Source organism: Pelophylax lessonae (assembly GCF_965119305.1).
Source record: "Pelophylax lessonae genome assembly, chromosome: 2".
In the NCBI taxonomy this organism is placed as follows: Eukaryota; Metazoa; Chordata; class Amphibia; order Anura; family Ranidae; genus Pelophylax; species Pelophylax lessonae.
This window is the reverse complement of record NC_138769.1, coordinates 102,772,027-102,887,361: the sequence shown is the minus strand read 5'-3', so window position 1 is coordinate 102,887,361 and position 115,335 is coordinate 102,772,027. Positions and strand designations below refer to the sequence as shown.

General features: G+C 44.8%; 1 protein-coding gene across 6 annotated transcripts; it reads right to left on the bottom strand.

The window, feature by feature from the left end:
• Positions 1-9,399: 9,399 nt before the first annotated feature.
• Positions 9,400-92,235, bottom strand: CLIC6 (chloride intracellular channel 6). 6 transcript variants are annotated; one of them, XM_082244897.1, is made up of 7 exons: positions 91,560-92,235; positions 89,899-91,460; positions 23,421-23,530; positions 17,007-17,132; positions 14,262-14,368; positions 12,822-13,003; positions 9,400-9,997 (listed from the first exon to the last, which is right to left on the bottom strand). In XM_082244897.1, the coding sequence occupies exons 1-7, from the start codon at positions 92,074-92,076 to the stop codon at positions 9,833-9,835; spliced, it is 2,769 nt and encodes a 922-aa protein (XP_082101023.1). In that variant the 5' UTR covers positions 92,077-92,235; the 3' UTR covers positions 9,400-9,832. The 6 variants fall into 6 exon arrangements, with proteins under 6 accessions (XP_082101023.1, XP_082101028.1, XP_082101024.1 ...); XM_082244902.1 differs by having other exon boundaries at positions 89,899-90,980; positions 91,566-92,235; XM_082244898.1 differs by having other exon boundaries at positions 89,899-91,466; positions 91,608-92,235.
• Between the last annotated feature and the right edge of the window lie 23,100 nt (positions 92,236-115,335).

Below are 115,335 nucleotides of genomic sequence, written 5' to 3'. Positions count from 1 at the left end.
ACAAATTTTTAGAGACATCAGGTGCCCAATGGAAGTTGTAGGAGGTATTAGAAATCCTTTATGAATTTTTAGATTCACTAGAGGCCCAATGGATGCTGTAGGAGGCATCAGAGGTCCTTTACGTATTTTTGAGACATCAGAGGCCCAGTGGATGCTGTGGGGGGTATCTGATGTCCTTTACATATTTTTAGAGACATTAGAGGTCCCATGAATATTTTTAGGGGTGTTAGAGATCCATGAAAGATGAACTCCAGGTAAACATATATGAAATACCTATAAAGGAAATGTCCATAGCTGACGCTTTAACAACCTTCACAGCTCATAAAGAGTAACTCCCCTTTTATTGAAGAAAAAAAATCAACCCCCTCTAGCTAATCAATGCACATTGCAGGGATTTTAACAAACTTTGTAGCACATTCCTACCTGTTTCTGCTCTAAAATAATAGCTGTTTGTTTCACCATGTCCTGTGAAGATTGTAAATGGGAGGGTCTGGTTCATTATAATCACCTGGTGCACTTTCAGTTTTCTAATGTGGAACATTGGAGTGGCTGCATCCCTTTGGTAGTAATTAACCCTTGGGGAGTATCTCACCATAAATAAATTCGTATTGCAGGTGCCTATATTCTGACTTGTAGACTTCTGGAAAAATCAGTGAGCCAATCACACGAACAAGAATTTACATCTCTGGGGTGTTTTGTACACCGGCTGTGTACGGAACGCCTCCAGGTTGCCATTTTGCATTGCTTTTTACAGAAAATTACAGCGCTGCAGATTGAAATAGATTTTTAATTTTTAATAACATCAAATCACAATCTGGCTTGTGTAACAATTGTTAAAGTTATATATTTTTTTTTAACTGTAAATGAAGGAGGTGTTTGTTGGTGTGGAAAAGTGACCCAGTTATCAGCCGCCCAGGTCACTTCTTCAATACTTAGCTTTAAGTGATAGTAAACCATTACAAGCACCCAGTGAAGTAACTTGCCTCAGGTGATTTAAAGAGATTAAAAAAATCATCGTACATACATTGTACCTGTTTATCTGCAGTCTTGTCTTCTCTACAGCCAATTAAAATCCAGAATTTATAAAGCTTGTCTGAGCTGTCAGAAAAAAAAAGTTGCACTCTGCTGCAGAGCTCAGTGAGTAAAGCTGATTGGAGGGAAGAGACACACCCTCCCTCACACAGCACACAGGAACAGAGCTGAGGCTGTCAGACACAGGCTGTGTGCTGGAGCTCCCTCTCCTGTCACATTTTTATTTCTTGGTGTCAGGAAAACTTGTCAGAAGTGATTCATGCTGATAGCAGGGGAATGAGGCAGCAGACAGAAATGACACTTAGTACTCCTAATTGGCACACACTATAGAGGGATAGGCTTTGTTCATATTTCATGCCTGAGGTTTACAACCACTTTAAGTGTTTGTTGTTCAGCACCTGCTCATTTTTAAATCTGAATTATAAGGATGAGAAAACCATTTGGAGTAACATGTTGAAATGCAATACTTTAATAAATGTTTAAGGCATGTGTACAATGCAAATGCATGAGAATCATTCTTTAAGCAAAAACAAAGATAACACCAGTGACCAATCACAGAGGTGTATTCAGCAGATCTCGGCCCGTTTACTAACTAAAAGAATACCATAAGCTACGTGTGGTAAAGAAAGACAATTTATGAATGGATTTGATATTTAGCCTATCACATTGTTATATGGAAGGTAAAAAAAAATTAGCCTGCAAAGAAACTCTCTCCGGGGGCACTGACTCACATATTCACCATAAAAAGAGCTCTGGCCGCCTGAAGAATCTTCACGTCCGACAACATGCCAGGAGTGTCTGGTGCCTGTGCCCCCGCTATGCTCTGTGGTTCCATCTACTTGACCCTATATCGCTAGTGAAGTAGGGGCTGGTGGATGGAACCATATGGGGACTCTGGGGAGAAAAGGTATCCTATAATGCAGTGTTTTTCAAACTGTGGCCTGAGGCCAAATGTGACCCTTTGCTTTCTTTTATCTGGCCCTTGGGGCACGGCACTTTTCCTCCCACTGATACAAGACATTATTCCTCTCATTGACACCAATAATGGGGCATAATTCCTGCTATTGACATCAGCACTGGTGCACTGTTCTTCCCACTGGCACCAACAATGGGGCACTATTCCTCAAACTGACACCAATTATGGGGCACTATTCCTCAAACTGACACCAATGATGGGGCACTATTCCTCAAACTGACACCAATGATGGGGCACTATTCCTCAAACTGACACCAATGTTGGGGCACTATTCCTCAAACTGACACCAATGATGGGGCACTATTCCTCAAACTGACACCAACAATGGGGCACTATTCCTCAAACTGACACCAACAATGGGGCACTATTCCTCAAACTGACACCAATTATGGGGCACTATTCCTCAAACTGACACCAACGATGGGGCACTATTCCTCAAACTGACACCAACAATGGGGCACTATTCCTCAAACTGACACCAATTATGGGGCACTATTCCTCAAACTGACACCAACGATGGGGCACTATTCCTTCCACTATTACCAAAAATGCATTGTTTACTCCCACTGATGCCAAGACAATTTCTGCTCCCAATGGCCACAATCCGCTCCCCCTAAAGTCTGAAGGACAATAAACTGGCCCTGTGTTTAGAAAGTTTGGAGACCCCTGCTCTAAGGCATAAGTGCTCAACCTCCAGCTCTTGCAGAACTACAAGTCCCATCATGCCTCTCTCTTTGGGAGCCATGTTTGTAACTGTCAGCCTTGCAAATATTAAGGGAACATTTTTTTAGAAATATATTGAATATAGCCAAAATTGTAGCATTTCAAATATATTTCCAATATATTTAGGGAAAAATGATTTTTTTTTTTTTTAAATATATTTTAAATATATTTTTCTTCCATGTGGGTTGTAGTTCCGCAAAACAGCTGGAGGGCCACAGGTTGGGCACCCATGATCTAAGGGCTCCTTCACACTGTAGGCAGAGTTTCTTGCCCCTCTGAAAAACAAATCCATGGTGGATTGCATTTCACGGAGGCCATGGAGTGGAGTGTTTGCAGGTGTTAGAAACCACTACTGCCACCTTGTGGATGCCTGTTTATTTTATGATCCCAAAAGGGGTTTGCATTGCAAAACTGCACCCCAATTGTGTGCCAAGTGGTTCGATTGACTTCAATGGTCTGGTTTGGCAAGTGTACTGCCTGCCAAATTTGACCTGCCAAGTAAAATTTGCTGTACCGCCAAGGGAAGCATCTCTCCCATGGCAATGTGTATGAACCAGAGCGGCCGCCATGTTTTTTTGTAAATAGATGGCTGGGGGGCAGTTAAGACTAGGATCAACTGCCATTTTTTTCAACTGCTACTTTGCCACCCATGTTCCTTAGTTTAACAGCGTTGGCTGTCAATATTCTTGGGTGGTCATCATTTTTTGGAAAAGCACAAAGATCCAAGTCAGCACCTACCAGAGAGAAAAGTATTAGGCACCTTTTGTTTCTTTTTTTGAAAGCACCTAATATTCCACATGGTGATGGAGTTATAAGCATTTAAATTCTATCTAAAGCCAAAAATATTTTTTTATTTTTTTTTATTTTGTTTAACTTTTGGGTGGGGTAGGTAAGGTATAGACCTTCAGACAATTTTTATTGCAAGGCTTCCTCTGATTGGCTGAGGTGGCAAGGTGGGTAGATGATGTCACAATCTTCACCCCAGCCAATCAAAGGAAGCCTTGGATTCATTCATAATACACAAGGTTTCCTTCGAATGGCCGAGCAGCACTCAGCCAAACCCAATTTCGCTCCCAGAATATGACGGTAAGTCCTTGTCCCTCTGCTAGAACACAGCGCTGTATACTGTGTATACCTGATGCTACATACAGTTTATACAGCGCAGCCAGCCACTGCATCGCTAGTGAAGGAAATGGTTTGCTTGGGTCAGCTTGATCTAAACAAACTGTTTAAAGTTAAGCCTGACTTAGAATTTAAGTCGCTAGCACAACTATACAGATAGGGAGTTCTAATTTCGCTTGGATTAACATGATCTGCATAACCCATCCAGGTCAGTGAGTTAAAGCATTGAAGCCAAAGCTTAGCATAACAGCCAGACATTTAGCATTTTCGGAAGGAGGTCAACATTGGCAGCCCCCATGACAGGTACACTTTAACAGGTGGTGAACTAAAACAGGTTTGACCAGCATAACCTCTAAAAAGCCTGCCTGAGAAAATTGAAAAATCCTAGATTTCCACTTCCTTTTTCTTCTGTCTACAGGGCAGGAAGTGAAAGAAAGTCTCCCCCAATGGGACTAAGATATGAACAAAAAACAATTCCTACTTTATATATAATAACTTTTTTGACCTTAGATACACACTATATTACCATTACCAAAAGTATTGGGACGCCAGCCTTTACATGCACATGAACTTTAATGGCATCCCTGTCTTAGTCCGTAGGGTTCAATATTGAGTTGGCCCACCCTTTGCAGCTATAACAGCTTCAACTCTTCTGGGAAGGCTGTCCACAAGGTTTAGGAGTGTGTTTATGGGAATGTTTGACCATTCTTCCAGAAGCACATTTGTGAGGTCAGGTACTGATGTTGAACGCGAAGGCCTGGCCCGCAGTCCTCGCTCTAATTCATCCAAAAGGTGTTCTATTGGGTTGAGGTTAGGACTCTGTGCAGGCCAGTCAAGTTCCTCCACCCCAAACTCACTCATCCATTTCTGTATGGACCTTGCTTTGGTCCATAAAGACACGAATCAGCGAGTTTGGGGTGGAGGAACTTGACTATCCTACAGAGAGCCCTGACCTCAACCCGATAGAACACCTTTGGGATTAATTAGAGCGCAGACTATGAGCCAGGCCTTCGCGTTCAACATCAGTACCTGACCTCACAAATGTGCTTCTGGAAGAATGGTCAAACATTCCCATAGACACACTCCTAAACTTTGTGGACAGCCTTCCCAGAAGAGTTGAAGCTGTTATAGCTGCAAAGGGTGGGCAACTCAATACTGAACCCTACGGACTAAGACTGGGATGCCATTAAAGTTCATGTGTGTGTAAAGACAGGCATTCTAATATTTTTGGCAATATAGCATAATTTAGAGTGGTATTAAAGCCAAAAGCAAATATTTATTAAATTACAACAATAATCGCTGTATTGTGTCCAGTATGTTTATTTCCTAAGATCGTCAGCTCCATCCAGTGGCCATAGTGCAGTTACTTTTCAGGAAGTACTTCAGTTAGGCAAATAATGCATTATGGCCACAAGATGGAGCTGGCCATCATAGGAACTATATGCAGCATACTATTCACAATACAGAAATTATTTGTGACAGCTGTACAAATTCATAGGGCAGGTATTAAGCAAGTTTTTTTCATAAATAGACCCCAAAGTGATGGGAAATCCTTAACTGCCACCAAATCAAGGTGTGGGGAGATCTTCTTATGTGGACACAGATTCCAGTGGCATTCCAGAGTGGGTTCCCCGCACGCTAGAGAGATTTCCTCTCAAATAACAGGAAGTGAAGGAAATTTATTCCAACAGGTTAAAAAAAGCTTGACAGGGGTTTTAATCTTTGACTACTCTGTCCAAAACTAAACACACAACCAGACACTGCTCAGTCCCTGCCTGCATTGTTCATCTTACATAAGACATAGTAATCAGAGACATCTGCCAGCATTTTCTTGGGACCGCCTGACATTTCAGATTCCAAGGGATTACAAAACTTAAATTGCCGGCCCTGATGGAAAATTATAACTATAAATGTATAACTGTTTGTTTGTTAGCCTTTATGCCAGGAAAGTTAATGACATGTGTGCAAACAGCCTGCAAGTTAAAGCTGAACTCCGGAGAAGTAAAACAGTTATCTCCTTCCCACTGCAATAGTTATCTGTTCATTTTACCTATGGAATGATGAATAGGTGATATACTCAGGGTCACTGATAGGGGGGGACCACTGGTCCTCTTGTAGGGGGCCTGAGCACACAGGGGGGCACACACAGGGAGGGGTATTAGTGATGGACAACAAATTCAGAACTCTTCCTCCAGCCGATGAAAGCTGATCTCTCTCCCTGCTGCCAGCTTTTATCTGCTGAGAAAGAGACAGTTGTCCCTCACTAACCCCCCTTCCTGTGTGGGCCCCCCTCCCAGCTCTGGCACTAATGGGGGCACTTTCTTGTCAGGTAGTCTGTACAGGGCCCCGCGATTTCTATCAGCAGCCCTGTATATACTTACCTTATTCCCTGCCCCCTGGCAGCTGGCGCTTCCTCTGCTGTAATGTGGGTGGGCCCATGGCATTCTCACATATAATTCAGGACTGCCAGGCCTGCATTGTATGAGATGACATCAGAGAGCTGTGACCAGTTGTGTAGTGAAGGGAAAAGGCTTGGGAACGACTTGTCTCATGAAGAAGAGGGCGACCATTGGATCGAGGAATTAAGTAAGTATATCTCTTATTCGTCATCCCCGACAGGTGATGGCAGGTGAGCAGTTAACTCTTGCAGTGGGTCCATCTCCCCATTTTTCTTTTTTACCCCGGAGTTCACTATACAAGTTTACTATACATGGCCATACACTATATAAGTTCACTATACATGGCCATACACTATACATGGCCATACACTATATAAGTTCACTATACATGGCCATTTAAAATCCTGGGGTCATAAGCTTCCTGCAGAAAGGTATCTGAAAGAAGAACTGTCTGTGTTGGTTTCTAGCAGCCAGTAGGCTGCTAGCTTTAATTTTTCCAGAGCTGTTTAGAAAGTGTAAGGTAGAAGCTCACCAGTTTAAAATGAACAGCAGTTCTTTCAGAGGATGTCACAAAGTCTCATAGAAGTACATCAGTATTAGCAAGAAATATCACTGAAACATGAAGGGGTCTAAAACATTTGTTGCACCAATGTTAGAAGTATTTGTGCAAGTAGAATTAAATGTCCTGTATTTTTTCTAAGAGAATAATGCCTGCATCCTTGGCTCCTTCTAGTTGCCAAAATGCATTATAGCAGGGATCCTCAAACTACGGCCCTACAGCTGTTGTGGAACTACACATCCAATGAGACATTGTAAAACTCTGATATTCACAGACATGACTAGGCATGATGGGAATTGTAGTTCCTGAACAACTGGAGGGCCATAGTTTGAAGACCCCTGCATTATAGCTTTCTGAAATTCCTCAGTACAAAAACTATACTGCATTTTGGCCACTAGATGGCACTGATGAAACAACCATCAATATCTTAGGCTGCATTCACACTTGAGCGTAGCGTTTTACCGCGATTTTTACCGCGATTTTCAGGCGTTTTTGGAGGCAGGCATTGACATCTATCAAAAACGCTGGTAATCAGCCCAAAAAGAAGCTCATGTACTTTTTTCAGCTACAGGCGTTTTGCAAAACGCTCAGATGTGAACAGGGGCCATTTAAATGAATGGGGTTTTACTTGTTGGGCGTTTTGGAACGTTTTTTTTAGCGTTTTTGGAGCTGAAAAACACTCAAAAACGCCCAGGTGTGAATGGAGCCTGAGAAGAAATACGGGATACTTTGTTCAACTTGCAAAAAAGCTTCTTGACATTCGTGCAACAAATGTTTAATAAATAGACACCTATGTATTTGCATGCCTCAATACAAATATTAGTTCCTGCTGGTCTAAAATGATCAACCAATGCTCAGCCTAAGGTCCCCCCCCCCCCCCCCCAACGTCATAGCTTAGAGATAGATAGATAGATAGATAGATAGATAGATAGATAGATAGATAGATAGATAGATAGATAGATAGATAGATAGATAGATAGATAGATAGACAGACAGACATATATGAATGGAAGAAGGAAGGACCCCTCTATGATATCATTTTGTATCATGGGAGGACAGCATTGCTTCTTGGCTATGACAGGAGGAGCACACGGAGGTCCTATTTTGTTTAAATTCTACTACATGTTTCTGACTGTTTGAGATATATGGGCCTTAGTTTTTCGGACATTACATTAGGAGATATGTTATGTGGCCATTATAGTGTCTAGCCAAGATTCTATTTATTTATATACAGAAGTCTCAGTAATAGAAATATAATGTACATGATTATGGGACAGATTTGGTCCTAGGGAGCAATAAATATCACAATAATAACACATTACTATAGAGTTCCTACATGACAATACATCATTCTGGGTTAATCTGTTTATGGCTCAGTTATGCTGATTGGCACATGGGTTCAAAACAATCCCTATGGTATTAAATAAAATATAGGCTCATAGCCTTGGAAGAACAAGTCACAGTGTGGGTTGCCTGGATTTGTAATGGTCTAAGTGTGGCCATATGTGGGTAAAGTCCTCACTGAGAACACGGCCCACTCATCACAAATGATACTCATCGCAATTGAATATTTCATTATTTGCTTGTATGGTCACCTGAAGACTGTTACAGAGAAAACGTTTCATGCACAAATCTAACAAAGACTTTTCTTCAGGTTTGTGGTCACAAGAGGTTAGTTCCATAAAATAACATTGGGAAGAAGGTTTAAAAAAACTGGAGCAATTATATTTAAATTTCTAGGGGCCAATATGAATATTGAACTTGAGCTCTACCTTGCTCTAGTTTAAGCCCAATTGAGGTCACTTTTTAAAACTTTTTTTTTCTCTTTATGGTCCTCAAGCGTCCTATATTATGCCTATCACTTTTTATTTATTTTTTTCCTGGAGATACCTTCAAATACCTTTCTTTCCAAGTTGAAAAGTGTTTCTTGCCCTTCCCCACAGTGCTCAGTGCTGGCAGAGCTGAGTAACAGCCACTTCCCCTATCACAAGTCTCCTCATGCACTGCAGGGAAAGAAAGGGGCGTGTCTGACCAGGTCTGTAGGATTATGAAGTGCACTGGGCAGAGTGGTCAAACTCGGGTGCCTACTGGACTGTGCAGTCGCATTTAGACACCCTGTGCAACCGCTGTAAGAGAAAATGGTGGGTGACAGAACATTTTCAGACTGTATATCTACTGGGTGACTTAATGTGGGCATAAACCATGAGGTTGTTATAAGGTAATTGATTATTGGCAAGGCTTGGGCAAACTGTACAGTAAAAGAGGTAGCCATTATGAGCCATAACAACAAAAAGCCAACCAATGGGGGGGGGGGGGGGGGGGGGACAGAAGTATCACCAAGGTGATGGTTTAGAATGGCAAGACTCAAGCCCTAATCAGTATGAAAAAGGGCAAAATGCATTTGTGCCCCCTTAACGAAACAGAGGCGAAGAATGGAACTCCTGGACTAACAAATGAAATTCTAACATTTAGCTTTGGCGTTTAGTATTATATAGATTAAAAATATAAAATGGTCAGTCTTGCAGACTGTGAAAAGCTGCAATAAGCCAACAGAAGACGCTCTTAGATGGTTACTTAAAGGGTTCTTTTGGATAAACAAAAAAAAAGGAAACTTTGCACGTAATAATAATTTAGCCGTAGGTGGAAGGTGATTAGAGGACCTTGAGTATAGCGTTATACTTCGCTCTGACGCCACCATTATGAAGATCTTTTGCCCAGTTCCTACATCATCCTCTTGGCACCTCCTTCTGCTGCTGTGTGTCTCAAGATAGCAGACAGTGGGAAATGTGGGAGGAGGAGAGTGTTGGATGATCTTCACAGCGGTGGCTCATCGGAAGAATAGTCTGCAGAAAGGTATAACTTGACACACAAAGGTCCCCTTATCGCACGCCACCCAAGAAGCTTGGATGAAGCTTGACTTTATATGGCTCCCATTTCTTCTTTGTTTTATACCTGAGGTAAACAACCCCTTCTGACCCAACCCCCGGAAGAAAAAGATCTAGTGAATCCAACTAAGTTGATCTATGACCCCATTCTTTTGGCAACACCATAATATGCATATTCTATCTCGTAATCTGCTGGACATGTGTTGTTGAACTCATCTCTCGCATACGCATTCTTCATATATCTCCAGATTCCAGTCATTTCTGGTGGGATGTCGAAATTTCGGAATTTCTTGGCTACCACCTTTAAGAAGAAGACAAAACAAAGGGAGAACAGTCACACAACAGAGATGAGTCAGTTCATCCATGTGTTAGGCTTCATATACAACAATAGTATATTGTATGAATACACATTTGCTAACATGGCTTTAAGACTTAAGTAATGAGCAATGACCTCTGCCTGCTCAAAGGCTCAAATATGTCTTCAGGGTTTAAAAGGTAATCCAAGGCTCCTCCAAAGATCTCTGGACCTTCTCTAGGAACGTCTTTCAGTTGGACTTACTGAAGGCCACATGAACTGCACTGTGTTGACTGACCGTAGAGCTGCGTACAACAGAACAAGACATTTTCCTTTAGCATTGGGGGGGGGGGGGGGTAAGTTTAGCAGAGGAGTGGCCATGCACAGGGGCTAATAACTGCATGTGTAAATGACCAGAGATGTATAGTAACTAAGTAGAACTACTTCACTACTGTACTTAAGTACCGAAAGGCGGTATCTGTACTTTCCTAGAGTAGAATTTTTTTCTCCTACTTCCACTTTTACTTCACTACATTTTTTCAATGATTTCAATACTTCTACTCCAATATTTTTTTTTTTGTGCTGCATAATTGCTCGTTACAATTATAAAAATTACCACTGCCAGAACAGTAGATGGCAGGTTTCATGAAGCTCAAAACATGTGTATTATCAGCGCATACCAAAATAAATGCTACTGTATGTATAAATAAAAGCTGCATTTGAAATAATAAAAAACAATACGATGTTCAAACTTTTGACTTCTTTCTTTAATAACTATATAACACAGTACTTGTACTTTTACTTTCAGTACTTGAGTAGCAATTTTTTTTTCAAAACTACTGGTACTTTTACTTTCAGTATTTGAGTAGCAACATTTTTAAAAAAACTACTTGCAATACTTAAGTACAAAAAATGTTGAATACTTTAGTACTTCTACTCAAGTCACTTTTTGATCGAGCACTTCCACTTCTACTCAAGTCACTTTTTTATCGAGCACTTGTACTTTTACTCAAGTATGGGTTTCGAGTACTTTATACAACTCTGTAAATGACAGAGGGTCACCAAAAAAGGTAAGTTAAATAAAGGGTTGCAGGTTTTTTTTAATTATAATGGGGTTTTGTTGTGGACCATTTCACGGATGTAAAGGTTTGATTAGCAAATTTATTTTTTAATGTTTAATTGTTAGAAGTAAAACTCTGAATTTGCAGAGTTCTCGTATAGACGAGAGAGAGAGGAGGGCTTGGTTACACCAATTTGGGTGGGACTTTACCGGTACCAATCAGAAAGATAAGTAGAAAACAGGGGTTTAAAATATTAAAGCTTTATTCCAAACATTAAAAAATGAATCTTGTGAAAAGGCTTTGATGAATGTTATAGTACATAGAAACATAAAAAACATACAAAGACCACATATATACATAGACAGTGGAATATATCATATGAATAGATATACATATACATATACATATACATATAGGACCATATAGCATCAATTGGCTGATAGTTGCTCAAAGTGAATATGCCATAGGTTCATCCACTCTGGCAGTATTCAGCGCCCAACATGTTTCGCCGGAGGCTTCTTCAGGGGCAAAGAGTACAATATAATAATGGTCGTATTGCTTAATGGGGGTTTAGTAGAGTAATATCTTCATATATGATATATTCAGAATGTTCTAGCATATTTGGTGGAAGAGAACGTGGGGAGGGCAACTGCGAGTCGCCTGCTGAGCAAGTAGCACTTCTGAAGAGAGTTGAATATTGCTACAGCTGGTCTGGCAATATAGAAAACCGTATGCACAAGCAGGATCAGAATAGCCAGCATCGAGCCTCCAAATAGTCCGGACCTCCAGACCGGAGGAAAGTAGGCAGTATGAGCTGTATGTCTCGCATCCCCTTCGTGGGGAGACATACAGCTCATATATAAATTTTATTTTAAATAATAATAATTGAAAAAATAAAGAAAAATTATTTTTATTTTTTTTTATTAATGAAAAAAAAAAGAAAAAAATTATTTATTTTTTTAAATTTAAAAAATAAATTAATAATAATATCCACACTCCCTGTCCACTCTCCTTTAAGCAAAGGTAAGTGGACAGGGAGATGAAGCTGGCAAAAACTTCCCTCTCATTTCCTCTTGGGAAGGAGATGGTAATGCATTGAGAACATGCAGTGGAAAGTCATTACTCCCGGCCACCACAAGAGGGCGCCAGTTCCCCATTGGAAGCCTCTCTCATCTCACAGAAGAAGGCCGAAAAAAGCCGGGGCCTCAATTTTCGGACAGTGCGGAAGTCCGTGCACTCAGGGAGGAGGTGGGGGCGCAAAAGGGACAGGACACCTCCTGCAGGGCACCCCAGGCGCCAGGTCGCTAATTCTAGTCGCAAATGCGACCTGGCGCCCGGGGTTTGTCGAGCCCTGTGTTAGAGTAATTTTAAAGATAGAGCTGAGTTTCTGACGCAGCTCTAAACTGTGGGTTTGCCTAGGCTCTGGAGCAAATCCTAAGGTTTGGCTAGGCTCTGTAGAAAGCCAAGAGTTGGAGCTCATCTGTTGGAGCAATACTGGAGCTGTGGTTTCTAAAACTGCTCAGAGCTTTGCGTTTGGTTTGTATCTGGAGCAAGCTCTCAGGTTTGGGTAAGCTCTGGAGCAAGCCAAAAAGCTGGAGCTCATCTGTTGTAGCCACACTGGAGCTGAAGTTGGGATTTTTGAAGCTGCTCTTAACTGTGCATTTGGTTCAGCTTGTTGGAGCAAGCCAAGAGCTAAAGCCACTCTAGAGCCAGAACCGACAATCACAGCACTGCTAAGCTAACAGGAGAGTTCCTTCTATCAGACAAACCTTTATGATGTGCAGCTTTGGTAGAAGGTTGCAGTCTGCTAGTGTCAGGTCGTTCCCATCCAGAAAGTTCCTGTTGGAGACTAGAACTTCCTCTGTGCTGTAGGCATCAATCTCATCAGGCAAAGGTGAATTCAAAAAATCATTCAGTTTCTTTAAGGATCGCAGTAAACTTTTTTCTAGCGCTAAAGAAGAAGAAAACATACAGAATAAAGTGATGAACACTACAATTTTTTTCAGTATATATAAAATGGGTGTAGTTTACAGTGCTTTAAAAGTGACTGTGCTTCAGATATTGCTTTCTAACACCTTCAAAACGCATCTAAAACAGTCTCTAAAAGAATAAAAGAGGAAATGTGCATGTATGGCGGAGATGTATTGCTTGTGTTTGTTTTTATTTATTTTGTCCTGACTTTAAATTTGGTGTTATCGCTCTCACTCTCTCGTACTGGTCGCTGGAAGTTCAACATGGCACCTCATGGCAAAGAACTCTCTGCGGATCTAAAAAAAAGAATTGTTGCTCTATATAAAGATGGCCTAGGCTATAAGAAGATTGCCAAGATCCTGAAACTGAGCGGAAGCATGGTGGCCAAGACCATACAGCAGTTTAACAGGACAGGTTTCATTAAGAACAGTCCTAGCAATGGTCGACCAAAAAAGTTGAGTGCACATGCTCAGTGTCATATCCAGAGGTTTTCTTTGGGAAATAGACGTATGAGTGCTGCCAGCATTGCTGCAGAGGTTGAAGGGGTGGGGGGTCAGCCTGTCAGTGCTCAGACCATACGCCGCACACTGCATCAAATTGGTCTGCATGGCTGTCATCCCAGAAGGAAGCCTCTTCTAAAGATGATGCACAAGAAAGCCTGCAGACAGTTTGCTGAAGACAAGCAGACTAAGGACATGGATTACTGGAACCATGCCCTGTAGTCTGATGAGACCAAGATAAACTTATTTAGTTCAGATGGTGTCAAGCGTGTGTGGCGGCAACCAGGTGAGGAGAACAAAGACAAGTGTGTCTTGCCTACAGCAAAGCATGGTGGTGGGAGTGTCATGGTCTGGGGCTGCATGAGTGCTGCCGGCACTGGGGAGCTACAGATCATTGAGGGAACCATGAATGATCTGTAGCTCCAAAGTGCTGGCTCAGTTTCAGTGTCTTGGCAATCTTATAGCCTAGGCCATCTTTATTTTCGACATTTTAACTTGGGGGTATGCTCTATTTTGTTGCCAGCAGTTTAGACATTAATGGCTGTGTGTTGAGTTATTTTGAGGGGACATCAAATTTACTCTGTTATACAAGCTGTACACTCACTACTTTACATTGTAGCAAAGTGTCATTTCTTCAGTGTTGTCACATGAAAATATAAAATAAAATATTTACAAAAAGGTGAGGGGTGTACAAACTTTTGTGAGATACTGTATATATATTTGCACATACATACTTACTTTCATTCAAGTCTTTCCTAGGGTTTTTGATGTAGGCTGAGAACTTTGCAAACACGTCATTTCCTGCTGAATTGGATTCCGGGTGTACTGGGGCAAGTTTGGGATACCTTTACAAACAAAACAAGAGATTTATTATCTGTACAATCAGAGTGTATGTCATTCCTAACAATGAAATCTTCTCTTTTGCTTCATTTTTGGTCTGCTGAATATAGCATTAAAAGTATGTTTGGTATATGTCTTCTACAAATACAAAAAATCCCTGTTGATTTTGCTAGAAACCTTGTAAGCTTATAATTTCCTGTGCGCTCTGCCTATGGACAAGGAGGAGTTATAGAGATAAGGGGAAGGAGATGAGGAGCAGGGGAAGGAGATGAGGAGTGGTCTATGTTCTTGTACGGCATCAGAAGTACAGTAGGCAAGGCTGACAACACGTGCTTTGGATTTCAGAGCCGAAAATAAATTGGGTTGTCATGTCAAAGGAGAAAGGATGTCAGGCGGGAGGGTCACCCACTTAGGGAATTTTGTCAGGTTCCCCCAGGAACAGCCAAAATTTCAAATAGTGTGCACTTAGCTTAATCACTTTAAGACCGGAAGGATTTGCCCCCTTAATGACCAGGCCCTATTTTGCGATTCGGCACTGCGTTACTTTAACGGATAATTGCGCGGTCCTGCGAAGCTGTACCCAAGCAAAATTTATGTCCTTTTTTTCCCACAAATAGAGATTTCCTTTGGTGGCATTTGATCACCTGTGTCATTTTTATTTTTTGCATTATAAACAAAAAAAGAGCAACAATTTAAAAAAATATATATATATTTTTCACTTTCTGCTATATAACATTCCCTAAAAAAAGATTTAAAAACAAAATCTTTTAACATTTTAGGCCAATTTGTTTTCTGCTACATATTTTTGGTAAAAAAAATTGCAATAAACGTATTTTAATTGGTTTGCGCAAAAGTTATCGCGTCTACAAACTACGGGAAAGATTTGTCATTTTTATTGTTTTTTTTTTGTTTTTTTACTAGTAATGGCGGCGATCTGTGATTTTTAGCGGGACTGCGACATTGCGGCGGACAGATCGGACACCTAACTGACATTTTTGACACTTTTGGGGGTATCAGTGACATTACTACAGTAATGAGTGCTAAAATATGCACTGTTACTGTAATAATGACACTGGCAGGGAAGGGGTTAACAGTATAGGTGGATGAAGGGGTTAAATGTGACCCTAGGGGAGTGATTGTAACTGTGGGGGGGTGTGGCTTATGAGATGACCACAGAGACCTGTGATCCTATATAGGAGGATCACATGAGCTCTGTGATCATTTCAGGGAGAAGGACGGTCGGCTGTGCTTACAACAGCCGACCGTCCTTCTCTCTCTGCGGGGAACGATCGCGGGTGTCAGGGGGCAATCGGAGCCGCCTGACACACACATCGGCTTCCCTGCTGAGGATCAGGGGAGGGAGGCACCTCCTCCCAGGCGAGCGATGTAGATCTATGTCATTTTGCCTGTACAAGCCAGCCTGCTGCAGTAGATACAACGTAAGCAGTCCGGAAGTGGTTAAAGGGATTGTAAACGATCACCTTGTAAAACAGTCCATTCAGTTTAAAATTAAAATGAAAGGCAAAACATTTGTGTATAGATATAAAAAAACATTATAAATAACATTTGAGGGGGGGGGGAGGGGAGAGAGAAGCAACAGTACACTGACCTTCTCAGTGAATGGCTGTGTGGGGTGGGGGGATGGGGGGTAGTGGTGCGTCAGGACAAGTCTGGTCATTGGAGGAGAGCAGGCTGAGCTCCCAGCACAGCTAGAGAACTGACCATGGTGTGTTCTCCTGCTTAGTGTGGTCAGTTTTTAATAGGAACGCAGAGGGACTAGCAGGATCACCAGGGATTCCACACAAAGGAAGCAATACAAAGAGAACAGGATAGCTTTTTATACAAGTACATGGTACAGCAGGCACATATCAGGAATATGAAATGCTGGGGTAACAAACACTCAGAGATGTATAGTAACTAAGTAGAACTACTTCACTACTGTACTTAATTCCCGAAAGGCGGTATCTGTACTTTCCTGGAGTAGAATTTTTTTCTCCTACTTCCACTTTTACTTCACTACATTTTTTCGATGATTTCAATACTTCTACTCCGATATTTTTTTTTATGCTGCACAGTTACTCGTTACTATTATAAAAATTACCATTGCCAGAACAGTAGATGTCAGGTTTCATGAAGCTCAAAACATGTGTATTATCAGCGCATACGAAAATAAATGCTACTGTATGTATAAATAAAAGCTGCATTTGAAATAATAAAAAACAATATGATGTTCAAACTTTTGACTTCTTTCTTTAATAACTACATAACACAGTACTGGTACTTTTACTTTCAGTACTTGAGTAGCAAATGTTTTAAAAAACTACTTGCAATACTTAAGTACAAAAAATGTTGAATACTTTAGTACTTCTACTCAAGTCACTTTTTGATCGAGCACATCCACTTCTACTCAAGTCACTTTTTGATCGAGCACTTGTACTTTTACTCAAGTATGGGTTTTGAGTACTTTATACAACTCTGCAAACACTTTAGGGCCCTGCCAGTGCCCACTGCCTGAAGGTACTTGAGTGGCCAGTAAGGTGATTCTCGCTGGACGGGGGAGGGGGGGTTGCAATTACTGCTGTTAGGGCACACTTTATGCAGATCCCGGGTTATAATTCCATGATGCCAAATTGCCATTTTTACCTTGGCATTGCAAGCTTTTCCTCCAGAAACTCCTCAATTTTGTTCACATCAGTTTTCACCTCCCCATCAAACGTAATAAAAGGAGGGTTCGTTCCTGGAGCCAGGTTCTTTAAGTCTGCTGGCTTCCTGCATAAAGAACACACATACAGTATATAGTATATACTCATTACACATTTATTATTCTCATTACAGACCCCTTCCATGTAGCTGTTACTGTATATGTCTTTGTGAGCAGCCTGTTTGCTGTGATGTGCTGCAGCAAATAATAGTGACTTCCATTTTTTCCATCTGATTCTCCCTCTTCACATCTGTTTTATCACGGTTAGGTTTATATTTGTTGGGGCAAGAAAAAAAAAGAAATTTCTTCATCAACATCCTCTCTTTTTTTCTCTTTCAGTCTCTCTCTCTCTTTCCCTCTTATTTTCCACCCCACTCTTTTACTCACCACCTCTACCCCCCCCCCCCCCCATCATCTGTTTATTTTCCTTCTCTCCCTCTCCCCACTTTTTTATCCCTCTTACCTTCTACACCCCCCCCCCTCTCCCCAGATCTCATTCTCTTTTCTTCCTTCAGGCTCCGTTCACATGTAGGCGTTTTGGGGCGTTTTGGGGGCGTTTTTCTGCTCTAGGATCAGCTCTCAAAACTCCCAACAAGACAAATCCTATTCATTTCAATGGCCCATTCACATCTGAGCGTTTTGACGCCGTTTCTTTTGGGCAGATTACAGGCATTTTCCATTGGTCTCTATTCAATCTAAAAACGCCTGCACAAAAAACACCTGTAAAACGCCTGCAAAAACGCCCATAAAATTGCCTGTAATAGCAACGCCAAGATGTGAACGTAGCCTCACTCTCTCTCCCACCCTCTTTCTTTTCTGCCCAACCCCCCTCCTCCTCTTTTTATCTCTCTTTCCTTCTCTTTATCCGCTCTTCCTTCCCCCAATTTCCTTATCTCCACCCCCGACCTTCTTTCCTTCTCTTCCACTTACGCACGCTACCTCAATCCCTTGCCTTCACTCCTTCTCTTTCCTCCATTTCTCCATCTCTCCCTTGCCTTCTCCTCCCTCTCTTTCCTTTTCTCCCCTCCAATCCCAATTCTCTCTTTCCTTCTCTCTCTCCCCCTTTCCTTCTTTCTTTCTTCTCCCTATTTTTCCTTTTCTCCATCTCTCCCTTGCCTTCACTCCTTCTCTTTCCTCCAATTTTTCTTTTCTCCATCTCTCCTTCTCTTCCCTCTCTTTCCCTTCCTCCCCTCCCATCCCGATTCTCAATTTCCTTCTCTCTCTCGACCCCTTTTTATGTTTTCCTCTTCTCTCTATTTTTCCTTTTCTCCACACTCTCATTCTTCCCTTCTCTCCCCCTTCCTCTCTCTCTCTCTCTGTCCTCTCCCTCTCTCTTTCCTTCTCCCCCATTTCTCTCTCATTTCTCCACCTTTATCTCTCTTTACTATTCTCCCCTTCCTATTCTCTCTCTTTCATCCCTCTTCTTCTTTTTCCTTTTTGCCACCCTCTCATCCCCATCCTCTCTTTCCTTCTCCCTCTCCCCCTTTTGTTCTTTCCCTCTTTGCTCTATTTTTCCTTTTCTCTATCTCTCCCTTGCTTTCTCTTCCCTCTCTTTCCCTTTCTCCCCCTTCAATCCCAATTCTCTCTTTCATTCTCTCTCTCCCCCTTTCCTTCTTTCCCTCTTCTCTCTATTTTTCCTTTTCTCTATCTCTCCCTTGCTTTCTCTTCCCTCTCTTTCCTTTTCTCCCCCTCTCATCCCCATTCTCGTTTTCTTTCTCTCCCTCTCCCCCTTTCCCTATTTGCTCTATTTTTCCTTTTCTCTATCTCTCCCTTGTCTTCTCTCCTTCTCTTCCCTCTCTTTCCTTTTCTCACCCATTCATCCCTGTTCTCTCTTTCCTTCTATCTCACCCCCTTTCCTTTTTTCCCTCTTTCCTCTATTTCTCAACCTCTCTCTCCTAAAGTGGAAATTCACTCCCTCCTCCTTTATATTTGGCACATTATATATATATATATATATTTTTTTTTTTTTTGGGGGGGGGTACCTGATGTTGACAGGTACCTGCTCCCCCACTTCAAATCAGATTGCCGCGAAAATCTGAGTGGAAGTTCACCCCCCCCCCCTCTTCTTCCCCAGCAGCCTTCTGGGACACATCACAGGTCCCAGATGACTGTGAGACCAATCAGAAAGGGCAGAACGGCTCGTGAATGCGCAGTTCAAAGCCAACTGGGAGGCATCAAGGCTTCACTGACTGCTTCCCTTAGTGAAGATGCTGGCGCCTGCACCCAAAGCCGATTAAATAATCGGCTCAGGTGAGGACATCGCTGAATCCAGGGACAGGTAAGTGTCCTTATATTAAAAGTCAGTAGTTACAGTATTTGTAGCTGCTGACTTATTTTTTAAGGGGAGCCTGGAGATCCTCTTTAACTTCTCTCCCTCCCCCCCTTCTTTTCCTTCTCTCCCTTTCTCCTCCCCAATCTTTCCCTTTCCTCCCACACCTCTATCTCTAACTTTCCTTGTCTCCCTCTCTTTTCTCCCACCCCTCCCCCACCTTTTCTCTTGCCACTCTATCTCTCCTTATGTTTTCTCCACACTCTCATTCTTCCCTTCTCTCCCCCTTCCTCTCTCTCTCTCTCTCCCTCTCTCTTTCCTTCTCCCCCATTTCTCTCTCACTTCTCCACCTTTATCTCTCTTTACTATTCTCCCCTTCCTATTCTCTCTCTTTCATCCCTCTTCTTCTTTCTCTCCCTCTCCCCTGTTTCATTCTTTCCTTCTTACTCCCCCCTGCCGATCTTTTCTTTTCTTCCTCTCTCCCTCTGTAGACAGGTGCAATTATATGGTCTGCCACTAGGTGGCTCTCTACCAGGAATAATGTCTGGGGACAGAAAATAGTGTTATCAGGTGCTAGGCCCCTTTGAGTCCTCCTGTAGTGATGTAATCGGTGAATCAGTGCCCACATACAGTATAAGCCAGGTTGGGAGAAGCCCTACTGTAGTTGGGGCATGGAAGCCAGAAAGTGGAGGCCCTGGACAGGGCTGTAGGCCAGGGAAGAGTAGACCTGAACCCAGGAGAGTCAGCTGTAGAAAAAGGCCTCTTAGGCCAGGCCAGGAGTTCCCTGAGTGAGGCTATCCCCCTTGAGGATCCCAGGAGACATGTACCTATAAAGAAGGAGATTGTGGAGATCCTATCCCCGTACTAATGACCCCCGGTGAGGAGATACTGGTAAGGGAAGATGGCTTATGCTAAATACCATCAGTAAAGTGCAGCAACTCTATTTGCATGTGGCCATTCCTTCCTTGGGGATATGAAGTTCAACAGCCAGGAATGTCAGGAGGAGGCATCTGGCAAGAGTTGGCGAAGGGCTAAAGCCCCAGAAGGAGGGTCACTGTTGTAACCGGAGCTGGGATAATGTCATCTAGAGCCCAGGACGAATGTGCTAAACTTCACCCCCTCCCCCAAAGATGTATGAGCATTATGTGTCATCAAAAATCCCCCCCCCCCCAAAAAGAAAAATCTGCATGCTTAATGCTCACCCAAAAGCATATATTCCCCCCCCCTCCCAGGATAAATCCACCCTCCCAGCACACATCTTTGCCTGCCATCCCCACACCAGCTCAAATCCTCTCTCTCCCCAAACCCCCCCAGCACAAATCTCCCCCATAAACAAAATCACTCCACTAGCACAACCCTCTACCCCTCAAATTTCCCCTCCAGGTATACATCCTCTTCTACCCACTCCAAATCCCCCCTCCTAGCTCAAATCTCCTCCCCCAAATCTCCCCTTTTAGCAAAAATACCCGCAATCACTTCTACTAGCACAAATCCCCCCCCCCCCAAAAAAAATCCCCTGCTAGCACCAATCCCCTCCCCCATCTACTGTTATACCTGAAGGGTTTCACATGTACTGTTACTTTAAGGCTGGCTCCACCCAGGAGTGATGACAAAGGTCAAGGGGCAGAGTGGCCATCTTAGAGACATGTAAGGGATGCATTGATATACAGAGCTGTCCTGTAATGCATGTTGGAGTGTACAGTAAGTCCTGAATAAACATCCGTTGTTTCAGATCAGAGTCCTGTGTCTCTCACAACACGGAGAATATAACAGTGGCGACGAGGATGGGATTTACAAGGTTACTATCCGTGTGAGAAAAAAAAAAAACTCTGATTGTCAGCTGGATACAAACACCCACAGAGCCCAGCAGGAAAAGGTCATTGAATGGGACATTAAGTGAATTTGATGGAGAACAGACATGCTGGAGTTCCTGGATTGAGAGACTGGAACAGTATTTTTGTGCAAATGCCATCCCAGGCGACAGGCAAGTAGCAGTATTTCTGACAGTGGTTGGTGCTAGGACATATGACACTCTTAGGGATCTCCTTTTCCCTGAAAAATCAGCAACTAAGACTTTGGCAGAGCTCCTGACAATGTTAGGGAATCACTTCCAGCCTAAACCACTAGAGATTGCAGAGAGATTCAGGTTCTATCAGCGGCAGCAACAGCCGGGTGAAGATATTAAGGCTTATGTGCTCGCCCTTCGCAGACTAGCCTCAACCTGTTCTTTTGGGGAGTATTTACCGACTGCACTGAGGGATAAGTTTGTCATGGGACTAAATAGTGAGTCTAGCCAAAAGAGACTGTTAACAGAGAAAGACCTTACCCTTACAAAGGCAATTGAGATAGCTTCAGTGATGGAAATGGCTGTGAAAGATACAGAGGCATTGAACCCCCAGAGCAGAAGGGAAGAGGTTAAAGAGGAAGTTTTCAGAACAGCAGTCAAGCCAACAGTAGCAAACTGGAAATATAGACCCTCACCAAGCTGGGAGTAAGCTTGCTACCGTTGTGGGAATACAGACCATGATCACAAAGTCTGCCAATTTAAGGATCAGTTCTGTCATAATTGTGGTAAGGCAGGCCATCTGAAACGAGTCTGCCGTAGTAAGCAGGTGCAAAATAAACAACCTCTGAACACCAGGAGGCATATATGGTGGGAAGATATACATCGTCATCTGAATCAGAGGATGAGGAAGTGCTCCACAGATTAGACATACATCATATGCATTCAGCACCCTCTGCAATGACTGTAGAGGTAACCGTGGAAGAAAAGAAACTCAAGATGGATGTAGACACAGGAGTTTCAGTTATCACACAGAAACAATGGAGAAAACTTCTGATCCGAACAACTGTCCGTCCAACACCAATCAAACTGCAGACATACTCAAAGCAGATACTTCACCCACTGGGGTACGTGAAAGTACAGGTATCCTACAAGGGTCAGACAAAGAGAATGCCATTATATATCCTAGAACATGGGGGACCCCCTCTCTTTGGGAGAGACTGGATTGCTCACTTTGGCATGCCAGACATCGCCATAAACCCCTGCAACACCGTGACCATCCCATCAGGAGATAAAGAGGGATGGGTGGAATCCCTGAAACAGCGATTCCCACAAGTCTTTGATAACCATTTGGGGAAAATAAAGCATGACTGTGTGAGACTCAGGCTGAAACCCAACGCCCAGCCTAGGTTCTTCAAAGCTCGGACGGTACCTTTCGCACTCCGAGCAGGTGTGGAAGCTGAACTAAGCTGGCTGGAGGAACAAGGTGTCATCTCAAAGGTAGAGCACAGCGAGTGGGCATCACCAATTGTACCAGTAAAGAAAGCGAATGGGGACTTACGCATTTGTGGCAATTTCCGCATGGCACTAAATTCTCAACTGGAGATAGACCAGTATCCCCTACCCAGAGTAGATGACATTTTTGCCTCTCTTGCAGGAGGTCAAAAGTTCACCAAGCTTGATCTCAGGCAAGCTTATTTACAGTTTGAGGTCCACCCTTCGTCCCGCAAGTTTCTAACCATCAACACTCATAAGGGACTGTATGAATACAATCGGATGGTGTTTGGTGTAGCCTCCGCCCCAGCCATTTGGCAACGCAAAATGGATGAGATTTTGGCAGACATTCCTTTAACACAGTGCCTGTTAGATGACATGCTCATCACGGGCCTAACGGACCAGGAACACAAGTGTAATGTGGAGCTTGTGTTGGCGAGACTCCAAGAGCAGGAGCTGAGCTGCCAGCCGCGGCTTTACTGTGGAGGCGGATGCAGAGGAAACATCCAACAACGGAAGCCCCATAGTAAGTCTATGGGTGGCGTCACTCCCTATTAATTTCCCAGCCGTTGTCGGCCGTGTCCTCTGCAGAGCTTCCGCCACTGGAGACCGGATCTGATCTGCTTCAAAAAAGGTATGTATACTGATTTCTTCTTTACAGGAATAGATAGGTTAGTGATAGATCAGGGAAGTCTATAGATGTAGGGTAGTTTTAGGGTGGACTTACACTTTAAAATGCATCTAGAAACAAACTAGGTCTACAAAATAAGAATTGTTCATCATTAAACACACAAATGTAGTCTTGCTTACCTCTTCAGATCCACAGTGGTGACATTAAAAATGATGCCTTTCAGCCACAGTATCATAAAAAGGCGCTGAGAAAACGGACAGTTACCAATACTTTCACCATCACTACCCGCCTGAAAAAAAGAAATTAAAATAAAAAAGCTTAAGTTATTGAGCTATGTAAACTTTTTTTCCAGCAAAGCAGATAAGGTTAACGTGGTATACAGGGGGAAAGAACATAAAGAACCTGCTGGCTGGAAATGACCTACCACAAAAATATCAAAATATTTTTTACATTTTCTTGCCTAATCCTGACCAAACAAATCAAAATGTATGCAAAATGACATATATTCTTGTTAAGCAGTAAAAGGTTCAGAAGGTCACTCTGTCTGTAACTAAACTTGTGAGTTATGTTTAAAAAGCTAACAAGCTATTACAGGAAAGCTCATTGTGTAGATAATAAATATCTGTTCTTGGTTAGAATGCACCTACGCTGAACATCTGTTCACGATAATGGGGTGATCAGAGATGAAAAAAATGTTTTGATGTATGGTAACCAAATAAATAATCAGATAATGTAATAATTGGATATGGTCTGCTCTAATGTGTACATAAAGAAGGCTCAGACCTCCTATCTGATTGCTATCAGGACGTCTCATACACAGATAATAAAAGTTGCCTTTATCTTGTTTTTCATTCTTTAACATCCCTGTCACCCTTAACTGTAAACCTTAAAAAATTGCCGGCTAATATTAACACTTAACTCACAATCTAGACGCTAAACTTCAGATTAACAGAAAACAGTATCCCAATGGATGTGCATACATATGGAATATTTTTCAATAAGTCCAAGGTACAAGAGCTGTAAATCCTTTATTACCTCTTTAATTTATACCCTATACGAGCTGCCAGCTTGGTGAGAACCCAAGTTTGAACCAAATTTTTCTTGTTCAGATACTGCCTCCAGTGACAGTGGGAAGAAAATCATTTAGAAGCGGTATTACTAACACTCCTAAACATGACAGCTTCCTGCTCAGGCTGGTTGTTAGGAAGCCGAGAGCTGCCGGCATCCTAAGATCCATGACTCATCCCTATATAGCTGTCAGCCAAGGATCAGCCGAGCATTGCTGTCAGTCAAGTATCACTGAAGCACATGATTGATGATGGATTTACATTGTGGATTTTTTAGTATTTACTTTTTTGTGCATGTGAATGGGTAGGGGTACTATGTACCTACTAGGAATTGATCATTTTGGCCGATAATCAGAGGCCGATATTAACTTTTTTTAAAGTATCGGTATCGGCCACAAACTTGGCCGATATGACCGATATTTTCTTAAGGTAGGGCCTATTGGGCTGCCTCCGGAGGGGAAGGGGGGGGGGTATTAGAGCGCCGCCTGATTACACAGAGCAGGGTTTTTCTGCTTACCCGGCGCGGGCGCTGTCAAACGAAGTCCCGCCTCCTGGACCGGAGCCGCATCCCCATGCACTGGTCACTCTGCATTGGATGGGGGCACTGGTCACTCTGAATTGTTGGGGGCACTGGTCACTCTGCATTAGATGGGGGCACTGGTCACTCTGCAGTAGATGGGGGCACTGGTCACTCTGCAGTAGATGGGGGCACTGGTCACTCTGCATTGGATGGGGGCACTGGTCACTTTACATTGAATGGGGGCACTGGTCACTCTGCATTGGATGGGGGCACTGGTCACTTTGCATTGGATGGGGGCACTGGTCACTCTGCATTGGATGGGGGCACTGGTCACTCTGCATTGGATGGGGGCACTGGTCACTCTGCATTGGATGGGGGCACTGGTTACTCTGCATTGTTGGGGGCACTGGTCACTCTGCATTGGATGGGGGCACTGGTTACTCTGCATTGTTGGGGGCACTGGTCACTCTGCATTGGATGGGGGCACTGGTCACTCTGCATTGGATGGGGGCACTGGTTACTCTGCATTGTTGGGGGCACTGGTCACTCTGCATTGTTGGGGGGCACTGGTCACTCTGCATTGTTGGGGGGCACTGGTCACTCTGCATTGAATGGGGGCACTGGTCACTCTGCATTGGATGAGGGCACTGGTCACTCTGCATTGGATGAGGGCACTGGTCACTCTGCATTGGATGAAGGCACTGGTCACTTTGCATTGAATGGGGGCACTGGTCACTCTGCATTGGATGGGGGCACTGGTCACTCTGCATTGGATGGGGGCACTGGTCACTTTGCATTGGATGGGGGCACTGGTCACTCTGCATTGGATGGGGGCACTGGTCACTCTGCATTGGATGGGGGCACTGGTCACTCTGCATTGGATGGGGGCACTGGTCACTCTGCATTGTTGGGGGGCACTGGTCACTCTGCATTGTTGGGGGGCACTGGTCACTCTGCATTGGATGGGGGCACTGGTCACTCTGCATTGGATGGGGGCACTGGTTACTCTGCATTGTTGGGGGCACTGGTCACTCTGCATTGTTGGGGGGCACTGGTCACTCTGCATTGGATGGGGGCACTGGTCACTCTGCATTGGATGGGGGCACTGGTCACTCTGCATTGGATGGGGGCACTGGTCACTCTGCATTGGATGGGGGCACTGGTCACTCTGCATTGAATAGGGGCACTGGTCACTCTGCATTGGATAGAGGCACTGGTCACTCTGCATTGGATGAGGGCACTGGTCACTCTGCATTGGATGAGGGCACTGGTCACTCTGCATTGGTTGGGGGCACTGGTCACTCTGCATTGGTTGGGGGCACTGGTCACTCTGCATTGGTTGGGGGCACTGGTCACTCTGCATTGATAGGGGCACTGGTCACTCTGCATTGATAGGGGCACTGGTCACTCTGCATTGGATGTGTGATTGAATGTGCAGAATATCGGTCCATATCGACTGATACCGATACTTTGTGACCAAAATATCGGTATCGGCCCTGGAAAAACCATATCAGTCTATCCCTAGTACCGACCCCTTACTCATTCATATGGGGTGGCCATACCATGGGGCCCACTTGTTGTAGGTTTCCATATTCTGATATGCCCCCCTGCCTGCAGACCCCCCCAGCCACCTGGCCAGGGTTGTAGAAAAGAGGCCCTTGTCCTCATCAACATGCATTGCCAATGTACACCCCATCCCATGTTTCATTTCATGTCTCATGGTTCAGGAACTGGGTAGGGAAAAACGCTCACTCCATTCACTTGGTTCATGTCAGTGACTCCAAAAAATATTAAAAGTAACCAGGCACCTTGCATTTGCAGAACAAAGTCAGCAATGGCAGGCTACAAATTTTTCCCAACAGTTATCTTTTAGAGTATAGCCATTTCTTTTGGGTTTTGGAAAGTGTAGGGAATGGTTAGAACCTTGTTTTTTTTTTTTCTGTCTGTGGCCCACCAGGGAGATTTCCCAATACTCCCTGTGTCTGAGACATAATAGAAAGTGAGTGGAAATGTGCAGGGAAATCGTCTCTCAGTCTAGGTTCACATCTATGCGGCTGTGCTTGATGCATTTTCTGGCACGTTTTGTGGCACGTTTTGCATTTTTGATACAGTTTTTTGCATTTTGCATTTCTTTTCTTTAAAAACACTGCGTATAGCTGGCTGCCATGTCCTTAACAGCCGATAAGTCATATAAAAAAAAAAAATAAAATTGCTGGCAAAAAAAAAAAATTCAGGAAAAAAATGGTATAGGTTTGGAGTGGAACCCCGCGCCAAATTTGTTTTGAAAAATGGCGTGGGCCGTGGGCCCCCCCCCAAATCTTTACCAGACCATTATTCGAGCATGAAGCCTGGCAGGTCAGGAAAGGGAGGGGATGAGCAAACGCCCCCCCCCCCTTCTGAACCATACAAGGCCGCATGCCCTCAATATAGGGGGTACTTTGGTCCCCCCACCCCAAAGCACCTTGTCCTCATGTTGATGGGGACAAGGGCTTCTTCCCAACAACCCTGGGCGATGGTTGTAAGGGTCTGCGGGCAGGGGGCTTATCGAAATCTGGAAGTGAATGAGTAGGGGTACATTGTACCCCTACTTATTCAACAAAAATTGTCAAAAATAAATACCCCCCCCCCCCCAAAAAAAAAGTAAATGTAAAAAAAAGAAGCTCCGCCCGCGGCAAAGGCTAAGCACCTACTCTCTGCTCCTGCGTGCGACAGTTCTTAAATAGGTAAGGGGAGGGGCCACCTGGTGGCTCCGATCTTCTGTGATGCCTGCAGCCCAGCATGCAGTGGTTGATTGTCCCCTCCCTTTCCTAAACTGACGGGCTGCATGCTTAGATAAGGGGCTGGTATGGATTTAGGGGGGGGGACCCCTTTCTGTTTTTTTTTTTTATTTTGCCATGGGGTTCGCCTCCAAACTCATACCAGACCAGAAGGGACCCCACGTCGTTTTTTTCTAAATTTATTTTTTACTGGCAATTCTTTTTTTTTACATTCAGTAGTCAACAGGGAACCCCACCGACAGCTGATGACTCATCAGTTGTTAAGGTCAAGCTGTCCGGCCTTCAGGCCTGCTCCTTAGCAACCAGCTATACACAGTGTGTTAAAAAGAAAAAGGAACGCAAAATGCAACACTCATTAAAAAAACGCACAGAAAATGCAAGGCTCCATTAAAGTCAATTACACGCAAAATGCAATCTGCTCCCGGAAAAAATTCCCTGAAACTGTCCAAAAAAAGGCGCTGCAATAGGCACAGATGTGAACTACATCCATAGGAAAACATGGTAAATGAACTGTAGTGCATTTCTGCAAAACGTACCAAAAAATGCATAGGTGTGAACGTAGGGTTAGACAACTTCACAAGAATAGATGCCCAATTTGGAAGATTCCCACTCATCTGTTGCAGTGACAACTGTAAATTTCCCATCACACAATAACTAGGGAGGATGATCGATTGTTGGTGCCAGTGGGAGGAATAGTGCCCCATCATTGGTGTCAATGGAAGGAATAGTGCTTGTTGGTGTCAGTAGGAAGAATAGTGCCCCATTGTTGGTGTCAGTAGGAGGAATAGTGCCCCACCATTGATGTCAGTGGGAGGAATAGTGCCCCATTATTGGATTCAGTGGGAGGAATAGTGGCCCATTATTGGTGTCAGTAGGAGGAATAGTGGCCCATTATTGGTATCAGTGGGATGAATAGTGCCCCATTGTTGGTGTCAGTGGGAGGAATAGTGCCCCATCATTTGTGTCAGTGGGAGGAATAGTGCCCCATTGTTGGTGTCAGTGGGATAAATAATGCCCCATTGTTGGTGTCAGTGGAATGAATAGTGTCCCATTGTTGGTGTCAGTGGGAGAAATAGAGCCCCATTGTTGGTGTCAGTGGGAGAAATAGTGGCCCATTATTGGTGTCAGTGGGAGGAATAGTGCCCCGTTGTTGGTGTCAGTGGGAGAAATAGAGCCCCGTTGTTGGTGTCAGTGGGAGAAATAGTGGCCCATTATTGGTGTCAGTGGGATAAATAGTGGCCCATTATTGGTATCAGTGGGAGGAATAGTGTCCCATTGTTGGTGTCAGTGGGAGGAATAGTGCCCCATTGTTGGTGTCAGTGGGAGAAATAGAGCCCCATCATTGGTGTCAGTGGGAGGAATAGTGCCCCATTGTTGGTGTCAGTGGGAGGAATAGTGCCCCATTGTTGGTGTCAGTGGGAGAAATAGTGGCCCATTATTGGTATCAGTGGGAGGAATAGTGTCCCATTGTTGGTGTCAGTGGGAGGAATAGTGCCCCATTGTTGGTGTCAGTGGGAGAAATAGAGCCCCATCATTGGTGTCAGTGGGAGGAATAGTGCCCCATTGTTGGTGTCAGTGGGAGGAATAGTGCCCCATTGTTGGTGTCAGTGGGAGGAATAGTGCCCCATTGTTGGTGTCAGTGGGAGAAATAGTGGCCCATTATTGGTATCAGTGGGAGGAATAGTGTCCCATTGTTGGTGTCAGTGGGAGGAATAGTGCCCCATTGTTGGTGTCAGTGGGAGAAATAGAGCCCCATCATTGGTGTCAGTGGGAGGAATAGTGCCCCATTGTTGGTGTCAGTGGGAGGAATAGTGCCCCATTGTTGGTGTCAGTGGGAGAAATAGTAGCCCATTATTGGTATCAGTGGGAGGAATAGTGCCCCATTGTTGGTGTCAGTGGGAGAAATAGTGGCCCATTATTGGTATCAGTGGGAGGAATAGTGCCCCATCATTTGTGTCAGTGGGAGAAATAGTAGCCCATTATTGGTGTCAGTGGGAGGAATAGTGCCCCATTGTTGGTGTCAGTGGGAGAAATAGTAGCCCATTATTGGTATCAGTGGGAGGAATAGTGCCCCATCATTTGTGTCAGTGGGAGAAATAGTGGCCCATTATTGGTGTCAGTAGGAGGAATGGTGCCCCATTATTGGTGTCAGTAGGAGGAATGGTGCCCCAAGGGCCAGATAAAGGCAAGTGAAAGTCTGCATCCAGCTCTTGGGCCACAGTTTGGAGACCACTGCTATAGAAGTCACTTGAATGACAGTCTTGCTGGGGCTGCTGACATCACATCCAAGATGGCGGTACCCAGTAGCAGTCCCAGGGCTTTTGGATGCCTACACAAGGGAGGATTTTCCAGGTAATTCATATATATAAAATACATGAAATGCACATATAATCTCATGGGAAGGTTGCTGGTAAAATGAATGGTCTGGTGACAGGGTCCCTTTAAGAAAACTGCCCGGGTGATACATTGTAGCGCAGCCCTGGGATAACAATAGGGACATACAATCCTCGCTTTTCATTCCATGTGACAAGCCAACGCTGCTGGAGCGGATCCACAACAAACACAGAACATGTCTGAGCGGCCGGGAACAAGTGACCTTCAGTGAAGGAGGCAGAGATAAATCCAGCGGCATTGTACGCCGCAATTTACTACTCATAGGAGGCTTCTTGGGAACCGCACGTTCCCTCATTTATATCCAATTGTCTGGGCAACAGTAAATTTCAGCGTGTCAGGAAGCCGAGGGCCGCTTGGTAACTTTCCATACCAACCTCGCCAAGATGTCACAAGGAGCACCCGGCCGGCACCCCACAGGGCTCCGCACACTTGTCCTGACTATCCAGGTGACTGATGAGTGCGGATCATGGGAAAGCCAAGCTGAAATATTGGAACCCTCCTGGGAAAAGCAGCGAATGAACACGCCCCGAGAACGCAATATAATTACATAGAAACATAGAAGAGTGATGGTAAAAAAAAAAAAAAGTGATCCATTGAATCTACTGCTTTAATGTTTTTTTTAACGTTTTGTGTAGATGGAGGTTTATTCTAAGAATGTTTAACCACTTCAATACCGGGCACTTTCACCCCCTTCCTGCCCAGGCCAATTTTCAGCTTTCAGCGCTCTTACACTTTGAAGGACAATTGCGCGGTCATGCAACACTGTACCCATGAAATTGACCAATAACATTTTTATCATATTTTCTTTCACATAAATAGAGCTTGTTTTTGGTGGTATTTAATCACCACTGAGTTTTTTTTTTCTTAAACAAAAAAAGAACGAAAATTGTGGAAAAAAAAAAATTATATTCTATTCTGCATACTTTGCTGTACCCGCCACATAAAAAGTTAAAGGGGTGCGTTTATGAAAAAAAAAAAAAATCACATACTGTTTGAAAATCAAAACTGAATGTAAATCAGGTTGTATTCTTTACACTTTCAATTGGTGAAACCGAAAAATACAACATTATGACCACTAGATGGTGCTGAGGAGCATATTTATTTCCTATGCTAGACTACCATCATGTGGCCATAATGTTGTATTTTCTGCATTCCGGACCAATGATGGGTGTTTATTATTGCATCCACTCATATTAATGTTGGTAGTTATTTTTATATTTACTGACACCCATGATGGAGGGCCATTACTGCATCCACTGACCCCTATAATGGGGTGATGGATGAGGGCGTGGGTTGTAATTATTACGCCCACTGGCGCCAATGGTGGGGGGTTATTATTGCATCCACTGATACCAATCACCAATGAAGGGGGGGGGGTGTAATTATTGTGTCCACTAACACCAATCCTGGGGGGTTATTATTGCATCTACTGACACCAATGATGGAGTGGGTAACTGTTTGGTTCACTGACACCAATACCGTAGGGTATTATTACATCCACTGACACCACTGCTGAGGGTTATTATTAGATCCACTGACAACAATGATGGGGGGGGGGGGTTACTATTGCGTTCTCTGACACCAATGTTGAGGGTTATTATTACATCCACTGACACCAATTGGGGGGGGGGGGTAATATTGCATCCACTAACACCAATTATGGGGGGTTATCATTACATTCACTGACACCAATGCTGGGGGATATTATTACATCCACTGACACCAATGCTGGGGGTTATTATTACATCCACTGACACCAATGCTGGAGGTTATTATTACATCCACTGACACCAATGCTGGAGGTTATTATTACATCCACTGACACCAATGCTGGGGGTTATCATTACATTCACTGACACCAATGCAGGGGGGTTATTATTACATCCACTGACACCAATGCTGGGGGTTATTATTACATCCACTGACACCAATGCTGGGGGTTATTATTACATCCACTGACACCAATGCTGGGGATTACTATTACATCCACTGACAACAATGCTGGGGGGTTATTATTACATCCACTGACAACAATGCTGGGGGTTATTATTACATCCACTGACACCAATGCATGGGGTTATTATTTCATCCACTGACAACAATGCTGGGGGTTATTATTACATCCACTGACAACAATGCTGGGGGTTATTATTACATCCACTGACAACAATGCTGGGGGTTATTATTACATCCACTGACAACAATGCTGGGGGTTATTATTACATCCACTGACACCAATGCTGGGGGTTATTATTACATCCACTGACAACAATTCTGGGGGTTATTATTACATCCACTGACACAAATGCTGGGGGTTATTATTACATCCACTGACAACAATGCTGGGGGTTATTATTACATCCACTGACAACAATGCTGGGGGTTATTATTACATCCACTGACACCAATGCTGGGGGTTATTATTACATCCACTGACACCAATGCTGGGGGTTATTATTACATCCACTGACAACAATGCTGGGGGTTATTATTACATCCACTGACACCAATGCTGGGGATTATTATTACATCCACTGACACCAATGCTGGGGGTTATTATTACATCCACTGACACCAATGCTGGGGGTTATTATTACATCCACTGACACCAATGCTGGGGGTTATTATTACATCCACTGACAACAATGCTGGGGGTTATTATTACATCCACTGACACCAATGCTGGGGGTTATTATTACATCCACTGACAACAATGATGGGGGTTATTATTACATCTCTTTTATTATTACAAGACTTTTTTGATGGATGTGTATGAAAACAAATTGTTTGAAAGAAGAAAAACCCAAAAGGATGAAAATCTGAAAGAACGAAAAATTATTCAGCTTACAAGTTTGATGGATCGATTACATTCGGAAAATTTAGTTTTTCGTATTTTCGTTCTGACTATTTGTTATCGTTAAATAATTAATGAATGTGTTCGTATTCGTATTTCTTTTGGACATAATTGGATTTATTTGATTTTCGGATAGGCAGTGTTAGTGTGTTATCTCTGGCCAATGAGCTTGTCCCTTATTCCCTTGTGTGTTTTCGGTGTCAGACTGCATTCCATCCAGAGTCCAGACAGGGTGTGGTGGGCCGGTGGCACTGTTTTGTTGGATTTGTTGATTACAAATACAACCACCAATGTCTGAATGAACGAAGAGTCCGAGCCCGAAGTAATGAATGCCAAATCTAATTGAATGGAATGGAATAAATAGGCATGCATCCAAAGTTACAAATTATCCAAAGTAAGAAATGCGGCATCTAAACAAATGGAACTGAATGAATATGAATGCATCCAAAGTAGTGATCGACCGATATCGGATTTTTGTTGCCGATACCGATATTTTGGTCATTGGATATCGGTATCGGCTAATATTGGCCGATACTTTTGTACATTTAAAAAAAAAAAATTATTTTATTTTTACACTTGACAGGTACTCTTGTGGAGGAATCTGGTGGTCTAAAAGACCCCAAACCCCTCCTCTGCCCTTAAAAGCATTCAAAACGCCAAGTTTGGCTGTTTTGAATGCTGTAATTTTTTTTAATCTGGCGCCGGTACCCGGAAGTGATGTCATGACATCACTTCCGGGTTTTTAGATGGAGACCCGATCAGAGCCGAATGCGGCTTAGAACGGCTCTTCTCTTCGGCGGCCGTGCAGGTAGGATGCCCGTGCGGAAGGTGGCGGGGGGGGGGGGCGGCGTCCCCTCCAGCTCCTTGTAATGACACCCGAGCGGCTTCTCAGCTGCATCGGTTGTCATTACAAGACAGCGACCATCGGCTATGGACGCCGGTACCGGGGTGATGCCTCTAGCTGCAGTCATCACTCCGGTACAGCACTTTCCCGAAACATCAGCAATATCGGCAACGTCCAGGGCCGATTTCGAGATATTGGGGAAAATGCAGATCGGCCCTCGAAATATCGGCTTTGCCGATAATCGGTCGATCCCTAATCCAAAGTTACAAACTATCCAAAGTACCAAATGCGGCATCTAAACAAATGGAAGTAAAGAATACAAATGCATCTGAAGTTACGAATTATCTGAAATAACGAATGCCGCATCTAAACAAATGGAATGGAAGGAATATGAATGCATCTGAAGTTACCAATTATCCTGTTAGGAATGCTAATCATAATGGCAGTGCACATGTCTAACCATCACTGGATAAAGCAGGCAGTAAAGCTTCTTCAGTGTGAACTGGGCAGATCTGTGACACCGATAGAGCGGTGTCATAGGAGAAATCTATTCAGGACAAAAATCAGTCCTAGTAAACATATAGAACATAACTTTCCTTTTAATCAATTTTTTGTTGTATTGTGAGCTGACATAATGCCTTACTCATTCTTTAAACTATAGCAGCTTGCGGGGTCACACTTTAGCGGTGCATTACCACAAAGTGGATTGACATGTGTTACTATATGTCATAGGTGTGCGCACAGGGTGTGCCAGGTGTGCCTGGGCACAACCTAATCATTCTATGGGGCGCAGATTCCCCCTGTTTAAATCCTAAAAATATTGTAAAAAAAATAATAAAAATAAATAAAACTAAAAAATTATTAAAAAAAAAATTAATAAAAAAACTACAGTCACCATCCACTGCCTTACTGACACCAATCTCTGCCTACGGACACTGTCAGTATATACATATGCACACACATATGTGTTTGAGCTTTGGGGTGCACACCCTAATGCCATAGGCTGCGCACACCTATGCTTTATGTGTTACGACACCCCCCCCCCCTCCCCCCAACCTCAAGTGTAAAGAAGCTCTTAGTAATACTATCATTTCTTCCAAACACTCCTCCTGTTAGTGATCAGCTCTAATACCAGTGATGATGAAGAGGATGAAGCATTGAAATACTTTACAGGTCCTCATGAATGAATAATTCCTGGCAGGTCACTAAATGCAGCAACAGTATCAATTATTAGACAAGCTCCACCTTTTATTATTACAAAGAAGCTCTTCACCTAAGCTGGGGATTATATTATCAGTCAGTGATTACTCAGACTGTACATTGTAACTTGGTAGCAAGTGACAAGGTTAAGGGCGGAAGCAGGGGCTAATCTGTGTCAGACATTTATGCGCACTCCCAGGAACTGCACAGGCACCAGGATTTACATGATTGTATCATCCCTGAGCCAGTATTGCAGCCCAGGAAGTAGATGCTGAGTCTGGATGATACCTGAACAAAGATGGTGCTTTTCTTCTGGAAAAAAAAACAGATCCAGCATTATCGGGGAAGATCTGTGATCTCTGTGTATGGTAATAAATACATAGAAGTGTTACACTTACACATTACTTAGTATGGCAGGGAATATATTTCTAATAGGTCCACTTTAAGGATTACTATTACTCTGGACTAGAAAAGGTGTCAGCAGAGGAAATGTGTTAGTGGTCTGCCACCTTGTGGTCAATTTTGATATTTCCTCTAAGCTCACTTTTTAAAGGAAAATTTTGCTAAAATGTATAAACTAGTGTTGCTTCTGAAAATTCTAAAACCCATTATCTAAGTAGCAATCCCAACAGTTATAACTTCACACACTTATGGAGGATTTTTGTTTTCCTTTTACTTATTTTGTGTGAGCCTGACATTTTAGCTGGAGGCTTTGACACATCATGTGATCTTGGAATGGCAGGTCTTCTGTTTTCCATCCTGACATGTTCCTTTAACCACTTCAGCCCTGGAAGGATTTACCCCCTTAATGACCAGGCCATTTTATGTGACACGGCACTGCTTTATTTTAACGGACAATTGCACGGTCATGCAACGCCGTACCTCAATAAAATTGATGTTACTTTTTACCCACAAATAGAGCTCTCCTTTGGTGGTATTTGATCACTTGTGCGATTTTTATTTATTGCGCTTTCAAAAAAAAAAAAGCATAAAACAATATTTTTCACTTTCTGCTATATAATATTCACCCCCCCCCCCCCCAAAATGCAAAAATAAAATGTTTTCATCCTTTTAGGCCAATTTGTATTCTGCTACATATTTTTGGTAAAAATCTCAATAAGCATAATTTGATTGGCTTGCACAAAAGTCGCATCTACAAACTAGGGGAAAGATTTATGTCAGTTTTATTTATTTTTTACTAGTAATGGCGGCGATCTGCGATTTTTAGCGGGACTGCGACATTGTGGCGGACAGATCGGACCCCTAACTGACATTTTTGACCCTTTTGAAGGACCAGTGACCTTACTGCAGTAATCAGTGCTAAAAATATGCACGGTTACTGTAATAATGACTCTGGCAGGGAAGGGGTTAACTCAGGGCATTTAAAGTGTTAAGTGTACGCCTAGGAGGTGTTTTCTAACTGTGAGGGGGATGGGCTTGTGGAATCAACACAGAGACCTGTGATCCCAAAAAGGTGGAACACAGGCGCTCTGTGTTCATTCCAGAGAGAAAAACAGAAAAACGGTCTGCTGTGTTTACAACAGCAGACCGCCGTTCTCTCTCCACTGGGAGCGATTGCGGGTGCCCGGCAGCAATCGCGGCTGTCGGTCCCGTGGATCGGCTTCCCTGCTGCCTAATGGGGATGCGAGTATGCCCCCGAGAGCACTCCCACGAACCGCCAAACAGGTACAGCGGTTTGCGCAGCCGAGCCAGCCTACAGCAGTATATCTGCGGTGGGAGGTCAGCAAGTAGTTAAAGCAGGGGGCTCCGAACCTTTTAAACAAAGGGTCAGTTTACTGTCCTTAAAGCGGAGCTCCGGCCTCCTTGGCAATTTTTTTCGAAAAGCACCTCGGTGATTTTCGTCAGCTCTACAAAATAATTAGGTTACTGCTGTAAGTGTTAGCCTTCTTCTTACTTATCAATTTGTCATTATCCACAGATATCCAGAAGGCAGGCAGCCACCATTGATGATGTGGGCATCTGAAGCCCGTTCCTATTTGCTTTCAGGACTCTGAGCAGCTGGCTCGCGCCTGCGCAGTAATGACACTGTGCGGCGTGTTGTTTACAGGTTGCCATTGTCTTGCAAGAATCAAGAAAAGATGGGTGGAACTCCTGTTCCTAAACCCAGGAGCCTGCATTCACTGTATCTTTTCTCCCACAGTACACAGAACATGGAAATGCAAGTCAAGTTCCTCCACCCCAAACTCACTCATCCATGTCTTTATGGACCTTGCTTTGTGCACTGGTGCGCAGTCATCTTGGAACAGGAAGGGGCCATCCCCAAACTATTCCCACAAAGTTGGGAGTATGAAATTGTCCAAAATGTCTTGGTATGCTGACGCTCTAAGAGTTCCCTTCACTGGAACGAAGGGGCCAGACCCAACCCCTGAAAAACAACCCCACACCATAATCCCCCCTCCACCAAATGATTTGGACCAGTGCACAAAGCAAGGTCCATAAAGACATGGATGAGCGAGTTTTGTGTGGAGCCTTGACTGGCCTTCACAGAGTCGTGACCTCAACCCGATAGACCACCTTTGGGATGAATTAGAGCGGAGACTGCGAGTCAGGCCTTCTCATCCAACATCAGTGCCTGACCTCACAAATGCGCTTCTGGAGGAATGGTCAAACATTCCCATAGACACACTCCTAAACCTTGTGGACAACCTTCCCAGAAGAGTTGAAGCTGTTATAGCTGCAAAGATTGGGCCAACTCAATATTGAACCCTACGGACTAAGACTGGAATGTCATTAAAGTTTGCGTGTAAAGGCAGGTGTCCCAATACTTTTAGTTATATATATATATATACACACACATACAGCTACTACATGGAGATTATATTGTAAAGCAGAACTTTAAAGTGCAACTTTATATAATATACGTATACAGTATCTCACAAAAGTGAGTTCACCCCTGACATTTTTGTAAATATTTTATTATATCTTTTCATGTGACAACACTGAAGAAATAACACTTTGCTACAATGTAAAGGTAGTGAGTGTACAGCTTGTATAACAGTGTAAATTTGCTGTCCCCTCAAAATAACTCAACACACAGCCATTAATGTCTAAACCGCTGGCGACAAAAGTGAGTACACCCCTAAGTGAAAATGTCCAAATTGGGCCCGATTAGCCATTTTCCCTCCCCGGTGTCATGTGACTCGTTAGTGTTACAAGGTCTCAGGTGTGAATGGGGAGCAGGTGTGTTAAATGTGGTGTTATCACTCTCACTCTCTCATACTGGTCACTGGAAGTTCAACATGGCACCTAATGGCAAAGAACTCTCCGAGTATCTGAAAAAAAGAATTGTTGCTCTACATAAAGATAGCCTAGGCTATAAAAAGATTGCCAAGACCCTGAAACTGAGCTGCAGCACGGTGGCCAAGACCATACAGTGGTTTACCAGGACAGGTTCCATTTAGAACAGGCCTCGCCATGATCCACCAAAGAAGTTGAGTGCACGTTCTCAGTGTCCTATCCAGAGGTTGTCTTTGGGAAATAGACGTATGAGCAGTGGCGGCTGGTGAAGTTTTAAGATGGTGGGGCGCGAGACCCCGCCCTTCCATTTGACCCCTCCCATTTCTCAGAAGCCCCACCCCTTATAGACTTCACCCATTTTGTCCCCTGTATTTTGCTTGCGTGAACAAACTCTCCCAATATATCACATATTAAGGGGTCCATCAGTACTAGTATATCCATAATAGGGAACAGGGGCCCTATTATGGGATATACTGTGAGAGACACCCTATTATGGGATACACTGACTGAGAGTGGCACAAACCCCACAGTACAGACCCCCTAGCACAAACCCCTCAAGCACAAACCCCACAGTACAGGCCCCCTAGCACAAACCCCACAGTACAGACCTCCTAGAACAAACCCCACAGTACAGACCCCGTAGCACTAATCCCACAGTACAGGCCTCCTAGCACAAACCCCACAGTACAGACCCCGTAGCACTAATCCCACAGTACAGGCCCCCTAGCACAAACCCCACAGTACAGACCTCCTAGCACAAACCCCACAGTACAGACCCCCTAGCACTAATCCCAGAGTACAGACCCCCTAGCACAAACCCCACAGTACAGGCCCCCTAGCACTAATCCCACAGTACAGACCCCCTAGCACAAACCCCACAATACAGGCCTCCTAGCACTAATCCCACAGTACAGACCCCCTAGCACAAAACCCCACATCACAGGCCCCCTAGCACAAACCCCACAGTACAGACCCTCTAGCACTAATCCCACAGTACAGACCCCTAGCACTAATCCCACAGTACAGGCCCCCTAGCACAAACCCCATAATAGGGAACAGGGGCCCTATCATGGGATATACTGTGAGAGACACCCTATTATGGGATACACTGACTGAGAGTGGCACAAACCCCACAGTACAGACCCCCCCCCCAGCACAAACCCCTGAAGCACAAACCCCACAGTAGAGATCAGCGTGCGTGCGTGCCTCCAATGTAGTGACCAGCATACTGGGTGCCCCCAATGCAGAGATCAGCGTGCGTGCATGCCCCCGATGTAGTGACCAGCATACAGGGTGCCCCCAATGCAGAGATCAGCGTGCGTGTGTGCCCCTAATGTAGTGACCAGCATACGTGGTGTCCCCAGTGCAGAGATCAGCGTGCGTGCGTGCCCCCAATGTAGTCACCAGCATACGTGGTGCCCCCAATGCAGAGATCAGCGTGCGTGCGTGCCCCCAATGTAGTCACCAGCATACTGGGTGCCCCCAATGCAGAGATCAGCGTGCGTGCATGCCCCCAATATAGTCACCAGCATACTGGTTGCCCCCAATGCAGAGATCAGCGTGCGTGCGTGCCCCCAATGTAGTGACCAGCATACTGGGTGCCCCCAATGCAGAGATCAGCGTGCGTGCGTGCCCCCAATGTAGTCACCAGCATACTGGGTGCCCCCAATGCAGAGATCAGCGTGCGTGCGTGCCCCCAATGTAGTCACCAGCATATTGGGTGCCCCCAATGCAGAGATCAGCGTGCGCGCGTGCCCCCAATGTAGTCACCAGCATACTGGGTGCCCCCAATGCAGAGATCAGCGTGCGCGCGTGCCCCCAATGTAGTCACCAGCATACTGGGTGCCCCCAATGCAGAGATCAGCGTGCGTGCGTGCCCCCAATGTAGTCACCAGCATACTCGGTGCCCCCAATGCAGAGATCAGCGTGCGTGCCCCCTTCAAAGCAGACAGTGTGTGGGCCGCCCCCCCCCCCCCCCCCCGAGGCATCACTTACCTCACTCACGGTGACCTGCGTGCTGCTTCCAGAGACAAACGACTCCATCTTCTTCTTCTCTCGCCCGCCGAGCTGACTGCGCAACTCCCTCTTCTTCTCCTCCCGGCCGCCGGGCTGACGGCGCGACTCCCTCTTCTTCTTCTCCCCCCCTGCCGGGCTGACGGCGCGAACGACTCCCTCTTCTTCTTCTCCCACCCGGCAGCTCTCTCTGGTCCGACGGAGCCGGCGGGCGGGAAGATGGTCACGTGATGCCGGGATGGTGAGTGACTGACGCACGCACCGCCCCCACGCGTCACGTCACCCGGGATGTCCTCCTGTGTGATTGGTCCAGGCTGGAGTCTGGACCAATCACAGCCAGGACATCTCTAAAGTGGGGGGTGTCGGGGCGCATTGCTCTGCGCCCCGATGACCCCCGGATGGCCGCCAATCGGCACCTCTGCACGCCCCACGTGGGGTGAAAAACCCCACCCCCCCCATAGCAACCAATTGGTCCGGCGCCCCTAGTGGGCTGAAAATGTAATTTTTTTTTAATCTTTTTTTTTTTTTTGCCCACAGATTGGGGGGGCACCCTCTACAGACCGGCCGCCATTACGTATGAGTGCTGCCAGCATTGCTGCATTGGTTGAAGGGGTGGGGGGTTAGCCTGTCAGTGCTCAGACCATATGCACACACACGGCATCAAGTTGGTCTGCATGGTTGTCATCCCAGAAGGAAGCCTCTTCTAAAGATGATGTACAAGAAAGCCCGCAAACAGTTTGCTGAAAAGTCAAGACAAGCAGACTAAGGACATGGATTACTGGAACCATGTCCTGTGGTCTGATGAGACAAAGATAAACTTATTTGGTTAAGATGGTGTGAAGCAGGTGAGGAGTACAAAGACAAGTGTGTCTTGCCTACAATCAAGCATGGTGGTGGGAGTGTCATGGTTTAGGGCTGCATAAGTGCTGCCGGCACTGGGGAGCTACAGTTCATTGAGGGAACCATGAATGCCAACTTGTACTGTGATATACTGAAGCAGAACATGATTCCCTCTCTTCAGAGACTGGGCTGCAGGGCAGTATTCCAACATGATAACGACCCCAAACACACCTCCAAGATGATCACTGTCTTGCTAAAGAATCTGAGGGTAAAGATGATGGACTGGCCAAGCATGTCTCCAGACCTAAACCCTATTGAGCATCTGTGGGGCATTCTCAAACGGAAGGTGGAGGAGCGCAAGGTCTCTAATATCCACCAGCTCGGTGATGTAGTCATGGAGAAGTGGAAGAGGACTCCAGTGGCAACCTGTGAAGCTCTGGTGAACTCCATGCTCAAGAGGGTTAAGGCAGTGATGGAAAATAATGGTGGCCACACAAAATATTGACACTTTGGGACCAATTTGGACATTGTCATTTAGGGGTGTACTCACTTTTGTTGCCAGCGGTTTAGACATTAATGGCTGTGTGTTGAGTTATTTTGAGGTCTATTTCCCAAAGACAACCTCTGGATATGACGCTGAACATGTGCACTCAACTCCTTTGGTCGCCTATGACGAGGCCTGTTCTGAGTGGAACCTGTCCTGTTAAACCGCTGTATGGTCTTGGCCAGCATGCTTGGACATGTTCACTTAGGGGTGTACTCACTTTTGTTGTTTAGACAATAATGGCTGTGTGTTGGGTTATTTTGAGGGGGCAGCAAATTTACACCGTTATACAAGCTGTACACTCACTACTTTACATTGTAGCAAAGTTTCATTTCTTCAGTGTTGTCACATGAAAAGATGGAATAAAATATTTACTGAAATGTGAGGGGTGTACTTACTTGTGTGAGATACTGTATATGTCCACCAGCAGAATATAGGAGAAAGGTGAACGCGGTAAGGGTGCGTTCCCAGCCGGCACGTAGTCGGCAGTTGAGTCCATATAGCTTATGCTCATTAATGGGTTAATCGGCCAGAAACACGGGAGATTAGCCCCCAGCGGGGCTTGTGTTCAATAGATTAGTGTCACAAGTGTAGAGACTTCTAGTTCAATTCTATCAAGTCTTTATCTTATTTTCGGTCGGGTCTAAGAAAATATTTACCGCTATTCCTAATCCTTACTTAATAACCCGGTGGGAGCGAAGCCAAACATTCACTATAGATATAAAATCCTTTTTAATTTCTTAAGAGGAATTATGAGCATAAAAGGGGTCTTTGTTTCCCGGGCCAGCAGCAGAGGGGGGGGGGGGGGGAACGTAAAGTGGTATTTTAATCGCACTGTTTCAACGCTCTCCAACTTTCATTTGGAATATATCATTTTCAATCCAGCCAAAATTGCTGCCAAATTATATATTTTTTTTTTTTTATTGGTGATGATCTGAATAAATCTAAATGAAAGCTGACAATGCATGCTTGACATAAGCAGAGCTCCTGCCTATGTGTAAGGCTATCGCGTGCAACTTCATTTTCTGTCTGTTTCCACAATCACACTCTAGTTTACTAAAGTCCTGTGGATTATAAAAAATGTAATGAAATAAAAGTCACCTATTTTTTCATCTAGTGCTGGTGATCTCCTGTGGCCTCTTTGCAGTCACTTCCTGCTTAAATCACTCCAGCGAGGAATTTTTCAGGACGGGTTTTGCAATGATGGCAACAGTGGCGCATACCTGCGTAATGTGCATGTTTGGAAACTTTTGAAATTTGCACTTCCTAAGAATGAGGATGGGGGCATAGTGGGATTCCAGATAGGGATTCACCGATGCCGGTATCAGTCCTGATACCAAGCATTTGTGCAAGTATTAGTACTCGCGCAAATGCTCCCGATACCAAAACCGATACTTTGCAGTGCAATTTGCGTCCGTTCAAAATGAATGGGCACAAATCGCACTGCAAAGAATCGCATGCGATTTGAACAGTAATAGGGTGCGAATCCTGTATGAATCGCATGTGATTTCCCCCACCGCTCCTGTGTGTGTGTGTGTATAGAAAGGGAAAAGCACCATCTAGTGGACAGTTTATTAAAAATGTGAGAACTAACAGTACATACTGTGTGGCCAAATGCAAAATCTACAAAGGTGTCCCGGTCCCGCCAATGATAGCAAATTACGGCCTCTTGAGGTGGTCACAGGGCTGGAGAAAAAGTTCTGGGACCCTGTGGGTGTAGAGTGGAAGTGATGTCAGCTTGGGTGCACACCACCTTTACATCACTCCCGCCCTATACCCGCAGGGTTCCAGAACTTTTCCTCCAGCCCTGTGAGCACCTCCAGAGGCCTTAATTTACTATCATCAGCAGGATCGGGACACCTATGTAGATTTTGTATTTGGCCAGAAATGTACTGTGAGTTCTAACATTTTAATAAACTTCTCACTAGATGGTGCTTTTCCCTTTATAAATTATATATATACATATATATATATATATATATATATATATATATATATATATATATATATATATATATATATAAACACACAGTGCGGGAAATCACATGCGATTCAGACAGGAATCACACCACCTTCCTGTTCAGATCACATTTTTTTTGTATTGACGCAAAACGCACCGCGATGTATCAGTACTCAGTATCGGTGAGTACTTGACCGAACGCATTGGTACTTGTACTAAAAAACGGTATTGGTGCAACCGTAATTCCAGAGATGTAAGTTATTACAGGAATGGCCCAGCAACCAGGGCAAAAGTACAGCATTGCCTGTTCATTTCTGACATGTTCTCAAGTATGGTAATATTTATCAAAAAGGCCATTTGTAATCTCCAACTGGAAGCCTGTGTGACAGGATGACAACGCAGGGGTACAGCTGGGATATAAGGACAGAGTGTTGTCACCCCATAACATGAAGTGCCTAAGCAAAGAGCTTTATGTAGGATCAACAGATAATATTTTAACATAGGCTGCAAGCAGTGGAGGCTGGTGCTCAATCTTCGTGGGGGTGGGGGGCCTGCGCCCCCCCCCCCAGCCAGCCAACAACATAACCCACCCCCCCCCATCGCTCAATCGATTACCCATCAGGTCCCCGCCAGCCCCTGCACTTACCCCATGCAGGTTGCGGCTTTTCCAGCTGCGTCTCCTCCTGAGTTTCGGCAGTCGCTTCTCCTCCCGGCCAATCAGGAGTTAGGACTCGCGGCCAATCAGGTCTTAGGACTCCCAGTCAATCGGGACTCAGGACCTGCTTCCTGATTGGCAGTGAGGAGAAACAGGAAGACATTAGTGAATATTAATTTTCTAATGCCACACAACTTGGTGGGCTTGGGGCGCAGTGCTCTGCACCCCAAGCCCACCCTTTTTGGAGCCAATTAGAGCCTGCGGCTCTAATCATGTGCTTCTTAAAAAAAAAAAACCATTGGAATCCATGCGTCTGGCACTCTGCATGCATATTAGAGGCCCTGGCGCATGGATTAGGGGGCGGTGTCCCTGCGCCCCTAATGGCTGGGCCGCCACTGACTGCAGGTTTAAAAATATTGGAAATTACTTTTGAAACCATGTTAAGGGTTAGTTCACTTTTTAATAAATAATGAAGAAAGGTGAACTAACACTATACACACTCTCCACGGGGGGAGGGCCTCCCTGGATGATGAGCTGTCATTGCCTATGCTGCCAGTGCAGCAGCCCGGGATTTAAAAGAGCGTGCGTTAGCACTGACAGCTCATCACCTACGGAGGTAAATACCACCACTGATGGCACATTAAGGGTTTAATGTAGTGCTCCAGCCCCCCCCCCCCCCCATACTGTAGCTGCTGACTTTTAGTATTAGGACACTTACCTGTCCTGGAATCCAGCAATGTCGGCACCCCAGTCGATGTTTCCCAAAAAAGGTTATCATTGTACACAGGGTGTGTGTGTAGCAGGTTCAGTCCTTTTGCCCTGCTCCCCCCTCCCAGTACTCAGCAATTCAGGTGTGATTAATCAAAGCCACAATGCTGTGTACACAGAGAAGGTGGCAGCTTTTGCTGTAAAAAAAAACAGTCTGACAATGTTTATAAATAACACTTCCTCAGATGATACTGAAAGATACAATGTAACATGTTATTTTTGTATCATTCTGTTCATTCATCTGTAGATGAATCCTAGATCTGCAAATGGAGTCAGTTAAAGCAACCGGACAAGTAAAAAAAGTTGTTTTTTTAAATAAAATGTTTCCCTGTTTAACCCCTTATTACCCCTTAGTTTACTCAAAACAGCCCTAATTAACTCATTCATCTCCTTATCCATTTAATTATTAAACCAGGCTTGGAGTTTGTATCTCCATTAATAGTGGTGGTGCTTAAAACCCCAAACCTGCTGGTATGTGCCTGTATGCCCTAAACTATTGGGTGGGCTCTTCAAGAGGGGAAAGCTTAAACTGGCCAAGAAGCCAAGCTACAAATAAATGGTCAGTGCCCACACCTATAACTGGCCCTCATAGCAGTGGGCACATGGAAGGGCGACGCAAGTTAAACAAAACCAAAGAAAATTCCCAGCTTAACTCACCAGCCAGCCTGCAAACAACCAGATTATCCTGTCTAACAATTTGTGTTAAAAACAGGAGTTTAGTTTTCACACATTTGCAAACACATGCAAAAGCTGCAGAACCACTTCACAACACCCCAGTATATCTGCAGTTTTTAACGCAAATTGTTAGAACGGATAACTGGGTTTGAAGGTTGGCTGGTGAATTGAGCTGGGAATTTTCTTTGGTTTTGTTTGGAAAGGAACCAAGCTAGCTTTCATCTATATCCATAACAGCTTGACACACCAACTAGAACTGGTACCACAATGGCTGAATGGTCTTAAACATGTGGGTTCAATGACATCCTGATAGTAGACCACGTGGTTCTCCAATATCAACCCCCATTCTGATAATTCTCACACTCTAACTTGGGGTGCCATTGAAACAAAAGAGCCCAAGGCCCACCAGTACTAGCCTGGGGATTTGCCCCATATAAGAGTTTCCCGGTTTAAGACCCCATCTAATCCTTTAGGGCGGTGTTTCTCAACCAGGGTTCCTCCAGAGGTTGCTAGGGGTTCCTTGAGCAACGGGCAATTTCTGCCTCTCAGATAAGTTCCCACTGACACCATTCATCTTTTTAGCTATCTGGAAGAAGGTAATTCTTCCCAATGTCCACAAGTGTAAGGAGCATTCATCCCACTGACCATCACACTAATGTATCATGAGTTGTAAATATAGTCAATTTTAGCAGGGGTTCCCAGAGACCTGAAAATTATTTTAAGGGTTCCTCTGTGTTGAAAAGGTTGGGAAAAATTGGCTTCTTATATGTCCTAGATATTCCAAAACAATATCTCTCTGCCACAATTCCCTTTCTGTTCCTATCTAGCTGGGAAGTTTGGGTGTTCCCATCCACCTTTGTGTGTTCCAGATCCTCGGTCAAGGTGCATCTGCATCTGTGTGCTGATTTTATTTGAAGTGTGTACGCACGTACGTAAATTTTATTTTCAGCAGCTTGCTGGTTTCTGGCCTAGGCCAAAATTATGTCATACATCCCAGGAGTCTTCAGTGACATTTTATTTCTTTCATCTGGAGGAAAGACATTCTCAGCTAAGCACACCCTCCTGCCTCCATGCCTGAGTTAAGGGCAGATGGATTTCAGGAAGTTAATGCTACATGAATTACCTGCCCTTACTTACTGTAAGATGGCTAGACATGCTAGGGAATGGGGGGGGGGGGGTTCAAATGATTTTTCAACAAATTAAATCATGAACACATGGATGGGTGGGTTTGCTTTGAATATTATAAATGAATTAAACAGCATTTACAGTTTGTGGTGCTCAGATACAGTTGAGCACTTTTGAATCTCTAATCCAGAACAAGCAGGCTTCAGATAAGTGTCAGCAATTTGTAAAACCTCCTTATTTCTATCCTTGTTTCAGGTCATCTACTCAGACAGCATCACCGTCATTTGTCAACATGAAAAGCAAGGAACTAGCATTTCCAAAGGAGAATACATCAATGGAAGCCTCCGTGGGTCTCATTAACCACTGTCTCTGGACCGCCAGATATACTATGGCAGGGCGGCCCCCCCTGTGTCAGATCACATACCTAGTACATGATCCCACACTTCTGGGTCTGGGGCGGCGCCCCCCTGTGATAATACATAGTGGGAGCCAGGGCTGCTGTTAGAAATCACGGGGGGCCCTGTATAACCTACCTAGCAGGGCCCCCCTCTACCCCCCCCCCCAATTTGTCAAGACAATATTTTCACTAAAAATACACTAAAATCATAATTAGCGGACACAAACATAACAGAGAACCTGTGTGAATTAGCTCTCTTTAATTGTTTTTTACCTTTTTTCAAAAAATTATGTATTTTTTTAAAAATGTTAAAAATGTTTACAATTATTTTATTTTACAATCTCTTAAAATTATTTATTACAGTGTTTAATTATCATCTTTTTTTGCAAACTGTTATGTTTTTACAGGACTGGGAAGCCTGCAGCCTGCAGTGCTGCAGGATTGGGGGGGGTGGCACAGTGAAAGAGGGGCAGGGGGGGGTTTAGAAGCAGGCAGAACTGGGAGGAGGATCGGTGTCGGAGAAGCAAATACAGCAACGATGCCCTGTGTCTACGTCTATCCCCGCAGCAGCTGAAAGCTGGCAGGAGGGGGAGAAACTGGCTTTCAGCTGCTGCCAAGAGCCACACAGGACTTCCTTGCTTAATTGCCCATCCACCCGAGCGCACTAATTTCTCCGTGCTGTTGGGGCCCCCCTGTGTGCCCAGGCCCCCTATAGGAGGACTGATGGTCCCCCCTATAAGCGACCCCGGCGGAAGCTGATCATCAGGTACAGCGGACTCAATGTCTGCCGGCACCCGCTGTTTCTTCGGGAGAACTGTGATCTGCCTATGTTAAAAAGGCAGATCACTGTTCTGTCAATACAGAAGGCATGGATTCTGTATTCCTATAAAACAGGGACATGGATCCATGCCTTCCCCCAGTACAAGCACCTTCCCCACAGTAAGAAAACACCAGCTAGGCACACAGTTAACCCTTTGATTGCCCCTGAAGTTAATCTCTTTCCACCCAGCGTCATTAGTACAGCTACAGTGCATATTGTTTAGTATTGATCACTGTATTACTGTCACTGGTCCCCAAAAAGTGTCAAAAAGTGCTTGATTTATGTGCCGCAATATCGCAGTCCGACTAGTTACTGATCACCACCATTACTAGTAAAAAATAAAAAAAATATCCTAAATTTATTATATATTTATATTTATTTATATTTATATAATATTTATTTATAATATTATATATATTTATAAAAAAAAACATATCCTATAGTTTGTAGACGCTATAACTTTTGCGCAAACCAATCAATATACGCTTATTGGGATTTTTGTTACCAAAAATATGTAGCAGAATACAGATTGTCCATAACTGATGAAGAAATTTGATTTTTTTCAATTTTTTTTATGGGATGTGTTTTAGAGCGGAAAGTAAAAAATATTGTTTTTTTTTTTTCTCCAAAATTGTCGGGATTTTTTTGTTTATAACGCAAAACTAAAAACCGCAGAGATGATAAAATACAAGCAAAATAAAGCTCCATTTGTGGGAAAAAAAGAACATAAATTTTATTTGGGTACAGCCCCGCACAACCGCGCAATTGTCAGGTAAAATAACACAGTGCCGTATCGCAAAAAATATGGCCTGTCATGAGGGGGGGGTGTAAATCTTCCGGAGGGCAAGTGGTTGAGAATTAGGCCCCTTTCACACATGCGGACCGTTCAGATCCACCTGTCAGTTTTTTAGGCAGATCTGAACAGACGCCCCATGCATCCCCACAGTAAGAAAACACCAGCTAGGCACACAGTTAACCCTTTGATCGCCCCTGAAGTTAACCCCTTTCCACCCAGCATCATTAGTACAGTGACAGTGCATATTTTTTAGCATTGATCACTGTATTAGTGTCACTGGTCCCCATAAAGTGTCAAAAGTGTCAGAAACGGACGCCCCATGCATCTCTATGGGGCATCGGATGTCAGCGGAGACATGTCCGCTGACACCCGATCCGATCCGGTCCATCAAATCCGGACGGATGGAAACCCTATTTTCAATCCGTCTGGCGGATCGGATGGTATTGGATGAGAACGGACAGGCGGTCCGTTCTCATCCGATCTCCCATAGAGGACAGCGGGGACCTGACAGCTCTGTCCCCGCACACAGAGCAGAGACAGTGCTGCCATCCGCCTGCTCAGCGGGGGATCGGCGGATCGATCCCCACTGAGAAAAACGGAGTCCGTCGACGGAGCGGACAGTGTGAAAAGGGCCCTAAGTCTTTTTGTGTCATTTAGGTGAGAACACACAGTTACCTTTTTAGCACCGGTCTCTATAATTAGCCTTCTGCCAAAATTTTGTATATTTATTTTTTATTTTTAGAGCCATTTCTGAGAATAAACCGTCTTATTGAGCCACCCCAAACCGAAAAATGTGGGTGGCTCTATTATTATTTGATGTTGCTGGGGTATGGCTAAATATTGCAGCGTGATTCTGGGATTGTGGCCAGTCACCGATTCCCATTGCTGCTGACGGGTACCAAAGAAGCCAAGATACATTTAGGAGAGTAAAGGCAATATAACCGACTTCTGTAAACTTGTGGCCTTAAATAACAGAAGGCTGTAATTTGAAGCTCTGCACCCACACCGTGTACTGCACATGGTTGCACTTTGCAGGACTATGTAACTCATTGTGTGTAATTTGAAGGTTGGCCATGCCTTGAAAACGGAGGGCAACATGCTTCATGGTTAATTATCACTAGAAGCTGTGCAGACTAAACATGCCTATAAAAGCTGACAGTATGGCTTTAATTATGAAAATAATTATAGAGAACATTGACAAGGCTTGGAAGCTAAGATTTTAAAGAGCAACTCCAGAAAACAAGCAAAATCAAACACTGAACTGTGAACTGATAGAATTTCCACTGCACCGAAGTCGGGAAAAAAAAATCAATTGACCTTAAAGTGATTCTAAACGTTTGTTTTTTTTTTGTTTTTTTGAATAGCATACATGTTATACTTACCTGCTCTGTGCAATGATTTTGCACAGAGCAGTCCCAATCCTCTTCTTCTAGGGCACGTGTCAAACACAAGGCCCGTGGGCCGAATCCGGCACTCCAGGCCATTTCATGTGGCCCTTGCAGCCAGGGCTTTCTTTTAGCCAGAACCTGGTGGAACTTCATTTCGCCTCCTCTGGCTCTCGCCCTGTGCACCCCGCTCACCACTATCACTTGTATACACAGAAGCCTTCTGTGTTTATAAGAACAGCTTTCCTCTTGGCGTCACGTGGCTCTCACATATACCTGCCTGCCCTGCATGCACTCATGGCAGGGACAGATGATATTCCTGCAAGTACACAGTACACTTCTTAACTTTGCACTCTGTACACTCCTTAACTCTGCACTCTGTACACTCCTTAACTCTGCACTCTGTACACTCCTTAACTCTGCACTCTGTACACTCCTTAACTCTGCACTCTGTATGTAGCGCACATCTTAACTCTGTACTCTGTACGTAACGTACTCCTGAACTCTGCACTCTATACCTAGCGCACTCCTGAACTCTGCACTCTATACGTAGCGCACTCCTAAACTCCGCACTCTATACGTAGCGCACTCCTAAACTCTGCACTCTGTACGTAGCACACTCCTATATTTCATAATTCATAAATATATAAAGGTGCACAATAGTATCAAAAATTAATTATGGTGCTAATAGTTCAAAAGTGCTAAATAAAGTGCAGTCCAAAATGGTCCACTCAAAATATAAAATTTCAATAAGGTGCTGTATGAAAGTGCTTGAAGTGCTCCACACGGTGGGAAAGTGCTCCAAAAGACTCTTTTGGGGATCCACTCACCAGACAAGCCTCATCAAATATGCAGTGGTCCTCCAGCATAATATAACCCTTAGGGATGGATGGGTCAGCAAGCCTCCAGCCTTCCAATATTGAAATTTTATATTTTGAGTGGACTATTTTGGACTGCACTTTATTTAGCACTTTTGCACTATTAGCACCATAATTAATTTTTGATACTATTGCACCTTTATATATATTTATGAATTGTTTAAATTTTTTATTACAAGTGCACTTTATATGTAATTATTTGGTAATTTTATTATTTATTTATGATTATGCACATTCCTGGAAGCGCTGTTTTTTCTGACATTTCATTTTCTTGGTTTTTTACCTAAGTGAGCAGCAGCTACAGGTAGCACGTGTTATTGTTTACAGCGCTGGTTTTAATTTGATTTTTGCACAGTAAATATACTTACCTCATCCCACTTCAGGCCGTGACACCTAGACAAGGGTGAGGTCACCATCCTTCTGCTGTAATGTCAGCTTGCGAAACTTGAGCTAATCTGCATTCTAGGGATCTTGTCAAAAGTATGGTGATGTAACCCACTGCAGTACAGAAGCTGTGGGAAAGTAAAACTATGGCCTACAATAAAAAACAAAATATGTGGTGCAGGACTTAGTTATACAGTGGGTACGGAAAGTATTCAGAAGAAAGTCAACCATCACTGCAGCCCTCCACCAGTCGGGGCTTTATGGCAGAGTGACCCGACGGAAGCCTCTCCTCAGTGTAAGACACATGAAAGCCCGCATGGAGTTTGCTAAAAAACACCTGAAGGACTCCAAGATGGTGAGAAATAAGATTCTCTGGTCTGATGAGACCAAAATAGAACTTTTTGGCCTTAATTCTAAGCGGTATGTGTGGAGAAAACCAGGCACTGCTCATCACCTGTCCAATACAGTCCCAACAGTGAAGCATGGTGGTGGCAGCATCATGCTGTGGGGGTGTTTTTCAGCTGCAGGGACAGGACGACTGGTTGCAATCGAGGGAAAGATGAATGCGGCCAAGTACAGGGATATCCTGGACAAAAACCTTCTCCAGAGTGCTCTGGACCTCAGACTGGGCCGAAGGCTTACCTTCCAACAAGACAATGACCCTAAGCACACAGCTAAAATAACAAAGGAGTGGCTTCACAACAACTTCGTGACTGTTCTTGAATGGCCCAGCCAGAGCCCTGACTTAAACCCAATTGAGCATCTCTGGAGAGACCTAAAAATGGCTGTCCACCAACGTTTACCATCCAACCTGACAGAACTGGAGAGGATCTGCAAGGAGGAATGGCAGAGGATCCCCAAATCCAGGTGTGAAAGACTTGTTGCATCTTTCCCAAAAAGACTCCTGGCTGTATTAGATCAAAAGGGGGCTTCTACTAAATACTGAGCAAAGGGTCTGAATACTTAGGACCATGTGATATTTCAGTTTTTCTTTTTTAATAAATCTGCAACAATGTCAACAATTCTGTGTTTTTCTGTCAGTATGGGGTGCTATGTGTACATTCATGAGGAAGAAGAATGAACCTAAATGATTTTAGCAAATGGCTGCAATATAACATAGAGTGAAAAATTTAAGGGGGTCTCAATACTTTCCGTACCCACTGTAATGCATCTGTACTTACAGTTTTCTCTTAGTCCCCTGCAAAGTCCCACAAATATGTGTTGATTCTGCCAGTAAAGTCCACCTAATGCAGCTTCCATTAATGGTGTTGCAACCATGCTGCACTGCTTCTGAGTTTTGAGCTGAGTTGCCACCCTCAGGTAGGCTGTGCTTACTTGAACTACAGTGGGATGAGAAGATATTGTGGGGGTGTGTCACAGCATTGAGGGGGCGTGTCATCAGCATTGTCACTGCTCACTTATAGGCCTGTAACTTGTTAATTAGCATCTGACCGCATCCCGCCCTGCCCTGCCCACTGCTTTCTGGGTTGACAGCACTGCCTGTGTTGCTGAAGCCCTCCTGCTGTGAGCTGCAGTGTCTGGCAGAGGGAGACACAAATGAAGGAGGATTCGGCTTATTCAGGGAAGGTTAAAGAAGTTTTTGTATACTTTATTAGATTTTCTGCATCGGATAGTTACTGGATCTGGAACTTGTTTAGGCTTTCATATAGGAGCCTTTACTTTTACCTTAATTCTTTTCACCCCAAAAGTGTTTTTTTTTTTTTTTTTGCTTATTTAGCGAGGACAATCTCCCCCATCTCAAAACTCTGCAGGCCTTGCATGGAGTGAAAGGAGTCTTAAGAGTTCAGATTGGTTCATGTAGGAGGTCCTACCATATAGTAGTGCACCCAGGAGATTTGCCCCTCCCCTAGTAATACTCCTGACCCTAGGTGTACTGAACTGCATTTTAAATGTGTGCTCATAAAATTATGCAAACTGATTCGTAAATTGGGTGAACTTGTACCTCCTTATAATAATGTAGTATTCTGCGAGCAATCTATGGGTGTGATGACTGGTAATGCTGCTTGCTCCCCTTAAGTTGAGTGTGTGATTTGGATTAGTATGTGATAGCAATTTGCTGCGCAAAACTTAAAAGAACACTATTTGATTGTGTTAAATACTTATTAACTGAATCACCTGTGCAATGAATGTATCAAATGAGATATATAATGTGTCTAATTGTAATGTGACTTATTAATAAGGTAAACTTATTATGTGACTGCAGTATGATCACACTAAATATTGATGTTGAAACTGCAATATAAATAAACAAAAATAATAGTGCATAAAACAATCCGCATTATTAATCTAGTTCAATTGTAGCTTTATATATTTCCAAATAATATTGGGATGGCTGGATTCCTTCTCCTCTAATGGTGCCGGTGGAGTCGTGTCACTCAAGAATGACTTACATAGAGGGGAAGAGAACTTTCCATAGTGCCAAGTATTGTATGATAAAATATACTAAATTAAAATAATAATATTGCACTTACAATTGTTGGGTGCTCTCCTTCTAGGGGAGGGGCCATACATTGGAGCGAGAGAGCGGCTGTGAGAGCAACCTACTCTCAGCACGAGCGGATAGTTGGAGATCCCCGCCTGCACCTCCTATTGTTTTATCTGTCAAAGTGTGGTGCGCTGCAAGCACCCAACAATTGTAAGTGTAATTTTATTATTTTAATAAAGTATATTTTATTATACAATACTTGCACTATGGAAAGTTCTCTTCCCCTCTATGTAAGTCACTCTTGAGTGACACGACTCCACCGGCACCATTAGAGGAGAAGGAATCCAGCCATCCCAATATTATTTGGAAATATATAAAGCTACAATCGGCCAAGCTTAATTGCAAGGCCGCACACCTAAAGGTGAAGTACCCACCTGAAGGGGGGAAACACAGGAATTGAGGTGGCACAGTGGTCTACCAATATCAGGAAATTTCAAGTACTGGTGAATGGGATCGCCCCTATCACATTAGGAGCACTACTCTGCACGTTTTACTATGGACACTATCAATCCAGCACTTTTAAGATTTATGCAGCACGGATATATTATATTGCATGTGAAAGTGGTTATTATATAATGTAATTATATTCACACACCAATATCATTTTGGATTGTTTTATGCACTATTATTTTTGTTTATTTATATTGCAGTTTAAACATCAATATTTAGTGTGATAATGCTGCAGTCACATAAGAAGTTTACCTTATTAATAAGTCACATTACAATAAGACACATTATATATCTCATTTGATACATTCATTGCACAGGTGATGCAGTTAATAAGTATTTAACACAATCAAATAGTGTTCTTTTAAGTTTTGTGCAGCAAATTGCTATCACAAACTTGTACCTCCTTATCTTAAAGATAAGATTTGCAAACCATGGTCCTCAAAGTTTTTTGGCAATCACAAATTTTACACCGCATGTCATTCTCGCCCTAGGCGAGGATTGAGGGCGTGAGAGAGTGTACCTGTCTGTAAAGAAAAAAAAGCTTCACTTTAAAGGTCTGCTTTACAATATGCTCGCTCTGTAGTAGCTATAAATATATATATATATATATATATATATATATATATATATATATATATATATATATAATAACCAAAAGTAAAAAGTATTGGGACGCCTGCCTTTACACGCACATGAACTTTAATAGAATCCCAGTCTTAGTCCATAGGGTTCAATATTGAGGTGGCCCACCCTTTGCAGCTATAACACCTTCGACTCTTCTGGGAAGGCTGTCCACAAGGTTTAGGAGTGTGTCTATGGGAATGTTTGACCATTCTACCAGAAGCACATTTGTGAGGTCAGGTACGGATGTTGGAGGAGAAGGCCTGGCTCACAGTCTCCGCTCTAATTCATTCCAAAGATGTTCTATTGGGTTGAGGTCAGGACTCTGTGCAAGCCAGTCAAATTCTTCCACCCCAAACTCGCTCATTCATGTCTTTATGGACCTTGGTGCGCAGTCATGTTGTAACAGGAGGGGGCCATCCCAAAATTGTTCCAACAAAGCTGGGAGCATGAACATTTCCAAAATGTCTTGGTATGCTGACGCCTTAAGATTTCCCTTCACTGGAACTAAGGGGCCAAGCCCAACCCCTGAAAAAGAGCCCCACACCATAATCCCCCCTCCACCAAATGATTTGGACCAGTGCACAAAGCAAGGTCCATAAAGACATGGTTAGTGAGTTTGGGGTGGAGGAACTTGACTGGCCTGACCTCAACCCCATAGAACACCTTTGAGATGAATTAGAGCGGAGACTGCGAGCCAGGCCTTCTTGTCCGCATCAGTACCTGACCTCACAAATGCGCTTCTGGAAGAATGGTTAAACATTCCCATAGACACACTCCTAAACCTTGTGGACAGCCTTCCCAGAAGAGTTGGAGCTGTTATAGCTGCAAAGGGTGGGCAACTCAATATTGAACCCCATGGACTAAGACTGGGATGCCATTAAGTTCATGTGCGTATAAAGGTAGGTGTCCCAATACTTTTGGTAATATAGTGTATGTATGTATGTATGTGTATATGTATATATATATATATATATATATATATATATATATACAGTATATATCTGTGTTAGTGACCAAGTGACTGTGATCACCAACCCTGCCAAACAACTGCTTAGATAAATTCCCAAGATAAACAAATGTTAGCAGAAGAAGACACATAAATGAGCAGATCTCCTTGAGAATGATAGATGGGGTGTCCACCTATTCTCTGCACCTCTGGAACCTCTAGAGCTGGGGGTTCTAAAATCTAGAACTTGAAAAGACCAGTTGAAAAGCATACACATGTGGTAATGAGTATCTACGCAATGTTCATCATCGCCCCCTATTGATCTGCTAAACAGCTTGATCCTGCCGTGAGGGTCACATGGAGTTAAAATCGGGTTGTGTATGGATGGCCCATGTCTGCCTATGAAGTTGGTGCACACATACAGTACATGAATAACCTATTAGGGGGTGCATTTAGGAAGTTATTACCTCTTCCCACCAATGACAGCCTTCTGTCATTGTTGACACATAGACATGATATTCCTAACTAATTGGCTGTATTTGTTCCTATTTGGCCTGTACCTATAGGTACCTTTAGTTACATATTGTAGTTGGAGCACACCAATGGGAACAGTAAAGCACAATCATTGTGCAGCACCACTAAGTAGAGCCTGCATATGGTATGAGCAGATATGGCTGCTTCTTTTTTTCAATGTTAAAAACAGAAACAGTTTTAACAGTATCACACAACTTTTAAGTTTATGACGGTGATCACAAACGGTACATATACATTTGTATGTTTTTCTAAGACCACTTATTCCCCTTTAAGTGTCAGTCCACCAAATAGTGACTTTTAAGTATAAGGTGTAGTCTGGTGCGCTAAGTCACAACCCCAGGCTTCTTAAAGCAGAGTTCCGGCCTCAAATACCCTTTTTAACTAAAAATACCCCTATAATACTAATCCACCGCCCTTTACAGAACCGCTATTCTCATACTTACAAGGTGTACAGTATTGGATTTTAGTCAAAATCTTACTTTTAAAAACGCTGTCTGGGCGCGGCCATCTTGGATGTGGGCATCTGAAGCCGCAGTGTATTCTGCTATGTCCTTCTTCCTGATTCCAGGGAGTGTTCTGGGAGTTCTTTCTGATTCCAGCCTCCTGGGAGTGATGACAAACAGCTCCCAGGATGCAATGCAAAGGCGGAAGTGATGTCGGTGGCCGTGGCCACAGAAGGGGGAGAAGGAGGAAGTACAATCAAAAATGCCCTGAAAATAAGTTAAGGGACCCCTGAAAAAAATTGAAAATGCCCAGTTATTAATCAGTATAGCGAGCACTCCAGGAACAGGGCCGGACTGGGTATGAAAACCAGCCCTGGAAAAAATGACATACCAGCCCGATAGCATTGCGTCATTATACCAGCGCAACGTCATTTTCAGCGCAACGTCCCTCCTCCTAATTCAATGTTGATCCCCCCTCCCCCTAATACAATGCTGACCCTCCCTCCCCCTAATACAATGCTGACCCTCCCACCCCCTAATACAATGCTGTTCTCCCCGGCCCCTCCCCCTTATAAAATGCTGACCCCCTCCCCCTAATATAATGCGGTTTCCCCCCTATCCCAAATACAATACAGACCCCTTAGTATGCCCCCCTCCCAGTACAGACCCATCAGCAAGCCCCCCTCTCAGTACAGACCCCTCAGTAAGCCCCCCTCCCAGTACAGACCCCTCAGTAAGCCCCCCTCTCAGTACAGACCCCCCAGTAAGCCCCCCTCCCAGTACAGACCCCTCAGTAAGCCCCCCTCCCAGTACAGACCCCTCAGTAAGCCCCCCTCTCAGTACAGACCCCTCAGTAAGCCCCCCTCCCAGTACAGACCCCCCAGTAAGCCCCCCTCCCAGTACAGACCCCTCAGTAAGCCCCCCTCCCAGTACAGACCCCCCAGTAAGCCCCCCTCCCAGTACAGACCCCTCAGTAAGCCCCTCTCCCAGTACAGGCCCCTCAGTAAGCCCCCCTCTCAGTACAGACCCCTCAGCAAGCCCCCTCTCAGTACAGACCCCTCAGCAAGCCCCCCTCTCAGTACAGACCCCTCAGCAAGCCCCCCTCCCAGTACAGACCCCTCAGTAAGCCCCCCCTCCCAGTACAGACCCCTCAGTAAGCCCCCCCTCCCAGTACAGACCCCTCAGTAAGCCCCCGTACCAGTACAGACCCCCCAGTAAGCCCCCTTCCCAGTAAAGACCCCTCAGTAAGCCCCTGTCCCAGTACAGACCCCTCAGTAAGCCCCCCTCTCTGTACAGACCCCTCAGTAAGCCCCCCTCCCAGTACAGACCCCTCAGTAAGCCCCCCTCCCAGTACAGATCCCTCAGTAAGCCCCCATCCCAGTACAGACCCCCCAGTAAGCCCCCCTCCCAGTACAGACCCCTCAGTAAGCCCCCCTCCCAGTACAGACCCCACAGTAAGCCCCCCTCCCAGTACAGACCCCTCAGTAAGCCCCTGTCCCAGTACAGACCCCTCAGTAAGCCCCCCTCTCAGTACAGACCCCTCAGTAAGCCCCCCTCTCAGTACAGACAGACCCCTCAGTAAGCCCCCTCACCTGCGATCACATCACATGCTGGCGCGTGACGACTCGTCTGTGTCACGGGAGGAGGGATCATCCTTGTCTGAGCCGTGACAGACATTCTTCAGCAGCCGCCAGCCAAAGCCAGTCAGCTCGTCTCAGTTCATGCACCGCACCAGCACCGCCGGGGGCGGGGCAGTGCAGGCCTGCAGCGGCCAACCATTATCAGCGGCGACCGGCGAGCAGCCCCAATCAATGCAGCGGCCTCCAATGCTTAAAGCGGCGCTACGGGCGGCCTGGTCTTAAAGCGGCCCCAGGGCCGACGGCCCACCGGGAAATTTCCCGGTATCCCGGTAAGCCAGTCCGACCCTGTCCAGGAATCACCAGTTGCAAAATAGGCTGGAACTCCATTTTAGGTGTCTGGGATACTCCAGCTGTGAGATCTCCATGCTATAATTTCCAGCTCTGTTCCTGTCCATCTAAGTGTTTTGGGAGTTCCTGTCCACCTTGGTGTGTTCCAGGTCCTCCTGGTATGTCCCCATGTCCTCTATATTATAAATGAAAATCCAGCAGGGAGAGTGAAAGCCCCTCATAATGGGCACAGGAGGTGTACAGGTGTAAAATCACTGACCAATAGTACAATAGACTCAACAGATATTAAAAATTGTCAGGTTGTTTAACTTTTCAGCATCTACCAAACTTTGAAATATCAGTTTTGGGTGGATAGTCCCTTTAAGAGCAAAAGGCAGCTTCATCGTGACTTAAATCCAGGTTCTTGTGAGTTGTATCTAAGAAGTCATAAGACCATTAAATATACTACAGCATGAAAACACCTTATACTGGAAAAGGATCAGAATAATCTATACAATAATCTATAAGACCATACTTAATCAGGCCTCCCTGTCTGCTTTTCTATAGCTTGCTAAGTATGCCGAGTTTTCACGACATATAAGCGCCCGATTAATCTCACCCTGGGCACTAACGAGATTCAGCAGCTCAAGAGCTTATCCGTCATCCTTATTAACACCTGTATGGCCAGGAGAATTCCAATTTGTGCAAGGTTCTATTATTTAGAATTGAAAAAATGAATCTCCAGTCAGATATATAAATCCACGTTTAAAATATGCCATTTGTGGCCTTGTTTACAAGCCAAGGAATTTTAAATTCTTGTGATTCACATACTTGTAAGGCCCCTTTCACACATATGGTCCGTTTGTCCGTTTTTCATCCATCCGTTGACGGATGAAAAACGGACATCAATGCATCTCTATGTAAAAACGGATGACAACGGATGATCATCCGTTAACATCCGTTTCCATCCGCTTCCGTCAATGTCCGTTTTTTGGAACGGATAGTGAGCACAATATGCTCACTCCGAGCCGTTCCGCCTTCCACTTTGACATGACAGCAGTGTATTTTTGGTTCTGAATTCAGAATATTGTGCAGCTGAAGACCTGTATTGCATTGGGAGATCGATGTATTGCGAACATCAGTGATTACATTCCCACAAGAGAGGAGAGAGGTCGAAGCCCATTTCAAAGGAAAGCAATCGGCTTGTTTGGATTACACACATGTGCAGATAGTGTGTGTTGGAGGTAAGCGGCCGCTACACACCTGTTTGTTGGAGATTGGATCGACATCCAGATTATTTATGCTATATTTTACGATTGGTTGATCCTTTTAGATTTTCTTTTTGAAGATTTTATTCATCTGTGATTGTGTATTGGACACTGTGGGACTTTCTCAGATATTTATTTTACACATACCTTTTTTTATGAATTTTTTCATCACAGATTTATATTATCAGTCATCAACGATTATATTGATCATCGCCATTTCTCATCGATTGCATTGATTACTATTTTGTGATTGCACCATATACATATAATTTTTTTTGGGGATTGACACACTATCTATTTTATTTGAGGACTTTATCTATGCACAGTCCTTTCACAGTCATTCACTGAAGATTCCATGTGTATAGGCTCCTATGTACAGTTCTATATTGAGTATTGATTTTACTTTGAATAATTTGATCTTTTTTGCATCAGGTTTAATCACATAGAGCACCATCCACAGTGGTGGACATAGTTATTGTCACAGAGTTTATCACATTTATTTATTATTTTTGAATTAGCGCCGATTTTCTACACCATACACGTATCAATTCACGGTGGGGACACCGATTAAGATTGGCAGCTTTTTCTTTACATTTTTTTATTTTTATTTTATTTTTATTTATTTGATTTTTTGGAATTGATTCACTCTTATCAAACCCCTATGGGTAGCGCATTGATCCTCTTACTTAATTTACTATAGTTTTGGATCCTTTCTGCTTACCAGAAGGATTGCCAGTTCAATCTATATTGTTCTCTGCCTACCAGAGAGCAGGATCTGTTAGTGAGGTCTGCTCATGATGCTCAAGTGCAACTCAGTTTGTCTGAAGTGTTTCACACTGATCCAATAGGGAGACATATTGGACAGTAGGAGGACACCTGACAAATGAGTGCACAGGCATTTAGTATAGCCCTGGTGATTGGCAGATGAAAGAGCCTCAGTGCATGCTGGGATTCTGTATAAATGCCAAGAGCACATGTGCTCGGGGTCTTTTTAGCTGGAGAGTCCCAGAGGGAGGAGGCGGCTGACCCTCCTCTGTAGAAGTTGTAGAAGTAGTCGACCTGAGGGGCTGAGAGTTAGAGAGGAGCTGAACCCGGATGTCCTGCAAAGCTAACTATAAGGAAGACACTGGAAAGGATCTGATTCTGCATACAGTGAGCACAGATCTGCGTCATGGGGCCTGTCCTGAGAGGGCCATCCCTTCAGCTAGAAGAGTCAGTGGATGGGTGTCAGTCAAGAGGATGCTAGAGAGTGTCCTGAAGATAATGTAGTTGCATTAAGTCTGCTGCTGGAGAGAGCAAGAAGACTTAAACCCCTTCCATACAAGTGGCAGTATGGTTAAAGCAGTGTGACTGCTTCCACAAGTAACCTGGTGAGGCCAAGTGAGAGTTGTCCTTATCAACTGTAAATAGTTCACTATTCCCTTCTCCCATTCAAGTTCCACAATAAATACCAAAAACCAAAACCCTTGGGCTGTTTATTGCGTAACAAGCCATTGAGAGTAAGGATGTATGTGTGAACTGTCCCTAAGTGATTGTCTGCAGGTAATCAGAGGAGGCCCAAGAAGTCATCATACAGCAAGCCCTATGGGGACAGTGCTATGTATGTATTTAGAGGATCATTTCTCAGATAGGATTGCTCCAGAAGTTACTAGGGATTCTTTGCAAGATGAACCTCCAACCAATGAAACCAACAGAAGAAGCATTCTTCCCAAAACCACCAACGAAAGAAGCATTTTTCTCAATAACCACCCACGAAAGAAGCATTCTTCATTCTCACCACCAATGGAAGAAGCATTATTTCCAATGAGCACCAATTGAAGAAGAATTATTTTCAATGACCATCGACAGGAGAAGCATTTTTCCTAACGACTACCAAGGGAAGAAGCATTCTATTCAATGACCACCAACAAAAGAAGCATTCTTCATACTGACCACCAATGGAAATACGGTAGCTTTCTTCATAATGAACACCAATGTAAGAAACATTCTTCATACTCACCACCAATCAAAAAAGCTTTTTTTAACAATGATCACCAATAGAAGAAGCATTCTTTACAATGACCCCCAATGGAAGTAGCAGTCTTACCAAAAGCTTTTTTTCACAATGATCACCAATCTTCTAAATAAGCACCAATAGAAGAAGAATTTTTCTCAATGACCATTGATAGGAGAAGCATTTTTCCTAATGACTACCAAGGGAAGAAGCATTATTCCCAATGACCACCCGCGAAAGAACCATTATTTATACTGACCACTAATGGAAAAACTTTCATCACAATGATAACCTATGGAAGTAGCATTCTTACCAATGACTACCAATGGAAGAATCATTCTTTATACTGACCACTAATGGTGGTCATTGGGAAGGATTCTTCCTAATGGCCACCAAAAGTAGAATCATTCTTCCCACTAACCCCCAGTCTAATGCATTGTGAGCTGTATGTATAGTAATTTGTGTCAGGAGTTCCATAAGATCTGAAAGTTATTTCAAGGGTTCCCCCATGTTAAAAGGGTTGAGAAAAGCTGATTTAGAGTTTGGGAGAAAGGGCTAGTTATACAGTGCCTTGCGAAAGTATTCGGCCCCCTTGAACTTTGCGACCTTTTGCCACATTTCAGGCTTCAAACATAAAGATATAAAACTGTAATTTTTTGTGAAGAATCAACAACAAGTGGGACCCAATCATGAAGCGGAACAAAATTTATTGGATATTTCAAACTTTGTTAAATAAAAAACTGAAAAATTGGGCGTGCAAAATTATTCAGCCCCTTTACTTTCAGTGCAGCAAACTCTCTCCAGAAGTTCAGTGAGGATCTCTGAATGATCCAATGTTGACCTAAATGACTAATGATGATAAATAGAATCCACCTGTGTGTAATCAAGTCTCTGTATAAATGCACCTGCACTGTGATAGTCTCAGAGGTCCGTTTAAAGCGCAGAGAGCATCATGAAGAACAAGTGAAAACTCCGGACCCTCGTCACTTCCGGTAACGCTACGTCACCACCAGCTGGTGCGAGCCCCTGTGTGCATGCGCACAAGACATTTTCCAGGTCCGATGAAATTTTAAGACTTAGCGAACAGCTGACTGAATGGAGGCGGGGCTGAGGCACCGGGTATGTGCGGTCCACCAACTCCACTTCCGGGTCTGTGCGTTCCAGACATAGATCTTTTTGTTGTTGTTTTCTTTTCTATCATTCCACACATTTACACACATTCCCTTACACACATCGAGAGAAATAATAAAATGTTTAATATTCATCGTAATCATAATTAGTATTTGTATTAAGCAGAAAAGGGAAATGCATCATGGGAAATGCAGTGCTTCTGGACCCCTGCACAGTGTGTTGGCATGTGCTAAAAAAAAAAAAGAGTGTCCACCTTTCCGTTCCATTGAAGTAAAGGGAATGTTCGTAAATGTGTGAAATGATAGAAAAGAAAACAACAAAAAAAAAGATCTATGTCTGGAACGCATAGACGGGGAGGTGGAGTTGGTGGACCGCACATACCCGGTGCCTCAGCCCCGCCTCCTCTCAGTCAGCTGTTCGCTAAGTCTTAAAGTTTCATCGGACCTGGAAAATGTCTTGTGCGCATTCGCACCGGGGCTCGCACCAGCTGTTGCACCAGCTGGTGGTGACGTAGCGTCACCGGAAGTGACGAGGGTCCGGAATTTTCACGGGTCCGATGAAATTTTAGAACTCCGGCAATTTTGCCCACGATCTGAAATGCCTAAATGTGAATGGAGCCTTAGTAAATCAACCCCAAGTGTCCTTCTCTGCAGCAGTAACAAAAATAAAAACTAGCAAAATTTGCATTTAGAGTCAGTTCACATTAGTGCGACTTGTCAGGCGACTTGTCAGCCTGACAAGTCGCGCTCCCTCGCGGTCCATTGACCGCTACAGGACCCGTTCTAATAGGAGCGACACAAGTCGCTCCGACTTAGAAAAAGGGTCCTGTACTATTTCGGGGCGACCTGGAGCAACTTGCATTGATTTCGATTATGTGAAGTCCCTGCAAGTCGCTCCGAAGTCGTGGTGCAATGTAATGCACAAGTCGCCCCCAAAGTAGTAAGGAGTCGTGTCGCCTCAGTGTGAACCGACTCTTAAAGTGATTGTAAACAATCACCTTGTAAAACAGAAATGGAAATAGAAAGGCAAAACATTTTTTTATAGATATAAAAAATGATATATTATATAAGTGTAGCAATACTCCCTTGGGAGCTGCTGGTTACGGGTTCCCCTGGGTTACCATTAGCAACAGCACGACAGTTCAACATTTTCCCAAGTGTTTTTAGCTCAGTCAGGAAACAGTCCAGTAGCTTTGGTTTTGTGTTTTTTTATTGAGAACTTGGATAGGAGAAGGGAATGAGTGGGATACTCCAACTTATATACCTATGCACAATTAGCTGGGACGACTGATTAATGCTGAGTAATGCATAGTTCCCGACATTTAAAAAAAAATTCCAAGGACACTTTGCGGCACAGCTGTCAATTACCACACCCACTTCCCTGAAGCTCCACCCACTCTGCATAATTAATCTCGCCTACTTATCAGATTATAGAGTCTACTCCAATATAGAGAGAATATCAGGAGATTAAAAAAGGGAATTTCAAATTTATGGCCACAGTAGCAGAGTTGGAATAAGTCTCCCATTCAGCTGCACTACTTCTGAGTAACATTTATGGGCAGCCTGATTAACAGGCGCTTCCAGGGACAATATAAATTACCTGGGACAGGCTCCTATTTGCAGGGACTGTCCCTGGAAAAAAGGGACAGTTGGCAAGTATGGTAATGCTGAATAGCACTGTATAACGCTAGTCATGGCTAGGCCGCTGCTTCACCTTGTCATAAGTAGTGAAATAGAGTTGAGTGAACTTCTTGAGATAAACTGTACTGTACTGCAGAACAATCTTCAGGGCACTTCCTGGCACCCCTTTGTTCCTATTCTTCAGGGTCAACTACACGGCACCCCCTTTACTATCAAACTTCCTGTGTGAGCTGGCTCGTTTATCCCCTGACTTCTCTGGAGTGGGCCCCTCTCCTAGGCAGACCCTGTGGCAAATCCCAGAGTACTCATGACACTGTTTTTCCTGAGAGACTCTGCCAACAGCTCCACTGTCAGCACTCTGGATCCTCTGCAGCTCAGCTCCACACCCGGTTCACTAGGCCGACCGCCTGAACCACCTTCCTCACACCTGCAGGAGGAGAGACAGCCGTCCACCTCCTCCTGGGACTCTGCTTCCCGTCAAAGACGCCCTGTCACTTTCCCCTCCGTATTTATGGTCAATCCCAGGAGGCATTGCAGGAATGCCCTTCCACTGGGACTGCCACAAACATGATGTGCCACTGGCTGGATTTCCTCCACTGTCCAACAAGCTCTCTCTTTGGATACAGTGGGGACACTCCCTCAGACCCAGTGAATCACACCTGGAAACATGTGATAGGCAAACTAATAGATCAGGCTCCCCTGATAAGCAGCAGGAGCAACAGATGATTTTACCTAGTACCTACCTAACTAGGAGGGTGCTACATAAGTAAGTATAAGTGATCACATTCCCCCTGTTCACAGCTGCATAAGAGCTGGGGGAGGAGAAGCAGCAGTACACTGAGCTTGCCAGTGAATGGCTGTGCAGTGTGGGCGTGTCAGGACAGGTCTGATCATTGGAGAAGAGCACACTGAGTTCCCAGCATAGTTAGAGAACTGACCACAGTGTGTTCTCCTGCTTAGTGCGGTCAGTTTGTTTTTTAAAAGAAAAGCAGTGCGACTGGCAGAAACACCAGGGACTTCACATAAAGTAAGCGATACAAGGAGAACAGGATATGTTCTCATACAAGCATATGGTACAGCAAACACATATCAGGAATATGAAATGTTGGGGTAACGAATGCTTTAGTTCAGAGATTTCCCCCACAGTACTTTCATTCTTCCACTAGGCATCCCTAGTTTACTTTCAAGCACCACTGAACACACTTCCTCTGAGCCCAGATTCACTCCAGCCTGTGACTGGACAGTGAAAGCAGAAGCAGCACAGATATGTGCTCACCTCTCTGTCACTCCGCTCTCTTCTCCTATCAGCACGCTTACTGTCAGTACATAAACTATTTGGGCCCTTGTGCTGCTTCTTCCTCCCGCACTCCAGCCCTGCTGTACAGGGACCCAAAAAGGCTGATACCAAGTCAAATTCAGGCACACACACTGCTTTCCTTTATAAAATATGTTCATGAATTTTTTCAGGATTACAGAACTGCATTACATTGTGTCTTTTATCTCAGTCTAATATTCAACTTTAAACAGACATTTCAATCAGGATAGTTTTAGTATGGCGTCCCATCACACATAGGTATGGCCCTGCCCAGAGGCAAAAACCAATACCGACTGGGTACACAAGCTCTAAATCCTCCCAAAATTATTGATTTCTCTGCCATTTTATAAGGGCTCATTTACACTTGCGGGTTGGGGATGGTAAAAACACACTGGGGTGAACACATGTCGTGGGCACAACACTTTGGTGGCTGCTATAAAAAAATTATCCCCCTTGTCACTGTCAGCAGTACAATCACTGAATGCTACCTATTCACCCATGCTGCCCATTCAAGCCATGGGGCCATGCCGCAACTGTCCTGCAACTGTGTGCAATGCAGGTGATGGCTGCGCAGTGATGTGGCGTTTGCGTGATTAATACAGGCGGTGATGAGGTGGTTTATTGTACTTACTAAGTGCCGCCTGGACAAGGTCATTTAGAGCCCAGGGTGAACATACCAAACTGTGCCCTCCCCCAAGATGTATAAGCATTATGTGCCAGCACCAATCCCCCCCCCCCAAAAAAAAATAAAATAAAATAAATTGAGCACTATTCTGCATGCTTTCCCCCTTCTTCCAGTACAAATCCCCTCCCTTGCTGAAATTCCCCCTCCCAGCACAAATCTTTGCCCCCCCCCCCAGCACAAATGCCCCCTCCAAAAATAAATATCACCCCCTCCTAGCATGATACCACAGGGCAGCTTTCCCTTCTGCCCACCCCTTGTCCTGGCCCTGCTATTACTACTGGCATCCATAAGGGTGTTGCATTCAATTTTGTGCTCATGAATAAGGACACTTGGAACGTGTAAATAGCTCGTTCCTCCTTGTTGTCACAGTTGGTTAAACTGATTTGAATCGGTGCTTTTCTTTAGTGCGCTGACCTGTACCGGTTCCAGCTCCATGCAGGCAGCTCCGGGCTGCTGCAGAAGAACACAGTACTACGAATTCCCCACCAGAGAACTCTTATGTGACGTGTCAAAGCAAAGTAGAATGTCAGTTCAGCTAGTGCAATCTTTCTATATACTGAACTGTCATATGGTAGCTGAAAGCTGAAATCAGGCTTTCAATAGGAGTGTCTGCTCTGTAAACTGATGGGTGGAAGAAACGTACGTCACCGGGAACTCAGCAGGAAGAGCGCTCATGGTAGGTATGTAAAGTAGTAGCACGCTGCACCTAATGATAAGGAAAACATTGATTTATTGCATAGCTGCTAGAAATGTGCATGACGAAAAAAAACATAAAAACCTTTTCTCTGAGGTTCACTGACGCACACAGCTCCATTCTTTCCTTTTTAAATGGAATTTTTTAATTTTTTTTTTATTATTTTTGTTCCTGTGTGAACTACAATCAACCTTGGGAAATCCGATGAGAGTGGACAGGCGGTCCGCTCTCATCCGATCTGATCCGATCCGATCCCCTGGACGGATGGAAAATAGGGTTTCCATCCGTCCGGATTTCACGGACAGGATCAGCTGCAGATGGCAGCGGGTGTAAGCGGAAATGTTTCCGCTGACATCCGCTGCCCCATAGGGATGCATGGAGGATCCAATCAGATCAGCCTAAAAAACTGACAGGCGGATCTGATCGGATCGCTCGTGTGAAAGGAGTCTTAAAAAGGAAAGAATGGAGCTGTGTCGGTCAGTGAACGAAAGAGAAATTTTGTTTCGATCAGATTTGTTAATCTAGATATTTTGTTTCGTTAAATTCGGTTGATTCGTTCAACTCGTATTCAAAATTAGTTTTATGTCCTTTTCAAATTTTCTTCAAATCTAACGATTTTTTCAATTCAAAATGTTCCAATCGATACATTTTTAATCGATCGAATCGAAAGCTTTAGAATTATTTTTTTTTTTATTTGAATGTGGCAAAGTGAACAAACAAAAAAAAAAAATCTTCATCAAATGATTACAAATTTAAATCATCTTTGGCTTAACAAAAAACAGCATTATTTCCAAATGGTACTCTAATAACACACACAGTCTTTGATTTCAGAAATATGTTTACAGTTCTAATTCGACTGGAATTCAATGTAAATTTTGATTCAAGTTTCAATTTGAATTTCCAAAATTGGGACAAATTTCACTTTGTTATTCGGAGCATTTGGTAAACTTTGTTTATACTGCAATTCGGGTTTTCGGATATTTCCAATTTACTTTTTATTGAAACTCCGAATTATAAAACATTTGTCAGAATATTTATTCGGAAAGAAACTAACCGCACATTGCTGCTGCAATTACCAAATGTGTTCCCACATCCACACTGAAAGTATATAAATGTATATGATCACACTGCCTCAATAACTGAATATGGTGATAACTGAAAAATAAATAACTAAAAATATATACAAATTTCAAAGAAATAAAGTGTAAACTATCTATCAGTGAACACACATAGGAAGTAATAGGAAATGCAATAAAAAGTCCACTTGAAATTGTGCTCAAATAGTAAATCTTCTTTTATATTGTGCAATTAAGAGAGTCTCTACTTAACCACTTAAGCCCCGGGAGATTTTACCCCCTTCCTGACCAGGGCCTATTTTGCAATTCGGCACTGCTTTGCTTTAACGGACAATTGCGCGGCCGTGCAACGCTGTACCCAAATGAAATTGACATCCTTTTTTCCCACAAACAGAGCTTTCTTTTGGTGGTATTTGATCACCTGTGCAATTTTTTGATCATGCGCTATAAACAAAAAAAGAGCGTAAATTTTGCAAAAATAAGAATATTTTTCAAATTTTTTTATATGAAATTCCCCCCCAAAAAAATGTAAAAATCAAAATTTTTTAACATTTTAGGCCAATTTGTTTTCTGCTACATATGTTTGGTAAAAAAAAAATCGCAAAAAGCGTATTTTGATGGTTTGCGCCAAAGTTATTGCGTTTACTAACTAAGGGAAAGATTTTTGTAATTTTTGTTGTTTTTGGCGGCGATCTGCAATTTTTTTTTTTTGCGGGACTGCGACATTGCGGCGGACAGATCGGAGACAGATGGGGGTCCGTGAGCGAGCGGGAGTGCGCATCCAGCGGCGCATGCTCGCTCCCTAGAGCCTCACAGGCTAGTGACGTAGACCTACGTCACTTTGCCTGTGAGGGGCTGACTGCTCACGTAAATAGTCGTGCAGCGGTCGGCAAGAGGTTAATAAAGTGCTTCACAAAAATACTGTGTTTCGCCACTCCCCAACTTGTGCTCCATTCACCAGGTGAAGTGCAAGCTCACCTTCATTTTAGACCCCGGAAGGGTCAACTAAGCATGTAAGCACACCAATCTGGTGGACCAGATGCTGGTGCTCAGGTACCTTTAAGGACAATAGGGTTCCATCTCCAAAATTGCTCCACACAGATCACAAGGAGGTCATAGGTTCTTATTAACAACAGGTTTCTGTGGTTGACCCCGGGTTACCTTCACCCAAGATGACATAGTAAAGCACATTGAGGAATCCTCCTATTCCACCGCACTGACAAACACAATAGAAGGTGTCACCATTGTGGTGATGATCTCTGGTAGTCTGAGGATCAGGTCAGAGATGGGGGAGTGACACGGAGTGTACAGCTATTATATAGGGTTGTCTTCCTACACAAGAGGGGAAATTGGGTCACTTGAAGGGGAAGTTCAACTCTTCATAAAAAATGAAAAAGTGAACCAACTCCAAATATCATGGCCACCCCTCCAGACCAGGGGCATATCTACCATGTGGCAAACAAGGCTTTTGCCTTGGGTGGCATTTTTCAGGGGAGCTGCACCACCCCCAGTCAGAAGGACAGAGGCGGCTCTTTAACCACTTCCCATCCTTTCTGTGGTTGTAGTGGGATAATGCCTACAGCTGCAGGCATCACCTCGGTATTGTTTTTTTAGAGCCGGTGGTCGGCTCTCTTGTAATAGCAACCGGGGCGGTTTACTAGCCGCTCGATCGCTATTACAAGCAGCAAGAGGGGACGTTTACTCCCATTCCACTGCGCCGGCTGGCCGGACAGCCAAGCAAAGCGGGATCGGTTTTGATCGGCTGTTCATAACAGAAAATCGGAAGCGATGACATGACATCACTCCAGTTTATTCTAAAACCATCGGCGCCAGATTTTAAATATCAAAAGCATTCAAAAAACACCAATCTTGGTGTTTTAAATGCTTGTAGGTGCAGAGGAAGGATTTGAGGTCTTATAGACCCCAGATCTCTCCATGAACATAAAGAGTACCTGTCATTGCCTATTGCTGTCACAAGGATGTTTACATTTCTTGTGACAGCAATAAAAGTCATAAAAAAAAATTAAAATTAAAACAACAGTGCAAAAATAAAATAAATGAATAATAATAATAAAAAAAAAATGAAAGTTCCCCTGTGCTCCCATGCTCCCGCAGAAAGGCAAACAATGATCATCCCACACAAGTGAGAGTGCCCCTGTCCTCCCGTGCAAAGGCAAACACACGTGTCTTCCCCGCATGCAGCGATTGTCCCACACATGTGAGTTATCACCACAAATGTCAGATCATGGGCAGTAATTCTATATATGGCACTTGGATAAATCAAGTTTTAGGGTCTGATGAGCAGGGGCTGACTGGCAACTTTCGGCCCAGGGGGCAAGTACAAACCAGAGGCCCATTGTGCAGTGACTCAGCCCCCCTCCCACTCTCCCACTTACTGGCCTCCTCATGACCTCCATTCAATGCTGAAGCTCCGCTCCAGGTACTCTCTACTCACCAGCCGAATCCGGGTTTCCAACCTGGTCGGCAGAGGCTGGTTGGGGGAGCTGGGAAAGCTTGGTTCGGGGTTGGCCAGGGGAGGAGAGTCTCCAGTGGGGCATGGAACCGGCCTCTACTCAGACACAGTTTACACCATCCATGCAGGGGAGGGAGGCCTGTGCTCTGTCCTTGTCTTCATCCCGCACTCAGTAGGTCAGCGGCGGGGACTTTTTACTTCCCTTCACCAGGAGTCTTTTAGGCATGTCTGTGGCAGAAGTGGTGCAGCCTTTTTATGGGGCTTTAGAGCAGCCAGGGGGGCAATTGCCCCCCTGGCCCAGTCCTCCCCTGCTGATGAGGAAGCAGCAGCTGTTCACTGTGAATGGCTGCAGCTTCCCCATCAGACCCTGAGACAAGAACGGTTTAGTGCAGCTGGGGTGGGACAAATTTAGATATGGGGGGGGGAGGGGGCACTCGATTTTAGTCTTGCCTGGGGCAGCACAAAATCAAAATACATCACTGCTCCAGACCCTTCTGCACATGTGATGCTCCATGCTGCCAGTGCCAGCGGTCTGTACACCATACACCACAATACACAGCCCTGGAGTGAGTATCCATCATAATGCTCACAATTGCAAGTGCTCGTTGGTCAGTGCTACCACGTGACCGCACTAACCAATCACAAGTGCTTCTTTCTTCTGGGACCTTAGAGACAGTCTCTGGTGCACTTCTCATTGATCAGCGTGGTAACGCACCTGCACTTATCAATGAGCGCTTAACATTGCAAGCATTTTATTGAACACTCACTCTGGGGCTGTGTATTGGTACAAATGGTCATATGCTTGCAGCACGGGGCCTCAAAGCTGCTATGTGCCACTGGGTCTAGAGGGGCGGCCAGAATATTTGGAGTTGGTTCACCTTTTCATTTTTTGCACTCTGACATCATCACATACAATGCAGGACCAGCAGTCCTACACTGTAACTGAGGGTGTCCAGGGCCCACAAACAACCTGGAACGAGGAATAATGGTAAAGTAAAACTCTTTAAAAAGCCCAGACAAAAAACAAGCCTTTGACCCTTGCAGTGTGGGGGGAGCCCCACTCCAAGGGTACGTTTGAATTTTCACCGGCGTTAATCTTTAAAGTATTACTAAATGTTATTGTTTTAAATTAAAATAACATTATACTTTGTACTTATTCTGTGCAATGTTATAGCACAGAGCGGCCCCGATCCTCCTCTTCTGGGGTCCCCTGCTGGCGCTGTCTGCTCTCCTCTCCTGTGTTTGCCCCCATAGCAAGCATTTGATGTGCAGGTCACTCCTGAGCCTGGCTGTGTGTGTCTATAGACACACATAATGCATCTCGGTCCGGCCCCCACTCCCTCTGCACAGGATTTGATTGACACCAGCAGGAGCCAATAGCTCTCACTGCTGCCTCTAAGCCAATGAAGAGAGGGAGAGCAGCAATTGGGCACAGCACTGGATGGAGATATGGCTAAGGTAAGTTTTAAGGAGGGGCTGGTTGGAAACTAACTAACTAAGGGGGCTGGTTGGAAGGTTTTTTACCCTAAAGTGGTTCCAAATGCAGAAGTTTTTGTTTTCTTAAAGTGTTCTATGCATTAAGATAAAAAACCTTCTGTGTGCAGCAGCCCCCCTCAGCCCCTCTAATACTTACCTGAGTCCCATCTCGATCCAGCGATGTTGCAAGATAGCCTCAGCCGCCCGGGACTCTCCTTCCTGATTGGTGCCATTTGCTCCCACTGCTGTCAATCAAAGTCAGTGAGCCAATGAGGAGAGAGGGGGGGGGGGCCTGAGCCGCGGTGGACAGGCGGTCCGTTTTCATCTGATCTCCCATAGAGGAGAGCGGGGATCTGACAGGTCTGTCTTTGCAAAGTAAGCGGAGACGAACCTGTCATCCGCCTGCTCAGCAGGGATCATTGGATCGATCCCCGCTGAGCAAAACGGAGTCCGCCAGGAGGAAAGTCCATGTGAAAGGACCCTTAGAGTTTACAACCACTTTAAGTATACTGTATAAATCTTTTTGGCAGGTAAAATAGTTATTATTATTATTATTATTGATATATTTGTCTTAATATTTAATATTATATTATCTTTCTTAGTAAATATTTAAAAGATGTGTTATTATTATTTTATTTTTTTTGGAAATTATGATATCAATTTACCTATTAATTACTATAGTTCTTATTAGCATCTCAGCCCTGTTTTTAACTGTTTGTCTTCAGAGGCTCATCAAGTCTGGAAGAAAGATAAGTACATAAGCTGTCACAGCCGTCAGGTTCTAGTTGCACATATTCTAGTACAGTAGGGTGACCAGACTTCCCCGGTTTCTGGAGACAGTTCCCTGGACTGAGGACAATGTCCCCGGACCAAGTCTGTCCCCGGTTTTGTCCACGGATTCAGGGCCAGATTTATGTAGACAGGCTGGTGTTGTTGGGCACACCAACCGCCTGTTGGTGTGCCCAACAATCTGTGTATTATGTAGTCCTGTGCCCAGCGCTCTGTGTATTATGTAGTCCTGTGCCCAGCGCTCTGTGTATTATTCAGTCCTGTGGCCAGCGCTCTGTGTATTATGCAGTCCTGTGCCCAGAGCTCTGTGTATTATGTAGTCCTGTGTCCAGTGCTCAGTGTATTATGTAGCCCTGTGCCCAGAGCTCTATGTATTATGCAGTCCTGTGCCCAGCGCTCTGTGTATTATGCAGTCCTGTGCCCAGAGCTCTGTGTATTATGTAGTCCTGTGCCCAGCGCTCTGTGTATTATGCAGTCCTGTGCCGAGAGCTCTGTGTATTATGTAGTTCTGTGCCCAGCACTCTGTGTATTATTCAGTCCTGTGCCCAGCGCTCTGTGTATTATGTAGTCCTTTGCCCAGCACTCTGTGTATTATGTAGTCCTGTGCCCAGCGCTCTGTGTATTATGTAGTCCTGTGCCCAGCGCTCTGTGTATTATGTAGTCCTTTGCCCAGCGCTCTGTGTATTATGTAGTCCTGTGCTCAGCGCTCTGTGTATTATGTAGTTCTGTGCCCAGCGCTCTGTGTATTATGCAGTCCTGTGCCCAGTGCTCTGTGTATTATGCAGTCCTGTGCCCAGAGCTCTGTGTATTATGCAGTCCTGTGCCCAGAGCTCTGTGTATTATGTAGTCCTGTGCCCAGCGCTCTGTGTATTATGCAGTCCTGTGCCGAGAGCTCTGTGTATTATGTAGTTCTGTGCCCAGCACTCTGTGTATTATTCAGTCCTGTGCCCAGCGCTCTGTGTATTATGTAGTCCTTTGCCCAGCGCTCTGTGTATTATGTAGTCCTGTGCCCAGCGCTCTGTGTATTATGTAGTCCTGTGCCCAGCGCTCTGTGTATTATGTAGTCCTTTGCCCAGCGCTCTGTGTATTATGTAGTCCTGTGCTCAGCGCTCTGTGTATTATGTAGTTCTGTGCCCAGCGCTCTGTGTATTATGCAGTCCTGTGCCCAGAGCTCTGTGTATTATGTAGTCCTGTGTCCAGTGCTCTGTGTATTATGTAGTCCTTTGCCCAGCGCTCTGTGTATTATGTAGTCCTGTGCTCAGCGCTCTGTGTATTATGTAGTTCTGTGCCCAGCGCTCTGTGTATTATGCAGTCCTGTGCCCAGCGCTCTGTGTATTATGTAGTCCTGTGCCCAGCGCTCTGTGTATTATGTAGTCCTGTGCCCAGCGCTCTGTGTATTATGTAGTCCTGTGCTCAGCGCTCTGTGTATTATGTAGTTCTGTGCCCAGCGCTCTGTGTATTATGCAGTCCTGTGCCCAGAGCTCTGTGTATTATGTAGTCCTGTGTCCAGTGCTCAGTGTATTATGTAGCCCTGTGCCCAGAGCTCTATGTATTATGCAGTCCTGTGCCCAGCGCTCTGTGTATTATGCAGTCCTGTGCCCAGAGCTCTGTGTATTATGTAGTCCTGTGCCCAGCGCTCTGTGTATTATGCAGTCCTGTGCCCAGAGCTCTGTGTATTATGTAGTTCTGTGCCCAGCACTCTGTGTATTATTCAGTCCTGTGCCCAGCGCTCTGTGTATTATGTAGTCCTTTGCCCAGCGCTCTGTGTATTATGTAGTCCTGTGCCCAGCGCTCTGTGTATTATGTAGTCCTTTGCCCAGCGCTCTGTGTATTATGTAGTCCTGTGCCCAGCGCTCTGTGTATTATGTAGTCCTTTGCCCAGCGCTCTGTGTATTATGTAGTCCTGTGCCCAGCGCTCTGTGTATTATGTAGTCCTGTGCCCAGCGCTCTGTGTATTATGTAGTCCTTTGCCCAGCGCTCTGTGTATTATGCAGTCCTGTGCCCAGTGCTCTGTGTATTATGTAGTCCTGTGCCGATCGCTCTGTGTATTATGTAGTCCTGTGCCCAGTGCTCTGTATAATATGCAGTCCTGTGCCATTTGCCAAAAAAAAAAAATATGTCCTCGGATTTCATTTTAAAAATCTGGTCACCTTTTAGTACAGGTTGGGAGCTGAAATCACCCAGCTTGACAAGAGACCCCCAACTTCTCTCCTGCAATGTCACCTGGTCACACGCACCCCTGGTGAAGACTTAAGGCGAATGCCCAACACATATTGCACAGCAATGACTCTGCGTTGTCACTGATCAGAAAACCTGGAACTGGCTAAAAAGAGGCAAAAGGAGATCAGCAGCACTGAGGATGAACAAAGGTAAAAACCAGTATTTTATAGGAAGAAAAGCCGTGGCAATTGTTTATGATGCTCAGTGCTATAGAAAAGGAAATGTCTTCCAGCAAGGGTTCAGATCTTATTAAATGCTAAGTTATAGCTCACAGTAAATCCTGCAGCTGTATCTCCGTGCAGCAGGCATGGTGAAGAGTCTTAGCTGCTTACCCAAACGTTGGAATGAGGAGGATGCATGACTGAATCAGTGTTACCCGTGGAATGACAGCTGGAAATAGATGTGGTGGTTGTAGAACCTAGTTTCGGCTAGACATACAATTTAACCACTTCAGCCCCGGAAGGTTTTCCCCCCTTCATGACCAGGCTGTTTTTGCAAAACGGCACTGCGTTTCTTTACCTGACAATTGTGCGGTCGTGCGACGCTGTACACAAACTAAATTGATGTCCTTTTTTTCTCACAAATAGAGCTTTCCTTTGTATTTGATCATCTCTGCGATTTTATTTGTATTTTTTGCCCTATAAATATAAAAAGACCGAGAATTTTGAAAAAATATATATATATATTTTTTATAGTTTCTGCTTTAAAACTTATCCAATAAAATATGGAAAAAAATCTAATTTCTTCATCAATTAAGGCCAAAATGTATTCTGCTACATATTTTTGGTACAACAAATCCCAATAAGCGTATTTTGATTGGCTTTGCAAAAAAAGCTATAGCGTCTACAAACTATGGGATATTTTTATTTATTCATTTTATTTTTTTTACTAGTAATGGGGGCGATCAGCGACTTATAGCGGGACTGCGACATTGGGGGCGGAGAAATCTGACACTAACAATTTTTTGGGGACCAGTGACAACAATACAGTGATCAGTGCTAAATAGGATTGCACTGTCACTGTACTAATGACACTGGCAGGGAAGGGTTTAACATCAGGGGCGATCAAAGGGTTAATGTGTCCCTAGGGAGTGCTTTCTAACTGCTCCAAAACAATAAGGTGATACCACCCTTCTCCTGCGTTTGGAATCCAAGCCCCCCGACCACACTCCCCATGGGACTCACAACTGGCGTCTCAGATGGCTAAGGTCTTGCTGCCCAAAACGGACTGGGGTAGTCCAACGATACTAGAGGCAAAGAGAAACAAAGAAAGGGCGCACCGACCTAGCGCATTATTTTCATTAACAGGCTTTATTCATGCAACATATCAAAATGGCTACTCACAAACATAGGCGAAAAAAGATCATATCAAGCTCAGTTGCTCAAATGTCAGGAGTAGTCCATAAATTAGTCCATATCCGATAAGATGACGGCTGACGCGTTTCGAAGCTTAGCCTCTTCCTCAGAGCCACTGTTTCATGACTTACTCCTCAGTTAAAATAACAATGTGTAGCACTACCCCCGTAGGAGCTGCTGATTAGACTATTAGGTCTACGTCCTGCCTACCAACCCTCAAACGTGGCTCGAACCCTCCCTAGGCACAACTGACACAATATCAGTTAATAACACCAGAGGACTATTAAGGAGCAAAAATTGGCAGATATCACTTTAAATGAGAATAAACATCTGGTTACCTTTCTCCAGTAGCTCCCTGTGGCCCAGGTGCGACACCAAGTTTACGTTTAGCTAAAACAACTTCACTGGGGTGCAATGAGAACAGCATACATTAGCATACAAATGGACTTCACAACATACTGCAGGAGACATCTAATGAACTGGAATTTAATCAAATTGGTAAGTCATGTAATTAATACAGCTACACAGGTCTACTTGTGTAGTTAATTGACACACAGGAGCCCTTCCCTTAAAGTTACTCTCTGTACACGTCCAATCACTTTACCATACAGGCCAGACTTATACGGGCCCCACACACACAGTTTCTTTTCCCGGATGGATGTCTTCGCTAGCAAATGTTGGTGCACATCAATTTATAATCCAAGAGAGGTAATAGGCAGTTCTAGGAGGGACACAGTAAAGTTAAAGGCTCCAAACATGCACCTAATGTCTTGTCTCACAGGGATGGGCGGCTCACTAGTGTTGCAAGTGTTGTATCCTGGCGTTTTATGCACTGGTACCCACTTGGTGATTTCTAGGGAGGTACACTAGGCCTCAAGTATGTGGCAGAACATTAGCTATTGATATAGTACCACCCGGAGACACCTTTTCCTTAACAGGGAATCAATTTGTGGGCAGGTGCCCTTCTCACCAACCGGCCTTGTTCCCAGGCACTTTCCACTGCTACCACAGTCTCTAGTTCTGGTCACAAACCTCGCCGGGTGTTGCCACTGGGCGGATCCTGACTTTGCAAACAACGATGGACGTCCAGAGTAGATTGTCTGCCAGGAATCAGAGGATCCACTTTTTAATCACTATAGACCCGAGTGTTATGGCCTCTCAGTACGGCGACAGTCCTCTGTGTTGGTCCCCTGCTGGCTTCAGATCAGCATCCCAAGAGAGAGGGTCTGGCTCCTCCCTTCCTTTATAAATCATCCCCCAGAAGGCTGCACGGTGAGGCAGTGCACTCTGGTATCACAACTGCAGTGTGGGTAATGTAGTCTTTAGTGTCCAAGATATTACTGACTGCTTGCAGTGTAACCTCAGCACCACTAGAGGGAGCCGAGTTCCTGAAAATGTCAAGCAGCAGTCCTTTACAACTTGTATAATGGAAGACCCCGCTACAAATGCATTACTCTAATCCCCTCCCTCAGATCTCGGGGGCCCCTCCCTCTAGGGGAGTGGCTGAGGTGCTATATCCTTCCCTCTTGTAACACTATCATTCATCCCCCAATGGGGTTAATGCACGAAACCCATGGAATGTACCCCACAGTTGCATTATTAAAACAAAATAAAACCATTGCACATACAATTGAATAAAATTGATCTACACAATACAGCTACAAAAATTAGCATCCATTTGAAATAGCAAAAACCCACAATCACAATGAAAGTAAAAATAAAAATGTAAATAAAAATGTATGAATAGAAACCAATAATATATGTGATTAATGCAGGTGCTTGAAACACTTTCACTGTTATTGGAGGACTACTGGTGTATTACTGGACGTGTACATACCCCACCTTTACCTTTAACCTTTGGGGATGCTGTGGCAGGATCAAATGAGATCCCAGAGGGCCAATTGAGCCTGCTGGGATCCATCCAAATGTTGTCCAGGCTGTGTCCACATTGATTGATGCAAAAATCAAACTCATCCCCTCCTTGTGGGTTTTTGCTATTTCAAATGGATGCTAATTTTTGTAGCTGTATTGTGTAGATCAATTTTATTCAATTGTATGTGCAATGGTTTTATTTTGTTTTAATAATGCAGCTGTGGGGTACATTCCATGGGTTTCATGCATTAACCCCATTGGGGGATGAATGATAGTGTTACAAGAGGGAAGGATATAGTACCTCAGCCACTCCCCTAGAGGGAGGGGCCCCCAAGGTCTGAGGGAGGGGATTAGAGTAATGCATTGTTATTTTAACTGAGGAGTAAGTCATGAAACAGTGGCTCTGAGGAAGAGGCTAAGCCTCGAAACGCGTCAGCCGTCATCTTATCGGATATGGACTAATTTATGGACTACTCCTGACATTTGAGCAACTGAGCTTGATATGATCTTTTTTCGCCTATGTTTGTGAGTAGCCATTTTTATATGATGCATGAATAAAGCCTGTTAATGAGGATAATGCGCTAGGTCGTTGCGCCCTTTCTTTGTTTCTATTTGCCTCTAGTGCTTTCTAACTGTGGGGGAGGTGCTTGTACTGTAAGAATACAGAGATCTGTGTTCCTGATTAGCAGAAACACAAGTTCTCTATCTTCTTCTGTCACCGAACGGCGATATGCCCTGTTTCCATCGTTCTGTCTGCCTCGGGAGTCCCTGGCGGGTCCTGGTAGACATGGGGGTCCGCCGGACCCGCTGTTTGGCTCTTGCTTTGTGCAATCACAGCGGGAGCTGGTCGCTGGCAGCGGGCTTGCGAGAGGCCGCCCCGCTGCAGTAAATGTACGTGGAGAGCTCAAGAAGAGGTTAAAGCTGAAGTATAATCTGCTTATATTTTGCGTTCCTTGGTTCCTCCTTTCCCCTCATTAACATACTAATGATAATTTTTAATTAAACTTTCATATTTCTTTTTTTTTATTAATTATTTTGGTCCCAGTGATCTGAAAGTTTGTAGTTTAACCACTTGCTTACCAGGCACTTTCACCCCCCTTCCTGCCCAGGCCAGCTTTCAGCACTGTCATATTTTGAATGACTATTGGGCGGTCATGCAACACTGTCCCCAAACTAAATTTTTATAATTGTTTTCATAGAAATAGAGCTTTCTTTTGGTGGTATTCAATCCCCACTGGGTTTTTAATTATAACAAAAAACAGAAAATTAAAAAAAAAATAAAAAAACAAACCTTTTTCTTAGCTTCTGTTATAAAATTTTGTGAACACCTAATTTTTCTTCTTCACTGATGGGCACTGATAGGCGGCAATGGTAGGTTGCACCGATTGGCACTGATAGGCTGCACTGATGAGCCGTCACTGATGGGCATTGATAGGCGGCAACTGTAGGCTGCACCGATTGGCACTGATAGGCTGCACTGATGAGCCGTCACTGATGGGCACTTATAGGCAGCACTGATAGGCTGCACTGATGAGGCTGCCCTGATTATTAGTCTGAACAATGTCCTGACAGCCTTGCTGGTTAATGGCACTCCTTTCCTCCCACAGACACAGTGTTGCAGGGAATATAATTCCAATAACCGGCATGTCTGTTTACATATGACCACCTGTGATTGAACACAGCTGATCACATAGTAAAGGGCCACTGTGATTGGCCCTTTACCCTGATCTGTGATCAACTGTGTCTGAGGGACACATCAGTCACAGACTGCGCCCAATGCACGCCACAGGAGGCACGCAGGGGCAGGGGTCTGGGAGGACGTCAATGAACGCCCTCCCAGAACTGGATGACCAAGCTGTAGCTGTCATTAGCGCGGTCGGCAAGTGGTTAAGTGATACCTTTCAAGTTAATACGTAATTTAATAATCTAATTTAGTCAATAAAAGGTATCACCTAAACTACAAACTCTCTGCATTGATTATTGGCTAACACAGTACAAGACCCCACACCACTTTCCTATTGTCAGGAGACCAGCTTTACGCTCCGTAGCGCCCCTCGGTGCCATCCCCACTGTAAACACCCCCATTGTTAGCTATTTAGCACCCTCCTAGCTAGGTTGCTAACAGTGAGGTAAATTTCATTTTTGGCTCCCCTGTAGCAGAAGAGAAGTGTTCAATTGCTTTTGGATGTTCTGGGTTCTGCTGGTTGCAGGCTCTGTTGCTTTCCTCTGGATTCTGGTAGGTTCCAGAATATAGTGGATGGAAGAGGCAGACCCTCACCTACATATTCATGCAGCCTCATCCAATCCTTGGCAGAAAGCATGGACAGTAGGGGACTGAGGGGTGTATAAATAAACCCTGGGTGGCTAAACTCCAACATTAAAATGCATATTAATACTAAAGAAAAGGCATTCAAAAAATACAAGGCTGAGGGGTCATTGGCAGCATTCCAACATTACAAAGAATGCAATAAGAAATGTAAAGGCGAAATCAAGGCGGCTAAAATAGAACATCAGAGACATATGGCGGAAGAGAGTAAAAAAAACCCCAAGAAATTCTTTAAGTATATAAACAGTAAGAAAGCGAGGCCAGAACACATTGGCCCCATAAAAGACAATGAAGGGAATTTGGCCACAGAGGACAGAGAGAAGGCGAAAGTGCTAAATAGTTTCTTTTCTTCAGTCTTCACAAAAGAATTGGGGGGCTACACTAACCCAGCTTGTAATGATAAACTAAATAATACACCTCAGGAAATACCGCCATGGCTAACAGAGGATAGATTTAGAACTAAACTAGAGAAACTTAACATAAATAAATCACCGGGACCGGATGGCTTGCACCCGAGGGTTCTTAAAGAACAGTTCTTAAAGCCAGACCGTTATTCTTGATCTTCAACCACTTGCCGACCGCCGCATGACTATTTACTGTGGCGGTCAGCCGCTCCTGGGCAAACCGACGTAGGGCTGTGTTGCTAGCCCAGGAGCCTGTAGGGGGTCCCGCCCCCGCTCATTCACAGGGATCCCCGCGCATGTGACCAGTGGCTCCGATGTCCACCGGCCACTCGCGATCTCCCGCAGGAGAGGGAGAAAGGCAGACAGCTGATGTAAACAAAGCCGTCTGTCATTCTCCCTGATGTAAGTACAGAGACTATACGATCCTGCTATGTAGGTTTGTATGTCTCTGTGGTTACATCACAAGCCACGCCCCCCCCCACAGTTAGAATGACACCCCTAGGGATACATTTAACCCACTGATCACCAATAAAGTTAACCCCTTCCCTGTCAGTGTCATTTTTACAGTAACAGTGCATATTTATAGCACTGATTAGTGTAGTAATGTCACTGGTACTCCCAAAAGTGTCAAAAATGTCAGTCAGGGTTCTGATCCTTCCGCCGCAATGTTGCAGTCCCGCAAAAAAAAAAAAAAAAATCGCAGATCGCCGACATTACTAGTAAAAGAAAACAATAAAAATGACAAAAATCTTTCCCGTAGTTAGTAAACGCAATAACTTTTGCGCAAACCAATCCAAAAACGCTTATTGCGATTTTTTTTTTACCAAAAATATGTAGCAAAAAACAAATTGTCCTACAATTTTAAAAAAATTTTGATTTTGACATTTTTTTTTGAGAATTTCATATAAAAAAATGTGAAAAATTTTATTTTTTCAAAATTTACGCTCTTTTTTTGTTTGTAGCGCAAAAAATAAAAATCGCACAGGTGATCAAATACCACCAAAAAAAAGCTCTATTTGTGGGGAAAAAAGGACATCAATTTCATTTGGGTACAGCGTTGCACGACCGCGCAATTGTCCGTTAAATTCACCAAATCGCAAAATAGGCCCTGGTCTTTGAGCAGCCGATCCTCCGGGGCTTAAGTGGTTAAGGATAGTCTACAGACGGGTATGGTGCCAGCTGATTGGAAAAAAGCCAACGTGGTACCAATATTTAAAAGAGGGCCGAGATATATCCCGGGTAACTATAGGCGGTCAGCCTAACATCTGTAGTCTGCAAGATTTTGGAGGGGATGTTAAGGGACCACATACAAGACTTTAGTAATGAAAACAGTATTATTAGTAGTAATCAGCATGGATTCATGAAAAATCGTTCGTGCCAAACCAATCTATTAACCTTCTACGATGAAGTGAGCTGCCACCTAGATAAAGGTAAGCCTGTGGATGTGGTGTATCTGGACTTTGCAAAGCCATTTGACACCGTTCCCCACAAACGCTTACTGTACAAACTAAGGAAGGTAGGTATGGACCATAAGGTGAGTACCTGGATAGAGAACTGGCTCCAGGGGAGAGTCCAGAGGGTGGTGATTTGGGGAGTACTCGGATTGGGCTGGTGTGGAAAGGGGATATCTAGTACAATCTCAGTATTTGCGGATGATACTAAACTAAGCATTCCAATATCTTCTGGGCAGGATGTGGAAATCTTACAAGCGGACCTGAACAAAATTATATGGTGGGCAACTACATGGCAGATTAGGTTTAATGTTGAAAAATGTAAAGTAATGCACTTGGGCATCAGAAACCAGAAAGCAAGCTACTCACTAGGGGGGGAACCTCTGGGTGAGTCTAGGATGGAAAAGGACCTGGGGCTACTGGTAGACAACAGGCTTGGCAGTGGCATGCAATGCCAAGCTGCTGCAAGCAAAGCCAACAGAATACTGGGATGTATAAAAAAGGGGATCCACTCCTGAAATAAAGAGATTATTCTCCCACTCTACAAGACTTTGGTCCGGCCACATCTGGAGTATGCTGTCCAGTTCTGGGCACCGGTCCTCAGGAAGGATGTGCTGGAACTGGAAAGAGTCCGGAGAAGGGCAACAAAAATAATTAGGGGAATGGAGGACATCAGCTATGAGGAAAAACTACAAGCACTGAACTTATTCTCTCTGGAGAAGAGACAATAAGGGGGGATATGATATCAATGTACAAATACTGTACTGGTGATGACCCTAGCATAAGGAACAAACTATTCAGAGAACGGGAATACAATAAGACACGTGGCCATTCACTAAAACTAGAGGAAAGGCGGTTTAACCTTAAAATACGTAAGGGGTTCTTCACTGTCAGAGCAGTAAGGATGTGGAATTCTCTTCCACAAGCAGTGTTATCAGCAGGGAGCATCGATAGTTCCAAAAAACTATTAGATGGGCACCTTAAAGACAACAACATAAAGGGGTATACAATGTGTGGTTAACAGCAATCACACACACACATCATAGGTTGAACTGGATGGACGGATGTCTTTTCTCAACCTCACAAACTATATGTAACTATGAAACTCAATACTGAACCCTACGGACTAAGACTGGGATGCCATTACCCAAATGTCGACTGCCCCATGTACATTTACTGCGTCCGGGCGGCCACTCTGCACAGAATCACGTACTCGTATATGATTCTGCACTTCCGGGGTCTGTGGCGCGTGCCTGCTGCCGCTGACCCGCTTCCGCTGTGACTGGACACAGCGGGAGCCAATCAGTGGGTCAGGCAGACTCAATGTCTGCTGGGACCCGCCGATCATTCCCGAGAAAAGCAGAGTGGTGGTCTGCCTATGTAAACAAGTCAGACTGACGTTCTGTGAGAAGGGAAGGCTGTGATCCTGTGTACCTACAAAGCAGTAACACGGCTCTCTGCCTTCCCACAGTACAAGCACCTCCCACACAGTTAGCAAACACATTTTAGGCACACATTTAACCCTTTGATCGCCCCTGATGTTAAACCCTTCCCTGCCAGTGTCATTAGTACAGTGACAGTGTATATTTTTAGCACTGATCACTTCATTACTGTCACTGGTTCCCAAAAAGTGTCAACAGTGTCAGTTATGTTTCTGATTTGTGCACCGTAATGTCGCAGTCCCGCTATAAGTTGCTGATTGCCGCCAATACTAGTAAAAAAAATAAATAAATAACAATTCCATAACCATATCCCATAGTTTGTAGACACTATAGCTTTTGCGCAAACCAATCAATATACACTCATTGGGATTTTTTTTTTTACCAAAAACTTGTAGCAGAATACATATTGGCCTAAACTGACGAAGACATTTGATTTTTTTAAGTTTTTTATTGGATATGTTTTATAGCAGAAAGTAAAAAATATTGTTTTTTTTTTTTCAAAATTGTCAGCCTTTTTTCTTATAGTGCAAAAAAAAAAAAAAAAATGCAGAGGTGATCAAATACCACTAAAAGAAAGCTCTGTTTGGAAAAAAAAAAGGACATACATTTTATTTGGGTACAGCGTCACACGACCAAGCAATTGTCAGTTAAAGTAATACAGTGCTGTACTGCAAAAAAATGGCCTGGTCATAAATGGGTTAAACATTCCGGGTTGACATGGTTAAAAAAAAAAAAACAAGCTTTATTACCACTTTAATGATGGCCATACAGGTTTTAATAAATTATTAATTTATTTTCTGAGAGGAATAAATGATCTATAGCCAACAACCTACAGTATTCAATCAATATGCAGGGAAGTGGATTTTGATTGACAGTTACAATGCAATCGTACCCTATTATCATATGTCATTGATCGCATCTCTATTATAATCCTATAATCTGACAGATCAAAATATGGTTATATTCAAAATACCCTAACCCACACAGATAGAAAGCACCCCCTAGGGACACATTTAACCCTTTGATCGCCCCTGGTGTTAACCCCTTCCATGCCAGTGTCATTAGTACAGTGACAGTGCATATTTTTAACACTGATTACTGTAGTAATGTAACTGGTCCCCCTCAAAAGTGTCAAAAATGTCAGTTAGGGGTCCGACCTGTCCGCCGCAATGTCGCAGTCTCCCTAAAAAGCGTAGATCGCTACCATTACTAGTAAAAAAATAAAAATAAATAAAAATGACATAAATCTTTCCCCTAGTTTGTAGACGCATTAACTTTTGCGCAAACCAATCAATATACACTTATTGGTATTATTTGTAACCAAAAATATGTAGCTGAATAAAAATGTGCCTAAAATAATGAAAAAAATAGATTTTTAAATTTTGTTTTTGGGAATGTTATATAGCAGAAAGTGAAAAATATTGTTTTATTTTGTTTTTCAGAATTGTCGCTCTTTTTTTGTTTATAGCGCAAAAAATAAAAATTGTACAGGTGATCAAATACCCCCAAAAGAAAGCTCTATTTGTGGGAAAAAAAGACATCAATTTTATTTTGGTACAATGTCACACCACCACGCAATTGTCAGTTAAAGTAACGCAGTGCCGAATCACAAAAAATAGCCTGTTCATTAAGGGGGAAAATCTTTCAGTCCATAAGTGGTTAAATGAAACAATTGAAGCATGTATGGCCACTATAAAAGCCGAGTACATTTCTGGCAGATCAGCCATTTTTTTATATACGTGGAGGGAGATAAAACATGAGGAAATGTGCAAGTATTGCAGAGATATACAGCATATGTGTTTTCATTTGTCTTTAAAATAATTTTTAAAGCTGAAATCCATTCCAGCCTAAACTGTTTTCTTTTTTGACAGACAGATGAAGGGTTAGAAGGTCTAGCAAGTCCTTACAGGGAACATTTATTCTCTCTTTCTATCACTTTGACGGGTGTCACAAAGACGAGAAGTAATGACATCGCTTTCTGATGCGCAGAAAAAAACAGCAAATGATTGGGTAAGGGTCCTTTCATACGGGCTTTCCGCCCGGCGGACTCCGTTTTGCTCAGCGGGGATTGATCCACCAATCCCTGCTGAGCAGATGGATGACAGGTTCGTCTCCGTTCTCTGTGCTGAGACGGACCTATCAGAGCCCGTCACTCCTCTATGAGAGATCAGATGATAATGGACCCCGTGTCCGTTTTTAATTTGATCCGATCCTCCAAACTCAGTGGCGGCCGGTGCGTTGGGGGCGCAGGGGTGCCGCCCCCCCTATCCATGCATCCGGCCCCCTAATCTGCATGCGGGGCGCCGGACTCATGGAGCTCCATGGGTTTTTTTTTACAGATTTACCTGATTAGAGCCAGAGGCTCTAATAGGCTTCAGAAAAGGGAGGACCCGGGGCGCAGAGCAGTGCGCCCCGAGCCCACCCATTGTGTGACAATAGCGAATGAAAATTCACTATTGTCACCCGGATCCTCCTCCTGGCCAATCAGGAAGCAGGTCCGAGACCCACTTCCTGATTGGCCGAAAGGCAAAAACCATGCCATTGGCCCAGGAGGAGGCGGGAGGACTCGAGGAGAAGCCGGGGGACTGAGGAGAAGCCGCCGCTGCATCAGGTAAGTGCACTGGTCGGGGGGGCATGCTACGCTACGCTGGTCATTCTGCATTGAAAAGGGGCACGATGATCTCTGCATTGAAGGGGGCACGATGATCTCTCTACATTGAATGGGGGCACGCTGAACTCTCTGCATTGAATAGGTCACACTGATCTCTCTGCATTGAATGGGGGCATGCTGGTCATTCTGCACTGAAAGGGGGCACACTGATATCTCTGCATTGAAAGGGGGAACACTGATCTCTCTGCATTGAAGGGGGGCACGCTGATCTCTCTGCATTGAAAGGGGGCACGCTGGTCATTCTGCATTGAATGGGGGCACGCTGGTCATTCTGCATTGAATGGGGGCACGCTGGTCACTCTGCATTGAAAGGGGGCACGCTGGTCACTCTGCATTGAAGGAGGCACACTATACCTTTATTACTGAAGGCCCCTTTCACACTTTTGTGACCTCAAAGTCACCCAATTTTTACAGAGTTTTTTTTGCCGCAAAGCAATGCCTATTAGATTTTTCTTTTTTGCGCCCCCCCAAAAATTTTGAGCATCAGCCGCCACTGTCTAGACGGATGGAAAATAGGGTTTCCATACGTCCAGATTTCATGGACAGGATCGGATCGGATAGCGGCGGGTGTCAGTGGACATGTCACCGCTGACATCTACCACTCCTTAGGGATGCATGGAGCATCCGATCAGGTCCGCCTGAAAAACTGACAAGCGGACCTGATCGGAAATCCCGTGTGAAAGGGGCCTAAGGGTTGAAATACCTGTCAGGTTTTTATTGCCCATTTACATGGAAAACCAGCAAACCGCACAGATTAACCTCAAAAATGCAATTTACTGAGGTTCCATTTAAAAATGCATAATTGCTCAGTCCAAACAAAAAGTGCAAAAATATACCAGAGACATACCTCCCAACTTTTTGAGATGAGAACGAGGAATGCCTATTAGCAAAATAATGTAGGCATAGGACACACACCCCTGCCACGCCCCCTTACAGGAGAATTATCAAAAAAAAAAAAAAAAAAGATTAGTTAAACCCACAATTGTTCTCGTTTTTTTTTTTACCACTACTATTCCTTTACACTGGCTTTTGAAATTTACAAATGCAGCAATTTAGAATTTGGATGAAAGGTTTAGCACTAGGGATGATCGAACGGTTCGGGTCGACCATCGGTTCGACCCGAACATTGGCTGTTCGAGGTTCGGCCGAATTCCGAACTTTTTGCTGAAAAAGTTTGGAATTCGGCAACCAGAACCGACCAAAATGCAATGGGACAGGAAATGGGCTTTAAAAGCCAGTGATTGGACCAGAACCATCAGTAAAAGCCAATTGAGGGGGCAGGAGAATGCTAGGAATGTGATTGGAGTGACTAGGGGGTCCAGAGGCCAATCATTAGTGAATACGCCCCCCAGTATATAAGATAGCCCCGCCAAATTCCTAGCATTGTAATACAGGGATGTGGAAGAGAGTGGAAGCAGTTCTGTTACTTCTGCTTTAAAGTGTCATTTAGCAATTATTAGTGTGAGGAAAGGGATATCAAGTGTGTTAGGGTGCTATTTTCCACTAACTATAGTTAGATTTAATAATCTAGTTTCTGTAGGGAAAGTGTTAAGTGTAAGGGGACCGTAGTGTAGTGTAGGGTTAACTGACTCTGACTGCTATGGCAGGGTGACATATATACACATACACATATATAGGTGTGAAAATAGCAGAAACCGATGCTTGCGCTAATGAAATAATTAACACCCATATGGCTTCTCTGCTATAACACCTATATGTGTGTATGTGTATAAATACATATAAGTGTGTGTGTGTGTATATATACCCCTATACAGAATTTCAGATGTTTTGCCTGCCTCCAAAGACCCAAAAAAATGCCCAAAAAAAATTCCTGCTGCAAAAATACACCTGGGCGTTTTTGTAGCTGGCGTTTTTTTTGGTATTTTTTGGGCGTCTTTGGAGGCAGGCATAACATCTGTACTTCTGTGTAGGGGTATATATACACACACACATGTATGTATATATACACATACACATATATAGGTGTGAAAATAGCAGAAACCTATGCTTGCGCTAATGAAATAATTAACACCCATATGGCTTCTCTGCTGTAACACCTATATATGTGTATGTGTATAAATACATATAAGAGTGTGTGTGTACATATACCCCTATACAGAATTTCAGATGTTTTGCCTGCCTCCAAAGACCCAAAAAAAATGCCCAAAAAAAATGCCTGCTGCAAAAACACACCTGGGCGTTTTTGTAGCTGGCGGTTTTTTGGGCATTTTTTGAGCGTCTTTGGAGGCAGGCATAACATCTGTACTTCTGTGTAGGGGTATATATACACACACACACATGTATGTATATATACACATACACATATATAGGTGTGAAAATAGCAGAAACCTATGCTTGCGCTAATGAAATAATTAACACCCATATGGCTTCTCTGCTATAACACCTATATGTGTGTATGTGTATAAATACATATAAGCGTGTGTGTATACATACCCCTATACAGAAGTTCAGATGTTTTGCTTGCCTCCAAAGACCCCAAAAAATGACCAAAAAAAACGCCTGCTGCAAAAACACACCTGGGCGTTTTTGTAGCTGGCGTTTTTTTGGGCATTTTTTTGGGGTCCGATGATGGTATCATCATCAGGCAGGAGAAGAGGAAAATCTTCCCAATGAGCACACCAACAATACAAATTCAACAGAGGTTCTGACTCTTTCCTGGTCTTCAAAAATGACAAAAAATATATAAATAAATATTTTCTATGATATACAGTATATGTTCATTAGATTGTGTGACATAAAGCAACTAGACAATGTACAGTAAGTAACCTTGCATATTAGTAACAAGTCCTACCTTGACAAACAGGGATATATCGTATTCCTGGGGAAGGTCATTGCTCTCCAGGGGAGATTCTGGGCCACTTAAAGGACTTGTTCCATTTTCCCTAACCACATCTGCCGCAGCTGTGTCTTCTTCAGCATCAGGACCATCTGGCTGGGCTTTGTTTTCTGGAAGAACTGGTGTTGGGGTTTCTTCCGTTCCAGCAGCCTCCCCTAAAGGAGCTTCTTCAAGTCCTTGTGCCACTTCAGCCTCTTCTGTTATGACAATGTTGTCCTGTTCTGGGGGGCTCTCTACTGGTACTGTGGTGTCCAATGTATTATCAGATCCATCAAGTGGGACATCTGCCACTGTCCCTGGTTCCACTGCATCTTCTGCCTGGGGACCCAGATCTTTTTTCTCCTCTTCACTGGCAACCTGGGATTCTTCCTCATTAGTCACACTTTCTATAACGTCCTGATCTCCTGTAATAGCTCCTGTGTCTTCTGTATTCGTATCAGCTTCTACCTGTTCTGTAGATTCTTCCTCAGCTTCCTTTTGCTCCTCGCCTTTATTTCCTTCCTCTGCATCTTCAGTTTTCTGTTCCTTCTCCTCCTCTTCTTCTTCATCACTGCTGGATGTCCCTTCACTACTCTCACTGCTTTCTTTCTCTTCTTCTTTGACTTCATGTACTGCACCACTGTCCTCAGCATTGACATTCCCAGCACTGGTGTCCCCATGGTCAGATTCTTCAGGTTCCTCAATCATTTCTAACTCTACCTGAGCTGGGCTTACAATGTCCTGACTCTCAGCTGTATCTTCCTCTACAACCACAGCTGTCCCTGCTTCACCCTCTTCTGCCCTGGCGTTCACCCCTTTATCCTCTGTTGGGGGCACAACCTCCTTTGGCCCTGCATCCTCCTCCACTGTTGGGGTCACAGCTTCCTCTACTATGGGGGTCACTGCTTCCTCTACTATGGGGGTCACAGCTTCCACTACTATGGGGATCACAGATTCCCCCTCTGTGGGGGTTACAGCCTGTCCCTTCTCTGCTTTACCTTCCTCCAGTGTGGGGGGAATCACTTCTTCTACTGTGGTATCCCCCTTTTCCACTGCACCTTGCTCAGCAGGGCTCCCACTCTCCTCTATTACCCCTGCACCCTCCGCTACGGGGGTCACACTTTCCTCTATTACCCCTGCACCCTCCACTGTGGGGGTCTCACTCTCCTCTGTTACGCCTGCACCTTCCACTGTGGGGGTCACACTCTCCTCTGTTACCCCTGTACCCTCCACTGCGGTGGTCACACTCTCCTCTGCTTCTACACCCTCTACTGCAGACACCACAGTTTCCTCTGTTACCCTTGCGCCCTCCACTATGGGTGTCATACTCTCCTCTGCCCCTGCACCCTTCTCTGTGGTTGTCTCACTCTCCTCTATTGCCCCTGCACTCTCTACTGTGGAAGTCACACTGTCCTCTGCCACTGCACCCTCCACTATGGGGGTCACACTCTCCTCTCCTATGGTACCCGCCCCTACTGGGGTCGCACTTTCCACTGCCCCGGAACCCTCCACTGAAGGGGTCACACTCTCCTCTGCCCCTGAACCTTCAACTGAGCAGGTCACACTCTCCTCATCCATGGCACCCTCCACTGATGGGGTCACACTCTCCTCTGTCCCTACACCATCCTCTATTGCACCTGCACCCTCCTCTGCGGGGGTTACACTCTCCTCTGTTGCCCCTACACCCTCCACTGCAGAGGTCACACTCTCCTCTGTTGCCCCTACACCCTCCTCTGCGGGGGTTACACTCTCCTCTGTTGCCCCTACACCCTCCACTGCGGGGGTCACACTCTCCTCTGTTGCTCCTACACCCTCCACTGCAGGGGTCACACTCTCCTCTGTTGCTCCTACACCCTCCACTGTGGGGGTCACACTCTCTTCTGTTGCCCCGGAACCCTCCACTGAAGGGGACACATTGTCCTCTGCCCCTACACCCTCTCCTCCAGGGGTCTCCTCTGTCCTAGCCTCTAGTTCTGCACCCTTGGTTTCTGGTCCACTAACAACAGAACTGAGTGCGTCCCCTCCATTCAGCTGGCATGGACCTGTGTCATTGCTCCCTTTAATCACCTCTGCAGCTTGCCCTTTCTCTGCCTTGACGCCCTTTACCCCAGTCTTCTCTGCCAGTGCTGGCTGCTCACCTGCTGCCTCTGCCATGCTTGCCCTGTGCCGCTCTCAGTCTAGCTGTGCCAGTGATCAGTATGTGGAGTGGGCCAGCTGTCAGCCTCCCTTGGCTTCCTCTGTGACTATGGTGACCTGGATCAGTGCAGGATTAGTGCAGCCAGGACTGTGTTCACAAATCCTCTAATAGTGTGAAGCTATGAGCGTCCCACTCCCCAAGCCTCCCTCCGCCCCACACCCTCCCACTGGCACCACAAGGCTCCGGGTCCCAAGAAGAATTACCTCTCACCTCTGCATTCTGCAGGTCACATTGCACTCATTAAAGGAAAGCTGCATGCATGGCCAATGCAGACTAATAAATGAATAGTTCCCCCAGTGCCTGTGATCATCAAATGACTCAGAAGAAGAATTCATATTAGGATCTCATTTTGTGTTGTAGTTCTCTGTGTCCCTGCTGGGTAGATTCACTCTCTCTATTTGTCCCGGTGAACATTGTCAAGTGATAGCAGATCCAAAATGTTACACTTGTCGGAACAGGAAAAGAAGGGAAATCATCCTATGGGGACACCTGTTCCGATGACAACTAGGGCTAGGTTTAAAAACCACTTCACCCCTGGAAGATTTACCCCCCTTCATGACCAGGCCATTGCGCTACTTTAACTGCGCGGTCGTGCGACTCCTTTTTACCCACAAATAGAGCTTTCTTTTGGTGGTATTTGATCGCCTCTGTTTTTTTTATTTTTTGCGCTATTAACAAAAAAAACAACTGACAATTATTTATTTTTTTTTTTTAAAACTAATATTTTTTACTTTCTGCTCTAAAACACACCCAATAAAAAAAAGGTAAAAATCGAATTTCTTCATCAATTTAGACTAATATGTATTCTGCTGCATATTTTTGGTTTAAAAGTCAGAAAAAGCGTATCTTTATTGGTTTGCGCAAAAGTTATAGCGCCTACAAACTATGGGATATTTTTATTTATTTATTCATTTTATTGTTTTTATTAGTAATGGCGGCGATCGGCGACTTATAGCAGGATTGGGATATTGCTATGGACAAATCTGTCACCTAACTAACACTTTTGATGCTTTTTTGGGAACCAGTGGTACTAAGTGTCGGTTCACAATAGACGAATAGCCAGACATCGCATGTGATTCGCACCACATTGCTGTGCAGATTACATGCGATGTCTGTGCGATGCGAATTGTATGGCTGAATTTGCATTGCATTTGAACCAAAATGGTGCAGGACCCTTTTTTGGTCTGCAATGGAATCGTATTGCATGGGTGTTCACACACAAATGCGATCCGATTCCTGCACTATTTGACAGTTCGCACTGCGATATGCGAACCGATCTGGGGGCATCATTAACCTTCTATTGACAGCCGCAGTGGTTTGCATAGGGCAGTGTCAACTGCCTGCGAGTCCTATGTAATGTGGGAATCGGCACTGGAATCTCGCTGGTTTCCGCATCACGCTAGTGTGAACCGGCACCGGTGCTAAAAATATGCACTGTCACTGTACTAATAACACTGGCAGGGAAGGGGTTAACATCAGGGGTGATCAATGGGTTAACTGTGTGCCTAGTTTGCGATTCAGTGTAGTGGAGGAAGGGGAAGGCATGGATCGGTGTTTCTGCTTTACAGGAACACAGGATCAATGCCTTCTGTACTGACAGAACAGAAATCTGCCTTGTTTACATAGACAGACTGGCATTCTGTCAGTGTACTAAACAATCAGCGGGTGCGGGAATACATAGGGTCCGCGAGACCCGCTGTAATTTTGGGCACTCCTGCCCAAAACCTGGAAGCCGTTCGGCAAAAGGTTATAGGGATGGTAAAAACAGATGGTTAATTTTGCATTTTTACCATCCACCGACCGCCCGCTTCCAATTAAACATAGTGGCTGATCATGCCACAGCCATAATGCTTAGCATTACTGTGCAGCAATTTAACTTGGTGGGGGGCGCCTGTCAAACTTAACCATTGAAGTCACTGTGCCACAGCCACTGATTAAACGCTTGGCTTGCCCTTGCGCCATGGTATTTCAATGCAAAAACGCCCTTTGGCTAGAAAAAAAAAAAGTTAAAAAAACAGACATTCAGGAGGTGGCAGGATTGCTTTATGAATGCATGCAACCCCCATCTGAAAATTGATCCAACATGGATCGCTTTTCAGGGGAGTGGTAGGGACTGCCATCTGTGCAAAAAAAACTAAGAGACGATTTCCTCCCAATCTGAAGAGATTTTCACTTGCCTGTTGTGTCACTGGGGCAGGAAGTGCAGGGAAATCACACAGATGGGGACACAGACAGAAATAAAAACTGGACAAAGACTTTCTAACCTTTCCACAATCTGTCTAAAACTAAAAAAATGTTTTTGCTGGAGTTTGGACATAGGAGTGAGGGGATTTACTATCACCCTGTACGTTATCATTAGGTACATTTCTATTCCTGACCTGTTTTACCTGCAAAATGGTCTCATAGTTTTGGTTAAAAAAGTCTGAATAAAGCCCCGTACACACGTACCGATCGTCAGCGAACGATCGGCCGTCTTTTGTCCCCGGGCTGTCGGTGTCTGTTGAAAAGTGCAAAGACCGCACAAGAATTTTGTCCGCCGACTACAGCCGACTGCAGAAGTGATGTCATGCGATGGTTAACTTTCCCTGTGTTTTTTCTTTTCTGAGCATGCCCAGTCTTGCAAATCTGCGGTCTGTCGTCCGAATTCTGTACTGACTGGCAAACAATCGGCCGCTCTGGTGTCGGCATACAAAAATTTTAATGCTTGCAAGACAGACTCTTGTCCGCAGAATGTGCGCTGACGGCTGTCGGAGGCATCATACTAACAAGCGTACAATCGGCAGATCTTTGTCCGCCGACGTTTGTATGCCGACGATCGGTACGTGTGTACGGGCCTTAAGCATAAATTGATTGGTTTGTGCAACAGGAAGTGAGGGGAAATCCCTGCAAATTAAGGAATTCCTTGGGCCCCCCCAGGTCACCAGAACAAATGTCCCCTTTGGAAGATTTCCCTTCTAATACTTTTCTGGGGACAACCCAAAATTTGGGATTTTCTTTTACTTTCATTTTCAGGACAAATAGAGAGGGTGAATCTCCTTAACGGGTGCACAGACAGCAGTAAAAACTGACAGGGGTTCTAATCCATCTCTACTCTATTGAAAACTTAAGAAAAAGTCTTTATAGGTTTGCCTTGATATAAAGTTATAGTACACTAAAGCTGGTTGTACAATGTTCAAAATTCTGCTCCTTCAGCAGGGACCGGCCAAATTTCAACCAGCGTGTGACCGTCCCTGCTCAACATAAAGTCAAACTGTTGGTCAACTTCTATCGAAGAGATTTGCTGGGAATTTTTTTGGGATCAATCAATATTGTATTCTGGCAGCGACAAAACCCGCTGTCAAAATACAATGTTCTGGGGGGGGGGGTTCTTCATCTACTCCATACACAGTCAAGTTCCTCCACCCCATACTCACTCATCCATGTCTTTATGGACCTTGTTTGTGCACTGGTCCAAATCATTTGGTGGAGGGGGGATTATGGTGTGGGGTTGTTTTTCAGGAGTTGGGTTTGGTCCCTTAGTGTCAGTGAAGAGAACTCTTAAAGAGGAAGTAAACCCTCCTCTGACACTTTTACCTATAGATGATCCTATGATAAGGCTTACCTATAGGTACTGTAAATATCTCCTAAACATGTACCGTTTAGGAGATATTTACCTTACATGCAGCCAGTGACGTCACTGGCGCATGCGCTCTGAAGGAACGGCCGCTGGTGCCGTTTCTTCAGAGCCCCGTGCCGTGACTGTCGGCTCTCGCGCGCGTGCGCGGGAGTGATGTCACCGCGGCTCCGGCCAATCAGATGGCCGGATGCCGGGATCCCGGAAGACGGGCGACTGGACATGTCGCCCGTCATAGAGGTAAGCGGGCGGCACGGGGGGGGGGCTCGTTCTGAGGTAAGTATTTCATAATGAGCTAGTATGCGATGCAGGTTGAAAAAAAAAAAAAAAATGTGGGTTTACAACCTCTTTAAGGTGTCAGCATACCAAGACATGTTGGGCAATTTCATGCTCCTAGCTTTGTGGGAACAGTTTGGGGAGGGCCCCTTTCTGTTCCAAGATGACTGCACACCAGTTTGGGGGGGGGGGGGGGACTTGATTGACCTCAACCCATAGAACACCTTTGGGAGGAATTAGAGCGGAGGATGTGAGCCAGGCCTTCTCGTCCAACATTAGTACCTGACCTCACAAATGCGTTTCTGGAAGAATGGTCAAACATTCCCATAGATAAATTCCTAAACCTTGTGGAAGCCTTCCCAGACGTGCTGAAGCTGTTATAGCTGCAAAGGGTGGGCCAATGCAATATTGAACCCTACGGACTAAAGCCCCATACACACGATCAGATTATCGAACGATCTGTCGTCCATTTTTTGTGGCATGCTAGTCTGATGTGGAAAGTGAAGAGGTTATTTTCATACGAATTTTTGCCGTACGACAGAATTCTATTTCAGAAGTGATGTCATGTGTTGGATTGTTTTCTATGTGTTCTTTCGTCTCTGAGCATGCCTAGTCTTGCTCTTAAGATTTTTTTCCGCCAAAATCTGTACTAATCAGACGAAAATCGGACTTTGTTTTGACGGACGACAAAAATTTTATAGCCTGCACATCAGGATTTTGTCAGCCGAAAAGTCGGAGTCGGCTGTCGAAAGCACCATACAATTCAATTCAAATTAGCTTTATTGGCAGGACCAAATACATTTTAGCATTGCCAAAGCAGTTGAGTTTGTGATGGGGGGGGGGGGGGGTAATGGGTAATATAAAGGGGAATGGGGGGTGAGTCTATGTAAAGGATTTTTAAGTCCTCAGTTTTTCATGTCCCTCTCAGCCTGTGACACGCTGTCACATATTGTGCAGCTATTCTCACCATTGGTTCCTCTTCTCCCAGTAGGATTTGGAGTTTCCTCTTCTCTTCTATAGAATTGAAGTCCGGGATGAGAGTGGAGAGTCTCTGGAAGTGCATGTCCCTCACTGATGAGTACTTAGGGCACTGTAGCAGGAAGTGGTCCTCGTCCTCCAGGACCCCCTGGTCACACTGTTGGCACAGTCTGCTCTCCCTGGGCTTGTAGGTTTGTCTGTGCCGTCCTAATTCCATTTCCAGGCTGTGTGCGCTCAGTCTGTACAGGCTCAGGGTCTGTCTGTCTGTGGGCTCTTGTAGCACCTCCAGGTATGGGGCCAGTTTGTAGTCTCTCTGCAGTGACTGGTAAACAGTTCGTTTCTTCGAGTTTGTTATACTAACAATCCGAAAATCGACAGATCGGTCGTCGGACGAATTTTCCCTACAGATTTTCTTATCGTGTGTAGGGGCCTTAAGACTGGGATGCCATTAAAGTTCATGTGCGTGTAAAGGCAGGTGTCCCAATACTTTTGACAATATAGTGTGAATGGAGAAAAATGTTAAGCTTGGTATACACTAGTAGAATTTCAAACAAAAATTTGTAGGAAAATTTGTATGAAAGTTCTCAGTACATTTGAATGTTCTTCCACAACAGTTCAAGATGTTGTTTGCTTTGAACTTTCAATTCTGGGCTGAATGGACTCACATTCACTGTTAGAAATTGGTAGAATTGAGAAACATTTTCCATCCTGCTCCTTCAAATTTTCTCATATCGGCAATGAAATACGAGCATTGAGTTGACCCCAGTAATGATTGAAAAACGAACACCACAAGTGTATACCCAGCTAATCTATACCCAACTGTCTATGGGCAGTTTACTTTAGCCAACATGTGTTAGCGCAGTTCCCCAGCAGACTGCTAACTACCTGTGGAGTCCTGCAAAGCATACAGAATCCCATCCAGCCATTGAGAGGCAAATAAAATCTGAATACGCATTCACCGCCATAACAAGAAAGAAAGATTTTACCAAGGTAATACATAACAAATGCAGAAATCAAATGTGAGTTAATTATTATGCCATTATCAGTGTATCACATATTTTCATTGTAATTCAATGGTCTGTAAACTGCATTCTGCTGCAGGCATGTACTGTTTACCCACTGAAACCCAAAACCTGAGATCTCATCATTTTTATGCTATCAACATTACACATTACCAGTCTATTGTAAATTATAATTAGCGTGAATGGACATTGCAATTCCACATTGTAAATATGAAGGAATAAAAGCAATTTAAACAGCAAGCTTTGGCAAAGTATTTGCAGAGCTTTCAGCAAGCTTTATGGAAGTTTTAAATATACCATTCAATACAGATCCTAAAGGGCGTGTTGATTGTCAGTTTAAAAAAGCTGCTAGCAGGCTTCAGGACTTTTTGAAGCTTGTTGAATGCCTGCTGAAGCCTGCTAGCAGTTTGCTTAAAGTCGCAATCAATACCGCCATTAGGATCTGTCAGGGGCGGACTGAGAACCCAGGGCCCCCGGGCAAAATAAAGCAAGGGCCCCGTGCCCCCTTCAATGCAGAGAGACCAGCGTGCCGTGCCCCCCCCCCCCCCCAGACCAATGCACTTACCTGCAGTGGCGACTTCTCCTCGAGTCCTCCCGCCTCCTCCTCGGCCAATGGCATGGGTTTGCCTTTCGGCCAATCACGAAGCTGGGTTTCAGACCCGCTTCCTGATTGTCCAGGAGGAGGATCCGTGTGACAATAGCGAATTTTCATTCGCTATTGTCACACAATGGGTGGGCTCGGGGCACACTGCTCTGCACCCCGGGTCCACCCTTTTATGAAGCCTATTAGAGCCTCTGGCTCTAATCAGGTGATTCAGAAAAAAAAAAAAACCTTACCCCATTGAACTCCATGCGTCCGGCGCCTGCCCTGCATGTAGATTAGGGGGTCGGATGGATGGATAGGGGGTGCAGCGCCCCCAACGCACCAGCTGCCACTGGTTACAAGAACTACTCACATCATACAGAAACCGCCAGGGATCGAGGGATGAAGCAGGGATTGAAGAAGATGAAGAGGGCACTCATTCGCAGGCATCAAGGTCCAGGAACTCGTCTCCGGTGAGGGTAGCAACCGTTACCCGCATCACGGCCTGTGGAGGCAGGGCACATCGACATCACGTCGAAGGGAGGAGGTGGGTGGAGCAAGAGGATCTGTAATAGGCCGGGTCCTCTCCTCAGCCTCCCTTTCGTCCTCGGGAATGTGACTGGTTGCTAGACGCCATTCGGCAGGCGATCCTAGCAACCAGTGTACCGCAAATCAAAGCTGCTGCTGCAGCGTGGGGGGATCACATGGGGGAACTTGCCACCCTGCGTGGGGCCCAGGGGGAACTCCCCATCATGCACATTCGGAAATATGGTCCTGCCGGGCCCCCCCTGACCGCGGGCCCTCAGGCAGTGCCCGAATGCCCGAATGACCAGTCCGCCCCTGGGATCTGTGTTCAACATTTACAAAAAAGAGCCTTTTCTTCCAATGCTACATATTTAGTAGGAGGGATAGTGCTTGATCATTGGTACAAGTGGGAGGAATAGTGCTCGATCATTGGTACAAGTGGGAGGAATAGTGCTCGATCATTGGTACAAGTGGGAGGAATAGTGCCCCATTGTTGGTACAAGTGGGAGGAATAGTGCTCTATTGTTGGTGTCAGTGGGAGGAATAGTGCCCCATTGTTGGTACAAGTGGGAGGAATAGTGCTCTATTGTTGGTGTCAGTGGGAGGAATAGTGTCTCATTAATGGTGTCAGTGGGACAAATAGTGCCCCATTGTTGGTGTCAGTGGGAGGAATAGTGCCCCATTGTTGGTGTCAATGGGAGGAATAGTGCCCCATTGTTGGTGTCAGTGGGAGGAATAGTGCCTCATTAATGGTGTCAGTGGGATGAATAGTGCCCCATTGTTGGTGTCAGTGGGAGGAATAGTGTCCCATCATTGGTGTCAGTGGGAGGAATAGTGCCTCATTAATGGTGTCAGTGGGATGAATAGTGTCTCATTGTTGGTGTACGTGGGAGGAATAGCGCCCCATCATTGTTGTCAGTGGGAGAAATGGTGTCCAATCATTGGTGTCACTGGGAGGAATAGTGCCTCATTAATGGTGTCACTGGGAGAAATAGTGTCCCATGGTTGGTGTCAGTGGAAGGAATAGTGTCTCATTGCTAGGGTAAGTGGGAGGAATAGCCCCCCATCATTGGTGTCAGTGGGAGAAATGGTGTCCAACCATTGGTGTCACTGGGAGGAATAGTGCTTCATTAATGGTGTCAGTGGGAGAAATAGTGCCCCATGGTTGGTGTCAGTGGGAGGAATAGTACCTCATCACTGGTGTCAGTTAGTGGAAGTGTGCCCATCATTGGTATCAGTGAGATAGTGCTCCATTGTTGGAGTCAGTAGCAAGAATTATGTCCCCATTGTTGGTGTCAGTAGGAGGAATATTGCCCCCAGGGCTGGATAAAAGAAAGAAAAGGGCCACATTTGGCCCTCAGGTCACAGTTTGGAGACCACTTCTCCAACCCCAAAGACAACACACACACTATAGTGGCACAGGTCTCCCACACTCTTTTCCCTTACTTTTTATCAATTACCCACTTTCTATCCTAACTTCTTTTTTTTCACAAGTTTCCCCCTCCCAGAGATAGAAACTATTAGTTCATGCGTGTAATGATCACATGACCCTGACCAATGAACTGACCATGCCTGTATTAAAGACTACAGAGGCGCTATTCTTGTACAATGCAGATTATTAGGATAACCACCAATGGTTACATACCAAACATTCTATTACTCAGTAATTCCATACCATCAAATCTGACATAGCTCTAAATCCTTTGGCTTGAATCGGGAATTGAGGCCTCCCCTGGATTATACCATGAGTCTGTTAGTTCTGGACAACAAATTAACCATTGCACACTTCACATTTTCATCTCGGGGTCACTACTTACATTAATTAGAGACTTACTTCAGCTTTCCTGAGATGACATGTACACCACAACGTTTAGGTCGGGGTTTATCTGTAGATCACAATCAAAAATGTAAACATCAAGCGTGCTTTACCTGACATTATAGTGAACCCTTCAGGGGTGTTTATAACCGCATAGTGGAAAATAAAGCGCAGCGCGATGCAAGCACTCCACCCTAGGAACTGGCAATAAAGGAGATGCACTCTCTGCATGCTACCCACCAATGACCACTAATGTAGGGGGCGCTTCTCTCACTGACCATCAATGTAAGGGAGCATGCTTTCACTGGGTACCAATGTGAAGGGGCCCTTCATTTTGTATTACCAATGTAAGGTAAAGGACGAAGAATCATTAAAGGACGAATAATCTTTAATGATCAACAGTGTAAGGGGGCACTTTTCCACTGATAACCAAAATAAAACAATATTTTTTATACTGGTAACCAATGTAAAAGGGCACTTCTGTACTGACTACTATTGTAAAGGGACACTTCTACCCAGGGCCGGTGCTAGACTATTTTACGCCCTAGGCAAGACCAGCTATTTGCGCCCCCCCCCCAAAAAGGGAAGGGGTTAAAAACTCCTTTATGTCATAGCTAGTTACCCTGATCTGATGCTTCCTCCATGTTATGCTGTCATACCCAGTGACCCCCATATTCCTCCATGTCACACCCGGGGACCCTAATGTACCTCCATGTCACACCCAGGGACTTTGATGTTTTTCCATGTCACACCCTGGTACCCCAATATTCCTCCATGTCATCCTGTCATACCCACTGACCCTGATGTTCCTCCATGTCACACTCAGGGACCCCCGTGTTCCTCAATGTCAGACCCTGATGTTTTTCCATGTCACACTTGGGGACCCTGATGTTCCTCCATGTCACACCTGGGGACCCTGATGTTCCTCCGTGTCACACTTGAGGACTCCAATCCCCCATGGCACACCCAGGGACCCCAATTCCTCATGGCACACCTGGTGACCCCGAACCCCTGTTACACCCGGTGACCCCTATCCTCCATGTCACACCTGATGACTCCGATTCCCCATGGCACACCTTGTGACCCCGATTCCCTTTCATACCAGGGATGCTCCATGTAACACCCAGGGGCCCTGATCCCCTGTTCTGGGGACACTCACTGGATGGTATGAAGAGAGTGGCCCACACTCTGCCCTCCCTCACTGTGATCCTGCTGATTCCTTCTTCCAGGACGCTCCTCTCCTGGACCAAAGTGCTCACCACAGCTCCAACCGGCTCCTGGTGGAGGGAAAAGCAGCAGTCAGAGAGCTCTGCATGTCCTTCATCACCAACCTCCTCAGACCATTCCAGTGCCTCGTCGCTTCTGCCCCAGTAAAGGTTCCGCCCTACAGTGCCGAGCTCTGGCTCAGGTTCAGCTTTCCTCTGCTCCCTGCTTAATACCGACCCAGGGAAATGAACGGCTGCCTACCAACTTAGTGCAGAGAGTCTCTTCCTGCCTGGGGTTAAGGCCGCTCAGCTCCAGCCAAAGAGGATCATCATGTAGGCAGCACTCTGGTGGGCTCCCTTCCTGCCTCTTGGGGCCTCTCCAACAGTGGTGGAAAGCCAGGACCTGTTAGTTCCACCACGGCCCAAGACACCTGGCATCTTCCTCTGTCCCTTCTTCCTCCCCCACCACCACCCCTCCCCTCAGTTTACAATAATCATTCATGATGGAGAGAGAATGCCGACTCGTGGCTGCGCCCCTAAGTGGCAATGCGTAGGGGACCAAGAGGGGAGCACCTACTCGAGTACAGAGAGCACCGGCACTTTTTATATGAGCACGCAGCACTTTGGACTTATGTTTTGCACAAAGACTGTCACAGTTTGAGCACGTGATTAATTGAAGGAATTAAGACAATATTTCATATTTATTTTCTTCACGTTTATGGTTTATGTATTAACGTATATTTATATATATTGATTGGTATTCATGATATAGTAACTGTGTATTTTAAGTTAAGCACTAGCACTTTATACACAATATTTACACACAATATTTATTGAGATTTATTTATTGGTTTGCTCTGTAAAGCAGCGCAGGTATTTTTTCACTATACACAATGCGCCCTAGGCGGCTGCCTAGTTTGCCTAGTGGAAGCACCGGCCCTGCTTCTACCCTTACTACTAATGTAATGGGGGCATGTCTTCTTCTACTGCTAATGTAAGAGGACCTTTTTTCCACTGAGCCTCAGTGTAAGAGGGCTCGTCTCCCATTGACTACTGATGTAAGGGGGCTCTTCTCCAATTCACCAAAAATGTAAAGGGTCTCTTCTTCCGCTGAAAATCAGTGTTATGGAGCCCCTCTCGCACTGACCATTAATGTAGAGGGGCCCTTCTCATACTGATCACTACTAGTGTAAAGGGGCCCTTTTGCCACTGACCAGCAATGTAAGGCAGTATGTTTTCACTGATTACCAATGTAAGGGCGCACTGTTGCTGGCAGGCAACAAATCCCCCAAAATATATTTGCTTAGGAAAACTGGATGTAGCGCCCTGTCAAAAGTTAGGCTAAATTTAGATTTGTCTGTACCTGGTGGAGTAGTGATCACTTTTTTCTTCTTTGTGTCTGGTTAAGGTTTCTCAGACTGGGTGAGTGATTGCTCCTGACAGTTTCTGGTGGGAGCTTTCAGAAAATAGAGCAGGAATGGCCAATCGCTCAGTTGTGAATATTTATCATAGCTCGGCCAATCCCTGGGAAGGGGCACCCAGAAGGTGGCTGAGAAAGGTGATAAAAATTTGGAAGGCCTTTCCAGAGTGTTCTTTCTTCTTCAGGGATGGTTCCAACTCTCCTGGGGCTGCCGCCCCTAGGAGGCAGCTAGTGTGACAGAAGTGTAGCACACACCACGTAGGAGCTGCAGAAGAACAGGGATCCCCCACTCATGTACAGCCAGGCACACCAAATTTTCACAGGCACTCAAACTCAGAAAACAGTCCGTAGCTTTGTTTTTGCTGTTTATTAGGGGGTTAACAACTTGGATGGGGATAGGGATATTATGGGATGCTCACTTGATGGCAACAACAACTTCAGGGACAACTTCCTATATACAGACCCCTCTTCGGCTTTCCTCCTGCACACACTTCTGTTGATTCACTCCTGATGGAACTGACAGACTCCTTGTCAGTTCAGTAAAAGTCCCTGAAATAGCAGGCATGGAGTAAAACAGTGTATAACCTTTCCTTCTGCTTCCTTTGTGGCCACTGATCCCAGCACCACTTCTTTAGACACTTCTTCAGACAATGCTAGCCCACCTGGCTGCAGCTGCCTCTTCCACCAGCCCTCCTGGCTGTCTCTCTACACCTGTCTCTCTACAACAGTCTGCGTGACTGACTCTTTACCAGCCCATCCAGCTTACTCTTCACCTGCCCTCCTGGCTGACTCTCTGGAGATTTCTCAGGGAAAAGGTAGTAGACATAAGCCCACCACTGTCTTTAAGGGATACTGGCTACATGTGGTAGTCTGCCCCCTTTTGTTAGTCCAAACCAGTGTTTAATTACTCAATCTGTCATTTGCGTCTTTGGCAGGATCCTTCCAGCACTCAAGCCTCAGCCCTAGGCAGGACACCTCCCCCCAAAAGGGGGTACACCTCAGGGCCACCGACAGCCTCTTCAACACTGCATCTCCATCTTCCACCGGACTCCCTGCTGGCATGGTCTATGTCTTTTTATGGGGTAGTCTCTGCCCCCTGCCAGCCCCACCTCTGGGGATTGGCTAAGGCCCCAAAAAAAGTCTTGGCAGCACCTCCTAACCCCCCGCCATCTAGTTCTAGAAGATTCTCCATCCTTCCAGACACCAAGGGGAGGCATCAGATAGCTGCCAGGATGAGTCATCCAGCCCTGAACTCTAATAACCCTGACGCAATTAAGACTCACAAATTTACAGCACGAGTCAAAGTTACATTTTCCTACACTACACTACTAGCAGTACACACTAGAGGGTGCTACAGAATACTTACAGTTTGGGCCTCATCAGCTGCTGTGCTAAGGGGCTATAGAAGACTTGCTAAAGGATTTCTGCTGAAGGGTATGGCTTGGGACTCTGATCTGGAGAAGGGTCCTTTTGTCTTCCTCACTGAAATGAGTCACGTGGAAGCTGGGTGGCAGACAGTTCTCCAAGGATATTGTGAGTAAGCCCTTCCTTGGGATCCCAGGTGTGCATGTGCTAGAATGAGTCAAGTAAGACCTAGATTTACTAGTCAATCCCTACTATTTCCAGTAAAGGTTATTGCTTCAGGATTTGTTCTAAGAGGTTTGTCCTGCTGTTGATTTCTGATATCGGGAGAGGTTAGCAATCAGGGAACCGACCCGGGGTCACCCAAGTTTTGGGCAGGTAGTGTGGGGAAAGAGATTGAGCAGTTGGAGCATTGGAGCTGTTCAGGGTCATCCCTATCAGAGTGGTCCTGAGGGGATCACATGGAAGAGCCCAGAAGTTAGATGGGGCCCTTAGGTCAGACCCTTGTGTAGTGGGGGAGAGACAGCATACCATTTAAATCTTAGAGAGTGCCAGAGGACTGCAACTTCACTAAGCCTATGAGGAGGAGAGCAAAGTGGACATGACCCCTTCATCATGAAGCAGGCTGTTGTGCAAAACCTAGCCCATGCAGAGTTAATTCACAAATCTCAAGAGTCTTGTGTCCCACCAGAAAGAGATAATGTGTTATAGCTGCCCCATTTCTCTAGATTACAGAGGGTAGTACAAATAAAGTGGTTTAGGTGTATGGATTAGAATACCAATATGTGCCAAGGTCCATTATGGATGAAATTGAGGAACGCCAGCAAGGCTAAGATGATGACAGTCTCTGGGAATACTTAAATGTCCCAAAGCCTTGCAGAAACACAGTCATCTGAGTTTTGGGAAAGATTCCTGAGCTGCCAATAAAGTTGGAGCTTGGGGAGGACCATTTACAAGGACAAAGTGGTCATTCGCAAAGCTGGGATAAGGAGTAGTCTAGTAACATCTTTGGTCCTGATGGGAAGATAGTACAGATTTTAGACCTAAATTAATACATATGAGCTGTTACTCTATTCTTTAAGATGTTGTTGTAATAGTCTATTACTACAGTTTGCTGGCCGTCAAGAGGTCTGAAATTAGGAACTGAACCTACATCCTAATACATATAACAGGCCATGCAAATTTCATTTTTTCTGGATCTGCAGATGGGACCATTTGCCTCGCCTTTTGACTACTGGACTTACCTATAAGGAAAAAAAGACTGCCGGTTGCAGTTTATTTTTCTTTGTTTTTGGTTTTAGACACTAAGCCTAGTCACAGTCCTACAAAGCCAACATATTACTTCATGGTATAGGGCAGGGCTTCCCAAACTTTTTTGGGTCGAGACCCACTTCTGAATACAGTTATTTTTCGGGACCCACTTGTAATTGAATATTGTAAAGTGCTACAGAATTTGTTGGCGATTATTTAAATGCAAATAATAATAATGCATATTTTAAAGGGAGGGGGATGTTAAATTAAAAATACCAATTTACTACTTTTCGATTTATTATTGAATACACTTGCCAGATGTTCTAAGTGAGGGGTCATAAACCTGTGGCATGTGTGGCATATAAGCGGAGTTGTAAGTAATCAGCACCCTCATAGACAGTATAAGGCAAGCAGAGGACAGAAATCAACCACCCCAGGACAGTGATCAGCAGGCTACATGCCACTCACCCTCCTTCCCCTCCCAGCGGTCCACGGTGAAGCTGAAGCCCCTGTTTGCCCTCTCCAGGGCCCAGCACACCTCACCCAGAGTCTTCATGATGAGGAGCTCTATGCTGGTCTTGGTGTCCTGGCTCTTCTCCTTCAGATTTCCTACTGGCGTCACAGAAGCTGCCATGAACTCCTGACACCACCGGGCCACCTGGTCCTCCTATGACACCGAGGCTGCCGCCTCTGCCCGCTATAGCTAAGAGAATCTCGCCGCTAGTCTAGCCACCAGCACAGCCACCAGAAGGACCGAGGAACTGGCTCTGCACCCCATGAACATATCCTACATATCAGCCTAGTTACGTACTCACTGATGCAAGTATCCTCCTCGCTGGAAACGCAGACCAGCCTCCATAAACTGCATGGGTGGGGTCCTGAATCCATCATGATTTGACTGCTCTGGCACTCTGTAATTTGCGTGGGCTCACACAGCACAATTTATGTGGGCCAGCTCTCAGTGATTTCTGGCTCAGTGTGACCCACTCAAATGCAGCTCGCGACCCACCAGTGGGTCCCGACCCACAGTTTGGGAACTCCTGGTAAATGGTAATGCACTGTTCCTATACCACTAGGTGGCGATAGAGTACTGAAAAGAGTTTTATGGACTTTAAACTCTATACCTCAGGGCTATATGTTGTTTATATGCCATTGATGTATAGCACCCTCACTGTTGCTAGAGTAGGTAAATTTAGGTTGGCTCCCCTAAAGGGAGAGGAGCATCGGTTAACTTTGTTCAGGGATGCTATGCAGTTCTTCAAAGGCTGTGGCTCTGTTTCTGGCTTCTAGAGCTCTCTGGAAAGTTCTGGAACTTAGAGGGTGGAGGAACAGTGGTCCATTCCCATCCGATTCCCCCATAGAGATGCATGGGGACCTGACAGCTGTGTCTCTGCCCACAGCGCGAAGAACAGCTGTCATCCTCCTGCTCAGTGGGGGATCGGCAGATCGATCCCCCGCTGAGATAAACGGAGTCCGTTTGACGGACTCTTAGTGTGAAAGAGCCCTATGGATTCTAGGGGCTACTTAAAGGGACTAAGTGGTACATACCAGCCAACACACCAAAAGCTAGAGAGGACAGTGTAGTGCAATACGTCACATGTCTGAGACCAAGGGGGACAGCTTTAGAGCAGGTGTGATACAGCCAGGAGCACCCCAATATCTCTAGCTTGGGTCAAGAGTAGCCAGGTGCCATGCAATACAGCCGGGAACTGCATCTGCAGCTTTAACTTTTGTCAATATGGCCGTGGAGGACCGGGGTGAGGCAGTTTACAGAAAGGTCAGTAGGATGTAGGGCAGCGTACAGAGGTCCGTAGCATGTGTGCAGAGGTCAGTAGCATCTAGGTCAGTGTACAAAGGCCTGTAGGATGTAGGGCAGTGCACAGAGTGAAACTGGGTGAGACAGAGTAATAGCTGTGCTCCTCTGATAGAACCTTCAAAACAAGGGCACATATGACTGGCCATGACGAAGTTCACTACACAATTTTTATAACAATCTGGGGGCACAAAAGTAGCTGGCACTCCCTGCTAGAACCTCTGAACAATATTGAAAGTCCCATTGTAAAAGACGTGTAGGGTAGTCAAGGCACCATGAAGACCCATCCAAGCGTGGTGCTGCATGTGCCAGTATGCCATTCTGTTATAAATAAAATGTATAAAGCTGACTGGCGAGGGCAAGGTCATGAAAAGAGGCCAGCCAAGGCTCTGAGTGAGTTGCCCTGGGCATTTAGCTAAATTTGCAACAAGCTGGCCAGGAAGGATTAGGACGAGGCACGCCAAAATGGTTTGCTGGGGCTTCCAGGGGGTCAGCTTCACCTTGGGGCCATCTGAATTTGTGGCAAATTGGTGGGGGAGGACCATGACAAGCTGGTCAGGGAGGACAAGGAAATGTTGACCAACCTGGCCTGCCGGGGCTTCCATGGGGTTGACTTAGGCTCTGGAGAATCCATGGCAAACTGTCCGGAGAGGCCTGAAAAGAGTTCCCTGAGACCTCTCTGAAACCCAGGCATTTGATATCATTCAAATAGTATCATGCTTCACTAATATCAAAAAGCTTGGCGGTGTGGAACTATCACAATTATTGCTAATTGAAAGCTTGCCACACATGCGGCCAGTTCCACAGGACTTCTACCAAAGCCAATACGACTCAATGGAAGCTCAGGCCGGCTGCTTTAGCAGGCCTCACCCATTATCCCCTGCCAGCTTGCCACAGATTCATATGGTCCCCCAGGATTTCTCTCATTTCAAAGATGACCCCTGGAAGTCCTGGCAAGACACTTTTGTTAGCATCTCCAGCTTGGCGCAGTCCCTCCTGGACAGCTTGGAGCAGATTCAGTTGAATCCCCAGGTGATCTCCAATGCCCTCCCCTTGCCAGCTTTGTGGAGATTCAGTTGAAATAGCTGGGCTTTTCCAATGCCCTTCCTGGCCAACTTGGCTGGTGGGTGCTGCTTTAGCTGACCTTGTCTTCTCTGACCAGCTTTCTGTGGCTTTAGGCTGGTTCCCTGGGACTTCTCACAAGACCAAGGCAACCCCTGGAAGCCCCAACAGGCCACTCTTGTCAACATTGCCTGCCTAGTGCTCCTTGGCCAGCTCAGTGGGATCCTTTCCGGCCAGCTTGGCGCAGATTCAGGTGAATTCCCAGGGCTTTTCCACAGTGTTCATTTTATCATTGAATTTTCATTTAGTTTTATTTATATTCTTTTGACTAAAATGCAATTTTATTTTTAGTCCCATTTTAGTCATCTGCAACTGTATTAACTTTAGTCATAGTTTTTGACTAAAATGCCATTTTAGTTTTAATCCTATTTTAGTCATCTGCAATGGTTTTAGTTTTAGTCATATTTTAGTCGACTAAAATCTCCAGTACATTTTAGTTGACTAAAATAATTTTAGTCAACTAAAATCCAATGTGTTTAGTTAAATTGTAGTGCATTATTTAAGCATTTCTATAGAATTTTCAAACGTATTATATACTCCTGGAGTAAGAAAATCTAATACCATGTTATTATTCATGGTATTAAGGTTTGAAAAAACTCACAGTGAGTTTTACAGCCACTCTGAATGGTGGTCTGAGGAGGCCTGTAATGCTGCACAGTGCTCTGGACAGTGGTCTGAGGAGGCCTGTATTACTGCACAGCGCTCTGGATAATGGTCTGAGTAGGCCTGTATTGCTGCATACAGTCGTCTGGACGGTGGCTTTAATGCTACACAGTGCTCTGGACGATGGTCTGAGGAGGTCTGTAATGTTGCACAGTGCTCTGGATGGTGGTCTGAGGAGGTCTGTAATGCTGCACAGTGCTCTGGACGGTGGTCTGAGGAGGTCTGTAATGCTACACAGTGCTCTGGATGGTGGTCTGAGGAGGTCTGTAATGCTGCACAGTTGTCTGGATGGTGGTCTGAGGAGGTCTGTAATGCTGCACAGTGCTCTGGACGGTGGCTGTAATGTTACATAGTGCTCTGGACGGTGGTCTGAGGAGGCCTATAGTGCTTCACAGTGCTCTGGATGGTGGTATGAGAGGCCTGTAATGCTACACAGTGCTCTGGATGGTGGTATGAGAGGCCTGTAATGCTGCACAGTGCTCTGGATGGTGGTATGAGAGAGGCCTGTAAGGATGCACAGTGCTCTGGATGGTGGTCTGAGGGGAGGCCTATAATGTACAGTGCTCTGGGATGCTGGTCTGACTCTGAGAGGCTTGTAATGCTGCACAGTGCTAGATGGTGGTCTGAGGGGAGGCTTGTAATTGTAATGTATACACTCACAGTGCTCGCTGCTATGGGCGATCATCATTGGGAGTAAGACTGAGACTCTCATCGGGAGGCCTGTTGCACAGTGCTGCTCTGGACGGTCGTCTGAGGACTTGGAGGCCTGTAATGCTGGCTGCACAGCCTGCTAACTGCTGCTAAGCGAAGCACACTATGGATTCGAGTTGCTTGCTTGCTGGAAGCAGAAGCAGGCGGAACTCCGTGGAAATCAGAACTTCACAAGGGTAAACCTCCCTGCCTCACATGTTCGTTTCATTTTCGTTCATTAACGAAAAGGCAAATGATTTTCCTCATAGTTTCCTTCAGTGGACGAAAATGTGGTACACTTTATTTTTATTTTTTTTTGTCACTGTAAAAAGGCTGCTGATGAAATTTTGATGAAAATGTTTTCATTGACAAAATTAACACTGCTTTTCCAATGCCCTTCCTGGCCAGCTTGCCACGGTCCACCCCATCCATCTTGCCACAGATTCCGATGGCTCTCTTATTTGCTCTATTTTGGTCTGTTAAAGTCTACACCCCCCCTTCCTACCTATCCTGCCTGACCTGTATAAAAAAGATCTGTGTACTTAACCTTTTTCAATCTGCTCCAGCCTGGTCACATGATCCTGCAGTTCTGTGTAAAGGAGCGCTTGACAATGGCTGTGAATTCCGGGAGCCGTGACATCACCCATAGGCTCCCATAGCCCAGACATTATTGGCGCTCCCCTCTCTCTACCTGTAGAAGCCACTCATTAAAACAAGGATGCAGGAGCTCTGGGATCTTGTGACCGTATCAGAGCAGATCAAAAATAGGTAAGTACACAGATCTCTTTCATACAGGGTATGCAGGGTTGGTAGGAGGAGGGGGAATATAATAATTGCTAAAGTTAGGCTCTTCTTTCACTTTAACATTAAACGTTTTCATGGATCATGTGCACACTTCTTGTGTTATCCTAAAGTAAAACTAAATTCTAGAGTTTTTTTCATTTTAATGTATTCTCAGAATTAAGTTAAAAAGCACTCCTTACCTGTCCTACCTCCCCCATCCCTAAACACACACCTGGCTTCTTGTTACTGCCCCCTCCAGCGCTGCTCATAGGTCCTGTTTCTCTCAGTTAAATGTATGTAGGTAGGTGCTTGGCTGGGAATGGAGAGTGAAAGAAACACTGGCTGCATCTGCTCCTTGTAGCTGCTGCTCTGCGGTGCTGAACTGGTTAACAGCTGTATCAGGAAGAGTAGAGAGCTTCTGAGCAGGAAAAGTTCAATAGACTGAGTCAAGCAGCACTTCACTGTGGGGACTGTAATCCAAACGAGAGAGACTCTACTGTAATCAAGAGCTTTTAAACTGCATTTCCCAGAGGGAGATTGCCAGGAGAAGGGGGAAAAGCTGCATGTTCTGCATGTGTACAGGACACAGCTTCTTACTGCTATGAGGAGGACTGGAAAGTGCACATTGCTGTCCAGTGTGCACCACCACTGCTGCATATTGGCAGGCTAAGCAGGATCCGGAGTGCTGGGTCGTTGAGCTGGCTGACAGTCAGAGTCACCTGAGTGCAGTGCAGAGAGTGTACTAATTGCTGTGTGTGACCCAATATCACTGGGATTGCTAAGCTGCTGCTGTGGGGGAGATTTACTATCTGCTGCTAGATAGACTGAGCCCTTTAACAACTGACCATACAGCCATCTAGTGGCCTTATTACTGCCTGCTTGAATGGCACTAATCTCATGTGCACCAATGGTACAATTGGGTCCCAGCACTGGCCGGCTGAAGAGTTAGGACTAAAAATTGCCCCTTTACAGCTGCTACACAGAGACTTACTCCTATTGCTTATCTCTTCCTGACCACGCTATAGGTGAATGATGGCTACAGCATAGTCAAACATTGCTGGGATGGCGTCACGGGCATCCTCCGGCGATCCTGCTTCTTGGGAGCCCCCTGCGGTGCCCATCCGCAGGCATCTGTGATCGATGTGTGCTTGGGACACAGCTGATCACAGTGGTTTTTTAACACATGATCAACTGTGTCCAATCACAGCTGATCACAGTATAAAAAGGATTTGCTGCTTATTGGCATTACTCTCCTCATGCAGACAGTGGGTGAGGAGAGGAGAGCTAAAGCGGACAAATCCACACAGGGCACATCTACACTTATAATCAGGGCACCAACAGTGTCCACTAGTGCTCCCAATCAGTGCGCACCAGTGCTGCCAACCAGTGCTAATCAGTGATGCCTATAGTTGCCGCCTATCAGTGCTCATCAGTGCCACCTATCAGTGACCGGCAGTGCAGCCTATCAGTGCCCATCAGTGCCACCTGTCAGTGCCACCTATCAGTGCAGCCTCATCAGTGCCACCTCATTAGTGTCGATCAATGCCGCTTCGTCAGCGCCCATCAGTGAAGGAGAAAAATTACTTATTTACAAAAAATTATAACGACACAAAATTTTTTTTTTTCAAAATGTACGGTCTTGTTTCGTTTGTTAGTAAAACATGAAAAAACCCAGTGGTGAATAAATACCATAGAAAGAAAGCCCTATCTGTCGCAAAACAATTACAAAAATGTTGTTTTGGTACAGCGTTGCATGACCGCTCATTTTTCAGTGCGACAGCACTGAAAGCTGAAAATTGGCTAGGGCAGGAAGGGGGTAAAAGTGCTGGTAGGCAAATGGCTAAGCAATATAGCTTGGTGAATGACCCAACCACAGCTTACTGATTGGACAGTGAAGGAGCATTGGCACACTGATGAGGTCAGCACTGTCAGCCTTGTGAGCCCGGAGTTGGGCTTTAATAATAAGGCTATCATACTTCCATCAATATACATTCCCATTCTCCACATAGAGCTTGCTAGTGGGAAAAAAAAATGTTTCAACTAAATATAAAAGCCAAAACAGACTAAATTAAAGAAGTGAATTGGGTGTTGAGGCCTCACACGAGAAGAAAGGGATTTTGGTGGGAAGCCATAATCAGAGATTTCCTTTGTATTTAATTGTACATGTAAGAACTAAGAGTAAAGGGAGCCGTGTTTAATCCATGTGTTTTTAATCCAGCCCAGTTCCATATTCCCTTACAATGTTTTGAAGTGGTTTGAAATTCTCTTGAGGTGAGCCGCAAGTTCTGAATGAAAGAAATCTCAAGGTCGGAGTTATCTGTATTTATTTTAAAAGTTACCAAACACTGGGATCTGATTGCTGGGAGAGCAATATGCTGCTTTATAAGGGCAAAACTATTCCCAAACTTCTGTTATGTACCAAAACCATGCTGGTTAGGGAGAATGTTCCCCAAAAATCCTGTACCAAGGAATTACGGGGGATGCCTCTTACTGATCGCCCCTACTACTGAAAATGCTGCCCCTGGCTTAAATGCTTTCTAAGTCACAGACCTGGAACATCCAATCAGATATACACTATATTATCAAAAGTATTGGGACGCCTGCCTTTACACGCACATGAACTTTAATGGATTCCCAGTATTAGTCCGTAGGGCTCAATATTGAGTTGGCCCACCCTTTAAAGCTATCAACTCTTCTGGGAAAGCTGTCTACAAGGTTTAGGAGTGTGTCTATGGCAATGTTTGACCATTCTTCCAGAAGGCACTGATGTTAGACGAGAAGGCCTGGCTTGCAGTCTCTGCTCTAATTCATCTCAAAGGTGTTCTTTCGGGTTGAGGTCAGGACAGTCAAGGTCCTCCATCCCAAACTCACTCATCCATGTCTTTATGGACCTTGCTTTGTTCACTGGTCCAAATCATTTGGTGGAGAGGGGATTATGGTGTGGAGTTGTTTTTCAGGGGTTGGGCTTGGCCCATTAGTCCCAGTGAAGGGAACTCCTAAGGCTTCAGCATACCAAGACATTTTGTACAATTTCATGCTCCCAACTTTGTGGGAACAGTTTGGGCATGGCCCCTTCCTGTTCCAATATGACTGCACATATAGTTGTAGCACTCTCCTAGGTAGGTGCCAGTGAGAGAGTATAGTTTAGGGCACTGTCTGCTTACCAGAGGGGGTGCAGGTTAATCTATATTGCTCTCTGCCTACCAGGGAGCAGGATCTGTTAGTGAGTGTGACAGTGTTCACTGTAACTAGGAGTGAGGGACAGATACTTGGGGGATGCTGAGAGAATGGTTTGGATGGCTTCAGATGGGATAGTGATATCAGTCAACGGTGTCTCTCAAGAAATGTGGAGATTTGATTCCACTTTGCACTGTGAGACCTGTGGCCTGTTGCAATGGAGTCTGTGACACCTAGATGTGTATTTCATGTGTTTCAATGTAGTTGTCCTATTGTCTATCTATTTAGCTGGAATGTGTATTGTGTTAAGTCTGCCTGTCCTATGGTTAAATGTTAATGACCTCACATTGTTCTATCCAGATGGCCAGATAATTAGTTCAGGTTAATTCTGTTTCTGTATACATTTTTATCTGCATAGGATAATTTAATCAGGCAACCCCTGACCTGTGTGTAGTAATTTGATCAGGAGGGGGGTGTGCTCATGTGTGTATAAATTGAGTGTTAAACTGTTCAATAAAGGAGAAGGTTCCTAAACTTGTGCAAGCTAAGTTGTTGGCTAGCTTTGTATGAGTGCGGCTGGGAAAATCTGGTATATATGTTCATGACTACAAGGAAGCCGTATACTGACGGAAAACCACAAGTACAGTATGGGTTGGCGGTTCCGTTACAGTGAGGTCTGCTCATTATGCTCACTATGAGATTCATTCAGTCTGGAGAGTGTTTCACGCTGGTCCAATAGGAAGTCATGTTTGACAGTGGGAGGAAACCTGACCAATGGGTGCATAGGCTTTTGATACAGTCCTGATGATTGGCAGAGGGCAGGTCGCCTCTGTGCATTCTGGGATACTGTATAAAAGCCAGAAGCACATATGTTGATATATGTATAGACCTCCTTTATTAGTAAAGGTCTATTCAAG

Bases quoted from the DNA above. Each gene is read 5' to 3' on its own strand.
- CLIC6 (XM_082244897.1), bottom strand. From the start codon at position 92,076: ATGGCAGAGGCAGCAGGTGAGCAGCCAGCACTGGCAGAGAAGACTGGG. The intron at 23,531-89,898 runs GTAGGACTTGTT...TCTTTTTTTCAG, and splicing joins ATATATCCCTGTTTGTCAAG to GCGGGTAGTGATGGTGAAAG. The intron at 14,369-17,006 runs GTAAAAATGGCA...TTGTTTGTAAAG, and splicing joins GAAAAGCTTGCAATGCCAAG to GTATCCCAAACTTGCCCCAG.